Source organism: Uloborus diversus, chromosome 4 (assembly GCF_026930045.1).
Source record: "Uloborus diversus isolate 005 chromosome 4, Udiv.v.3.1, whole genome shotgun sequence".
Taxonomy (NCBI): Eukaryota; Metazoa; Arthropoda; class Arachnida; order Araneae; family Uloboridae; genus Uloborus; species Uloborus diversus.
The window spans coordinates 118,606,797-118,750,975 of record NC_072734.1 but is presented as its reverse complement, the minus strand read 5'-3'; the positions used below and the strand labels follow the sequence as shown (position 1 = coordinate 118,750,975).

The following is a 144,179-nucleotide window of genomic DNA, read 5'->3' as shown; positions in this document are numbered from 1 at the left end:
ATCCCACCAGTCTGAGAAACATCTCTTTCGATGGAACAGAAGTTTCCATCACTATCAAATGCGTATAGGATTTTCCTTTAGTTTAAGAACTGGAGCCTTGAAATAGATTGCAAGTTCTGGCACCAGACTACCAGTGTCAGGTTCTTCCAATAGCTTTGATCTCTTTTTTACTCTCTAGTTAATCTTTTACTATCTTGTAGTCATCTTCAAAAAAATCATCCTCTACGCAGAAAAATTGTTCTTATAAAACGGGTGCAAAAAATGATTTTTTTTTTTTGGCAACTCCATTAGTAAACTTAATTACCTAGCGAGAAGATTGGAGCAAAATTTTATGATAATTTTCAATTAAAATGCAAAAACATCAGCATCGGAAAAACATCGAAACCAAAACATCGATAGTCCGAAAACATTGAAAGTAAAACATCGATGTTAAAAACATCGATGTTTTAACAAAAAAACCGATGTTTCCAAAACATCGACATCCATGTTGCACCCCTAGTTTCAACCAATGAAACTCTTTACATTTATGAGTCAGTGAATCTAACCAAGTATATTGTTTCTTACATACAGCAAAGTTGAAGACTGTGTTAGTACTTATATAATTGGATTATTAGCTTTCCATAGAAATCAAAATGGGGGGGGGGAGAGAGCTCTTTGTTCTTTGAGAATAGCTTTATTCAGTTATATTAAGTGTAAAATGACAAGTTTCTGAATTTTAGAATTTAATGAAATAAAAAAAATCTGTATTTATTTAAATATTTGATATATCACACTTTATATTGAATGCAAACAAAATAATTATAAACAAACTGAAAAATTTGTTACTTACAACATTACAAGGCTAAAATTTCTAACACATAGCAATTTCAACTACAATAAATTTTACTTTGCTTTAGAAATGTCAGTCTTGTTATTTAACATATTTTTACACTAATTATTAAATAACTATTATATTAAGTTTTTGCAATGACGAAATGAGTTATATATTTTATTTTACTTAATTGCCTGTCATTAAGTAATTACTAGAGCTATTAAAAACGTTTTCTAGTTTTTGCCAGTTTCTACCAGTTTCTGCCGGTTTTTACCGGTTATAACCAGTTTCTGCCACCGGCAGGGCAAAAACCAGTTTCTGCCGGCAAAAAGCCAACCCTGATTGTCCCACAACTTACTTTTTGATGTCATTGGAAAAGGCGACCTTTTTTACTCCAGATCTAACTCGACCTTTGGTCAAAAAAATAAGCTTTTATCTCGAAAGGAAAAAAAGTTACAAGCCTTTTTCAATCAAGTTTAAGAAATCTCGATTCCATTCAAATTGTAAACCATTTTCTTTCGCATTTTAATTCCTTAAACTTACTTTATTTTGTGTTTCCATGGTTAAGCATTTTAAATCCATCTTTCTGGATTTAATTTCTTAAAAATATTTTAATATCAGTCTTCATTGTTTGGAAGGGAAATTATGATGTTTTTTTTATTTATTTTTTGCGCCTGATTGTTGAATATACGTCACTTGACACAATTTTTATTTTCAAGGTGGACCGGGCAACGCAGCTAGTTACATATATTTTTATTATTATTATTAATCTTACTCTATATCAGCAGGAGAGCAAAAGTCGAATACCACATCAGACCGAAGCAATATTTCAGTTGCTTACTAAGTAACAGCTCATTGGGCTCTAAGATTATTAGTATTTTAGTTATTTGTCAAATAAAAACAATTTTTTAGACCAAAATATTATATATAATAGTTATTCTTTTTTTTAAATCATGCCTTCATATTCACAATATTAGAGTCATTGCATGAATAAAATCAAATCCTGAGGCCTATGACAATATTTTATCTATTCAAAAACAAAAATTCATTGAAAAAACATCAAATTAAACAAAATAATCAAATTAGTCTTTGCGTCAAGTCTCCCTACTTAGCTTGGGTAACTAGCTTCCTAGTTAGCTTTCTTTTGTTTACCTTAAATTTTAGCAACTTCGATTAAAGTTATATAAAACTACTGTATATCAATAGATAACACTAGAAAAGTGACTAAAGCCTGCATACTTTTAAAATTCATTTCCCTTAAAACTAGAGGTTAAAATCTAAAAAATTCAAAAAATCTTCAAACTTTACTTTTAAAGTGCAGTATCATTTAACATTTTGAATTTCTTAAAACCCACTGACAATTCTTAAATAGTTTGTCCTGCAAAATACTGTTGTGTGACTGGTCAACCAATAATATGACTAAAATGTTACCTAAATATCCTTTTCATTGAAAAAAAATTGTCATAGGTCAAGTCTCCCTATGGGTCAAACCTCCCCAGTTTCCCCTAGTATTGAAATGAATAATAGAGGAAGCATGGTAAAAAAACAGATAAAACATATTTACTTAAATTAAGCAGAAAAGGTAAAAAACCACTTTTAAAAATTTTTAATGATGTAGTTTTATTTATTTATTTATTTTTTCAATTTTTCTTATAATAATAATTTTAATAGCTGTTATTTTATGGCCTTAAAAAACTAACAGTTAACATTATACTTACTTTTTTTAAAAATTATGCTATATGTATATCATCATATATTTGTACACTTTTACAAGCTTACTTTGCAGAAATTGCTTTTCTTTTGAATACTCTTCGTGAAAATTTGTTACATGAATGTTTTCGTTTTTCTCTGGTATGAGGTCAGACTATTGTTGATCATATCCTTCCAAGGTATTGGTCCTTCCAATTTGGTCAAACCTAGTTTCTGGAGAATGTTATATTTTGCTTTGATATATATACAGAAGAACTGATGTTAATAACAAACATATAAAATGAAGTTTTACAGAAGAATTTTTATTCTTTCTCCCAGTTCTTAATCAGGAATGTAAGCTTTGGTGTTTGAAACATGGTATTTATGTGGTACAACCGACAATCACATTTTAAAGAAGTAAGATTATGGTATTTTTTGTAGATCTGTCAAAATTCATTACTTTTTGTACTATCATTAATTTTATTTTCTATATGTATGAAGTGGTACTTAACTGCCAGTCACAAATGATCATTTTGTTTATTACTGTTGGTGCTATATATGAGTGAAAAATTGAGCAGTTAAGTAGTTTGAATCCTTTGTCTCTCAATTTTTGTCTTTCATACTTTTATATTTATAAACTATTGTTATGAAGTTCAATTGTCCTTCAATTATGTGATATTTTATTGCCATTTTACTACAGTTTATGTGTAAAAGATTTATTTTTTTATTTATGAAAATGAGTTTTATATAATTTGACTGTTTTTAAAACTATTTGTAGATTTTTACTTTTTTTTTGTTTACCATTTGTATATGTGCTAAATATATTAATATTTATAGCAATATATACAGGTGGCAGCCAATATACACATTACCACTCTTGGAATGTCTGTTGTCCATTCTATTGTGATTCATTGAACATTGGAGATCATTTTATTTGAACTGAAAAGCAGTGTTAGAAATAAGAACTCAAAGCTTGGTGTCATGATGACGCCTGGTATCAGTTCTTGGGTGTAAAAATGCATAACCTATTTCTTATTTTTATCAAATATGTGTCCAAATTTTTTAAAAAATATTTATTAAATAGAAATGCTACTCACTGCTGATAGCATATTCAAAAAGATTTGTAAAATATACGAAAGAAAATTATTTTGTAAAGACAATATTGATTGCATTTTAAAATTACATTTACAAATTTATCCTTTGGGATAATCATAAGTCTTAATCAGTATGAGTTAGGAAAGGAAAGCTTCAATAGCATCCAAAGCTTTAGATGTGAAATTTTGTGTCTAGAGTTGGAAATCTAGGCATCAACTAAACATTTTTGGTTGCAAAATGCAACTAACTACCACTAATTTCTAGCACTGCTAAAAAGAACATTCATTTCATTTGTACTTCTTTTTTGAACTACACTAAAACTACAAATTGTGAATGAGAAGTCATAAGATAAATCTGAAATAATTTTGAACGCTTGCAAGATACATAACTATTTACATAAAATATAGAATTTGTGTACTTGATAGTTAAAATGAAAAAAAATTTCCAACGCTAATGTTTTGGAGTATAACTAAACAAAATGAGCTGTGTAACAATTGAAAATAAATAAGCAAGAAAAAATGAAATTAACTACCTTAAATGAGATGATTTAAAACTTTTTAAAAATAATTTTAAACCTCCAGCAAAACCATAATGCACATGCACACTTATTAAATTCAATATTTATGATTTTGTGAATTTAGCTTATGAAAATATGAGAATTATTTTTGCATTAGATTGTTCTAATATATTTTTTTGATGTTGTTAGGAATATGTTGATTCAACATTAGGAATTAATTTTATTATTTTAGCTAAAAATTCCAAAAGTAAGATTTTTTTAATGATATCAATAACTCATTTTGATATTGAGTGTTTTGTATTAAAGTACACATGTATCAATTAGCTACAGATTACTATGAATGTATGTCACTTTGCTGTCTCTTAGGGAAAAATTTATTGCTCCATGATGTGGGTAACGATGTCTTTCTCTAGCAATTTATTTATCAGTTAACATTGAAAGATTACGTCTGTAATTTTTCCTATTCCTGTAAAATAGTATGATGTACAACATTATGTCATTTCACACTTACGCTACCTTTTCTGTAAAGGGATATAAATACTGATAATGACTTATGCAATTCTACTTGCATGCTTAGTCGTATATTAATAAATTGCTCAATCTGTGTCTAGTCAATTGTTGGTCTTATCAGGATTGCATTTATGAGGAAGAGTGCATTGAGACATGTGTCCCCACATAGAAGCCCTCAGTGATTTACATATATCAGTATGTGCCTTGTTACACTGTGCAACCAAGTGCAACTTTTTCTTGCTACTCCATGTATTTCTACAAGGGAAAATTGCTCGATGTCACCCACGATTGCATGCAATAGTTGTATCTAATTGCAGGTTTTATTCAATTGATATCAGTGACCTCAGCATGTATACGCAGAGCTGCCAACTTTTGAAAAACTAAATTAGTGGAAGCGCATGCATGCCGGAAAAAGTTTTTCCTCTCTCCTCGACAAATAACACTTAGCTTTGAAAAAAATGCTAATAATCGATACTAAGTTTTTTTTTAAACATTATTGTGCCACTTTATTTTACTTATTTTTAAACAGACATTTAGAATTTTTTTAGAAAAGCAACATTATCTAAATGATTATACTATGGATATTCTCTGTAATGATTGAAAAACTTCCTGTGATTACAAAATGTAAAAACAAAATCAAAAATCGTAAGTTTTGGGCGTGTTTTCGTAGCGTTGTAGTTCAAGGCTGTAGTTCATAGAATCTATGATTTTTCTGTAGCAGTTAGTAGCTCTGTGCATACTAAGTGATGTCCGCCAATATTTGTGGTAACCTGTGAGTAGGCAGAGAAAGTTGCAGGAAGTTGCACCGTGTAATAAGACCATAATTATTTTAATTGTTATTTATGATATCTGATATTTATTTCAGTATGAAATGACTTTTATCGTATTTATTTATTATTACTTTTATCATATTTATGTTTGCTATTTTATTAGTTTTTAAGGTACTTAAGGTTTTTAAGGTGATAGTATAATGTGGTCTCAGTAAGTATAATCTGCTTTAGCTAGATTCCTTACTACTTGTGTTACATAAAAAAAGCTCTCTGAAATTTTACGTGGTCTTGTACAAAACACATTGAAACTTTTGAATAAGAAGAGATGCTTGATATAGAATTATATTTTTCAGTTTTTGCTTTATTGTTAAAAGTTACATTCTTTCTTCCTTTTTTTTTTAATATGAACTCTGTCATGTGTCTGTTATCATTTTATTGAGTCAATCAGTTATGTAACTTATCAGAAATCTTTTTTTTAAAGGTTTAGTAAGCAATAAACACATGCAGAAACTAAATGCTTATTCATATATTTGTAACTATTACTAGCAGTTTTGTCTATTTTTATTTGTATTAAATAATTCAAATGAATATTTGTTTTCTTCTATAGAATTCAAGATCCCCTCCTTTTTTAAAAAAAAGTTGATTTTGCTGCTGTTGACTGAAAGTGCTTCGTTTCATTTCAGGTTTATCATTTTATTTATTTTCTACCTCATTTTATTTAAAATCTTACGAGGAAACATACGTTAGTGTAAAAATGAAAATTATTGAAACAAATAGCAATCAAATGAGCATAGTAAAACATACTTAAAATACACCACCAGCTCAGCTATTCCATCCGAGGACTGCAGTTTCGTGCTTTTTAGCACTCATCAGCCCGGAATAAGAACCACATGAGCTGGAAGCGAAAAACCTCTTAAGGGAGCCTAGAGAGCCAAACAAACTGGTAGCTAATGCAGAATTAGCAAACCAGATGACCGACCGCAGCAATGGTGTGGTTCATTTCAAAGATTGATGGCAAAGCATGGTTAGTAGTTCCAAGTACTATTGCTGCCTTAACCCTGGCTTTAGGTCTGGTAACTTACTACAAAATAGTAAAATATGTTTTTTTTTAATGCATATATTGTTTTTCCTCGTCTCCCCATTTTCGAGATGTAAGGTCTTAAAGTCTGGCATTTTTAAAAAAGTCACCAAATTTAGGGAATTTTGACGAGAAATGGATCTCGAATATTAAGGCAACTACAGTGGCTGTCCTTGAAGATTCAGTTATTCATTTCCAGTTCAGTGCACCTGCACCACAGTATTTCAGCATGAAGACAGGATGTTTCAATCTTTGTTCCATATTAAGGGTAAATAATTTGGCCTCCCCTCTATGTTATGGAAATATAAAATTTTAACTTTTTCTAATTTATTTTTTTTACGTCAAGGAATAAGGTTGAAGAAAAAACATGGTTTTAATGTTTTAATTCAAAGATTTTATTATTAATCAAATTAGTATCCAATTCATAGCTATATAGCAGTGGCGCACACAGGAATTTTACATGGGGAGGGTCCAAGGTCAAAAGTCCCATTCCTATTGACTTGATTTTATCTATTCACGCGAACGAAGAACAGTAAAAAATACTCTAATGAATAGATTATTCGCATTATTTAATGAAATATACTTGAATAAATAAACAGAAAGCAAAATAATTTACGCTTTTACTTTTATCATAATTTAAAAAATGAATTTAAGTTGATAGAATCTCATTTTAGTCTGTAATTTCAAAACTAAAAGCATGGTTATTACAGTGCATTCATTTACTCGTATAATCACCATTCTGCTTCTTACAGGCAATTCGTTACAGGAAAAGTGCACAATACAATTTTTAAAAATCTTTTAATATGAGGGTTTTATCTTTTTCACTAATTAGAACTGAAGTTATTGATAGCTTTGTTTGAAATTATTCTGCGCACAAAATACATATTGTAATCAGTCGGGGGGGGGGGGGAGCAAGATCTATGGGGAGGGGTACGGACACCCTGGACCCCTCCCTTGTGTGCGCCACTGCTATATAGTAATATAAAAATGAAAGAAGCAACAAAATAAAACAAATGCTATTGACAAATGTGGTAATAAACAAAAAATTATTGAAGCTGAGAAACTGTGGCACCATGAACATTTCACTAACTTGAATCTTGTGCATCAATTACTGTGGTCAACCTCCTACAAAAAAACGATATTACTCAAGTTTAAAATGGAGGTAGAGGAGTTTGCAGTAACCTAACTTCATGCCAAGCATGGCTCATAGTCCAGAAATATTGAGGTATGCTAAACTGGAAAGTGAACAAATGGAATGTTTCAGGACCGTCACTGTAGCTTCATTAGCATTCAAGATATCCACATTCTGTTCAGTTTCCAGGACCTTCCATTCCTCACAAAATATGGCGACTTTTCTTAAAATGTCACTTGACTTTAAGACCATTAACTGTGGGGAGAGAAGGGCAAGTGATTAATGCATCAAAATCGTGTTCAACTTATTTTTAAATTTTTCATTTTTACACTATCCGTGTGGTTACCTGATAAGTAAAATCTTTCCTTTTTATGTTTTAACTTTCTTTATTAATTTTTATTTTTGAAGCTATTAGTTGCTTTTACTTATTTATTTATTTATTTATTTTGCTTTATTTATTTATTCAATTTATTTGTTTTGTTGTATTCATTATCTTTATTGATTTTTTAAGTTTCTTCATGATGATGCTCCCATCAAACTGAGCATTTCCTGAACAAAACGGAATAGAAAAATTATTCAAGCAAATATTTAAATGAAAAATACTGTCAAACCTGTCTGCTATCTTAAAATCTCCCTTAGTCAAACATTTTTTTTTTTTTTTTGTACTTGTAGCATAAATTCATCTCCCCCTCCCTCCCCCATGTTTATCCTAAATTTCCCCCGAAACCTCTGCACCTCAACACCCACAAATTCCCCTTTTTGGATTTAAAACCCAATGAGTTTTATCAACAGCAGAAGTTTCAGACCAAAAACATTCCTTCTTATATCAACAATCATATTGACCTTCAGGGGTGGCAGTGCATCCCAGAAAAGCTATTTACAAGGAGCAAGTTTTGTAGAAATTCCATCCTCTCAGAAAATTAGAAGAGAGTATCGTTGAACATTAATGAACATTATGAGTTTTATGTTTGTGACGCATAAAAAACAGTTATTTTGTTGCTCTTATTCTCTCAATTTATGCTATTCTAATGTTTAAAATATTTTGATCGAGTATACTATAAAAATCTTAAAACTCTTTTGAATGACAATTCTTGAAAGTAAAAAAAAAAAATTCTTTAAAGGATTTTATTATTCCATTATATATTTAATGCTATCATTATTACTAAAGCAAGTAAATTGTATAGTTGCAATTAATTTTACAGTAAAACATTTGAAATACTAATGCAGAAGAATATGTCTATTTTTTTATTTTCTCCCAACTTCAAATTTTTATGAATTTATCAAGATTTTTGTGTCTTGAAACTTCTTTACCTGATTTTTTTTCCTTCCTGTTTAATAGGAGATAGATCGGCTGGATCGTAACAATTATATAAATTTTTAACCTAATATGAATGCTGAGAATAATTATCAGGTTTCTATAAACTCTCTCAAAGTATTGTTCAATTGTGTTTTCAAAATAAGTTGTACAAAAAGAAAATTTAACTAGCTACTTAAATAGTTATGAAGAGTTACCACTCACGAATGCACTATAAATTTTTGTTTTGTATTGGGGCACAATATATTTTGGGAAGAGCAGTGTTTATGTCTCTTTTGTAGGATGTGAACAATGTTTAAGGACGAATTAACTTTTTACTATTGTACTTTTCTTTTCTCCACCTTGAACTTTGAAAAACAAATCATTAACCTCATGACATTTATAGTCTGAAGTGCTATAAATGTCATGGGATTAACTATAATTTCCCTGCAAGGAATTTTGTATGTTTTTTCCTCTTCACCAGAAATATGGTTCCTTTTTACACTTTTTTTTTTTTTTTTGATAATTTACTTTTTTTTTTCTGTCAACATTTTAGCTATCAGTACCTAGTTCTAAATTAGCAAAACTTTTGTGCATGTTCTTGACATATTTACGAATTCCATTTAAAAAAGAAATGAATTAAATGCATCTCCAGTATGTTATGTATTTTTACAACATTGTATTTTGATTATGACTGTAATCATGATAATTAACATATCCATGCATACACCCAAAGTATTCATAACATAGATGGTGCTAGACTGTTTAGATATTTTTATTGTTTATTTAAGGTTTAGGAATATATCATCAGTCATGTTGTCTAATGTTAATAAAGTGACTTGTTTAATGTTGTTTCTTTGTGAGGCACAAGTTTGTAATGAAAATTGTTGACATGTTTCAGGGAGTCCATTCCTTAAGTTCATAAAAGTAGTTATTTCAAAAAGGGAAACAATTGGTAAAATGGCTGTGTTGATTTTTTTAAGATAAGCTAATAATAATGCAATAATAGCATTTCCTTGCACACCTTAATTCTTTTACCATTCAAAATAAACGTCTAATTTCAGTTTGTTTTTTTGTTTTTTTTTAATCATTAATGTTATTTTTATGGGAAAGAAAAATTTCAGAAGTTTGTTATGATACTTAATATTTCTTGCTAACAGTGGATAAAGGCATGAATTTTTCAAAGCAAACTTCATCTTTACACCTCAGGGCTGGTGGTTATGTATCAAAAATAAAACTTCAAACCAAATAACTACAATTTTCATTAAAAATTTGACTTGAAAAGATATTTTTCCTGAACCTCTATTTGTCACAGAGATAAGAATATATGAATCAAGTTCTCTGTGTTTTCAATTTTTGTATTGTATTTACACACTTAAATAATGGTGCATGGAAGATATCTTCAAAAATTAATGCACTAATAATTTATACAAACGTGTTAGAAACTTACCTGTCTTTCTGGTAAGTTTTTTCTTTTTTGTCATTTTGTAATCTTTATATAGTGATATCATTAACTTTCATTATTTTGATGTTTATTTTTGTCTTGAAATACTTGAAGTTTCATACATTATATTTTTTCCTGTTGAATTAAGTACATTCAATTAAGGTGTTACATTGTTGTGATGCTTGCCCATATTAAATCTTATTTCCTAGGAAGAGATTTGTGTTAAGACACTAAGTTTCAAGTTAAGTGTAATAAAGACATTAAGTTCCTCCTTGCAGATGCCACAAATGTCTACCAGGAAGACTCATTGAACCTCGGAAAATTTTTCAACATCATTTACGATTAGAAAAAAAAAGGAAACGTGTATGAATTTAATTAAAATATATAATGAAAATGGTTATAATAAAGTACATTTTCTTTTTTTTTTCTTTTTTTACTAAATATTTTCTTTTTTGTTGGATTTTTAAGAATAAAATTTAAGAAATATAAATTGTTTTTTTTTTTTTTTTAATTCTTGCTTCTCTTTGAAAAAAAAGTCCTGGATCTACTCGATTGTGATTGACGTCATACTAGTACGTTTTATTTTTTGAGCTGAAATTAATTTTGATGTAGGGTAAATGACTACTTATGGGTCGTGCTTAAGGAGATGTTTCTTTAATTGGGATACGAATGTTGCAGTTTTAGCCCATGGAAAAAACTAATTTTAACGGTGCTAGAAATTAGAAAATGCATTTTACAGCTGTGATATTTTTGTTAAATTTCAATTATTATTTACAGTACAACTCCGATAACTCGACGCATGGACAGCTCGACTGCTCCAGTAACTCGACATTGATTTTTCTTATGGTTGTCCCAATGCTAATTTCAATGGCCAAAAACCTCTCTAACTTGACACACATTTGCAGGAACCCCTATAAGTCAACATCCAGTTGCTGTTCTAGTCAATTTTTTGCTGCCAACACATTCTTTCAAATCGACCTTTTCTCAGAATTTTATGCTGTGGTTTCTTATTCAGTCAATCCTTTTCTGGAAAGGTCTTTTAGAGAAAAGTACGCAGGGAAGTCCTCTAGAGAAAGAATGCACCATAACATGTTTTCAAACAAGTGTGAGGAGGACTTTTTATCTTAAACAGACCTGACTGACAAGAAACTTTTATCTCTTTTCAAAAATAATGGATTTATTCCTCATTCCGTATTTAAATAATGTTAGTGATTTTATTATGTTCTCTTCAAAAAGAGAAAATGAAAAGAAATGAAACTTTATTTGCTGGAATTAATTTTCATAATTTGAATGAGCATTAGTAAGTAAGTGATGGAGAAGTACTTCATAAATTTAAAATTATGAACCTCAGTGAGTTGACATCTGATTAAGTTGATATGTTTTAATGTTCCCTTTGGGTGCTGAGTTTTGAGTTATTGAGGTTCCACTGTATAAAATTTTTTTGAAATCAATGAGAATACTCTAGTTTGACTAGTTATGGTCCTACTAAAAACTAATTAGCTATGGTCGTGCTAGCTAAATTCAATTATTTTCAGAAAATACAAAAAAAAAAAAAAAAAGCATTTTACAATTTGAAAACACTTTTTTTTTTCTTACGATGTAATCAACTTTAAATTATCTGGACTTACCAATTCTAGCAACATTAAAATTTAAGAAACAGGTAACTGAGAAAGCGTTTCTGAAAAGTTTGTCTGAATAACAGCAACAAAAATAAATTAATAAATAAAATTAAATAGAACTATGATACTGCTGCAGTTTATTATTATTATTATTATTATTATTTCGATTTAATAGCGTTTGCCAAATTTAGCTTATGTTTTATCATCAACCCTCAATGATATTTTGAGTAGTAAGAATGGCCAAAAATCAATTGCGGCCATAGGTGCCCAAAATACTTATTTTTAGTTGACTAGTTATGAGCGCATTAGCTTGAAAGGTCATAAATATCTTAATTAAGAGCAAAATATACTTACAGGATAGGAAAAAAAAGCTAAGAAATGAGTATGTACAGTCGAGTCCCGACTTACGCGAAGGATGCGTTCCAAGACTCTTCGCGTAAATCGAAATTTCGCGTTGTGGAAAAATAAATACATATAAATTTTTTAAAGCATACAAAATTCTTATAGACACTTAGAAGCACCCCTCAAACTGCTCTAAATCATTCCTCAACTAGACACTACAGTTTTTTGCATAAAGAACTAAACTTTTACTGTATTTAAAAAATAAAAAAAAAATTTATTCAACATGAAAGACTTTAAGATGCACAAAATGAAGAAGGGCCAATGGGTGGAAAAGACAATAAAATAAAACAACACAGTACGCACAGCATGAAGTAATAATAAAATGATAAACTATAATAGTACTGTACTGTAGATACAATAACAATATTTAAGAGTCAAAAATGAAGATAGTGATGACTTATGCTCCATTATTAGATCGTTATTCTTATCCTATACATTTTAAAATGCGGTTGCTTCACCTCCTCTTTTACAACGTTTCAATTTGTGGCAACATCTCCTCTTCCTGATCTCTTTATTAATCCACATTACAAGAGCAGCATCCATTTTCATAATATTTACTTTGCTAGACTGCTCTGCAAGCTTCAATATTGAAACTGAATTCTGAATTTTTATGAATGTTTTTTTGTTTTGACTTAAAATTGTACGTATGGAAGACTCGCTCATACTCATTGTCACGCTACCGTTGACGTTTTGTAGTTGTTCAAGCATATCGTGAATCTTAGCCTCTTTTTTTTTAATAAAACTTTTTCTTCCCAACTTCACAAACTTTAGATGAAGGTGGCACTAAAGTGTCAACATTTTTCATCAACTTAAATATTTAGAATGAAAAATAAATAAACAAATGAATGGTGCTGAGTGGTTATTTGATGCACTAACAATGCAATGCGTAGACTAGTTTGGTGTGGGAACTTTGGCTGTCAGAGATGCTTAAAAAAATGTAATAACATTCACGAAATCAATATTTAGTAGCCAATAACGAAGCTGATACTTCTTCTAAACAAATCGTGTTATGGGCGAAAAATTCGCGTTAGCTCTAAAATTCGTTACTTGTGAAAAATTCGCGTTATAGCCATTTCGCGTAAGTTGAATCGCATTGTAGCGGGAGTCGACTGTACCAATAAAACGGAGATTGAATAAAAACCATTAATGTCAGGTCCTTGAAAAAGAAACCCTTAAAAAAACTTAAATGCAAAGAAAACTCCCTACTATTAACTGAGGAGCATCAACATAATATTTCACACTGTAGTTTAAAACGTATATTTGGAAAAAATGTGTCTTCTTCAAAGATGTTATTTTGAGATTCCCTTGATGGTGTTTTTGGAATAGCAGTTACAAAGCTTGATATTGACAATGCAAGAGAAACCTGTCCAATTCTGGTTGGCTACCAATAACTAGTCATTTACTCTTCCTGTCAGTTTTAGAGATAAAAGCGTCCCCAACATCTTAGCATTTCCAATATCATATTTTCATGTTTCATATTTGTTACCAAAGTTACATGTATGCACAGTTTATCTATTTTATTTCATTGGTTTTGTTTATGAATATTATACTGAAGAAATAAGCGCCCATATGTGTAATTTTAGAGGGGGGAGGCAAGGTGGACATTAAATTTATTGCTGTAAATTACAGCCCCTATTACCCTGATCTTGAATAAGGATGCAACTTGACTATCACACTTCTAATGACAATATTAGTCATGTATATGTGTGAATGTGATGTTGTGATTAGTAAGTGCAATACCCAATGGGCCATTCCACGAAAAGGTCAACCGCTTGTCCTGCACGTGACAGCTCATATATTTCTGTGAAAGGTAATAATGTTAAAGGGTATTGACGAATTTTTTTTGCTTAAGATATATCACATGAGTCTGTAATTTATTGAGCAGAAAAAATTTGTTCATCACTATTTCAAGCATTATTTTTTTCACCATATATGAGGCTTCACGTGCAGGACAAAGTGACCTTTTCCCGTGGAATGGCCTTAATTACCTTATGTACCTTGCACTAAAAATAAAGGGAAATGGTACTGATTTGCTTTGCTGTATTTTCAATCAAATGAGATTAGAAACGTTGATAATATTTATTGTTTATATCAACAGTATTTTTTAAGACAGTCAGTTAAAATGAAATATTTTATATAAATAATTACGTAGAACTTTTTGTAAAGTGATTTCAGTTATGAAATTGTCAGTTTAACTTCTTTTTTTCCAAGCGATCAAGATTTACTAATTGTCCTCACTTGATTGAAGATGGCGTTCACGGTCACTTTTGAGGCTCACCGGCCTCTGTGTGTGGGTTCTCCTCCTGGGAGGTGGCAAGGTGGATTCTTTCGGCACCTTAACCATGTTTCCCAAAATATTACTTTATTTATACCCAACCCTCTCAACTCTACATAACCTAGTTTTGACTAGTTCAGCCTCCAGCCCCTGGTATTAATTTGAATTTTGACGTTTTGGATTCTATAATTATATTCTGTGCAATTATGATTACGATAAGAGCCATTTGAAGAAACAAAAAACTCAACAAGTAGGGTCCTATTGCAATTTGTGGTTGCCGAAAACATGATTTGGATTTATAAGGTTCATTCAAATGAAACCAGGTCAGTGCATCTAACTTCAAATTAGAAGTTAGACTATGCCATGTAACTGCATGTATGGAGACACCATCTATTGGTAGAGAGCCTGACGCATGCACAATGTTTCATGTTGCACAGTGACATTGTGTTTTAACGCCAAAAGAGAAGGTGGTCACACAATTTATCGTCCAGTACGAAACATATCCTTTTGTTTGACCACAAGAGACTACTAGGGGGAAGGGGCCCACTGCTTGTCGAGTTCCTGAAACGTTGAACCACCATCAATGCCCAGCATTATCAAGCCACTTTACAGAGCCTCAGACGAACCATTAAATCAAAACGGCCAGGCATGTTGTCCTAAGTGTCCACATACGGCCAATGCAGTGAAGGCGACATTGCAGTAGTTCGATGGAAAATGCTGGAGCTGGAACATCCACCGTGCACCCTTTCACTGAGTGACTTTCATGTTTTTGGACCTCTAAAACAAGCTATTCGCAGACGACACACTGGATATTGCGGATATCACAATGGACGACTAAGTGTGTGACTGGGTTCACACACAGTCCTGAATCCAATAGCAACCTACTAGCTTCTTCAAAGATGGAATTGACCGCCTAGTGTCCCCATAAGATAAATGTACCAACAGTTTTGGCGACTATATTTGAGTTAAAAAAATCGCTGCTGTTACATAATGCAAGTGACTTGGTTTCATTTGAATGCCCCTTATAAGATGCTAGATGTTTTATCGTTAGTTTTTTTTTTTTTTTTTTCAAAAATACCATTATTTGCTCTAATGTAACTAAACATGGGTGACCTCAATTTTCTGACAGTTTCCTGTATGCCTTTAGTTGGGAGCCTGTGCTAATGAATTATGGATTTCCATTGATTAAAATTGCTCTCAGTTTCTAGTTTATTTTTTACTTGGTGAAAAATGTGTGGAAAGCTTAATTTACATTATGAATTCAATATGGAGACTTTTTTTTTCAGAACACTCTATGTAACGCAATAGCTTTTAAATATTCTCATTGTTAGAATCCTGTTTATGATGATGTATCTCTTTTAAAACTATGTGAAGTTGAAAATAAAATTCCAATTATTGGGATATGACTTATTTATTTTCTGTTGCAATTTCATGCCTGCAAAATTTGTTCAATATTTAGTTTAATTGTTCAACGGAGTGGACAGTGAACTACAAATAGCAGAAAGTTAAATAATCAGCTACGGTTTATTCGCGTACTTAAAACTGTAAAGGAGTAGTTAATCATAAAAACATCTGAAAAGAGTTAAATTGAAGCATTTGAATGGTTTTAAAACAAGAGTTTCAAACATTTGTACTCTGAGAAAAATTTTGGAAATTGGCATTTTTTACCTTCTTTTCAAACTTTTAAGCTCGTTCCTGTTAGCTGAACCTTAACATTTTTCAAAAATAATAGCAGAATGAATTTTTCGGGTGCAAATACATCGCATCCTAAATGTGCATGTCAACGTTTAAAAATACTTTTTTTTATGACATACTCTAATAAATAAGTACACCAGGTCAAACATCGAAGATCGGGGGAGATATTCATTCAGACGCAGTTCTGTCAGAAAAGAGAGCTGCTCAAAACAAACGGATCTATCTCAGTATTCGTCAAAATGGAGGAAGAATTCATGAGAATAAAATTGTACGAATTGCTGAAATATTCAATCGATAAAAGCTTTAAGTTATGGAGATTTAAGTTGCTAGTATAACCAAGTGTCTGGATGCTGAGGGAAACTTACTCAACACTTCACTAAAACATTTTCAACATTAGTTTAAGAACGCACGGATTTCGGCACAGAAGACAGCGAAGTGATTTTTACAGTACAAAATGTTTTTTTTGTTGATAGGTAACAAGTAAAGTGTTCCCCTCTCTTCACCTGACACAGGTCCTCAAAAAGTAACTCAAAAATACTTCGTCAAAATTTTACACTTGCACGCAATCTTACATACATCACCTATCTTTTTCTTGCATTCACTAATACGAAAAATAACTTTCGTATAAAGAGTATAGATTAAAAATATACTTATTTATTTACTGATATAGTAAATCAAGAGTAATAAGAAATGTAAAGCGAGCGAAAACTAAAAAAAAAAAAGATTCAAGCTTAAAACGCGCGAAAATATTTTTGGCCACGATTTTACTTAAATACTCTTCTGAGGTGTCGTATAAGCGATTTTATTTTATTTTACAGCGATTACATTAAAGGATGGTTCGTATCAATTTATGACGGGATTTTATTTCACTGTAACCTCATCAAATATTTCACGTCTCCTGATTTTTCGGCCTAATTCTATTCCTCCTCAACTAATAAATCAAAAGCCAACGTATGATCCATTCTGTTGGTCGTATAAACGATGTGTCTTTTTATTAAAACGATTACATTAACCGATGCGCCTCCGTATAATTTTGCATGTATAACGAGGCGCATCGGTTAATGTAAACGTTTGTAGTGTTTTGATTCCGCAGTGAGTAATTTTAGCAAAATTAACAGCGTAAATGTAACGATATATTTCCTCCTGATATAAAACCATAATTCAGAATTATTTCACGCATTTGATTCGTAAACGCTTTATACAGCGCGATCGTTTAAAACTGGCTTCGAAACGCGGTGTACGTCTTCGTACCTATATAAAAAAAACTAGAGAAGTTCACCGCGTTCTGAAGCCGTTTAAAACTGGCTTCAATAAGCGGTGAACTTCTCCGTGGCTTCGAAACGCGGTGGACGTCTCTCTCTCTCTCTCTCTCTCTCTCTCTCTCTCTCTCTCTCTCTCTATATATATATATATATATATAAATATATATATATATATATATATATATATATATATATATATATATATATATATATATATATATATATATATATATATATATTCATTTCTTCCTCAACTAGAATACAGTGCTGCCGATTCTGAGTCAGAAAAAACTTATTTTGCCAAAACACAATTAATTCTCTCAGAATTTGTTCCATTCAAGCACCAATTTTCGATTTTTTTTCCAAAGTGCATTCTTGTGGTTCGAAGGACAATATTTTGCTTTGCAATTGTTGATTACTTTGCAAAATAACTTACTGTATTTTATCAGCATTATCTCCTCACCTCCTGTTTTATCTCCACACTACCACCATTAAATCCTAATGCGCAAGTTGATGTTTTCGGGAGCAGAAATCCAAACTATGTATGGAAGTTTGCGGTTGGGATCCGTCTATTCATTTTCAAAATTATTTTTTAGACCATCGACTATTAGAGCGAAAGAACAAATGAAATATTAATAAGGTGAGTTCGGGTAATTGTGCACCCGAATCTTCAAAGATCAGATTCTGAAGAATGGTGTACTGTTGAAAAATCTTGTTCATTTGCCAAATTTTTCAGGTTCCTTTTCAGGACCTTTCTTTTCCAGCGTATACTACGTAAAAAAAACAACAGGCAGAAGTTTTAAGATCTCTTTTAAGGCACCATCGACTATTAGAGTGAAATAACAAAATGAACTATTAATAAAGTGAGTTCGGGTAAGTGCGTACCCGAATCTTCAAAAATCAAATTCTGAAAGATGGTGCTGTGCCCGGAAAATACCCCCTCCAGAACCGGAAACTGATTCCCCCATTTGAGTCACATTAGAAAGCATAGGATTCGCCCCCAAAAATTTCAAATGTGACAGTTTTTATTTCATGACACTTAGTCAGTGATTTGAAAAATATATATTTATTATCTGACATCACACTTTACAAAATCACAATTAAATATTAACAACAATAAAGCTAAGTAACTTTGGCAAGAAAATAGACATTAACATCGATACCCTCCAAGAGATGGAAAAACCAGAAGCGTCGGAGACCTGAGCTGATGAAGAATCCAAGCTGGTAAACCACAAAATTCATTTTACGTACCGCAAAGACCCATTGGACAGGGAAGAGAGGATTTAGATAAGAACGATATTTCCGGTATTAGCTCGCTAAAATCCATACCATCACAGGATGTTTGAGTCGGAACACATGCGAGGTGGTAGAAATTGTCCATTTCTCGCACCTGAAGACCTAAAAGGAAATGAATAAAATGAAAAGTTGTATTACAACTGGGAAATCGCTTCAAACATCAGCTAACTATGAGAACATTATTAACGAGATTCAAATGCTAACTCCATCTATTGATTGTCAACGCTTAGTGTTTCATGTGGCAATTGGCGGCTCCTGAGGTGGGGCAAGGGGGGCAACTGCTCCCTCACTTTTCAGAATTAAAAATTGATGATTGATTGAGAAATGGTTTTTGAAAGGGTCCTAATCGTAAGAGGTCAACTCCGAACCGCTATGACCAGCTGACTTGACTGCTAAACCTAATGAATATAACTCATCTGTTAAGAGTCCAGACAAAAACAATGACTATGCAGAAATATTAATTTATAAACATTATGTACTTCTCTCGTTTCTTTTTTTATTTATCTCTGTTTCCTTAAAAGCAATTGTCTACAAGAAGTTATCATTTTGTTGCGTACTTGCCTATAATTCAGCCGACTGTTAAAGAAAACATTCTCAACTATGCAATGCAGTGTCAGTTAGTAATGAGATGGTGATATTATGATGGATAGAGAGTAAATAAATAATTTATATTTTGTGAAAAGAAATTTCCAAGTTGGGAAAATAACTAGTGCAGCTAAGCAATACGTTATTATTGTTAATGGGTTTTCATAGTAACATCGACAAGAATGGGGGGGGGGGGTGTTACCCCCACTTTCGGGCCAAAATGTTTGATAAAACTCTTTCAATCAACAAATGAGATTGATTTTTGAACTTCATACTCATAGTTAAGGGCTCTTTTGTTTTATTTCGTAGACAAATTGGTTGCGATTGATTTCACTTGTGGTATAATGAGCAATGTTTAAAATCGTTGAAAGAGATTGAGCAGCTTAATTTTACCAGTTTAATGGTTTTTCGTTGATTTTTCAGATGAAAAGATCACTACGTACCTATAACACTACTAAATGTTCCTTAGTAATGGTAGGCCTTGGCATGTGCCAGTCCATGTCCGTAAGGTCCGTGCCCGTAGGCTCCATGTCCATAAGCTCCGTGTCCGTAGGCACCACCGTGACCATAGGGACCGTGTCCGTAGGCGCCGTGGTGTCCGGCATATCCTAGATGTGCAGGGGCGGCAGCATAGACGGGTGCTGCGACGTGGGCGGCGTACGCTACGGGGGCGACGTGCTTGACGGCCACTGGGGCTGCAGGCAGGGCGTAGGGGCTGGCGATCACTGCTGCTGCAGGGGCGCTGGCGGCGGTTCCGGGCTCGTTGGTCTTGATGGCGGCCCTGAATCCGTGGTGGTCTGCGACGTACTCCACTCGCCTGGCCCGTCCGTCGATGTCGTGAATGGTGTAGGCTCCCTTCACGTTGCCGTGCCCATCGCCAACTTCGGATCGGGAGTTGGAGGCTCCGTGACCATCCTTGATATCGTAGCCGAAGGCGTAATTCCCATAACCCTGGAATGACAGGAATAATTTAGCTTGAAGAGTTCATACCCGAGAAACAAAGAGCTGATTGGTATCCTCTGTTGTGAAAAGTCATTTTATATTGGTCAAAACATTTTAAAATTGCTTCTTGGTGGAAGAAGCAGGAAGTCAGGATTAGTGATTGCGATGAACAACTCAAAACGTTGTTGTGTAAGCATCCGAACAGTTTTTCTCTGTTTTCGGGGACCATTGCTTATAGTACAAAGTTAAAGGACGAATATATTAGCACCTAAATAATTTTAGATAAAATAAAAGATCATGACCATGAGAGAGTAATTTGTGGTGATTTGAAAATGGTGAAAGTTTTCTTAACCAATCAAGCGCTTACACTAAGTTCCCATGTTTTGTATACATTATATGCTGGAACAGCAGAGCTAATTTCGGACATTGGGTAAGGGGAAAAAATAGATTTTAAGAGAAATTATGATGCCTGGGTGCATTGTAAAACAGTTTTTTAAATCTCTTGACAAACATAGAAACTGTTTTTACATTTACCGCACATTTCTTCTGCTTACTGTGGAAAAGATTGAAGCAAGTATATTCGATGGTTCCTTGATCAGAAAGCCAAAAAGTACCCATTTCCCCAAATCTATGGCAGAAAATTATTTTAATGCAATGGCGGCTTTGTATCAGGAAGACAAAACTTACTTGAAAATCGAAAATCTGGAAATTATATTTTCTAGTTGAAAATTAGTTGTGCAGCAGCAAAATATGGGATACAATATGAGTATTGAACTCCACTTTCTTCATAGCCACCTCGACGTGTTTCCTGAAAGAAGACCTAGGAGGTTCAAGCAAATATGAAGGAGAACGTGTGCACCAAGATTTGCGTGTCTTTTGAGGAACGTTATCAGGGTTTTTGGGGGCATAGAAAAAAAAATCCCTCCCCCCTCCCCCCCTTGCAGATACGCTATAAGTCATTTTCTACGGTAACACATAAGAGAATCTTTGAAACGAAGTTTTTCGAAAATGAATATTGAACTTTTTTCTTTTGTAGGGAATTTCCTTTTTTATTTCTTACCTACAACTCGAAAACATGATCTGTTTTTTTTTTAATACATTTTTTTTTCCATCTTTTTTGTAAATTTGAAATAACCATAACATTAATAGACAGCAACAGTCAAAATTTTTCATACACCAGATTTCATGTAAATTGGGGCGAAAGAAGTGCAATCTTCAACAAATTCAACAAGTATTTTGACCACTCTTTCAATTCATGTTGTTTAAATAACGAATCAACTCATCCCACCTGATTATTTGTAACTTATCTGTATTTGGGCCATTTCACCGTCGCGTGTGGAACAAAAGGGACGATTAAATTTTATTAAAATTTTGTCTTTTCTCTTAATATTTCGATTAAACTGTGGTAAGCAAATTTTTTAATCTTCACATTTGATACAAAAATACTCCTGACACAGTTATATTTTTACTAAGCAACTTTTTTATTTAAAATTTTATTTCTTCGCAATCGTCACGTGCGGGGCATCCAAAGTTAACCTCTTGTAACTTGCTTATCAATTAGTTAATAAATTTTGCTCTATTGATATATTAACGTTAAAATAAATTGTAGATTTTAAGAGCAAAGGTTCCAATGTAAAGGAAACGTATCACATTTTCATTTATTGAGAAACAATAGTTTAAACTATTGAATATATATATATATATATATATATATATATATATATATATATATATATATATATATATATATATATATATATATATATATATATATATATATATATATATATATATATATACACCCCGGCAAGTTTTTGCCGGGGTGGAAAAAACCACGGTTTTTACCGCCTGGCAAAAATAGGTTTTTCCCAGTTTTTGCCCAAGTGGCAAAAATAGATTTTGTTTTCACAACTTACGGACAGTTTTTTTTCCTTTTTATATAAAAGTAAAAGCATAAAAAGATTTTGATAAAATTTTAATTCAATTATTTTTATAGTTAAAAAAATATTTAAGGTTTAACTTACTTTTAAACTTATGGAGCATTTTTACTTTTAAATTTTTAAACATTAACATAAAAGTTCAGTTAGAAACATCTAAGACAAATAATGAACTTACAATGAAAATGTAATTAGCTTGTTTATTATAGTATTTTTTACAGAATACTAAATATCTGTATAAAGTATACTTAATCAAGATGCAACTATAAAATAAAAGAAATAAAAGTTGGCTCATTCTGAAAAAATTGTTTTAGCAAACATTTAAAATCTTAAGTTTTCCAATCCCAACATTTGTTTTTAATTTATTTTTCACCTTATAAATTAGAAGTAACATGGAGAGACATAACTAAAATATTAAAGTGCATTATTTATATTAAATTGTCACTATTTCAAGATTAACAATATAATGCTACTTTATTTGCAATTAGGTTTTTGCCGTTTTTTCCATTTTTGCCGGTTTTTTCCATTTTTGCCATGGTTTTTTCCACTGTCCCGGAAAAAATACCTTTTTGCCGGCAAAAAACCCAACCCTGTATATATATATATATATATTGGGCTATTCCATGAAAAAGTAGTCACTGTCTTGCACGTGACGGTTCATGTATTTCATTAAAAAGGAATCTCTTAAAAAAGTAATGACGAAATCTTTTGTTTAATTAATTGCACATTCGTTGGTAATTTGTTAAGCTGTAAAATTTTTATCTCTACCCTTTTAAATTGGTATTTTTAATAAAATATATGAGGCGTTACGTGCGGGACGAAATTACTGTTTTCCGTTTAATGGCCAACGGAATTATATATAAATTATAATTCCGTTGGCCGTTATATATAACGGAATTATATATAACGGCCAATACTATGTGTTGTTTCAGAAGCCAAATTTAGTTTCTGTTCCTTAGCAGTTAACTCTTAAATTCCGCTATCGAAACAAAATAGTAAAAGAAAAAAGATGTGGAAGGTCCCCTCCAAGTGAATGAATTTCTAGATTTGTTCCCGCGTAATGTGAAAAAATAGAATCCTTCCTTTGTGCCCGCAATAGAAAGGCCTTTGAACCTTTCTATTTCAATAATGTTGCGCAGACCTAAGTTTTAATAGTATCCGAAAGACTATCTAAGCGAAAAATAAGCATCATGTATCGTTCCAGAAACGGATGGAAATTAGCTAACTGTTTTTACTGCAAATGTATTATTAGTTTATTGATATAATTTTCTTGTGCAGATTCCGCCGAATTATTACTAACTACACTGCCGTGCTAAGCACAAAAGTCGCATCTGCACTTTTTATCAAAATTGCGTTACGTTCAGCAGGTGGTTATTTATAACGTGTTTCACCTATATGCAATGTTTTACGATCATTTGTGAATGGGAAGTATTTTTAAAAAAATTTTTAAAAAGTGTATTCTAAATCAAATATATGGCAGCGCAAAACCTTAAATAGCAATTTCTCATTTTGAGCTCAGATGAAGATACGACTTATGCGCTTAGCACCGCAGTACACTTATTTTTCTAAATTAAAAATCCACTTCTGAAGTGACCCTTTCACCACACATAATGGAACAATGGCTTTAGGAAATGTGCTTAATGTGGCTTCATTGCGTATTATATTCCTAAAACGGCTGTAATTAGAGGAGTAACTCTTCGATTTTTTTTTCACTTAAACAAGCATTAACTTTACGATCTCTGTACATCGGTTTACGTTACAATGCTTCTTGTGATGAGGGAAAGGTAGCGTACTGTCTTTATGGATTTATGGAGGACACAGCTGAGAAGTTCACGTGGTTCTGCTTTTAAAAGGGGTGATACTTAATATTTAATTCTAAAATAAATTATGTGGGATGTAGATGTAAATAACTTTTCAGAATTTTACAACCTCATACATATTTGTGTACTGAACTCGTCTGTTCAAAAGAAGCATTAAAACGCGTTTTATTTTATTAACTTTCAGCGAAAAAAGTAGTTAGAAGCAGGTAACCAAAGAAATGTTTAAAGTTGGTGATATTTAATAAATTACACACGCACACTCACACAAATGCTATGTAAAGGCTCCTTGATGGGAGGTAACTGTAACCTTTAAAAATGTACTCGACAAATTTTGTTACGATTTTGGCAAATTCGGAGACAGTATTGCAATAATTTCATTTGTTTTTATTAACCCCTATTTTTTTTATTAGATTTCTATATGTGCAGGTACGTGTTTTGTGATTCGATAAAATTCGGAATTTTTTTCGGTAAATTTAGAATTTTCTCCCGCCCGAAAATCTAAACTCGGGGCGTGATATGTGTGTGAGAGATTTTTAAGTAGGCTATTTTTTACAATATTATAGTGTTCAATTAACCACTTTAATCCGTAGCATTATGTTACTCATTAATAACATTAAAGCACTTAGATAATATTAGCATAATTTATGAAAAGTACTGATCAATTTTGTTGTTTGAAACGAAATTTTTACTAAATGATTCTATTAAGAGTATTGGATACCATGGAATATTTCTAAGCAAATTCAAAACGATTATATGATTTTCTGTTCGTAGGGCATGATTAGCGTCGTGGCACGACTCTATTAAAAGAATTGTTTTCTCTTTAAATATATTTATTATTATTTTTTATTTATTTATTTTGTTGTTGTTATTTTTTTATTTTTGAAATTTCGTCAATGACGTAAATCGTACTTACATCTTGATGTCTTGAGCTGATGCTGGAACCAGTATGCACCAGACTTCCTTTGACTGCCACAAAAACGGCGCAGATAATTGCGACCTGAAAACAACATTGCTTTTACTATACAAAATTCGTGAGTGTACAATTCTGAAAAAAAGGGGCACTTTCTGTTTTTCTTAATTAAATACTATTCACACTATATACTCGCGAAATATGTCAATTCATCCGGATTTACTGTAGGAGATGTCATTTATACAATTAAGGGCAGTCTTCATATTAAAATGAACATCAACTAAAAGTTCAAATGGCAACTCTTTTTCTTCTTTCTTCCTTTCCTTCGTTTTTTTACTTTTTATTATTTTTTTTAAATACACAGTTTTGAAATTAGCATTAAAATTTCACATCACGCACCAATTGTCGCGTAACGTAATTTGGTTCAGCCGTTACTTTATAATGGGGTGGTTTCCTACAGTCAAAAGTACTACTTTTAGTCATTGAAATGGATAGAATGAGCAAAATAATAATAATAATAATAATAATAACGTGGACCCAGAAAATATTTTCATTTTCCCAACAGTTTTTCCTTTTTTTTTTTAAATTAATTTTTTAAAATATCCGATTTTTCAAACAAGGCGTGGTCTTGATGACGTCACAAATGATGCACTTTGCCGCATCTTTCTACTACGTTTCCACGTTATGATAATCAAGCAGCGAATTAAAATTGCGCTCTGCGCTTGCTATCAACCATATCGTTGCCAATGAACTTGAGTAAAGATGCGAATTAAATATTTTACTCTGTGAGATGGCAACACTGAATGGCATTTCATCATTTTTGATGTCATCGGCAGAAGCCGTAAACAATGAAAGCGCTCCGATTTAAGTTTTTTTTTTTTTTTTTAAATATTAAACGTAAACAAATTTATCAAAAAATGGTCTGATCCTATGTTTTTTAAGCATGTTCTTTCAGAAAAAAATACTTTTAAAATTTTGGAAACGACCCCATTACGTTAAGCACCTCAAAATGTTAAAATATTTTTTTCATATTTGTGCTTATATGTCTAAACTAACATGGTTATGGCACTAAGTTTTTTTATGTAAAATTTGGTGAAAAACCTAACAATAAAAATATGTTTTATGATGTTTAAAATATTAATTTGATTCTTGTTTCCGTTATATTACGGCTTATAACGCGCATGTATTATGTCAAATTTTTCTGTAAATTTTAGGTATATTCGTCCCATAACACGCGCACCTTTTTTTTATATATATATATAAAGCTGAAATATACATGTGCTACGTAGCAGCGTTTCAACAAATTGTTCACTGAAAATTTAAACCACATGGATTCTCAACTAGTGGTACGTGAAAATCATTAAAAGGATACGGTTAACTACAAAAAAGTATACAAAATTATACTGATAACGCTAAGATTTAATTGTGACAAAAATTTGAACAATACCGTCTGATCCAACATTGAAACAAAAGTCTTGTTAATTATCCTCTGTACTGGTATTCTGGTATTGAAAAGAGGAGAACCAGCAGACATTGTTGTGACGTATTTTCCGATGTTTAGGAAAACTTCCTTGTGCGAAAAAGGTTTCGCGAGATTAACTAATGCGCAGAACCAGAAAAGAAACAAACTTAATGTTGAGGATGATTTATGGCTGTATTTGTGTGTGTGTGTGTGTGGCCAAGCTGGATCTAAGCATTGATGAATTTTGAACAAAAACAAGTCCAGCTTTCCTACTAATTATTTCCTTAGATTTTTCTAATTTTTATCTGATTAATAAAAAAAAATGTGACAAAATAACCATCAAAGCAAAATGTTTTGTTTTTAATTTAAATTACCTATATGTAATTACTTTTAACTGCTTAACAGTTAAAGTTTAACTATTGTTAAACTATTTGAATGAAACTAAAGGGTTTTTGTTCGGGGTACGCGTAGTTAATTGATATGCAAAAAGGTGTTCGGGGTAGTACAAAGTTAAAAAACATTTGCAAAAGAAAGCTAATTGCCTCATGCGAGAGGAAAATCCCTATCCTGTTTTAAGCGCAGTCATTCAGGGTGACTTTTATCTACAATTTTTCACTTTTAACTGTTCCATTCATGTTTCAAAAGTACAACTATATCTATTGGCATAAATATGCTCAAAAACTCTTAAAGTATTGCACAGTTACCAAAAATTCAGAAATAATAATTGTAAAAACCGTTCGAGATGAATGAAAAAGCTGGTTGAAAGCTATCCTCCTACTTAAAGTAGCTTTGAATCATGTGAGAAATGTATTTCAAGAAGAAAAAAAAAGAATATTCAAGTAAAAGCGGTACAATTTTGAACCGGAAAACTATTAATTTCTAAATATTTAAAAAATTCTGTCATATTTTACAGTATCACGAGATTTATATAATTTATGAAATTTTGCGATGTTAGGACGAGAGATTTTAAGAACAAGCTTGCATTCAAAAGAAGCTTCCAAAAAGTAATTTCACAATTAGTGGATAACACAATTAGCTTTTTTCTTTACTTTAGCGTTGCCAACTTATTTCGTAAAATAAAAAGTAGAAAACTGATATTAAAACCTTTGCGAACAAAACTCGGCATGGTTCCTTCTACAATTTCTTTTGAAATCGAATCTATTAAAATATATGGAGTGTCCGGACAAAAGGTGCAGAACCAAAAGGTCCACGGACAGAAGATACACATTTAAAAGGTCCGATAGACAGAATATCCGAGCGGCATAAGATACAACGGACTTAAGTTCCTGCTTTGTAAGCAGGTTCGACATCAGGTCCCGAATTTGAAGTATATCCTCTGTCTCAAACTGATTTCGTTAAACATTTGTGTCAAAATTACATCCACCAATAAAATAATTACTCTGATGCCTATTCTAATTATACTTTCGTTTACCATGAAGCAATACATGATGTACTAAACAAATTATGATAAAGTAAATAAATAATCCGTTTGAGAAACTTATGTTGAACTTGACTTGGAAAGCTTAAAATTTATTTTTTTCTTTATGCTGTGAAATAAACCAACAACCTTAGCGTCAGGGCCTGACTAACTGAAATTGAGGCCCAAGTCCCATAATGATTTGGAGGCCCCCCTCTGTATTCTAGCACTTTAAGTCAACGCAAAATAATATCAAAATAATGTGTAACAATATTTAAAAGAGGTATGTTTCAATTAACAAATCATTATTTTTATTATTTTCACAAAAATACATGGTATCTTAATGCTATGCATGGGTTTTGAACAAAATTGGGGCCCCTAAGAAAGATGGGGCTCCAGGCCCAGACCTAGCTGGCCTGTGCGGTAATCGGGTCCTGCTTAGCGTCGCCTCTTCTAACCATCAACCACTTTAATTTCCTTCTCACAGACAGGAAATAATTCAAGTCCCTTCTCATAGATAGGAAAAAAAAAAAAAATTCCAATAGTATAGAAACATTACTTCTACTTGAAATAAAGTTAAGTTTTAAAAATCAAAGCAACTTCAAACCAATGTTAGAATTTTTAAAGAACGCTGTTCGAAATTTACAGTTAATTTTAAAATATATTTAAAGTCTAAAAATAAATTTAATTTTACAAATGAAAAAAAAAATCAAGTAAATAAATAAATTTTCAAAGCCAATACAATGCTCACTTACCTTAGCAATCATTTTGTAAAGTGAAAGTAAAGCTTTGAAAAACTTTTAGCAATGTGTGCTTTCTTTCGTCAGTGGACGCAGCTTATATACCAACTCTGGCAACAACAAAAAGGCCTTGCAAAATTCAGGTCCCCGCGGCATAATGAATGTTCAGTAAAATTCGAAAAACATTCCTTTCAGTTTCAACAAAGACCGCGCTGATAGTTACAAGAAAGAGAAGCAGGAAAAAAAAAAATAGTTCACCCGAAAAACTGGGTGGGTTTCTAGGCGATAGGTGATTAAAGACTCGGTAATATTTTTTTTTTCCACTGCCGTGCATTAGTGTTACTTTTTCCACGATAAATATCTTCTGCCACAAACATCGGACAATGATTGCGAAATCCTTCACCCTTTTCGTTTGCTCTCGGAAAGAAGCTAATAAAGTACACGCTCGTTCTGAGGGGTCGTCCGAAATTGAGAATATTTAGCAGTTGCCGTAAATAACATTGCGAAAAGTGATTTTCTAACTGCTTTCCGCAGAACCCGGCATGTCATGATAACAGGGGCGATTCTCTCCGAAATTTTGGAAAAATCAGACGAAGTTGTTGTGTAGGGAAGTCGAGCCTCATTGGACCAGGACCGGTCTCAATAATTTCAATACTATTAATAATTTTTAATTTTAATTTATAAGCAACAAATATCACCTATAAGTTCAACAAAATCCATATTGAAATCACATGATCCAGTTATTTTTAACAAATTTTATTTCAGACAATGTAATTTCAAGCAATACTGAGCAATTTTCAGAAGTCTGCAACCGTATTTTTTAAATGGTTTTCACCAAGTTTGGAGCAATAAATTGAATTCCTCACCTGTAGAAAGTTCTTTTTAACTGACTATTATTTGTAGTTCCTTTATTTTTTGTCATGTTGAAAAACGTACCGACGCACCCCGGTTGGTTCATTTTACACAGTTCTGTCAAAAAATTAATCTAAAAAAAGTTAGTGAATTGAACATTAAAAAAAAAAAAAAAAAAAAAAATCTGGGATGAAGAGAAATATTTAATAAAATTTATGATTTTTATTTTAATTGCTCATCCTTTTTTTTTTTTTTTTTTGATAAGGTAAAAACGAATAGTAAAAGAAAAAAAAAAAACAGACGAACGTGCTTCGTTTTCTTCTATGTTCAGAAATTTTTTAAAGTCAGTCATCAATTCCGAATTACGCAAAGAAAAAAGAGCAAGAAAAACAAATTTAGCCTCAAAAATAATTTAATTCTCTTGAAAGATAGATGGAAGTAAAATATGTCTCCAGTATTGGTTCTAAAAAACTCCATTTTTCTGAAACCGGTTTCAGTTTTTAAAGCATTTGTATCTCGCGTTCTGAAAGCCATACATTGGTAGCTGCAACCAATGTATAAATCGTCCAAAATCATTAATGCATCTTTATTTCCGTCAATATTCAAAATTTTTTAAGCAAAGAGATTTTATCTTTCCTCTCTTTGGCAGCTTTCGTATAAATAACAGCGGTGCCCAACATACTGCCCGCGAAGCTAATTCAAGTACTGAAATAAATTCAATGTTATGAATCGAAAACTATATTCTGAAATCTTCCAAAGCAACAAATCATATTCATTACTTATACAGAACATTTGTTACAAATTTGGAGCCAAATAGTCAAAAATAGGGTTCCAAAAAAAAAGATGAAAACCTCATATCAATAAAATAAGCATGTAGCATTGATAATAGCGATTCTTGGTTTCTAATTTTCTCAGTGTTTTCCCATGCTATCTAGAAAAAAGTTAAATAGAACTGAAATTTGCAAGCGTTCTGTCCCGCGAGGATCATTTTAATATGAAGTGCGGCCCTCTGTGCAAAGAAAGGTTGAGCCAACTAAAAGATAAAATCTTGGGGGGGCATTCCTTTCAAACTTTCTGAACGTGCAATCCCCAGGAATTTCCCTCGTCAATCCTAATCTAGGACCCGTCAGACTATATTGATGATGCCTGGTTTTGCTTCAGTACTACGATCCTTAAGTTGGGCCCATCTTTTTCGAACCACCCTAAAAGCAACAAGAAAGACTATGCTTTTCTCGGAGTGCTGACCGTATTTCTGTTCAACATTTGTATTGGGAAACAGGGAGTCAGAGAATCTTCGGCATAGAAGTGATGGGGCCCCATAGATCCATCGCGAGGTCAGAAAACAGGGGCGGGGGTCTGTAGCGTCTAAATTTTTCCCAACCAACGCGCAAGCACATATATTTTTATTGAATACAAACAAGGAAGGAGCACCCCCCCCCCCTTTTTTTTGAAAAAATATAACTTTTTTTTTTTTTTTTTTTTTTGTATTTGCAACTTTGATATTTCTCCGGGGCCCCTAAGCTACTGCCTACATTGCCTATTTAGTAATCAGGCTCTGTGGGAAAAAAATATTTCCGAACACTAAGTGCCTGTCATGGTTCTTCTCCGAATATACATAGTTTACGGCAGTAACGAGGGATCCTCCCAATCACTAAGAAGCATTCATTCCTCAATCCCCCAAGAATAAAACACATTACCCTTTTTGGAAAATTACTCAAAACAAATCTATAGTGTTTATACATTCGCATACATGTATTCAGGGTCCGACGAATTCCGGTCGCCAGGCGACTAAAAGAAACACCTCGGCGACTATCGTTCTTGCAAAAAGGCTATGTTACGTTGAATTTTCCTATCAACTCAGAGAAATGATTTGTATGGCCAGTGGCGTAGCTAGACCCGACTTTCGGGGGGGGGTTACTTCTTTTATATATATATATATATACATATATATATATATATATATATATATATATATATATATATATATATATATATATATATATATATATATATATGTGTGTGTAATCGCTTGGAATTTTTTCCTTTCTCTTCTCTCTTCTTTTTCTCTTTTTTTTTTTTGAGACTAACTTTTCGGGGGGGGTTTTGTCCCCAAAACCCCCCCCTTAGCTACGCCCCTGTGTATGGCTTCTAAAACTTTTTCCTGGCGAACTCCTAAGATTGTGCAATTTTTCGGCGATCTTTGCGTATACTTTTGAATGTTTAATCAATGTTCGCAAAGTCCCCGATCTTAATTTAATCCTCTTAAACATTACTTTCCGTGAAAAAGGGTGTGCTAATGTTGTGGAAAACTCCCTTCTTGCTGCCCCACCTATCTCTCACGAACAACACCTGTTTGAGCGACCTTCACCCAAAAACGGACCCTGCGTTCTCTCACTATGGGGAACACTTTCCATTAAACCCGTGCGCTATCTGAGTCGGACGTCCTTGACAAGTTCAATATTCGGTACTCAAAACAATAGTCTAAAACTTCCGGGAATTCACGCCCTTCGCAGTTATTCGCCATCTATTACGTTCAATCTTAGAAGACCGTTCCATTTCACCGTTTTCTTCTTCCACCAGACTGCGCTGTACCAGTTTCCTCATAGCACACGCTTTTCTTGAAGATAATCGATTTTTTTTAGTTACATTTATGACATGACGTATGGCAACATTGGAATTTTCGGAACAGCATTTTCCATTCCGAGATTTTAATCAAAAGAAAAACGAACAAGAACAGTACGAGGTTATCTTTTCAGAGAACGTAGAGATCAATTTATTTTTGTTCTCTGTCTGAATCACTAAAGAACCACAGACTGCTTGCGAATAGTTTTCAATCAGTTTCATCAAGTGCTTTATCTTAAAAAGGGCATTGAACCAAGCAGACAAGTAACATAATGAGCTATTAAAAATCTATTTATTTCTTCACGTAAGTTGAATACATTTCACACAGAAACATCAGAGACAGCTGTAAATAGAATTTTCATCAGTTGCGTCGTAAATGTAGGTGTTATACTAGGGAGCAAGCACATTTAGATTTTTATTCAATGTATCACTTTGTAACCGAATTGGTGAATTCTGGAACGTTCAAGCTAAAAGGAGAAAACATTAACTTTTCTTCAATTTGGTTACCCTTTAACGTTATTAATTTCAACATATGGTTGTGGTATTTCCCCCACCCCTCCGAGAGACGATAAAAACTCTTCGTGACTTTATAACGTTATCAACTTGTGTGTCCTCTGAAGAAGCCAAAATCCTTTATCTCAAGTTATATTCAATGCTTGAGCTTGAGCAGGAAGAGAAAAAAATACAAATGGGCCTTAAAGTCAATTGGAGAACATTTTAAATACAGTGCCTGTGCCCGCCGCTTATTAAAATCACATTCGTCCTGAGGACATTGGATTTTTTAACCGGCATACTGACGCTTCAAAAAAATGAAAGGTTTTAAAGTTTAAATACTCTAAAAAAAAAGAACAACTACACACTTATATTTTATTTTAATGGTTTCAAAATACATTTTAACTAAACATGTGTTTTTTTTTTTTTTTTTTTTTTACACAAAGTTCTTTAAAAAAGAAAAGGCCTATTGATACGCATAAACCTTTAAGCATGAAACGTGAAAACAAAAAATAACAACGTAGGGTAACACCCCCAGTAATTGGCAGGTCACCAATGATTGGCACTTAAAAACAAAAATGTCCTAAAATAAGATTCATATCCTATCTTTTAAAAGTAGAAGGTTATATACCAATTGAATGTACGTTTGCTTTAAAGATTATTACTTCAATTCATGTTACAAAATGGTAGCAATGCATAGAAAACAGAAAAAATTGTGGCTTGTGACAAATCAGACATTTTCGTTGCAAAAGCTTCTTTTCTGGCTTAAGGAAGGGGGGAGGGGGGCACGGCCCAAGAAACTGAAAAAAAAAGAAGAAGAACTAGCACTAAGACTTATTAACGTTGCAAATATACACTACTGGCCTCTGGGGTGGCGACCTGCACATTTAGTTGCAGGGGGGTCCAAAATTTATAAATCCGAACTTGCAAATACACTGTTTCCCCCTATTACCCACCCCGTTTTGGAGTTCTGGAGATCAACCTCCTCCCCTGCCCATTTATTTCTAAACCATTATTTTTATTTGGAGTGAGAGGGAACATTATATTAATCGTTAACATTCTTCTGGGGGACTAGAGAAAAGAAAAGTTTTAAAAGATGGGCATTTGTAGCAAGGAGGGACCCTCAAGGTGGTATTTCCCCTAAAATATTTCAAAAATCATCAAAACGAACTGTTTTTTTCTTTTTTACCACAGTTCGTTTCTGATTGTACTTTTTGATGTACAATCTTTTACTTTTCGATGTAAAATCCAAGTAGTACCTATAATTTAGCATTAATATCTTCTTTATATAAATAAAACACAAAATCCAAATGTATATGTACGGGGTAAATTCAGAAACTACCGGACTGATTTCGTTAAAATTTTCAGTTTATCTAGGTTAGTGCTGGGAAGGTTTATAAACATTTTCGAAAAAATTTCGATGAATAGTTCTTTTTTTGTTCGAAATTTATATTTTTTACCCAAAAATTGATTTTTTTATCAGGGCCGGACAAGATCCCCTGAAGGAGCGCCAGTCTTGACTCTCAAAGGGAGCAAAAGAAAAAAAAGACACAAAAGCGCACAAGTTCATAGGGCCAAATAAACATTTAAAAAAGTCGTAAAGGTTTGAGAGATTAAAAAGAAACATGCGCACAGGTTAGAGTAGAAGGGCACAAAGAAAAAGAAAGGGCACATGTTCAAGTTGCACAAATGAAATAAAATTATTAAAAAAAAAAAAAAAACGGAGGCCCTCAGGATCAGAGCCGCGCCGTCCCTATGTGCGAGGTCGTACGACGCACGATGGCGCCAGAGTCAAAAAAGCGCCTAGCTCTACCAATGAAAAATGCTCCAAATGGGTGGAAAAAAATCTCCTACAAAAAATATTGAACTATTCATTATATCCAATAGTGGCAGTGAAATTATACTGCTCCTCCAACAAGAAATCCTCTTCGCTGCCTGCCTAAAAGGAAAAATTATTGCCTTGCTGTGTCTAAACATGCTGTTATTCAAAAGTGCAATCGTTTACAGTGAAAACACATGGTGCTAATTGATGCATAATTTTGGCTTTTTCTTTATATTTGGAGCCAGGAATGCTATTTCGGTATTATATATTTTCACAAGGTTGAGCTTACGAAGCGCAAGAAATTTGCTATTATCCATTTTGGTTCTTACGGTGAATATGTTGTATTAGAATTTTTGCAATATGTCTTTTTGTGATTTTTAACTATTGTTTGTGGCAATTTCACTGTACCGTACTTCTTTCTGTTACATACATAAAAAATACATAAAAAATACGGTAAGCACATTTCCATATCATTTACTTGTGCATAATACACATATATTTTAAACAATAATTAAGGTTATATTTTTAGTTCCGAACAGTAACGACTTGACCATAATTATTCAATTCCCCTACCCCCTTTTTCATCAACTATTTGTGTATTGGTTTAAAGAAAGAGCTTTGGACAATGTGTTTGTTTCAGATATTAAATTCAATGCCTTTCTAACGATTCTGTAATTAAGAATTTTTCGTTTTATCGGCAAGTTTCTGTTTTAGATTTTAATGTGGAATATCCTCTACAATATTATCCTTCAATTTAGAAACATAATGTACCCCCCTGTTCCGTGGCGCAACTAGAGGGGGGGGGATGTCACATGGCACCCTTTGGTTGCCCCATCTCTCCAGAATGCTGAGTTGAATGTTTTTTAAAAATCAATATTCTTTATTATTGAGTAGGAAAAAAAAGATGCTTCTTTGGAAAACAAAGTGATTTTAATAAGAATAAAATAATAATGTTGGGGTAAAACTTTTATTTTGTTAAGAAAGAAATCTTTGAAACAAAAGTTTTAACAGGTTCATGTAATTAGTCAGCTACTCGTCCCCTACGCCCATTTTTTTTTTCTTTTTTCTTAGTTATTTTTCTTTTTTCTAGTTCGTCTGAAAGTACGGAAGTCCTAAAATGCCACTCCTCCGAATATTTCCCTGTCCCCCCCGCAAGAGCATTACGGAGCATTTCAAATTTCGTTTCCAGATCTTCAATTTTGCAAAATTTCCAGTGAAAATCCCCCTTCCCCGGGGACCAGGGGATCCCAGGGAGGTTTCCCCGAAAACCAAATAACATCACTTGAAACTGCTTTCGGAAATCATCTAAAATTGCGTGAAAGATTGCCCGCCCAATGTAACCAAATATGGTCTTACAATCGCATTTTTAAGATTTCAATTCTAGAAAATATTCGGGCAACGGCCTCCAAATGAGTCTTTCTTTAATATCATCAAAAAATAGGTTTTTTAAACATGATTTTACAAAACCTTTAAGTCGAAATGCCTCTGAACCTCTTCCTTTAATGTCATAGAATATTGCTTAAGTTTTTAGGATTTTAATTTTGAAAAAAATTCCAAGAGGGAGCTCCAGAATCCCCTTCTTATAAAAATCTTTGAAGTTGTGTACAATTGCGTTTTTGGAAGTTTAATTTCGAAAAATTGGGAGGAGAGAGGAAGAATCGATTTCTATCCAAAAAAAAAAAAAAAAAAAAAAAAAAAACAGCGGGTGGAACCCCAGGGTCCATCTCTTGTTCTAACATCAATAAATATGACTTATTATCGCGTTTTAAGGCTTCAACTTCTACAAATTTCCGCGGAGCCCCTTGTACCATTTTCCCCCATAACACCACCAAATACTACAGTCCCTTTATACTCAGTATAAAGGAAAAGGATCGCTACCAAATACCGCCTAAAACTGCGTTTTTTAAACTACAAGTGTCAAAAATTTTCAAGGGAAAACCCCTGGACCTTTCTTTTTAAAAAAGAATTTTTTTTTTCAATGTGCCGCCCTAAAACTATTTTTTAGTTGTGCGGCCTTTGCTCCTGTTGTCATGATTTGACAGTGACAGGCATAAAAGTTTTATTAATTATGCATCACTTAGAGATTAGATACTCGAAGACATTCAAAGTGGTGTTAGCTTTGATATTTAAAACATTATCCGCATTATTAGCACATCAAAAGGAGCTGCTGGACGCGAAATAATTTCGAAATGTGAAGTAAAAACGTGCACCATGTCCAAAATTAATACTCACTCATTTTTTTTTTTTTTTTTTGTATAGGGGTCTTTCTTCAGAAAACGTAACTTTTGAACGCAAAACTTTTTCAATTTCGTAACCTTTTGTTTTCTTTTTCTTTTTCATTCTTACTTGAAAGTGTTACCTACTAAAAGTAACCATAAACAATGGCCCAGCTAAGTTCCAATTATTTTACTCATAAATGAAAAAAGAAATAAAAAAAAAGGGCATTGCTCACGGAAATAAAAGAAAGAAAAAACTTTTAATATTTAAATATCGAGGCCAGTTTAATATCAAAGTAGTAATTTTGTCAATTGTGCAAACAATCAACTATTTTAAAGATTACTGGGAATAAAATATTAAGCTCTGTACGGTTTAATTAATAGTTTTAAATGTATGTTAAAAAATAGTATTTAGTAAATTTGAGGATATACTGGCAATTTAAAATTTTGGTAGAATGCCTATTATTGAGGTATTTCCCCTCCATCATTTATTTTCAGCTCAGAAATAATGACATTGATAAGGTCTGTCACGGAGGTGAGGAATTTTCCATTAATATAGGCCTAATAGATACATTTTTCAAGGAATTTTTTTTTCTTCGTTGTTACAATCTGCACATGTTAAGCATATGAAAACATGTTCACTTCTTTTTTTACATTAATTTACATCCCTGAAATTCAAAGTCGCGGAGGTGGGAAGTCAGAAGAACCACACTAAGTTTTTAAAACAAAATCTATCTTCTTGTTTTTCGACAAAAATCTCACAACTTCAACTATGGCTAAAAATATACAAGGGGGATCCCTTCAAACATGGAAAATAAAATTTGATGTCATTACTGCCACGTGTTAATGAGGAATGGCATTTTGTGTTTAGGTAACGGAGGTGAGAATTTATTGTGTGACAGGACACCTTATCCTACTAAAACGAACTAAAACACAATATTAAAAAAATTAAATATACTTAAACAATTAGTATTTGAGACACTTGTGAAAGGAATAATAAATGAATAAGTATGTAATTTTAATTAAACAAGTTATTAAGCAACATAAACAGTCACACAAGGTGTGTGACATACCACGGAGTTGAAAATTCACATGTTGTGAACCAAAACTATATTAAAATTAAAATTATTGTTAAAAAATTGCTGGCACTTTTAAATAGATATATTTTTAATGAAATTAAAAATCATTGTTAAATGAATTGTTCCTTAAAGTTTTTGCTGTAAAAGGCGTGTGACAGAAAAATTACTTTTTGAAGAATGACCCATAAATTAAATGCTAAACGTATTTTTTTCTCATTTTATATTTGTCTACAAAACATCCTTCCAGGTGTTAACTATATTTTCCCTGAACGCCACAGCTTAGAGGCGTCAGAAGACATTTGCACAACGGCGCCGATCAGGCTTGGCACGGCCCTGCTCAGGATCAAGAGCGCAAAAAAGAAAAAAAAATTACTTGAATTCTGAAATTTTGAATTCAAATTATGTTTTTCGCAATCACGAGTAGCGACAGGGCACTACTCATTGGGGGCTATTGTTTCTAGAAACAGCTCCTGTCCAACCAAGCCCACCCCTCCTCCTGGGCGGTTACGTGTGTATAGTTGTGTATGTATGTGTAGGCGCGCGTACATGTGTAGGCTTGTGTGTATGTGCGTAGACCTGTGTGTATGCACGTAGGCGGTTGTGTATGTGTGTAAAGGCTTGTATGCATGAGCGTGTGTTTGTGTGTGTATGAGCGCGCGTGTGTGTAGGACATGGACGCCATCGACCAGGAAAAACAGATTCCAGGACGCAGTGCTCGGAGGCGCGCCTGCAGAGGCCGGTGGGTGGTGGTGCTGGTGTCCCTGGTAAAACGCATAGGTTTGAGAACGCAAAAAGAAAAAAAAAAGATAATACAAAAAAACGAAGGCACACATGTTTAAGGACGCAAAAAAGAGAGAGAGAAAGAGAAGGCGCTCAGGTTTGAGGGAGCAAAAACAAACAGGCGCACAAGTTCGAGGGGAGGACGCGAAAAAAAAAAAAAGGGAAAAATCGAAGGCACAAACGTTTGATAACACAAATAAAATAAAATGAAAAAAAAAAAGGTTCGATTGCGCAAAAAGCGCTCAGGTTTGAAAGAAAAAAAAAAGAGCTCAGGATCACAAAGTCGCAAAAAAACCCGCAGGCGCACACGTTCGAAGGCGCAAATAAAATTTAAAAAATAAAATTTAAAAAAAAACAAAAAACGGTTTGAGGGCGAAAAAAAATTTAGTCCCGTCAAAGGAAAGACGTGGAGGCACAATCACGTTAGTTGAAGTGACAGCTTGCAGGGGCGGACTGGCCTGCGGTCCGATGCGCCCTCGAACGTCCTCTATGCCCTCATTTTTTTTTTTTTTTTTGGCTCCCTCAAACCTGTGTGACTTTGTTTACTTTACTTACTTATTTTTCGCGCCCTTGAACCTGTGCGCCTTCGTTTATTTTTGCATCTTTAAAACCTTTGCACCTTTGAACCTCAGTTCTTTCGTGCCCTTTTGGTAATTAAGGCGTCTTCTTGAGGGACCCAGTCCGCCCCTGCCTGCTTGTCGATCTTTGTCATTTATAATCCTCTCCAACTAGATTGTCCCCTCTCTTCTCGTCTTTCTATGTTAGCGCCGGGTGATAATGGTCCGCATGCATGTCAGTATCCAGTATTTCGTGCTCCTGCTTCAACGAGAAAAATTTCCTGAGCCAAATTAGAACTGAAGAGTAAAAAAAAAAAAAAAAAAAAAAAAAAAAAAAAAAAAAAAAAAAACACACACACACACACACACACATTTTGATGTATTCAGTAAGTTACCGCCCTATAGCCAGGGCTAAGGCAGAAATACATAAAATTCACCGCCAGCTCAGTCAATTCCAGCCGAGGACTGTAGTTTCGTGCTTATTAGCACTCATCAGCCCGGCATAGGAAGTGACTGAGCTGGAGGTGGAAAACTTTTCTTGGCTTCCTTAAGAGGTTTTCCACCTCCAACTCAGTCACTTCCCATGACGGAAAATGTTGATGTTGATTTAGTAATACATACGAGTGTCCCCTTTGCCCGCCCCTCCCTACACTACGCTACTGTATTCATCCTGTAGATCTATTAAAATATCATTCTAAAGTTATTTTACTTTAATGAATTCTTTTATTTTGCGTTTTTATACTTTTGATGCTTTCGTTTTGAAAAATGCAATCTCTTTGCAGCCGACATGAGAATCGAATTTTTTTTATTTTTTAGACTTAATTCGCTTTGTTAGAAGGCAAAAAAAGTTGCATTTTTTTAAAAATATTTTTTATTAAATTAAAAAATTTCAAGTGAAATTCTAGGTTTTTAATAAGATGCAGAATGTCAAAACGTTATGTCAAAACTTTGAATCGCTTGTTTAATTTGATTTGTGCTTCGCTTAAGTCAATAGTTATAAATATGCTTATCGTAGAGATTTAAAATGCAATTCTTAAGTAATTTTACTTCTAATAATTTTTTTTGCTGCTTTTGTACCTTACTATATCTTTTGAAAATTGCGATACCTTAAGCATCCGCTAAAGGAATCGAGTTTTTCGCATTTTAGATGTTTACTTTCATGACTGCAGAACATGGTATACAATGGCACCAGGTTTTGAAAATCGGTGGTAGTACTCAAATATGGAGTTTGAAAGAGGGGGGGGGGGGAGGCGAAAAAGGAAATAAGGTTAAAATTTGACCTTCGAGAATGTGTGTGCTTCACTTTTCCAAAAGAGAAATACTTGATGATGAATGTGTGAGATACATTTCTCTTCTACAATAAAGAACGACTAGAAGCAAACAAAAAATCACCATAAACTTTAAAAGCATATTTTGATAGAGAAAATGCTAGTGACAACAGTGGCGAGTACAGGGGGGGCATGACCCCCCCCCCCCCGGAACAGTATTTGAATGTTTGCTCGAAAAAATAAAAAAAATGATCGAAACCGTAAGAAATTTCATGAAGGGGTGGATACAAAGAGGGAAGGAGCATGGAGGTCTTGACCCCCCCCCCCCCCCAATCTGCTACAATACTTTTAATATAGTATAAGGTTCATTGCTTTTGGGTAGTGAAAATGACTGCTTGAAAAAAAAGGAAAGAAAAGTCTGACCGAAACCATAAACAACTGAATAATTTTCAAATCCTTTTTTCTTTCTGAAGGTATTAACTGTCACTTTTCTATTTATACATGTATTTTGAAGATATAGGAGGCAGTAAAATAGCTTTTCTTCAGACAGTTAATCTGCAGAGCTGTCTTCAGGAGACAGTATAATGAAGAGTAACAAAGAAGTGTTGTAATTTTTAAATATTTCGGTTTTTGGTCGTGTTGATTTTACTTTTAAATGTGCTGTAAAAAGTTAATTAGTTTAAGTCTGTGTTTTGGATTTAGAATCGTGTTAGCGCAAAACCTCATTAGTTGCAATCTTGAGAAAACGCCTGCCATATTTGTGGCATCATCAATAGCAACGCCTCTACTACCGTAAAGTGGAGCTATTTGGACCCGAAATTTCATAATTATGCGAGTTTTACACTGAATTTTTGGTTAAACCCATAATGTGAACTGATAACCTTCTTTTTACCACTTTTCAGACATTCTGCTACCAACTTAAACCTTTTCTAAACAACAATTTTAACTCTTTATATTTTTTTTCTATTTTTAAAAATTGGGTTCAAATAGCCTCACAATGGGCCATTTGGTCCCACTCAGCAAATCCATTAGAAAAAGCTATAAAACAAAGCGGTGTTGTCAAGAAAGACCATTGATTTTGAAAGAAAACTTAAAACGTACATTCTAGTGAACAAACTATTTATATAAATTGCAAATTATTTATATAAATTAATATAAAATCAGTGTATTTCTCCACCATTGAGTGAGGCCATGAGTTGATATACTTAAGTCAAAGTAGGCTGATGCCACTCTCTAAAATAATTTCTCCGGAATTAATTAAATCTGGGCACAATTGTAATTTTTCCTCTTAATAGTCCACATTTTTCCCCACTTCAACGGGTTCTCTTTCACTTTCGGAACCTTTTTATCCCCAGATCTGCAAATAAACGGGTATAAATAGTAACTAACCTCTTTATTTAACAGATTACAAACTTTACTTAACATATTTTAGTGATAAAATGTGTAAAATGTGATCTGGGGCTGCTTGAACGCTGGGTTAAAGTAGCCCCATTTTAAGGCAACCAGTGCACTATTACTAACTTATATTAGTTACTGGGTTAATTATCATAGCTATAACCTTAAAACACTGTTATTTTATTAAGAATAAGAATGCAAACATAAAACTGTCTTTACCTTGATGATATCAAATATTTTCATGAATTTACATGTGAAAGTTTACAGACACTAAAAACAACTGGTTAGACAACTTGCAATCATAACCTCAATCAGAAAAAGGCGGGAATAGCAGAAACTTCGTTTCATGCTCCAGCCTCTACCTGGTACTGCTACCTGTCATGGAGAAAGTTTTTTTAAGTCGATACATTTAGTTTCATTGGACCAGGACGGATTTTAAACACTTTTTTCTCATAGGTTCAAGTAGCCCCTGGAGGCTCAAGTAAACCCACTTTACGGTACTGATTTTAGATATTGTCACCTCTGAAACCTCTGATCCGATTTTATATCCCTCTTCTTTGCTCATTGAAAGAATATATCGCTTCTATTGCATAATAGATTACGGGGAGGGGGGATTATCATTTATTTATTTTCCCTTTCGTCTGATGTTTTTGCGTTCTCTGCTTTTTGCGTTGCCCCCCCCCCCCCACAATTATTTCGGGAAATGCTTGAGCACCGCAACAGCCCCGGAGTAATCGCCCCAGTACAACTTTCCTGGTTACAAGGGTTTTTTTTTTTTTCTCAAAGCATTAAGATGTAAATTTTGGTATTTAAGCTTCCGAGAAAAGATAATTTTGTTACAAGTCTTTTCCCAACTGCAAATATAGTTACCGTCCTTAATTTTGTAAGAAATATTTCCAAACATGAAGCAAAGAGACAAGTAAAACAAAAATACGAAATTAAAACATATACTAAACTTTTATTAACACACTATTCATTAAGACTCAATACATAATTTATATCTTCTTAAAACATTTTATCTTCAAATGTAAGAATTTAAACAATCACATATAATTTTTATTATTTTAAAAGGTTAAAACAGGATAAATTTAGGATGAAGTGGGATAAGGTTAAATACATTTTGACTTAGTTTGACTTCAAATTATCAACTTGTTATTGTGGGTACAACTCTAAAAGCTCTTAGTAAACTAAATGTCTTTAAAGCCTTATGCATTTTCATCTAGAAAATAAAAGTTACATGTTGGATTGCAAGTAAACTTATGCGTTGGATCTGAGGTTCAAATAAAGCTTATTTAAAGTTTAGGAAGCCATGGTCACACCATCCCCATGCTTACACATTAGCCCACTTCACCGTACTTTAAAATGTACAAATATTCTCTTTAGAAAAATATACCTAAATACTAAGTCTAGCTAACCAACATGAATTTTCATAGTTTTATGATCATTTTATGATAACCTGAGTTTACAAAAACAGTAAAAATTTGGGGCTTAGAAAACCTTTATTACAGAATACTGTTTCAAAAACTGCAGGTTACGAAACAAAGTAACCTTAACATGGCAGCAGCCAAAACATGCTGAATCAGCTCAAAAATAATTTCATTGGTTAGCACTTTGTGGTCCGCTATGTAGTAGTACATGTTTTGGTCAGGTTCTGTGACCAGTTATTTCTGCCACTAGTACTAGATACGAAAAATTGTCTTCTCAAGAACTAGTAAATGTCACCACTTTGACAGGACACACAAAGTGTTAAGAGAAAGAAAACATCTATTGCTGGGAGAGAATGAAAACGCTCTGTCTTCAGATCAAAAAGCATATCGAACTTGATTTTTCTTATTGCCACATTTATTTACGCCTCTACTATTTGCCACAGAAAACAGAACACAATCTTATATTTGCATCATTTTTTTTTTTTTTTTTCAAATAATGGCAACTTTTATTTGACTATATTTCAAAGTGGAATTAGAGCAAATTGCATTTTCTCCCAGCAAAACACAAGGGATATGTACAGCATAAAAGACATTTACTAATGTTTGTACTCAAACTTGTATATTTGGAGAATCAGTCATAATAGCATTTAATATTTTCAAGATTAAAAATTGTTTTTGAATGTATCTACCTGTTCCTCAAAATACAAAAAAAAGTGAGACTAACATGGAAATTTATTGTGCATTTCAGATTCAGATCATTTATTGAAACATTTGCAACATGTGATTTTAAGGCAATTACTAAAATCTGGATTATTAAAAACTTTAAAAATCAATTATGATATGTATGTAAACATGAATATTAGGGCTTTAATAACAAGATGTTTGACCTTAGGCGAGTTCATTTATGTTTAAGTTGATAGAGGGGATATTTTTATATTAGCACAATGCTTATAACTGCCAATTGGCAAAACAACCGGCTTTCTTTTTCACCATTTTAACAAATGGAACTGTTTAATCCTTAGCCCATTAAAAGTTATCCAATCAGATTCCCTCTAGACTATTGAACATTAAAGTTTGCCTTTTTTACATCACTAGTGCTAGTACTAGACAGGATACTAGTGCTAGTACTAGACTTCAATAGAGAATTATTATACAGAAAACTTAGAAAAAATTATTAGGCATATTTTTTATTTATTGCAAATTTTAAGTATAAAGCTCACTTCTACACTGTAAAAACGATTCAGAAACGTCATGAAAACTAATGGGCAGCTGATGTGCCCAATTTCTTCAGGTAAAATATCTTGGAAAAACCAGTAACGCTTTCCGCTAAAAGTCAGTAACCTTTCTGAAATTAACCTTGAAACTTTATGAAGACGTGCGAAATCAGCTCTGTTAAAGCCAGTCATATCTCTAGAACCTTCTAGAAAAATTAAGTAGGTTCAGTATAATTGATTAGAACCTTCCTACTTTACCAAGAAGGCTCCATAAATATCAGAGCGACTACGGCTAAAGCTATGCAAGAAGGAACCAAGCATATCTCTTGCCTGCAATACCCGCCTTGCAAAGCTGTAGCTATCCATTGACATTTTCGCTCTCATTGGGAGATTAGTCAATCTGGACAGGCCGTAAGCAACTTTAGGCCGATACACTTAATAAACACGCTCATTGAATCTTTAAACTGGTTGCTAAAAATATTTTCCACAACAGTGACAAGTCTGCACGCGTGCAACTTGTAGCGATTCAGGAAACTTTTTTGTGATGATACTTGCTTTTACGGAGAAATAGGTGAAAATGTGTGAAATCCCGAGACGTTCCACGGAAATAGCCAGTAACGTTTCGGAATTTTTTTACAGTGTAACAAAATAAAGCTCTGTCTTTTTTTAAGCACTTTTCATTGACAGTAAACTCCTGGTTACTTGCGGAATAGGGCGGCACGGTTACCGCAGATAATCCGAATAATAGGTAAAAAACGATACTGAGTGTATACAAAATCTAAAAAACATTAATAACATTCACATATACGTTTAAATTATAACTAAAAACATTGCTACATTGCATCTACTAACATTGAATAAAAGCAAACAATAACACAATCATAAATTTAAAATTTAAAACAAAAAAAAAATGTGAAAATACCCGCGGATAATCCGATAATCAAGAGTTTACTGTACTTGGCAAGTTTGTCACGGAAATTCTGAGGCTGCTTTTGCTTGTACTGTCAGCCCTGCTTAATCGGGTATCGGATAAACGAATACCCCGATTATCTTTGTATATTAATAGGCAAGCCATTTTGTTTCGGTACTATATTCTCCTCTGTTTGTGAACCGATTTTCTTCGTTCTGTTTTTGTTCAGTAGCTATTGAGCTATTGCTGAGTTTTAGTGTCACCGATGAAAAAATTTGAAATCAGATGCTAATTAACAGTGATATTAATTAAAAACGCATTTTTGCCCTAAATGGCTCTTTCGAATTTGATATGGTTGGAAAGGTCTTTAAAAAATACTCCAAACGAAGAAATTGTCAGGGCGCCGAAGGTCCAAAAACCAAAATCTACTAGGAAAGAAATTATAAACGTTTTTTAGTTAGCGAAACTCAAAAGTTTTAATTTTGACTCTTTTTAATTGTTGAAATTTATTGTTGGAAGCATGACACTTTAAGTTTTGATTTTTTAAACTACACTTTCTACACGAAAAATGCATTTTAGTGCTTTCGAGCTTGGTATGGTTGGAAAGCTCGTGAAAAATACTTTTAAAGACGTTTAACCCCGTTTTACGGCTCAAAAAGGCCAAGTCGCTAAATTGACTAGAAAAAGAGCTAGATGCAATTATAAGTTAGCGAAAATTCATTTTTATTTGCTTTTTTCACGCAACATAGTTAGAGTGAAGAAATTTGCTGGATAATATATGTAGCTTAATCAAATTTACAAAAAAAAAACTAATAAAATGGCAATCCCCATATATACAGGGTGTTCCGTTTCAACTTGCAAGACCTTTATTTTTGCAACAGTTAGTCCCTAGATCCCTAGATGTATACTTCCAATTGCAAAAATGTTCAAAATCAGATACAGAGTTAAGATATTGAAAGTTTGAAAAAAAAATAAAAATAAGTCAAAAAATACAAAATTTAACTTTTATATGGACCCCAAGTCCAAAGTTATATTTAGGGAAATAATCTCCATTAAAAAAAAATTACAATACAAAAAGTTTGACATTAGTACGAACAATATTCACCAAGATGTGAAACGCAGCGTTTTTTGACTTACACCACTTTTCACTTGCTGTCAATAACACCTTTTAGGGGAAAATATAGCGGTTAACAAGTGTTTAAAATTATGTGTGTGCAAAGTGTGGTTTTTCAAATTTTTTCGAGGTTTTGTAGTGTGTTTTTGAATATCATGGCATGACATCTCATTAATTTTTGAATAGCAATGAAAAATATAAATACATTCTTCTGAAAGGGCGATAAGTTCCAATCTCATCTTCTGTCTGGTCCCTTAAAACTTCAAACTCGAATATCTCCTTCAGTTTTGGTCGCACAAATGTCAAGTTTTTTGGGTCAATAAAAGTTTTTAATGGTTTTAAAGTTTTTTTTTCTCTAAATATTAGTTAGGGGACCTAGGGCTAGTATAAAAGTTAACTTTTGTATTTTTTGACTCATTTTTATTTTTGCTTCAAACTTTCAATATCTTAACTCTGCATCTGATTTTGAACATTTTTGAAATTGGAAGTATACAGACTAATGGTTGCAAAAATAAAGGTCTTGCAGGTTAAAACGGAATACCCTGTATAACAGCGAATTCAGATTGAATAACACACCTGATGTCATCAACAATGAAACTCCTGCCGTAGCATGATAATTTGATAATATTTTTTGTTAATGTTTGACATGTAGGGAAACGCTTTATTTTGACAAGTTTGGACTGGATCCAGTAACTTAACTGTTTTACTGGTAAGACTGTCATTTTAGGAGAATGAAGAATCGAAAAAGTGGTCAACAATGAACGCTATCTACTAGAGTTTAGGGTTAATCCACTGCAATTAGGGTTACATTTTCAACTATCAAAATATCACCGAATAGGCAATTGTTTCGTTCAAATGCAGAAGCAATTTTTACCGTCATGCCTTGACGGGCAATTTTCTAGTAAAAAAATAGTCAGTAATGTTAAACAAAACAAACAAAATGTTATTTAAAAAATAATACAATGATAACTAAAATGACTAGCATGAAAAAAAAATGAAGAAAAAAATGCAAAATACAGTTATGAACACAAGTTATCAACAATAAGATAAAAGATTTCTTTAATAACTAAGTAGATTAACTAAAATATTTTCCTATGAGCACATCCTCCAAAAAATAATTCCTTGACATAAAGGTTGTATATGTGATATAATTATTTGCTATGTGATAAACGGTTACAATTTTTATATAGTTGTAACTATAATACATGTGCATCAAACATGTAGCATAAAATTATATAAAACAGAACATGATTATGGAATAATGTTGTTACGTATGAATAACAGGCAAATTAATAAAACAGTGATCAAAAGGAAAATATGATGAAGTACAGCTTTTTCCCCCTTCATTTTTTGTCAATTTTATGAATTAAAAACAGGCACAGGTTTGAAATAAATAATTTTTAATACAACAGAGTTTAAAACAAATACTACTTTTAAATGTTTTAATGATGTTAGACACTTCTGTTATTTAACTAATAATAGGAAGAATAATTAACATTAATTTAAATAAAATCTTTGATCAAAAGAAAAAATGCCCCATTTTCTTTTCTCTTTTGCTCCCCAATTAAAGCTCTCCTTTTCTTTTGTTTTTATCTCATTTTTACAGAACATGTAACTAATAGGAACGCAGTGACATTTAATAATAATTTACATCAAAATATCACATAAGAAAAATTATTCACCTTTAACAGCCACATAAATATTATCACATTATTCACCAAAATCACCAAAATACTCATACAGCAGTAAATCACATTCCAGATAGAGTTAAGAGAGCACTAAACATCAAGAATTATAAAACCATCAAGGATTAATACACACTTAAAAACAGTCAATAACTTATGTCTAATATTTGTTTCTTAACAATTTTCAATTCCTTTTAACCGTTTCTAAATGAGAATTCTTACTTTCCTCCAACAAATCCTTTAGGCCACACAGTGGTTCAAAACGACAAAAAAGCGGAAAAAATTCAATAACTTTGAATATTCTCAAAAAATGCTTTGGAAAATTGTTAAAATTGTTGCATGGTAATATTTATCTTCATGCTTGCTGATCGTATACACTGAGAAACCCCGATTTTACGTCCCTCGAATCTACGTTTTCCCCACATTTTACGTTTTTTATCACCAGGTCCCAGTTTTTCCGTACACTAATATTATTAATTTAACACGGAAAGTTTGTTATTTATGAATCTCCCGCATTTTACGTTTTCCCTCGGTAGTTAAAAAAAAAGAGAAAAAATGTTTTAAAATCAAGAAAATTCCTCTGTGCATTTTTAAACATAATCAACTATGTTGAAAGTTAATCCATGAAAACAAACGCTTCGGCTCCGTCCGTATCTGACTTTATGGACTGAAGATGAACAAGAAGAAGAGGAAACACAACTTGTCTCTTCTTTCAATACTGCATTTAAGAGCTTAATAATAGTGAAAGACTATTTTCTTTATCATAAAGACCAGGAAAAAACTTTGCAAAATGTTCCAATCCTGGAAGATGCTGTATTTACTTTGGATTCAATGACTCATAATTACTGACTATTTTCAACCTAAACGCTCGGATTCGTTACTTAATGTGCTAGAATGATCTAAACTGGTGTGTACAAAAATGTTCTTTTCATAAAATATCTTATTTTTACATTTTATAAGTGTCATCGTAGCAACCTTTATTACTATTTTTGTTTCCTTATCTGATTTTTGCTTTTTTTTATACATTTCCTGTATTTAACGTTTTCCCATGTTTTATGTTTTTGGATTTGAATTGACGTTTTTCCACATTTTATGTTTGATTCAGGCCTCTGAGAACGTGAAATCGGGGTTTCTCTGTAGTTCAAATTTATTTCTGTGTTTTTAGTGAAAAATATAAATTAAATCAGTCGTATACCACATGCAAGGTTTATTTATTGCAATTGATACCCTCGAAGAATATTTTCTGGCAATGTTGACAAACTGAGAACAGCTTTATACTAGAACGATTTCGAAAAAGAAATCAGAAATTTCAAACGTTTAATGATTTTTTAATTTCATTGTTTTATGAACAGAATGGTTATTTAACTTTTTATATAGATTTCTGTATGAATTTTAAAAATTTCTTTCTCATATGTATCTTCTTTAAAGTCAAACAGTTCCGAAAATTGTTATTTTCAGGTTACTACTGCATTGCATGTAGAATAATGCGCCGCATCAAGCCATAACAAGGTAAATCTGTTTAAAAAAATCCTCTATATTTATAGATGCATGTTTCAAAAGCCCCAACTTTCGGAAACAGTAAACAAACGCTTTTAGGCTCTCCTGCAAAGTAGTGAAACTGTGACATACGTTAATCTGGAGCATGTCAAATTTGATGACTAATTTCTTTGATAAAAAAGCAATTTACCCCCGTCATACCGTTACGGGTTATTTTCTAACTTACTATATTGGTATTTGTAAATAGCATAGATCGAACAACAACATCTGCCGCAACTGCAGTTGCAGGTGGTCGCAGCTAAAATGTTGTTGTTTATTTACAGGAAGGATTAAACTATTGATGTATGTAAATTTTGGCCCACCGGAAGCCACCGATAAAAGTATATTTCACAATACTTTTCATTATATTTTTAAAAAAATAATGTTTTTTTATTTCAGGTAGTTTTTAATTTTGATGAATTTTTAATTTTTAACTACGATGTAATATACATCCTATAAGTGTGAAAAACCAATCAGAAATGACTTTTATTAAATTTTAGTCCTCCTTACTGAACGAATGAATTAAAACTGAAGTATACGTCGTACGTCCGAAAAAAGTAAAAACGCAATTGTTCGACAATCTCTGCTTTTTTTTGTAAAAACGAATTTTTTTTTTCAAAAAACTCTTTTGGAGTAAGGTACTACAACTCAAGGGCTAAGTAATTACGGCATGAAATATTTTTTATCTTAAAACTTAAAAATGGCTATTTTTTCCGCCCTTGAACCACTGTGGGCCGTGGTGACCTGATTGGTAAGGCATCGGACTTGTGACCGCCTTTTTCATTAATGGTGACTGGAGGACGTTAAATATGCTTGTAGTCACAAAATCCTCAAAGTGAAACAATACCTCTGGGGGGGGGGTACTGAACCAGGGATTGCTTGGCTCCTGGTTTGGATCAAAAAATCAGAGCTGTCTTCAGGTCCTATCCAACTGGTTAAACCACAATCAGTGGTAGGTACGGGGACCCTGGAGTGGAAAACCCTTCTCTTTTTGCATGAAGCCCTAGGATCACAAAGCACAGAAGTGGAAGTCCTTTTCATGCTGAGGATCAAGCCTGGGTCCTCTGGGTGAAAGACAGCAGCTCCAACCACTAGACCTACTCAAGCCCAGAGGCATAACGTCGGGGGGAGAGGGCATGTGCTTCCCCAACTTGCTGAACACTTACCTTTGTCCACAGAACTATTAAGAAAGTAGCGCAAAAATCAAAAAGAGTATATATTTTTTTTAATTTGTATGTCCTTAAAAATGCATTTAGACCATATTTGCTAATGTTAGAGTGGAAAAGTGGTCTGGGGGCGTTTCCCCGGCCAGTTTTCTAGATTGAAACTTGAAAAACACAATTGTTATACTTTTTCTCTAATTACATTAAGGAGTAAAGGCTTTGGGGGTTCTCCTCCAAATTTTTTTCAAAATTGTAGTTCAAAAACAGTTTTACACGATTTAAAAGATGTTTAGGGGAGAAAAGATACGTTGTCCACTCCCAGAAAATTTTGGAAAATAAACAATCTAATCATGCAATTGTGGGCCATGTTTGATATGTCTTGAGGACCGACAATTTTTCGAAATTGGAAATCCAGAAACAATTTTATTCGACTTTCAATAATGCTATGGGGAGTTTTCAGCTGCAGGAGTTTCGAGAGTCGATTAATTACCCCAGTAATTAATCGAAATTCAGGCCCTTAAACAAAATTTAAGGCTATGCTAAATGAGGTTGGCACTAAAGAGGAGGGACGGACACTCCCCTATAAAATTTTTGATGTTAGTTGTTAAAACGCAGTTTTAGACCATCTTTGGTAATGTTAGTCTGAGAAGAGGTTCGAGGCCTGTCTTCACCAATCCGATATTAAAATTCCAGAAATGCAATTTTAGATGACTGGCTGACCCACGTGAAGCATTTGCACTCCAAGGAAGAATTTTCTGATTTCAATGCAACCACGAGATGCTAACTAAACCAATGCATAGCAAAGCAGCAAAATAAATTGAAATTTACGCTTTTGCTTTCTTAAAATATTTTAAAAGTTAAACTGCGACCGACTGTTAAAATCAATATTTTGTTTCTTGATTTTAACAACAGAACTGCAGCTTTTAGAATTCTGCTATAGAAACTTTGATAAAAATTCTGCTGAAGTAAAAATCTTGTTAAAACGATAGTTTTCGACCCAGATTTGAACCCAAGCCCTTCCCCTTATTAGCACGTTGCTTTATCCGACTGAGCCAATGTGTCTTCGCTCTCTGCTAAGAAGTAATGTGCAATAAAAATAGGAAAAATAACATTTTTTTTTGACCAAAAAAAGGGGCAATATTTAGACTGTGGGTTTATTTTCCGATATTAGCAGATACGATAAGCTCTAAAATGAGTAGTAAAACATGGAATTTGATAAAGGAGTAAATAAGATCTCGTGTAGCGTGTAGCGACAGAAAAACAGGCTAGAGTAACCATACAAAAGAGTTCAATGATATTATCAGGGTATATTTGAGGACTCTTCCCAGGATTATTATCAGAATCTAAACCATAAAGGCGAAATTTTGGACAGTCCTTAGTAATATTAGAGGTAGGAAAGATTCAGGGAACTTCGGAATTTTCTCAAAGTCCTAAAAATGGAATTTTAGACAGTGTTTAAGGGATGGGGGAGTACTGTCTTTCGAGAGTTTAAGTAGGGGCTCACTCCTAGATGCTTCTTGAAATCAAAGTCCTCATGCAATTCAAGACCATCTTTGATGGCGATAAGTGAAGACGTGGGGTTCAGAGACTTTTTCAAAGTCAAAGTTTCAAACTTGCTTTTCTAGGCTAGGTTTGATAGCATAAGTTGAAGGGATAGAGTTTGGGATCTCTCTCCCTCCTTTTTTTTTTTTTTTTTTTTTTTGCAATGTCTCTATCTTTTTCATAAGATTAAATTATTGATAAAAATGTTCTGAAAAATTCTCCATAAGTTTTTCTTTTCCAAAATTATTAGACTGCTTTGGTTTTTCCATAATGAAATTTTCAATTTCCAGCCTTATATATTTTTATTTGTTTGAAACACAAGCGTTTGCGGCCTCCGTCAAAAAACTTTCAAGACTTAGAACTGGTATGGTTCTTTTCAGCGATACCTTTTCACTTTCTTTTGTTTTAAATGTCATGCCTGCTGAATATCACTGTAAAATATTTAAACACTTAGAACTACTGGTGTGATTAGACATGACGTTTTAAAAATCTTTCTTATAATCTGTTTCAACTTTTTTTCTATTTTAAACGTATTTTGGCGGCACATATATTTTTCTCTAATCAACTGCAATTTCCACAATATTTTTATTTAAAAAAAGGCAAAAAAAAAAAAGAAAGAAATATAACTAAGTTTATTCACCAATTCATTTTTTTATTTGACTGAAACTTGGTTTAAAAAATGTTCGAATCATTCGTTTCAACGGCCCTCCCAGGTTGGTAAATCATAATGCAGAACCTCCGATGTTCTTAAATAATATTCAAAAATTGCATTTGCTTTCAGAATTTCGCCAAAAAAAAAAAAAAAAAAACTTTTTAAAACCTTTATTCTATTTGTTCACTTATTATTTCTATTCCATTTTCTATAGATTGCAAAGGTTTCCTTTTATAAATATATATATATATATATATATATATATATATATATAAATCATGAAACTGGTGACCTGATTTCTGAAAAACTTGGGGGGGGGGGCAACACCTTTCTTGGCGAAAGCCTTGGTGCCCCCCCCCCCACCCTTAAATATTTGTTCCTGCTACACCTCTGCTCAAGCCTGTCACTTAGGGAGGTCATCATGGCCTTTTTATTGTCATGGACCAGTGGAACCAATGCTTGATAACTAATCAAATTGCTTTTCACTTTCTGTGCATAAAAGTAATGTTTTGCAATTGGTAGATAACCTTAAAGGTTTGTGGCCATAAAAAGAGTGCACTATCACTTCGTTCCTGCAACAATTTCTTGGGGCAACTCAGTGCTTGAGTGGGGCTTTATCTGTCTTTCTCAAGGTGCATGGTGGGATAGAAGATCGACTCATCATCTATTGTCTCTTCCTAAGCTTCTTATCCTGAAGATCACCAACCTCAAGAAAGGGGAAAAAATCATGGGTCATAAAAACCCTGATCTACACAATCAACTTTGGGATTAGGATATAAGTGAAAGCATACTGCTTCATACAGCATAATTCGCTTCTTTTTTTTACAACAAAAATATATTTAAAATCTTTCCTTTGATTTGAGAACAAGTAAACATCCCATTTTGGAATCTATCAAAACTTTCCTTTTAACAAAACAAGATGCATTACAAAAGCACTTTGATTAAATATTACATTAAACAACAACAAATTCTAAAATTTAAGTATGTTAAACATTAATGTTTTCATTCTTGAAAATATATCAACAGTAAACCATTCAAAATTCTTTCTAACATACAAAACCTAATTTCTTTTTAAAATAGAAGTTTTGTATTGTACAGTAAAATAATTTCTATAAGACATCTTCAATCTTTTTGAGCAGTGGTGGTTGACAGTTTTGAAACTGTTAGATAGTGGATGAAGAGAGCATCAGAAAGTAAACATTTTCCTAAAACAATGTATCATAATGAAATACAGTAGACCCTCGTTTTAAGCGGGGGTTACCTTCCACGGAAATGCTGCGTAAATTAAGATTTAATGGTACTGTTAAAATGTACCATAAAATTTACTAAAAAAAGGGGTTAGGTTACACAAATTAAGAAAACACTTCATTCTAGTGATGACTAATTATATAATAAGTTTATTGTGTACTTATATCGATACATATGCACAACATGCATAAAGAACACATAAATTTCTTTAGTGTTCATAAAAAGGAGAACACTAAGAAATTTTCTCTGTATTTTTTGCAGGGAATTAACGCATTCATGGTCACTCATGTCACTTAATGACCAGATCATCTTTCACTAAAAAATCAGAAAAATCACACACACATTTGCTATTTTCAAAAAAAGGCTCAAAATTTTCAATGTGAACGTTTTTGTTTGCGTGTCACCGATGTCGGTATCCTCGTTGGTTTTGGCCTATTTTGTCACTCCTAAAAGCTCTTCTTCCAGTTCGTTCTGAGTTGTGTACATTTAATAACTTGACTTCTGGAAAGAGCTCTGGAACCAATCGCATAAAATGTCTCCAATGGCCCAAGCTCAATTATTAGCTTGCCAAAATGCAGTTTATTACGTGTAATCTGCAATCTCAGGAGTTTGGATTTTGAAAAGGGGGGAAAAATTTTATTTGTTTGCATTGCCGCATCTGCGTAAAATAAAATCTCATCTGCGTAAAATAAAATAAAGGTATCAAATCTTAAAACGCATATAATCAAAAGGGCGTAAAATAAATCTGCATAAATCAAGGGTCTACTGTATAAGACCTTTAAGGTACTGCTAATTGAAATTGTTAAGGAATAAAAACAATGTTGACAAAAGTTATGGAAGAGAGTCAACTTGAAAATAAAATTTAAATCATTTTACTGAAAATGAACTAGTTGTTGTCAGTGTCTCATGGGGGTAAATACTAAGAAGAATAAAAACAGCCTCACACACATAGATACAGGAAGAATGATGAATTAAAACATGTCCAAGGAAACAATAGTTTACTCTATAATAAATTTGATAATGTTCATCAAAGTAAATGGGAAAGAAAAAAAATCAATCAGAAATATTAGTAAAAGAAATAAACACAGGCATCTCTTGTATAACACGGTACTTGTACAACATGGTTTTGATATTACACGATACCAAGTTTGTGATTATTATTACACTGGTGCAAAACTTGAATTAAATACTTCATTGTTTTGATAAACACAAAACTTATGTTTAAAAAAGATGGAATTTCATTTTTGTTTCATACATTCTGTTAATATGTGCTAATAACTCTAATAAGTTTTTACTTTGTTTTTATGAAACTTGGTTTTGACATAACACGGCACACATCCCTTGATTCACATTATTGCTAAGTCTCGTATAACACGGTTTTGATACAACACGAAACAAATTGAAATGATTTTTACTATGTACATGATTAATTGCTGAAAAAAATAAGTTAAAAAGTTACTTTTAAAAAAGTCCCATATAACACAGTTTTGATACTACATGGAACAAATTAACCGTGTTACATGAGGGACACCTGTATATCTGTAGATTCAAAAAGGAAAAACACTTCAAGCTTTACTTCAAGTATTTTTATGTGATTCAGGTTTTTTGTTGTTTAACTCCCTGACTTTTCCAAACAGTGTTGCCAAAACACATTTTAGACGTACAGACAAGGTTACGGTTCTGAAATCAATATGTTGTTGTAATTATGGTGCATTTGTTCTGCTACAATAAAAAAAATTCAGTGAAACATGAATCACATCTGTTTTAATTTTTGCAAATTCAAGAAATAAATATAAAAAATAATAAAATATAGGACTTATTCTTTTTCTTATTTTCTTTTAAATTTTTCTTATTTCCAATATTGTACTTCATGCATAATAGAAAACAAAATTGCTAGAAAGACGTATTTCTTTATGAAAATTTCTGGAATAAATTAAACATTTAAGGGGCTGAATACCTTAAGTATATTGATGCATCTAAGAATGAATTGAACTATGTTTGGCATATGACTAATAATTCAGCATTATATAGCAAATTATTCATAAAAAATGAGATTCTCAAACTTTGATGCTCAATAATTTTTATAAAACATAGTAGCTCATTCTATGAGCTACTCTCATTTAAATAACCTGAAAATCCACCACTGAATTCAATTATTGCTTAAGCAATCGATGAGGAATCTTGCAATGAAAAAAATATATACACTTATCACTAAATAATATAGCACATATCAGAAATATTTTCGTTTCTTGATTTGACGGGTTTATTTATCCAAACCCTTTGACTCAAGCTGTATCAGCTGAACTAGAAAGCCGTCGTTCGGCCTCACTTCCCGCTGAGAGCGGATGGTGCGAAGAGCCTCCACTGCAGTCATTTTTTTCTTAATCATCAAGTAAGCAGCGACAAATGTAGCTGATCTTGACAAACCCATCAGGCAGTGCACTAAAACTTTACCTGCAAAACAAAGAAGCAAGTTAAGTATGAAATTGTAAAACTCAGAACCAAACTCTGTAATATTGACGAATATGCAAATGCTGCTGCTGAAAATTTTCAAAACTGGCAGACAGTTATGACATTTTTTTTTAATACAAAGTTCTTTACTTCACCTTAGTTTTCTTTCCGTAGCAGATCTTGACTTTGCTGATTTGTGGCAATAACCAGGGCTGCAGAGTCCAAGGGAAAATGGCCGACACCGACTCCTGGATTTTGAAACGTCCAACTCCGGCTTTTATTTCTTTTCTTCCCCTCCCCCCTCATGGAAAGACTTCAGTGATTGAAATATTAGTTCCTTTTATGAAATTTTTGCGAAATATTTTATTGCAAACCTAAGATGCATACAATGTTGGGAATTCAACTCGAAATTCTAATAACTGTGGTTTTTAAAGTGAGATTATTCAAAAACCCCAGTTTTTGAAAGAATGAGAAAGATTAATTTGCTCTAGTTTTAATGTTTAACAAATTTTTGTTGATCAAATTGTGTGAGTTTAATTTTTGAAAGCTGTAAAAAAAAGCTTTCTTGCAAAGCCCCAGGTGACAAACATTTGGTGGGGGGAGGGGGACACCCCAAGGCAGTTTAAGAGCAGGCAGTTAAGATACATATAATAAAATAAGATGTTTCTGCATTTGTTGTGCGCATCCCAGGAAAACTGTAAGGCCTAGAAAGATGAAATTTGGAATATAGGTGCAATTTCTGCCGACGATATGCACCTTGAGCTTCAATTTTTGATATTTTAATTAGAAAAAGAGTTATTTAATGTTTTATGTGACTTTAGCACTTTTTACCTCACAGACCCCAAACCAATCGCACCAGACAAATATTTTTTGTACTATAGTGAAGGAAGTTTAATTTTAAATATGATGAATAAAAGTTTGAAGATAGAGCAATTTTTGTATTTTTTATGAATTTTTGAAAAAACCTTTTTTTTCACATTTTTTCCTGGGTTGATTTTTTTTCTAAACTCCTCCTGCAAAAAGTATAAAAGCCTCTATTCTAAAATTTAAGTTGTTAATAGTAAAAACATTTCGCCCTCTTCAAAAGAATTAAAAAAAAAACACTAAATAGTTTTTTTTTTACAATTTTTTTAATGCAGAACACGACACAAGCTGTACACTTTGCTGGCAGAGTTCCGAAAATACCTCAGGATGTCAGATCACGTGACCTAACTGAAATCATTTGCATTCTCTTTACTTTTTTTTTTACGTTCATGGATTTCTTTTCTTTATTTTTCCCAACTTTTTTTTCTCTCTGAAACTTTTGTTATACTATTTATTTTTGGTTAAATATTTGCAAGCTCTACTTTTTGCACACTACAGGGACAGAGCCTTTTTTTGGTGTGTGTGCTATTTTAATTTAATAAACCAAGTCCGAGGTTTTTTGAATGATCTTTGTATTTTGTTAGGAATTGGCGGTTAGGTTAGGTAGATAGATATTGAGTGGACATTTTTTTTATTCGAATAATAATTCTTAGGGTTGCCCAAATGAAAAGTGGACAAGTGCAATAACATCAGAATGAATGATTCAATTGAGCGCCACTGAACAAGTATATGAAGGGTGGTATTAGGTATGCATCTCAAATGCCATTCAGCAGTTAAACCTGTTTGCAGTAGAGGAAATTGTACAAAAGGAAAGTCGTGCTATCCATGGATGCGTCTAGAGCGGAAAGCGGGGGGGTAGTACGGTTAAGGGCGGCAAACAACATCAGATTGGCCAAGCAAACATTGTAATCACCAATGATTCCATTGCTTTTGTTAATGAAATGATCCAAGCTAACCGAAAGCTCAAGAGAACTGTGAAATCAGTGATGAACTCAACCTGAATAGAGGAACAGTTCACACTATCGTCCACAATGGGACCCCCAAGAAACCCAGACAACCCTAAAAAAAAATTCCGTTCGAAAATTTTGGCGCACCCCCATATAGTTCGGACTTGTCACCTTATGACTTCCACATATTTGGGCCACTTAAGAGAGCATTACCGGTTTCCATTCGGACGAGAGGGTGAAGGAAGCCGTGCAGAACTTCCACAGGAATAAGCCCTGATCTTCCCACAGCAAAGGCATCGACCTGCTGCTGCAACGCTGGGACCTGTGCTTCAACGCCCATGGCGATTTCTTTTAATTTACATTAAAAGTATTATTTTTATTCAACTTATCCACTAGGGTGGTTCAAAAAAACTTTTTTTCAGCTAGAGTCCAGGATACCCGCTATTTTTTTTTTTTTTACACTTACTAATAGTATTATGCTGTAAAAGTTTTAGTTTCTTACTCAATTTTTAAGACTCAATGATCCCTTAATTTAACATTAGCCGTATCATAGAAAATACCACAAATTGAGAAATATTCAATATCCCCAGCTATTTTTTTTTTGTAAATAATTGTTTTATTGCAATGTATACGTATATTTTTAGTGTATATTATAATATGTAGCATTGTTTTTTCAGTTCGAAATATTTTTTAACAACCCTCCGCATACTATTGAAGTTTGGGGAAGGGGGTTGAGTACCCTCTTTCAGTTAAAATAGGAAGCTAAAATTCTTCCAGTGTATTGCTATCCACAAGTCTAAAAATATTAAGGGGGTCCCGGTATCTAAGAGAAACTTTTTTTACATGTATTTTTGAACCACCCTACTGTACACTTTTCATTTGGGCAAGCCTTATATATATACATTGAGAATGATTGTTAATTACCATCAGAGGTAGATATGCATACATTGTCTGGATCAGTGGTTGGAAGTAGCGCGCTACAAGTAGCGACGCTACTGTAGTAGCTACATTATTTTAGTAGTTTGTAGTGTAGCGCACTACTTTTCAAAAAAAGTAGTGTAGCGAGTAGTTCGATACAATTAAAAGTAGTTTGTAGCGATTTCTGGAAACTACTTTTAAATAAAATTTCAAAAAAAAAAAAAAAAGAAGAAGAAGAAGAAGAAAGAAACGAGGTTTCAAACGAATCTGACTGGTGCAAGTCTTACGCGAGTAAAACTTGTACTAATCAGGTCCGGAAGACTCTAAAAAATACGAGTTGACGTCAGATTGACACCATACGTTCTATCTGTTTGACGCCATTAACTTGTTTAGCATCGACATTTTCACATTTCCCCAATATTCACATCGAATGGCATAGAAAGAATAAGCGATAACTGTTAATGTAGTACCGCGTTTCATGGGCACCCATATAGGGGGCAAGTGGGGGCTCAAGCCCCACCCCCCAACCTTTTAGAAATTAGAACTTCCTTGCTTTTAGTACTTTTTTTCTTCACAAAAATGTAAAAACATTTCTTCTCCAGCCATTATTAAATAAGTTATTAAAAATGTCAAATTTTAATAATTCTAATCTGTACTGAAATCAGTTTCCATGTGAACTTCTCCTGCTAAACAATGGGGAAAATATCTGCCCCCCTCCTCTAAAACTATGCAAAATGGCGCCTATGCTGCGTTTCTGTTTTCTGGCAGCTGAGAATGTCCCGTGGATGAACATTTTAGACGTCAATGAAATTATTGTGTCAATATCCACCTAGTATGGAAGCTACAGTAAATGTTATGGAAGAGGATGATATTGAACTGGCTTGGCCGGCTAACAACAAATATTACAGTGTTATAGAAATGTATGATCACGAAAATTTTTCCGTTTCTTGCAAATATGCTCTTTGAGAAAAAGCTCTCGGTATCCATGTCAGATGTCATCTGCATATACGGTGGAATCTCAACTTACGCGAGGGATGCGTTCCAAGACTCCCAGCGTAGGTTGAAATTTCGCGTTGTGGAAAAGGCGGAAAAATGCGATTTTTTATGAGCATACCAATAATTTTGTAGCATTTGAAAACATCCCTCAAATGATTTTTAACCATTTCTTAACCTTCTATTACCAAATTTAAACATAGAGAACTGAAGCTTTACTGTATTTTTAAAAAAGCTATGTTATTGAATAAAAATACTGTTAGGTTGCACAAAAATCAAAAGGGAGATAATGGCATAAAATGAAACACTGCGGTACGTATAGTATGTAGCAATAAAAAAAGTGAAACACTACAATAATACTGTACAGTAGATATTGTAATTATATTCGATACACATTTTAGTTGTTCAAGCATATCGAAAATCTTTACATTTCTTTAGTTATCAGAGATTTCTATTTTTCCTTCCATTTTTAAACTTTAGATGAACAGCAGCTTATGTGAAATTATGTTTCATCAACTTCATATTTAGAATGAAAAAGATGCGAGTGGTGATTTGTAAATTAACAAAGCGATGTTTCGGTTGGGGAACTTCCGCTTTCAGTGAATCGGAAGCGAAAATTTATTCACAAAACTAATATTTAGTAGGCAGTAAAGAAGGTGATACTTAAGCCCCGTGATTCCCACTCGAAAGTTTTCGTGTAACGAGGTGAGGAATTCGCGTTAGCTCCAAAATTCAGTACTCGAAAAAAGCTCGCAAAATATCCATTTCGTTTAAATAGAATCGCGCTGTCGCGCGAGTCCATTGTAGTTTAAAATTTCACATTGAAGTAAAGTATGCATTCTTAGTTATGTTTCATGTTTCAGATGTCATCATATATATACTAGCGAATGATCGAGTAACGCTCTTGACGTTATCAACTATTAAACACACGCCACGACATGATAATTTGAAAATATTCTTTGGTAATGTTTGACATGCAGGGAAATGCTGTATTTCGACAAAGAGTAATTTCAGGAGAATGAATAAACCAAAAAGTGGTCAACAAAATTAACGCTATCTACTGGAGTTTAGAGTTAATCCACTGGAGTTACGGTTACAATTTCAACTATCAAAATATCACCAAACAGGCAATGGCTTTGTTCAAAAGTAGAAGCAACTTTTGTTTTGATTGGGTGTTGGATATATTAACATGATAAAAGTCAATTATTAAATAATGTAAGTTTTTGAGGTTATTCGGTGAAATTGAAAAAATGCTTTTATTTCATTTTATGAGTGGCGTAAGAAAGGAAATAGTGTTCTGGTCCGGACCTCTAGCTAGAAGCTCAAAATGAATTCATTAGTTCCAGCAAAAAAAAAAAGTTCCTATAAAATTAACTGATATAATGAAAATTAAAGTTTTTCTCTTTTGTTTAAAAGATGTTTTTCCTCATCTAAATCAATTTTATGTACATGTATGTCTACATAAAATTTAAAACAAATTATGACTGCATCTATTGACATTTTCAAGTAGCCGAGTTGCACTTCTTGAATGAAATATTCACTGTCAGGAAAGGATTAAACATTTTAAGGTTGAATTCCTTCCACGTTTAAATCCTTTCTTGCAGCGAATATGCGTAAAAGTCGTTACAAATATTTGAATGACAAATTAGCTCAGCAAGCGAAGGAAAGAATAAATAATACTTGGTAATAAACCATGTTCAAATGGATTCAGTTTACTAACTTAAATCATTTGATGAATTTTTTTGTTCAATCCTCAAACGGTGTATAAGTAAATGCTTTTTATTGATTAACTTTTTTAAAAAATAACTAAAAAGTAGCGAAGTAGCGACTACTTTTTAAAAGTAGTTTGTAGTTGCTACATTTTGAAAAAAGTAGTTGTAGTTGTAGTAAACTACATTTATACTAAAGTAGTTGTAGTTGTAGTTCGCTACAAAAAAAATGTAGTTTTTCCGACCACTGGTCTGGATGGATAGATATATAAATATAGAGGTTGATACAGTAGATGAACAGTAAGAAATAGACAGGCCTGTCATTTAAGGAACTTCAATAGATTCCCCCCCCCCCCCAACCCAGCACAACTTTGAAAAAATAATGCTTTCACATAAAAATGGAAGTGCTTTTTATTATTTTCTGACAAAACTTGCATTCAGAGTACGCGCTTTGACTCCCCCCCCCCCCTCCTCCTTTAGAAAAATTCCAAACGACGAAACTGGAGAGATCTAGAACAGTGCTGTCCAACTGCAAAGAACCCACGAGCCAGAATTCGGGTCACTGATCACCTGGGGGCCCAGTTTGAAAAAGTTGAACAATAACCTCTTGCCCAGGGTCAGATTAAGGCATGGGCCGATGGGGCACAGGCCAAGGGCACCAAGAAAGCGGGGCGGCACCAAAAGAAAGTGATATTCCTTTGAACACCAGCGTGCAGGGTAAGACTGCTTGACCTTGACCTGTAGATGTCCTGTACCTTTTTCTCCCAATACAATGAAAGGAGTAAAAGAGCGATCAAGAGGAAATTTTGGGGACCCCGGCTTGACCAAGAATGGTAGTCTCGTATGCTTCTTGATACCATAAAATGTCAACAACAAAAAATACTGCATAAGAAGTTAGCCCGCCGCACAATATGTGTTGGCAGGCGGCCTACGGGCTGCTAATTGGACAGCCCTGATATAGAAAATATTTAATTCAAATAAATATTTATATAGATAGATATAGATTGATTTATTCTGCCGCCATTCTTATTTAAGCAGGGGAAATTTATTATTTAAAAAAGCGAATGAATAATTACAAAATATTGATTTAAACTTGTAAAAATCATGTGCATAGAGACTTACCTCCATTATTAACTGAATCCTCAATGAAATTAACACCTTGATCAAAATAATCTATTATTCTAGTTCTGGGAGCATCAATTAAATCTAATCCCAGATATTTGATTCCAGAATCTGAATAGTAGTCCAAGCCCGTATTCACCTGACCAAAACTTGTCCCTTCCGCAGTATTTAGTACATGAGTGATACCAACGGCTCGAAGAAATTCCTTCTTCCTAGCAGATCCTCTGAAAAAAAGAAGGAAAAATTTCACATGGAAAACCACTATTGCCCAAAATATGTAATAAGAAATTGAATTCACCAAAATTTTAATGCTTGATAAAATGCATTCAAAAATTTTTTTTTTATACATTTAAAAAACATTTTGATTTTGGAAGGTAGGTAAAAGAATGGAGTGTTCCAGAATGGACATTTACCAACATTAGTGAACTTTTTTTTTTCATGTGTTCTTATTTTGCTTCAAAAACCATTCAGCTATTTTATAATGAGTTTCTTATTAAGGCCTAATTGTTTTTAAATATATAAAGTTGTCCAAAGCATTTACTATAAACTGATCAAAATTGAAATAAGTTATGTTCATTGCTTGTGAATATAACCACCTTGTCTTCCTATGTTTATTAACCCCTTCCCTCTTGCTCTTGTGAAAATGCTGTGCTGGGGTTTCAACCTGCATTTCTTGCTCTCTTGATATTGCCGTGCTGGGGTGTGCAATATTAACGCGACAAAACTATTAAAAAACCAATTCATTTATTTTGCCCAGAATACATTATATTTCTCTTTATACACTAGATTGCAGCACCAGTCCATTTTAAATGTAATTGCAGAGATACAGGAAGAAAATTCGGTTTTTCTGTCCAGATTGTGACGTTAGTCTCTATATCTCATGCTTTGAAATTTACCACACAAGAAAAATTTACTAATCTTTACTTATATTACACAAAAGGTTAATAAAATCCTTTTTTAATACTTAAAAGACGTATTTCTTAAAATTTTCGCTGCTTGCTTGGGCTTGCGTTATTGGCTTTTCATAAATCTTTTTAAAAAATTAAAATTTCAATTTAAAAAATGCCAAAAATTAAAAATTGAATGCACAGGTTTTTTGTACACTTATTTTTATATAATTTTCTTAATTAAAAAAAATAGATACTTTTATGACCGTTTTCTTGAAAATTATTCGATCGTTAAGGGGTTAAGAATACATTTGAGGAAAATTAAAAGAGATGCTCCAGAAATAGAAAACATTAAACTTACTGCATTTTCCTGCGTATAATCTGTGGATTACCACTTTAAAAAAGTGTAAAGTTAATGAGGTGCAGATTATATCTGTTAAAAAAGTATAAGTTAATGAGGTGTTGTTTAAACACTTTCTAAGAAAAAAAATTTTATTTTAGGTATATCATGAAGAATTATAAATTAATTGTTAAGGAATGTTTAATATACCTATTTGTACTTAATTTCTTTGTAATTAATTAAATTATTAAGAATAAAATCATGTAGGTAATATTTAATTTCCTCATATGTACAGATTTCTATAGGAGAATATTGTTTGAAAATCTTTAACTATTTTTGAAAATACAATACGTAAATAGGTCTTGGTATAAATAATCAAAGAAATAATTTACTGTGATATTTCACACATTATTAATTACAAATAACCAATAATAAATTCTTGTAAATTAATTTCCTCATAATCATAGCTATCTATGATAAACAAAAAAGTAAAATCACACATTCTTAAACATGGAAAGTATTTTGCAGTATCTACAAATGAATCACAAGTCTGATGTACATTACAGAACTTTAAAAATCAAAGGATCAACACATATTTTGTTTTAAAGATTTAAAAAAAAAAGAAGTTACAAATCATGTAATTTATTTAATTAATGTATCAGTGATAATATTACAGAAACAGGACAAGTAACTTTTAAGAAAATCATTATGTTTTCAAATGATTTTTAGAAATTTTATTTTCAAACTAATTTTCACCAAACTTAGCTGAACATGCTATTTAGACATTTTTGCATCAATTAAAATTTATTTCACTCCAATATTTCATCAAATTAAATTTTCATTAAAAAAATAAAAAAGTCATTACAACGACTCAACCTGCCCCACTAGGTGGGACACCTTGGGACACTAGCAATAGTCATAATAATTTTCATCTTAAATAACTGAAATCTTATTACTAAGAACTTCTTCTGCTGCTGTTTCAAGAGCAGACGCATCAACAGCAGGGAACTTTCTATTTTCGTTTCTAGATCTCGCCATTTCTGTTATTTTAATATTTTATTACTTTACCTAGAAAGAAAAATCATTCTTTTTTTTGTAGAACAGTAGTCATTTTTGCAATTTTAGTTCATTTAAACTCATCAGATGTATTAAGTACAATGAAATAGTTTTTTTTTTCTGTACTGTACATTGGCGCAGCAGCTTGGGACAGTGTCTCAACCTGCCCCACCACTGTGTGTCCCAACCTGCCCCACTTCAATTTTTATTATAAATCAACTTTTTAAAAGTTAGACTTAGCAGCACAATACATTTTTTAACTTTTAAATTATTATGAAGAGATATGTTTTAATTCCCAAGTGCTCTGATTGAAATTATTTCATTTCCTACTTAAACATTTTAATAATGAAACCACCTATAAATGTAACTCTGAACCTTTCAAAACAAAGAAAATTATATCAGTCTTTCCCTGTTCATGTGAGAAATCCCAAAGTACACTGAAGAGCAGATCCTGCTGCCATCGATGATGTCCTAAGAGAACTAATTTCTGTTTACGAAATTAAAGCTGAAATTTATTGTGTCCCAAAGTGGTCCATGTCCCAAGGTGCCCCACCTTCCCCTACAAATTAATTATATTACACCCAGTGGCGTAGCTAGACCCGACTTTCGGGGGGGGTTACTTCTTTTATATATATATATATATATATATATATATATATATATATATATATATATATATATATATATATATATATATATATAATCGCTTGGAATTTTTTCCGTTTCTTCTTTTTTTTTTCTTTCACTTCTCTCTTCTTTTTCTCTTTTTTTTTGAGACTAACTTTTCGGGGGGGGTTTTGTCCCCAAAACCCCCCCCTTAGCTACGCCCCTGATTACACCCCTTTAGCTTTAGCTTAGTTTTGGATGGTTTAAAACACTTTTAGAGAGTTTTGGGCAGTAAAAACTACATGTCCTGACCTAAACCAATTTTGGACAGTCCAAAATCTAACCCTGGTTCACACTTTCAGAACAATTGAGCTTTTATTGTTCATAGTGTTGCACGCATGGTTACTAATCATAACTCATAAAGAGAGGGGAAAAAATGAAACACTAACTCATCTCCAACAAATATTCCAGGATAAACTTCATCACAATCAACCCCACATATTATAGCTTTGGTGAGTTCAGTTTCGGGAGCATTTATGAATCTTGGGACAAAAGTGTATCCCATGACTTCTTTCATTTTTGGACTTGTGTCTTGTATGACTCTCAGCAAGCTTTTGAGAGGGTCAAGAGGTGATTGGGTTGCCATCACAGCCCCTTGATGAAGATAGCAGCTCTAAAAATAAAAAATAAAAATAAATAAAAAGATCAAATTTGAATGGGAAATGCATATAATACAATTGATTTCAATTAACGAAATTTAAAATCTTATGTTTAAACAGGTTTTTTGGAAGGGGGGAAAAAAAAAACTGATGTGGGAGAAAATTTTTCAGAATCAGAGGTCTAAAAAGAAATTACAGCAATGAGCCATATTATTTGACCCACACCAATACAGTCGACGCTCGATATAACGACCATCTCTGTCCCAGAGAAAAAGGTCTTTATAACAAGTGGTCGTTATAAGAGGTATAAATTTAAAAAGTGTACACCATCATCATGCATGCCCAAGTAAATGCCCGAATTTTTTTTATCATAGGAATTTTTAGAAAAGTCGTGTGCAAAATATTATGACAGAATATTAAACAAGTTTTAAAGTAGAAAATATAGGGAGGAAAATGTTACACACTTTCAAATCTGCTACTACTACTACAACAATTTCTGAAGATAAAACCAGAAACAGAGGTTTGCCTTTTTAGCAGACGTGATGTTTGCAAAACATTATTTTCTGTTTCAGATATAGGTGATAAATTGTGTTTCTCTTGCTTTCCAAAGAAACATTTAAAAGTCCCTCGAGAACCCCAAATCTTTAAAACCACTAAATTCAAACACCAAACTACCAATACATCTGTCAACTCCCTTTTCTTAGGAATCTGGAAATTTCTCGATTTTTCCTCCCATTATTTTTTCTGTGCTAGCTGTGGTGAATGGTAATCCCCCCACCCCCCACCCCTCTTAAAGTTGGATTTGACATTGAAAACTTCAGGCAGATGTCCGTAAACAATGTCATTCCAAGCTACAAATTTGTTTTATTGGAAAGAACACAAGAAATAGCGTCCGCTGATTCGGTCGCTGTATTGGATTAGACGATACAGAACGGTCGTTATAACGAAAGCAAATTAACATAGAGTTTGTAGGAACAAAGTTGGGACTTTAACCACTGGTCGTTATAATGGGACGGTCTTTATAATGTGTGGTCGTTATAATGAGCGTCGACTGTAGTTCAAAAAGATCATTTATAAAAGACAGTGTAGTGCTGCGAGTACTAGACAACATACTAGTTTTAAGAACAATCTACATTTCAATGTGCAATTGACAGCAACTTATAGCTGACAAGAAAATGTCACACAAAAGATTTTTTTTTCTGACTTGAGATTTACGAACTCTAGGGAGGGGTTAAAAGTTTTGCTGTGATAAGCATGCCACACAAAATAGAAATACAAATGTGGAAACCAGCAACAGGCTCTGGACAGCTCTCTCAGCTAGGCAGGTACTAGTCAATTTATTAGTCGGTAATGGAGATGAATGGCCGCTTGAAGCTATCTACTCCCATAAACTGAAACACATCTGCTGTAATTCGCAATTTTTGTGCATCATAATGTTGGTACTTCATTCAATTATCGACCCCCTCGTTCATTGCAACCTTTTCCGGTAAGCTGCCCCAAGTGCCCACACAAATATTTTTTTTGCATTTCAAGGTTAGCCTGAGATTTTAACAGCCTAAAGCAGAAGCGTAGTGTGACGAAAAATTTGGGGGGTGTGGTGGGGGTGGCACAGGTCTCTAACTTTAGGGCAGATCCCCCCTACCAACTTGTATTGTTGCAGTATACACACACACACATTAACAATTCCTCGAGAGAAAAAATGGTATGTTGAGATGACTCAATTTTAGAAGGAAAAAAGATTATGTTCAAACCTGTTGGATTTTATGCTAAAAATCGCGAGTTTCAAAAAACTTTCTAGCACTAATTACAACGAAGGAATATTGTTTTTTTCTCTTGCAGTGAGTATGATTTTAAAAATAATATTTATTTATTAATAATACATGTTTCTAGATTAACTACACAAAATTTTATAATTAGTTTTTTAAATAAACAATCTTAGAAAAAGGTTAGAACTACATCATGATTTCACATATTATTTCTTAGAGACAGAAAAAAGTAGACATGTCTTTTGAAAAGAAAAAGAAGCGAAATAATGTTTCCAAGCAAGAAAAATTCAAGTCAAATAAAATTAAAAATACAAATCTATAGTTGTAGAGCAATAATAAAATGATGTGCATCATGCAGTATAGTACCTCAGTAATTGAGCGTTTTAACAATTTAAACATGGACTATTTTCCCAAACAAGGTTAGCTATCCGATTGTGTTACATACAAGTGCTTTTGTTTACAGTTAAACACACAGTTAAAATTAATAGCACAGGACAAAACCTATAAAGGCTGCGCGGTTGCACTTTATACTAACGCTAATAAGTAACGTCAAAAAACAGTTTGTCATTTCCGAACGTTAGCGATTCGCAACTAAAGCGCTCGAATGCGCTACCTTGCTGTGATTTTACAAAATTAAAGAAAAGGTAAAACATTGCGGTTCACGTGTGTCTGTTGGTAAACATAGGCAGTTTGTTATGAGTATTTATTGACGCATTCGATGTGTCAGGGCCGTCCGAAGCGCTGACGGCGCCGCATATCAACCGATCCCAAGCAGTAATTCTGTAATCCACGCTATGGCTTGGTTTCTTCCATGCTCGATAGATGGCGCCACTACTTTTTCATGATTTTTTTTTGCTTTCTTTATAAAAATGTCTTGTGTCTTTTGAAGTTTTAACCATGGATAGCTTACCATCCGGCTTCACTTATTCAAATATTAATATTACAAACGATCAAAACGAAAATTTAACTTACAGAGTAAAAGAAATCACTGATGAAAATGCTGCAAATGTAAGTTTTAAATTTTTTTTTTCTTAATTTAATTGCGGATAATCCCGAAAAAAAAAAGATGTTATTAAAGGGACAGAACAGCCGATTTAAATTATTGGAATTTAATAAAAAATGTGAAAATTCATGTGCCTAAAGGTTTAACGTTGTAATTAATAATTTTCTCAACGGTCTAATTGATACAATTACATCAATTAGATAACATTATATGCAGTATTCGGGGGGGGGGAGTACATATATATATAGTGTGAAATGTAAGTCAGAACAGCTCTTTTACAAAAGTACTCCAATAGGCTTTCTAGTTTATTTATTTATTTATTTTTTTGCAAAACACACATATATATTTGGGGGGGGGGACACATTCACCCTTAGTTTTATTTACCCATGTTTTGTAGCATTTTTTAAAATTAATTTTCTGTTTAGTTTGTTCTTTAACTTTTGTTGTTTTTTCCACCAGTACTTACATGTTCTTTACTAAATTGCTATGTTGGGCCTTTTTTGGTTAAAGATTTTTTAGATTGTATTTGTGTTTCAATAAAAATTGAATTAATTTCTCTTTTGAATGGCTTATACAGATTTAACTTAAATATGCTTGTTAATTTTATACACAGAACTGGTTACATCAACCGAATCCGATCCGCCAATATCAACTAATTCCGATCCGCCGGCCGAAATGCGATCCGAAAACTGCTGGAAACGACAGTCCGTTTTGGAAAATTATAGGCAATTTTTTACTTTAACTTTTTGATCGCCAGAAAAAAAAGTCTTTGTTCAGTAGAAATATTTTTCGAAACAATCGGGACCGAACCCCATTCGGATAATTAGAACCAGAAAATTTTCTATTTAAAAAAAATAATTGAGTGTATGTGATGTTACTTAGTTGTAAAATATTTTATTGAAAATGAAATAATAAAGTAAAATTGCAAAATTAAGGAATAATTATTTGAAAATGTGGGACTGGTATTACACCAAAAAAATTATAATTCAAAAATGAATAAATAGAAAAATGAAATATAAATGAATTATAAAAAAAAAATTGTAAACAAATTTTCAGAACTTATAAAAATTCTCCCCGAAATTAAATAAAATCCCCCCTGGAATCTGAAGTAACGGGGGACATTCCCCTTCTAGAAATTGAACCCTATTTCAAACCCTGTTATTTATACATTTAATTGAAAGTAACTTGCCTTTGTATTGTGATTGTCAATTTAGCAGTGCATCCTGTATGCTTTGAAGGACCATCCCCAGAAACTATTCTGTCTGTCATGCACACAGCGATAGCTGATTTTGTATTTATTAAATCTCCCTGATTTCGGATATGTTGTTGCAACACGCCAAGTACTTTTTGTATCTTCACTGTGTTGCTGTAACCAGTTCTGTGTATAAAATTAACAAGCATATTTAAGTTAAATCTGTATAAGCCAATCAAAAGAGAAGTAAATTCAATTTTTATTAAAACACAAATACAATCTAAAAAATCTTTAACCAAAAAAGGCCCAACATTGCAATTAAGTGAAGAACATGTAAGTACTGGTGGAAAAAAGAACAAAACTTAAAGAACAAACTAAACAGAAAATTAATTTTAAAAAATGCTACAAAACATGGGTAAATAAAACTAAGGGTGAATGTGTCCCCCCCCCCCCCCCACCACCACCAAAAAAAAATCATTGGCATATATATATGTGTGTGTCTTTGTGTTTTTCAAAAAAATAAATAAATAAATACATAAATAAATAAAAAACTAGAAAGCCTATTGGAGTACTTTTGTAAAAGAGCTGTTCTGACTTACATTTCGCACTATATACATGTACTCCCCCCCCCCCGAAATACTGCATATAATGTTATCTAATTGATATAGTTGTATCAATTAGACCGATGATTAAATTATTAATTACAACGTTAAACCTTTAGGCACATGAATTTTCACATTGTTTCTTAAATTTCAATAATTTAAATCGGCTGTTCTGTCCCTTTAATAACATCTTTTTTTTTTTTTTCGGGATTATCCGCAATTAAGAAAAAAAAATTTAAAACTTACATTTGCAGCATTTTCATCAGTGATTTCTTTTACTCTGTAAGTTAAATTTTCGTTTTGATCGTTTGTAATATTAATATTTGAATAAGTAAAGCCGGATGGTAAGCTATCCATGGTTAAAACTTCAAAAGACACAAGACATTTTTAAAAAGAAAGCAAAAAAAATCATGAAAAAGTAGTGGCGCCATCTATCGAGCATGGAAGAAACCAAGCCATAGCGTGGATTACAGAATTAACGCTTGGGAACGGTCAATATGCAAATGTGACGGAGACTACCGTTACCGTCGCTACACACGGTGTTGCGACGGTAACGAGCCAACATTTTTTCAAAACCCAAAGTTTTTTTTTTTTGCTACAAAAACTTGATTTTGTTGTGTTTCATCTTTTAACTATTTTTAGAACTTGCTGAACCCCATTAAAATGAAACTAAACTGGCAGTTCTGAAATTTTCTTGTTGGAAAAACTCAAAAAATTAGAGCTACTTAGACAGTGATGGATCGTCTTATTATAGGAGGAAACTTGCTATGATGTGACTGGAAACCGTGCGTGCATGCTGGAAGCATGTCCATAAGTTCTGAAAGCAGTCTTCTTTAACAAGTAAGGGACAAATAGTAGTCGAGGCAGGGGGGGGGGGCGGAATATTGGACGCTGTCCAACGTTTTCGGTGCGCAAAAACTGCATGCAATCGACGGCACCCAATCTTCCCAAGCCGGGGGGGGGGGGGGGGGGATTGTCAATTTGGTCGCCGGCCCCCTTCCCGAAAAAAAACTTGGACTTCTCTGATTCTGTTCCCTTAGGTTGACATTATGGTCTCTCATCGACCCTTGAGAATGGAACACAAAGTTGCACTGTAGTTTTATTTGAACAGCAATTCCGAGAGAGGCGCGATATGGTTTCCTTTGTTTGAAACTGAGCCGTGGGAGAAGAAAAAAAAAACAAAATTTTTCAGAGTAGTTAAATGGTTATTGAAAGCATTCTCAGATGGCTAAAATAGATTAAACCTCATTGCGTGACAAGACACGAGAAACACATATTAACAGGACGCTCTTACCAACTGAGTTAGTGTCTGCATCTGGGGATGCTATAGACAAAAGCAATGCCTTATAAAGCAACAAAATAGATTAAAATTGACGCCTCTACTTTGTTAAAATAGTTTTAGAACGTGAAATAGCGAATTACCATGTTAACATCAATGTCTTGCTTCTTATTTTAACAACGGAACAAGAACTATATGTGTAGGTCTGAGTCCTGCAGTGAGCTCAAATTTATAAATTGATCGAAATTTGGATTAGAATTCTGCTGAAAAAAATAATTTAAAACGATAGTTTTCAGCCCATGGTGATTCGAACTCACGACCTCCACATTATTAGCACGACGCGCTAACCAACCGAACCAAAGTGACTATTTTGGGATGCTCTCCATGGAAGCAAAGCAGGGGGGGGGGGAGACCAGAAAGAAAGGAATTTTTTGACCAAGCAACCATTTTATATCTATTTTTTGCCGAAAGCGGTAAAAAAAAAATTCTTTAAAATTATGCCTATTTTGATGATCTTTGGAATTAGAGGATAATTTATTATATTTTTATAAACATAAACAAATAATAATGAATCTAAAAATTAAAAGCTTGTAGTTTTCTGAAAAAAAAAAAAAAAAAAAATCTGTGCCTAGCAATAATTTAGTAGATACAAAAATTATGTTTACAATAAATAAAATAAACAATCAGAAATATATATATATATATATATATATATATATATATATATATATATATATATATATATATATATATATATATATGAAGTTTAAGTTCTTATTAACTTAAAAATTCCCGATAGAAAATTCCCCGATTTCTGTATTTTATCGATGTCCAAAATGTCCTTAATTTTTTAGACCAATTGTATTTTCTAAAATGTTTATTAACTGAAAACACTGACGAATGATAATTTTTATGAGTCTCTAAATTTTTGAGTTGAATGAGAGCGGTAAAATTAGAAATATACAAGTTCTTAACTACACAATTAGACATATAAAGAGGTTGAAAATAATACTAAACAAAAAATTACAAACGTCCAAAAGGTTGAATAATATTCTTAAGAAAAAAGATTAGCGAGTATTACATACAGTGGCTCCCAAAAGTGTTCGTACACTTTGAATTTTTTTAGTAAAACCAAAATAACGGGAAACTGAATTCGAATATGAAGTCCAATATTTTTTTACATCATTCCTATGTCATTCTAAATAAAACATTTTCGAATGTATTCGTGATTAAAACTATCATATGTCGTATTTTTGTTATTTTTGCATTGTATTGACCCTTAAAACTCATTTGACTTGAATTTTTTGTTTATTTATTCCTTATTATTGTGCTTATTACTTCAAAATGGCTAGTATTCGTAAAAAACCACAAACATCATTCGAAATTTGAATTTTTTAATCACAGTAGCGCTAAATTGGTTTGAAATGTCTCTAAATTAGTTATTTTATTCCATTCTATAGTAAAGTGCTTGATAAAATGCTATAAAGAAAAGAATCGGACCGAAAATAAGGTGAGAAGAGGTCAACCAGTTGACAAAGCGTGATCGGAGATTTACAGTTAAAAAATTTATGAAAAATACACATTTGAGTGCTGTAAAAGTTTCTGCAGAGTTAAATGAAAACTTTTACATTTAATTTTCCCATAAAATTGTTCGTCAAGTTCTCTGATTAGCTGGATTAAAGGGGACCTCTTCCCGCAGAAATTTTCTTGGCCGTGCGAAAAACAGAAACCTTACGCTTTTCGTCGCAAATCAATGATAAATAAGCTCAAAACGTTTGGGAATTACGTCGTACTTTCATATAAAAATAAATTCAACATTTTTGGTTAAATTGTTGTATAATTGTAAGTAGGAGAAAAAATTAGGAACTTAATCTTAAGAACTTAGTTGGACCAGTTAATCAGGACGGTGAAGGAGTTCTTGTGTGAGGGTGCATATCAGCATTAGGACTTGGTAGTTTGGAATTTTTTGATGAAATAATGAATAATGCTGTTCGTTTAAATGTTTTAAAAATCAATTTTAAACTCTTAGCCAAAAATTTGGTTATCGGAAATTACTTTGTTTTTTATCAAGATAACAATAAGAAGCACACGGTTTTCAACGTTTGCCTCAAGTGCCTCAAAAATTGTCCTAAAGTTTAGAAAATACCCTTTCAATCTCCAGATTTGAACTTAATGTACCATATTTAGAGATATCTGTAGGCTAGATTACGAAAATACGTTTTTGAAACGAAAATAGAACTAGAAACAGTAAGACTCGAAGTGTGGTTGAACACTTACTCAGAAATTACGCAAAAAAAAAAAAAAAAAAAAAAAAAAAAAAGACGTAAAAAAGAATGAAATTTATTCCCAGGCGTTTAAAAGGTGTTGTTGATACTGCATGATATTCTACTAATTAATAACTTTATCAAAAGTTAGATTATTCAATAATATATAGACATTTTATAAAGTGTACGAAGACTTTTGTGAGATAAAATTTCCGGCACTTTTTGGTTTTCGATTTTTAAAAAATTAAGTTTTAATATTTTTAAAAAACTTTTCATGTAGTTTTGTTAAAAATTGATCATTAATCTTATAATTAAATACCTATTCCGAAACATTAATTCTAACCAATGGATTGGGGCCTATTTCGTTGAAAGTCGTAGGTGTATGAAGACTTTTGGGAGCCACTGTATTATAGAAGCGGAAGCAATCGGATTTCGAAATGTGAAAAATCGGGAGTGGCAGGTAAAAGCGTAAGAAACGGATAAGTTGCGTAAGTTTTGAACCTAATTCGTAAAATTCGATAAATATGCATATTCCTGAAACCAAAATCCATGCCAAAGTGTAAGTTTCCATGACTTTTGAGCATTTTTTGCTGAAAATCATGACTTTCCATGACCATTTTCGATCATAGTCAAAATCAATGACTTTCCCTACGCACTGACACCCTAAATATACAAGTGTTTGAAAATCAGGAAAAGCCTTGTTTTAGAATATGAAAATATTACTACCTGTCATGTGGAAAACACATCGCAATTGGCAACTCCAATAAACTTTAGGGGCGCTGCAGTTACTGTCTAATGGCGGAAGAAAAAGTTAAACAAATGTCATAACTTTTAACTTGCTTTGACGCTTAGTGAATGACAGTAATTTTTCATCGGGAAGCTTTCTCTTCCATGGGCGTCGTTGGCTCTTCTTTATTGAAGGGGACAATTGATGTAATGCAGAACAATCACCAAGGGGTAACTCCCCTCCCCCCATTTTTTTGAAAACGGGAACTTTAATTTAGTGATGTAAAAAGAAATGGGAAGCCTTCCATCTAAAAAAATAAAAAGAATGAAATACTGAATATAAGTAAGATTTAAATAACTACCTGAATGCTGAAAAGTAAAAGAAGACAAAACAAAGTTCATAGCCACAAATTTTCAGGAAACAGCAAGCATGTGTTTCGGAGTTACAAGAAACCCTTTTTCTATCTTAAAGAAGGGAGTTTATGGATAGCTCATTTTTATCGGTCGTGTTTGTTCATCAACATGATTTCTATACATATTACCTGTGAAATTTTATCAGCATGAAGCTAAAAACGTTTTAACAATGAAAATCGATAAAAGCTGATTTTTTGTAAATTTTGTAGGAACAGTATTAATGAAAGAACGTTTTTCTTTTAAAAAATTAAATCCTGACGTTCCCATTCGGGAATGTTGACGTTCAAAATGCTAAAAATGCGGTCAAAAACCGTCTCAAATAAGCTTATTTTTAGCGTTTCCAATAAGATAACTGAAAATAAAAAGTTAAGTCTCTAAATGAGAATCTTATCCCGTTAAAAGCGAAGCAAACAAACATATTTGAAATCTTGGACCCTGTGGATAAAATAGTTGAGGGCATCAAGAAAAAAAAACTAGAAAATAAGCAATAAAATAACAATATTTTCACTTTTTATTTTGAAGGGAGAACAGCTCAACTTATTTCACAAGCAGCAGTTTTAAATTTCCAAAAAAAAAAACTACTTACTAGATAACGGCCCTCCCTCCCCTGGGATTTTGTAGTGCAAAATACCCTAGGCATTGACATAAAATGCAAAGAAGTTCTGAGAGTCGACTGAACATCGAACACAGAATTGAATGTCCATTTGATCACTGATAATAAATATATCAAGATAATAGTAATATAAAAATATCAGTAACTTCAATGTTAATTTATAGCAGCAGAGTTATTATTTTTGATATATTTTGCATTATTATATTATAATACTTTTTGTTTCTTTCTGTAACTTACTTTTTTTGTTTCGCATTTACTATAAACAATAAAAATAACATGAATAGAAAAATGTATTTTTTTAAATCGGTTTTATCTTTGAAAGATAAGGAAGAACAAATTGGTTCATTTCTAGAAGAATAATGGCAAAATAAGCCGTTCAATTTTCAAAGAAATAAAAGTATAATTAACAATGTACGTGAATTCACACATTGACCTTGTACATCCACACACACAAAAACCTTTTTCTTTAACAAATTAAATCAAAACTTTATTTCTTTCACTTTCCTTTTATAGTCTTATATCAATGCTCATTTTGTAAATGAATTTAATTATCTAGAGAGCTTTATTTAGATTTTAGATCAAAATTAGATGCGCAAGGAAGGGCCATTCCCCTTTTATTAAGGTTTATAAAAACTAAAAGTTAAAAAAAATTCAGCTTTTATTTAGGTTTCATAGTTCTCTGGATATTTTATAATCCTAAATTATTATTAATAATCTTGATCAATGACTGGGAATTGAGTAAATTTTCATCGCTACATCAATATATTTAGATAAATAAAACTGAAATTTTATACTAATAACAATACAATAAAATATAATTTTAAAAGAAATTTCTTAAGGGTGCGACATCTGTCCCAGTAGATTTTAAAAACTGGTACGATTTTTTTTATCTTTGGAAGTTTCAAAGCTAGAAATGTTTCAAGAATGCAATATTTTGACTGTTTCATTTTGAAGCAACTCAAGTTGTTCATATAATTATACACTAATTTAATGTAACTTATTTATTTCTTGGGAACTTTCAAGTTAAATAGAATATATTGTCGATTATATTGCACAATTTCTGGTTCCAAGGGTTCAGCACACCTCTTTAATTAAATACAATTTTCCACTAGATTTTGTTGTATGGTACAGTGGTGTTGTAATTTAAGGTCAATAATTTATAAAATTATAATTGTAAAAATGAATTTTCTAAACAAATTATTATAGGCTGAATCGGTGGAGTCACATCTCATGATTCGACCAGACCGAATGCTTCATTCAATCCCTTTTTCGTAGTGCGGTTTTTACTACAAAGAAAAAAAAAACCCCTAAGATTTTTGAACCATTTTAAATTTACCAATAATTCGGAATTCCAACCAAACTTCGGGTTTTCAGTATTTATACCAGCAACATCTTCCTTCAGTAATGTATGCATTCATTTAAATGCAAATTTTACTGATGTTCATAACAATGAAATTTTGAAAATTTTTGCTACAAGAACCTAAATCTTTACACAAACCATTTATTTATGTTAGGTATAAGTTTTATTATCAACCCTTATATGCTACTTCATTAAAAGGTAAATTCCATTATAACACTCTGTTGCAATAAACTGCTATTAAATGCAGTGTTACTAAAGTATAGTTTTATCAACATTAATGTGAAGGAAAAAAGAACTAACTAAAAGAACATTTAAAAGTGTATTGTAGATAAATACACTTTTAAATGTTCAGTAATTGTCACTTACTTTCAAATATATGTAGCAAAGTGCACAAAATAAGCAGATACCTTTTTTGTCTTTAGGCTTTGTCTAATATTTAGTTTTCGCATATCACCATAAAACTTGAGATTTAGGTAAATTAAATTACCAATAACAACTTGGTGACGATTCAAATTTGCCAAAAGGTGCAGATAGCACATTTGTGCTTAGCACGGCAGTAAACAATTATTCATCTGCGATGATTTTAAAATAACTAAGTGTACCAATGTGCCATTTAGCTTTGGTAAGAATCAGACAACTTCATTTGTAAATCATCTGCTTTGAAACAATATAAAATGGTGAAAATACCTTTTATTCGAAATCCATCATTTACATTTAATCACAGCTATTAGTTTAACATCAGAAAACAGCAAAAGAAGTTTGTATAAGAATGAAGAAGAAAAAGCAGAACAAAATTATTATATGAAGTATCTTAATTTCTACGTATAACTATTGCCACACATATCTGAAATACAGACAATGAACCAAAAATATGCAACACAGATTTTAAAAATATTTAATATGTTCTGGATAACACAAAATTAAATAGAGTAACAATATAATGTAGTGGGAATCTTGCCAAGTATATAATTTTGCTGTTCTTTATAGGTTTTTTTTCCACACAAATTTATCTGATTTGAAATAGCTATAGACTATCCAAGAAAAAGTTATTTCCACAGCGTAACTTAATATCACAAATTAAAATCGATCATAAAACAATGTTTTGGTATTAGTACGTTTATGTTATCGAATTGACACTCTTTCATTTATGCTTAAATTCAACTTTACACTTTTTTTAAAGTAAATAAGTTTAATATTTCTTATGCATAAAAATATTATTCTGTTGTTCCTGAACTTTGAAAATTTAATAGGCTACTAATCATGAATATATTTTCAAATTTTGTACACATAGAATAATTGCTAGACTTGGTTTTTGTGCAAGCATTAAATATTGAAATTTTTTGACAACAGCAAAAAATGCCAATATAGCAAGGTATTGGTACATGAATCAGATAAACTAGGTCATGATTAAAATATAAACAAGGTAAATAAAAAAAAAAAAAACAACTTTGCAGAAAATTAGTTCTGAGACATTGTTTAAAACCTCTGAAGCAAAATTCTACAAAATGTATAAACTTTGAGCTAGTAAAATGTGAAAAAATAATATTAAAAAGTAACTAAAAAACGTACACCATAAGCTTGTATATTTTTGTGCATAATATAAACAAAGTTTTAAAAAAAATCTCAGTGTATGACAAATCTTTTACATCTGCAATTTACAAATGACCAGTACAAATTTCAACCGCATGAATGAAGATCTAGTGAATGAAAATCTATTGAGAGCATCTAGTTTGGGCATCAGAGTATGCAAGTCTGCTTTACTCATGATCACTACGGCTTATGTACAAGATTTAATAACAATATTTTTTTTTCTTTTTTTGCAAGCACAAATGTATTGAAAAAAGAAGAATTAAGATTATCTAGATTTAATCGACAATATCTCGTTCCAAAAAATAGACTCTGTTGCAGTCTTTTATTGAGAAAAACAGAACAAATGAAAACAAATAAAAGTTGATTAGGATTTTGTTTCACAGAAACCGGCATGGAAAATTACATTTTAAATGCATTCACTTTATTAAATACTTTAAAAACACTATCAACGTAAATCTATTACTCCTTAAAATTATCAGATTCTTCATTTTTACAAACTCACAACAAAAGATGTATTTTTAAAAAATGGAAATAAGAGGATGCATGAAGATTTATATAAAAAGCATGTATGATAGCTGTATTTCAGATCATTTGCTCAAGAACCAATTTTGAAAAACAGCAAACGGAAATGCCTTATTATTTCCTTAAAAAATGTAATGAAATTACAGTGAATTTGAAGATTAAAAAAAAAAAAAAATCAAAACAGGGAGGGTTTAACAAGTGTTAGACAAAAATATAAGTACATTTGGTGAATTATAAAAGAGCATATGCTTTGCTCACTGCTTAAGAGCTTTGTACAAAACATTTAATGCCAAGATATTAATGAAACAAGTTGAAATTATGTTAACATTTCATTTGGAGTTAAAACTACATACAAGCAGATTCTATTGTTTAAAGTTTTTTATATTTAAATAAACATGGAGAATATTAAATTACATTGGCGTTTGTAGGGGATTCACATATTCAAACTGCATAATCTAATTGCCTTATTTAAAGCTTAAGCTAAATTTTTAGTTCAGGGCGAAAAATGGATAAAATATTTTTTCAATTGAATAAACATTGCAGTTGATGTTAGACACTAGAACCAAAGTCGGTGATAATACTCGAAAGGATTTTACTGTCTTTTATTATGTACATATTTTGCATTAACCAGGAGACATAACAATCATAGATAACTTGTCTGATGTACAATTTCATCATAAATACAGATCGTCACTATCACCATGGAACATAATTGTACATAACTCAAATAATTAAGAAGAATGATATATACAGGTTGTTATTGTTTTGCACAGATCGATGAATCAAGTGCAGTTATTCTTCATAGCCTTCAAACCCACCAAACAAGCTATACAAAGAAGAAAAGTAAATCCCTGCATTTGTAACTAACCTGTTAGTTCTTGTGCATAGTTTCTAGTGGACAGACATATAAAACTCAGGCTGATTTATATGTACACACTGATAAGCAATTTTAATACCAAGAGCTGTAAACTAGGTTCATCATTTCAATTTCTTCCTTTTATTTTTGTTTGATTTCGGACATTTTGACCGCCGCTTCGGGGAGTTACGTTTAAGAGTGTCTTTATTGCCCAAGAAGTATTCAGCAGCTTCTGATGCAGCCATCTGATCTAAAGGTTCATTTAAAACATTCAAAATCTCTTTCTGTTCAAGTGTTCCATCACTTGCAATGGGCACTTGTGCATCTTGATTCAAGCAATCAAAGAAAGGATTACTGTCTGCATTAAGCTCCACTTCTAACATGGAAGGTGTAAATTGCACAAGTTCATTTCCTGAAAACATATTTGAAATTAAAAATAAAATTACAAAACAAAGTATGGCTCTAAGGAAAAATCATCACAAAACCTACATAAGTTCTAACTACAAAACTCACCAACAATATCAATAGGTTCACTTTTAATGTTTTCAACCTGCAAAAATAATAATACGTTGAGTCATAACAAAAACAGTGTTACCTTCTTTAACAAACACTACCAATCAGTTAAACATTAGCAGACATTTAAAACATTTAATAACTTATTTTTTTAAAATGAATGTTGGCATTTTCCATGGAATTTTGAGGCTAACAATGTTAAATTTGTTGAATAAGACATACAGCTAACACTACAGATTTTTTTTTAACAATGTAGGACTATAGTTATTCCAATTATTTTATGATGCAATAATAACAGCACTAACTCACAAGAAAAATTCTGTATTCCCAAACAAGAAAAACTTAAGTTCAAATTTTTCTTGAAACAAGACAGCTTGTTTTCTTCAGTCAAAAGTTTTACCTTCAGTCCTTATATTTAATGGAATGACGGGGGGGGGGGGGGGGAGGGGGGGATACCTTGCAGTCAGAAAATATTTTCATTTTCCTAGTATTTATTTATTTAATTAATTTTTTTTAAAGTCTAATTTCTAAAAAAGGTGTGATCTTTTTAATTGTAAAAAAAAGAAAAAAATGTTGGAAACATTGCATGTTGCATACGAATCACACTGCAGATCTGTAGTAATGAAACTTTTCTCTTACTATTCAAATTTATTCAAGTTACATTCAGATACCAGACCAGGGGCAACATCAGTGGCAGCACGAGAAGAAGTTTTCCCAGAAGGCATCCTCTTTATATCAGTCTTTTTCAGGGGTTCCCCCATGAGAGGGGGGAGGGGTCAGTGACTCAGTTTGCTACTTGGATGTTCTTAGGGTGGGTGTTAAGAACTGTTTTTCGCTTTTTTGATAGACTCTGATTCTGAGGGAATATTTTGTAACATATAAAGGGTGGGGGGTGCCATTGTTTTTGAGGACGATTTTCGAATAGGGTAGAAAAAAATTTAAACAAGGAAAAAATATGTGAATAGATATCCACGTCGCAAACTTCCAAGTAAATCAGGGGGTGTTCTGGGCTGTTCGCCAAATAATTTATTTGCTGTCTGATCTATCTTGTTCTTCATAGATTTGAGTCACCTTTGATTCAAACAAATTTCCTTTTTTTTTGCATTCCAAAATATTGGAGAAGTTTTCCATCAAATTTAAAGATAATTCTTTTTCTTGTTCCAGCTGACAATCAAATGTTTGCAGTGTTTTAGGTACTGGAGTTGACACAAGCAAACAAAGTTTAAAACAGTTCGGAATTTCCTTGAGGAATAGAGGTTAGAGCAGTCATGGATCCAGAGAGAGGGTCCTTTAGGGTTATGACCCCCCCCCCCCCCCTTATTCTAATAAAGATTACCGGAAATAGAGTTTTGAGGACTTGAATTTCGAGCATTTATCAGCGGTAAGCCCCAGACCCTTATCGGTGATCTACTATGACACATTAGTTTTGAAATCTAATAAAGTAAAGCTTAACTTTTCTGCAAATTTTTTTTAATTCACTGAACAAAAAAGTACTAAAATCACTCATATGCATGGAGGAAAAGTCGACTGAATTTAAAATAGTAAAATCTTAACTCTAATTTTTAAAAATATTACTCGGCTCTGTGGCGGATCCAGACGATCCTGTTGGGAGGGGCGATTAAGTAATACATTATAGGGGGGGGGGGGGACTAATGAAAAAAAAAAAAAGAACTGAAGCATGCTTTTTTTTCGAATAATGTGTATTGTTCTAAGAGTTTGGATAAGGGTTATGTTTCGAATACCAAGGATTAAAAAAAAACGAATTTCTACTAATATTTTGGATCTGTTATCGAAATTAAACCCTTTTCAACTTTTGATTTGTTTGAGGACTCGTGAATTATTTTTAGTAGCCATTCAGGTCCTCAATTGAACGTTTTTCCTTATAAAAGAAAGGTACCGAACATAATGAAATACTAAAATTGCATTTTAAAATAAAATTTAAAGATAGTTATGAATTTGTTTGTAGACTGAGTTGTTTAATATTTGTGCTTGCAGGCTCTCTAAGGAACGTTTTTGTCAGAAACGAATTTTTAGACTGTTTGGTGGTTAATAAGAGGAAAGGAGATAGAAGGTCCCTCTCCAGAAAATGTTTTGAAATTTAAGGGTATATTTTCGAAAGCACAATTGTTTGCTATGTTTTTTTTTCTTGAAGGGAAAGGAAGAGATTCAGGAATTCTCCCCAATCGTTTTTTGATATTAGAGCTTCAAAAATGCAATGTTAGATATCTTTAGTGATGCTAAAAACCCAGGGGGTTCGGGGGCTCTCCCCCATAAAATTTTTTTGGAATTGGAAGTCCTAAAAACGCAATTGTGGACCATCTTTGATGTAGCAGAAGACATGGGGTTCAGAACTTTTCCCCAGAAACTTTTCGATGTAGAAACATTGTTTGAGACGGTCTTTGAAAGATGAGAGAAGGACATGGGGTCACCTCTCTGCAAAATTTTCGAAATTGTAGTGATGAAAATGTAGTTGTGAGCCATCTTTTATGACGTAGGGGGTAGGAACAGGGTAACGTAAAAATGTAATGTTAATGGGTCTTTTTGGTGTCAGGGGAAGGACTCAAAATCATGGGCTCTCCCCTGATATTTTTTAGGAATTGAAGCTCCAAAAACTGAAAATTTTTGACAATCTTCGATGACATTGGAGAGAGGGAGTTTAGGGACTCGCTCCTGGAAAATTTTTGGAATGTGTTTTTTTTTTGGGGGGGGGGGGGGGGGAACCCCTCACAACGGCTTTCGGAGGGTTTCATGGCCCCCCTCTGGAGCCGCCACTGGGATATAAATGTATCTTAGGCAAGTTGCAGTTCCTTTGAAATGTGCTTGATACTGAGCTAAAGAAATGGGAAATTAATATATGATCTGATGAAAAGTGTTTATTTTAAGTTGCTAACTAGGTATCTTTAGTAAAATGAGCTGATGTGTCCACCACATGACTTCCTTTTATGCCAATTTAACAATAATAGTACTTTGAAGCAAGGTAACACTATAAATACTTTCACCCCTAGCTTGTGGATGCAAAGAAGCATTTTACAGAGATTTATTTTCCCCAATATCGACAATTTTAATGTGATTCAGTGGATAACACTCTAAATATCGTCAATAGCTCGAAATTGAAACCAGATTCGAAAAATAATTTTTTCCGCCAAATTTCAGACCCCGAAACGGTTTTTTGAGGGGGAAAGAGTAGTAAAAAATAGGAAGAGATAGGAACTGCACACACACGTCAAGAGGAAACAAATTTAGCTTAAATTTTATTTCTACTGTAAAATAAACTAACAGTATTTTTGATTTAAAACTGTCCCAAAAATGAACTAACAGTACTTTTGAAGTATTAAAGGGATTTAACAGTAGAATTACAGCAGTTTTTGTATACCTAGAAATATGGCAGGGGTCATTTTGATCCCCGTAGAAATCTGCGTAGTTTCCTACATAATGCCAGATATTTTTTTAAATGAAGTTAAAGTAAACTAATTTATAATAATTACTATTTTCTTTTTGAGGATAGAGAAGTTTTAAATCTATATATTGAAACATCAAAAAATATTTTTTAAAGCGAGATTGAAATATCTAGCGTTGTATCGTTTTTTTAAGAACATTTTAGAAATCTACAACAAACTAAGAGGATAATTTATCAAATTTTGCAGAAAACAGTTTTAAACCCAATATTTAAGTAGATAATTTTTTTTTTACTAAAAATGAAAATAACAAATAATTGTACTTACAAGGTTATTCGTCTGCGCAGCATTTTTTGTACGAGCTAATCTTCCTAATTTTTTATCAAAATCGACATACAGATATCTTACAGTGGTACAAAGTAAAGTCTTTTTTTACCCTTACATTCCTTTGTTTGACATATCATATTTTTTTTTACTCCACTGAATCTTGCACTTACATAAATTTACTTAAAGCTAGAAAAAGTTTGTTGATACTTGGTATATGTTCCTTTCTGAGTTCTCCTTCTGCTAAACGTAATAAAAAAAATCCTCCCGCTGATACTTTCTTTTGTACATGTTCTGAACAAAATTCAGGCATTTATAGCTGCTCAGTTCAAAATATTGTGGAAGATGTATAATATACTGGCCAGAGACATGAAAGAATTTCAGGGAGTATTTGCTTCCCATTTGATCTAGAGCCTCTAGTTCTTGCAGCATTTTTGCAATTTCGTCCTGCCTTAGCATTCTTTTACAAAACAATAATATGCTTTCACAAAAACAAAAAGTCACGTAAATAAAACAAACTGTTTTATCAAAAATGAATAAAAAAACAAATCATCTAGCAGAACCTACAATCACTCATCTTTGCCTAATATCTTTTCACTGCTCTCTTTCCTTTAGAATGTTTACAGTCGGACCTCCATATATCAAAGTAGCAAATTGCCGGAAAAAAATCGATATATAGAAATTTCGATATATGGAAACAATCTTATTTTATCCTAAAAATCTCCTAAAACATTAAAATTAAAGCTAATTTTCGTGTATGAAACCTAATTTTTAATTTATACGAGCATCGGATTAAAATGAAAGTTAATAATTAAAAATATAAAAGAAATTACTTTTTTGCGCCTTCATACATCTTCATTCTTCTGCAATTCAACTTGATCCGCAACATTAGAGGATTTTAATTTGGACAAATCGAGAGAAAAATAAAAAATTAATCTACTTAACTTGAATGATTTTTACTGCAGCTAAAACGACCAGGAACGATAATCAACAGCCAAAAGGGAAGACTTGAAACTGATTTTACAATGTTACTGGTTACAACTAAGATATTTGAAATAAACTTGAGGGAATTTAAAAATTCTGGAACGAAACAACCTTTCTACACACCCCTCAACCCCAGATTCCTTATGAGTTTCTTAGCAACCTTTAGTAAACATAATTTTCTCACCTAACCTTTATTTTTCATCTTTTTTTTTGCAAATACACTTTATGCAAGGAAAGAAAATGAAAATGTATACATTTTATGGTCATGTTTACGATTTAGATGGAACAATAATCATATTTATGTATGAAAAAAGTTAGTTTCAGTGATTATTTAGTGGTCCGTTTTTGTGAGATTCTGTTACGTGTCGCATTTATTTTGTACTAACATCAATAAAACAATAAAATATGTACAGTGTACAGGTTTTTCATTTTTTGCTTCCTTACAATTCTTTTAAAGTTTTACATTGCCTTTCTGTTTAAATAGAGCTCAATTTCACTTGTAATCATCAACACAAAAAATTGGCGAATAGGAAATTCAGTTTTTCCGGCACTTTTTGCACAGTCGGTCGTTTACTTTAATTAAAGCTTCTAATTGACAGGTAAATAATATATAATTGCATCACAATGTGCCAGTATCTATTTCTTTATTATTTCATTAAAAAAGTAGGACTGAGGGCGATAATGAGAAAAGACGATCATAAACGCCAAAAAAGTCACTTACGAAAATTTAACTTTTAAACACGCAGACAGCGCAGCGTTCATTCCAGAAATTACTGTAATCAGTCAATGAAAAGCTAAGGATCCGCTTGTTTCTTTTGCTTTTCAAAATTGAAACATGCAGAAAATTATCGGTGGGGCATTATAAAAATAAGAATCAATGCACAATTAGAAGTGCTTTACTAAAGAAAGAAAAAGTAGGAAAAAAAGAGAAAAAAGCAGGAAAATAAGGAGAGCTCTAAAAAGTAGGAAAAATAGGAACTCATTGGGGTCTGAAATTTGTAACCAACTTGGTGATATATTGCCATGTTGGCATGCAAAAGTTTGGCGATATAGTGCCAAATTATAACATCACTCGAGTTTGTACTGAAATTAACGCCCCCAAAAACTTGTAATTTTCCCCAAAAAGGTGTAAAAAACTCTATTGGAACATTCGAATGCAACCAAAAAGGGAGGTGGACAACTAGACCCCAATAGAAGTCTATATACCAAATTTCAACTTTCTACAGCATACCGCCTTTGAGTTATGCGAGATACGTACATACATACATCACGAGAAAATTTGTGGTAATTAACTCAGGGATTGTTGAAATGGATGTTTTGGGCGTCCATACATTCTTAATATGTACGTGTGATCAGGCCGAAAAAAACAACTCAACATTCCTGCGAGGGTGAGCAAAATCGAAAATTAGGCTGATATTTGAGTGAAATTTTTTTCGCCACATACAATACTTCCTTTACAATGTATAAGGAAGTAACCAAGCAAGTGAAGTCACTTTTCAACAATTTTTAAATACGAAAATAATTCAGAAACAAACAATGAAGTGTTTTAAAATTTTAATCTGAAGAAAGAAGTTGCAGTAAGAACCCTTGACTTTGAAGAAATAGAAAAGTTTAGAAAAATCTTGTGCATTGTTTCAGTTTTTAGTTGAAATGGAGAATAACTTGCAGGTAAGCATTAACTGGAAAATGTAGAAAACTGCACCCACCAAACAATTTTGGAGTGCTCAAAAAATTCAGAAATTACAAAAAAATTAACTATTTAAGGCTGCCATACTTGGCTCTACAAATGCATGAAATTTTTTTCAAAAATCAAGTTTTTGAAACATAAATGTTACTTAAGATTAATGGTCGTCCCACCTTGAAGCATTTTGCTTTACATCAGAAAAAGTGGCTCAAGGCCACAAATGTATTTGATCTTATTGATTTTTGACTAAATATTCCTAGCTATTGTATCACATATTATTTCGTGAGTATGGTCCAATATGTTGCAATAAGATAAAGCTGTCAGACGTCTTGAAATTCCATGCAAACATCTGAATTCTTTCGGGGACATGCAACCCCAAACTCAAACAACAACTCTGCCCCTCGAGTTTTTTTTTTTTTTTTTTGTGCATCTCACATCAAAACAAGATGCAAAAATCAATAAATAAACAAACAAAAATTGAGGAATATGAGTTTTTTTTCTAGCACACTGAGAAGAATTTTCAAAATTTATGGAATCCCACGAAATTTACTTGCTGGAGACTGTGCTACAGCAATTATTAATTAGGGAAAACATTCCAACATTATGTGAAAATTCCAGGAATTACAAATCAAAATCTTTTGAACAATGATACTTACAGAAATATCTCCAATTAATGATTCATTGTTGGCAACATCATCAGAGCTGAAAAGCTATACAAAAGAAAAATAAATAAATAATTAATTTTAAAAAAAACCATTAGATTTAAATTTCATTAGTTGCCTTAAAATGAGTGCAACACTTTTAATAATATCAGTAGAGGATATCATTGAATGTTGAAAAACTATATGAGATTTCATTTTTAAACAGCCTCAGTTTTAGAACTCTTTAACTCTGATCACAATTTAAAGTAATTTCGTGCTTTCAACAGTTGATATGAGAATAAAAAAAAATCAAACAGATTGTATTTAAGAAAAACAGATTGCTTTCCTTGATTGCAGAAAATTTTCTACTTTTTACATAACCATAATGGTGAATTTATTTCTAATATGATGCCTTTTCCCTTCTTTTGTAGATCTGTCACATTTAATCCCCGGAGAAATTAGAGCATAGAATTCAGAAGATAGTACTTGACAAACGGTTTTACATATTATATATACATATATATAATTATAAAAACTTGAAGTAAAATATTCTACATTTAGGCAGCACAAATGCAGCTATAGTATTAAATGTATATTACATATATTATTTAAAGTCTCACTCGTTGGTAGCACAACAGCAAGTGTACTAAACAACAACAAGAAACTCAAAAGAATATTAACAATGTAAATTGAAAACCATGTAAATATTAAAAGTTGAACAATATGAACAATAGAATGGACAGTAACTGCTACGTTATCAAAGAGCTGGAGCCTCTATCCGATCTCTATAGAAACCTGCAAATTAGTATAATATGCCAACTGCTCCAGCTCTTTGATAACGATACTGCCATTCTATTGTTCATATTGTTCAACTTTTCATATTTACATGGTTTACAATTTACACTGTTAATATTCTTTTGAGTTTCTTGTTGTTGTTTAGTACACTTGCCATTGTGCTATGTAGGAGTGAGACTTTAAATTACGTATATATATATATATATATATGGGTGATTCTCCAAAATCCTAACAATATTATGTCCCAGTAGCCTAACACAAAAATTGTTTAACTCAGAAAGTGTTTTCACTTTTTTAATAGTTAGAAGTAACTTATATGATGTTATTCTACACTTATTAAATAAATAGCTCATTTAGGTTTTTCTACAAAAATGTTTTAATAATCAGAAAGTCACACATTTGGCGTGTCCCCATTGTTTTTCAAATGGACTTAAATTGCTTAAAAGTTTTATATCAACATTCCACAAATTCAAATTGCAGTACAAAATTAAGCATACTTAAAGGCATAAAATAGTATTCTTTAAATGAATTAAATTATTTAAATCATCAAGGTACATCATTTTAAACTTTGGCCCCAGGTTTCATGTCATTCTCCTGTCTTAGGAACGAGTTCAATTATTATAGATTTAAAAAAGGAATTTTTGATTTGCTGTGCTACAACACTATTCATTATCACCATTTTGATGGATTCCTTGAGAATTAAGTTCATATGATTTGTCTGCTGTTCTTACTGAAACTTTTAAGTTCAAAAATGGTTCCTGGGTATGCAACATTTTTGCTTTCATTCTCCTGGACAAAATTTCTGTGTTAAATAAAAGCAAAATAATAATTCTACTCATAGTGTGCAGTTGAACATTTGTTACCAAGGGCGCCCATATTGGGGGGGGGAGGCAAGTGGGGCTTGAACTAAAGGTCAAGTTTTACAGTCACCACTTGCCATGTGGCAACCTAAAAAAACATCCTCTCCTCCCCCCCCCCCCCCCCCCCCGTTCCTAGAAAAAAAAAATCTTGGGATGAACAGGAATTAGGCACAAACTCAAGAGGGTGGACGGAAGTACACAAGATTCTTTAAGTACCAAAGTTTCTGAAAATAGAATTGGATGTCTATTGCAATACAATGCAAATTTTTTTCCTTCAAATTTTATCTTTAGAATATTATTTTATCCATATTGGGTAGACACTAATGTGCTAAAAAACTGATTTTTGAGGGGTTACAATCATTAAAATTGTGGGTATGCAGATCCAGGCCTGGATTTATTCATTTATTGATTTTGAAACCCCCCCCCCCCCATCCAAATGCATATTTATAGCTTTTATAATGTAATTCTGTAAAGTTCTATTTATTTATTTATTTTCATGAAAGTAGTAAGAACTCCTCTCCCATTTTGTACTTCAACAACTCGTACTCTTTTGTACTCGGTGACAGTGGTGGCCAACAAGTTTTTTGGGTCTAGTACACTGGCTACTTAGAAATTTTCTGAACCTTGACCTTTAGCTAGAGCAAAATTTAAAGGGGGGGGGCTTTAAACTAGAACTTCTCTGCTTTTAGTACTTTTTTCTTTGCAAAAATGTAAAAACATTTCTTATCCAGCAATTAATGAATAAGTACTTAAAAATGTCAAATTTTAACAACTCTAATCTGTACTGAAATTGGTTTCTTTCAGAGAAAATATCCTGCTAAACCATGGGGAAAATATCTGAGCCCCCCCCCCCCTAAAATTTTGCATATGGGTACCCTTGTTAGTTACTTTAATTATAATCCTGGGCTTACGCAACAGGCAAATTGTATGGAAAATGTCATACTCCTGTCCTGGAAAAAAGTCATACTCCTGTCCTAAAAAAAGTCATACTGCTGTCCTAAAAAAAATAACTCTCCTAGCATTATTTCTCAAGCACTGGTAATGCATCCCGTAGAATAGAAGGATTTATTTCCAATACATTAGTTGGAAAATTAGATTGATTGAAAAAAGAAAGCTTCGCAAACGATAAATAAAAAATGTATCAGTGGAATAATTCTATTGATTTAATATTTTTTTTTTTTTTTTGTTGAGCCTAATCGTTCCAAAAGAGTTTTCTTTATGTAAATGTATGTCTGTTCTTCGGAATGTGAGCTATTCAGCGTGGAAAAACCTATGTGGGACTTGTACTCTAAGAAATTGGGGGTGTCTGTGAAGGGAGGTTTTACATAAATTTTGTTTTGTCATTTCATAACCATGCTTTTTGATTTAGGCTTCAGTTATTTCTTTATTACTATAAGTTACATTTTAGATAACCCAAGAAGAAATTTTTTTTTGTAACTCTCCTGGTGCTGCTTGTCAGTCTCTAGCTGTATGAAAATTTGACCCTCCTCTTTTGAGGGTGTAACATACTTAAAGTGAGTACCCTCTATTTTTCTCTCAATAAGTTCTTAACAAAAAGTATTATTTTTTCAGATTTCTTTCAGAAACTTTTATTTAAAAAAAAAAATTTCATTGGAAAATGCCAGGTTTTTAGAGAATCACCCACATATATATATTTATATATACACAGACACACAAGGGTTATTCCAGAATTAAGGTCCAATTTTGCAAAATATATACTAAAATATGCATGTGCCCCAACCCCTGGCTTGCCTTGCCTCTCAAAACAATATCTTTAGTGTGGTTATTGTTGCTCTGTGCTTTTTACAGTGTCAGTTTGTAAATGTTAAAAATAGTTGATTGACCGGCCAATTTTATGAAGTAAGGTCATTGATTCGTTTTTGTCAGCAAGAACCTTTTTTTGAGGCAGAAATTCATCGGCAGATAAGGCTTTTGACACATGGAGTGTTATTGTTGCATGACAATGCTAGATTCTCCCCTGCGAAAGAAAGCTAAACTCTGATCAAGTCTTTTGAATGGGAATAGATGGACTAAGCACCACACTGTCTGGACTTGGTGCAGAGGAGATTTTCACTTGTTCCACTACCTAAAAGAATTTCTTGGCCGCAAGACTTTTGTCACAGATGATGAAGTGAAAGAAAATGTTAAAGTTTGGTTATCCTCACAAGCGACAGATTTCTTTGACTTAGGCATTCAAAAGCTTGTTGAACAATACAATAAATCTTTAAATAAGTTTGAAAATTATGTTGAAAAATACAGAAAGATGCAAATCTAACAAATTTTTTGAAAAAAAAAAGGACCTTCCTTAGGGAATAACTCTAGTTTTTTATATTTAATGCAAAATTTTATTCTTCAAATAAAACGTTAAGCACTGATAAACACACTTTAAGGCAAAAATATTTAGGAACATCAATCAAATATACACAAATAATATTTGCAATTAACTTTTCTGTAATATAAGAAAATTTTAACCACATGCACTGGCAAGAAACTCATGGACGCATGTCCCAAAACAATCAACTGCAGCTCACATCAAGGCACTAGGTATTTTGAATCCATTTATTTAAAAGAATAAAGCAAAATAATTAAAAACTGAGGTACAGTAGATTCTTATTTTACTTTAATATTCTGTGAAAGTGCTGCATAAATCAAAATCATGTAAATTAGGACTTAGAAGTAGTGTTAAAATAGAGTCCTATCTATATAAATAAAACAAATATGTGTGTATGTTTCCTATACAAATCCACATTTAACGTCAGATCTCGACCAAATTTGGCAGGGAGGTACATTTACGCACCCAAGAAGGAATATAGAGGGGTTTTCAAATGCCAAAAAAGAACCGATCCGTTCAAATTTTTATTTTAGGACTTGAAAATGGCATTTTTCAAATAATATGAGGGAGAAAAATGCTGTCAAAAATTAGAATAAAATATCTATAGAAACCCCTGATTTGTCTGCATCAGACAAAATTGTTCCAATGTTCTGAGGTTATTAGAACCAAGAATTATTACTATTTTCAACGTTTTTTGTTGTTGAAATTTTAAGCTACAATGTAGGTAAGCCTTCAATTAGAAATACATTGCTGAATAATGCTTTTATTTAGATTTGTAGCCTGAAGAAAATCATTGAGAAGAAAGGTCTATTGCCATTTTTTTCTTGAATATGATTAAATAAAATTCTGGCTTTTGTTTTCAGGCTTTTCCTGCAACTGCGGGATTTAAAATTTTTCCTTTTTGGTTATTTTTAGGCAATTTTTCGGGAAACGTTAGATTTTTTTTGTTCAAGCTTGATTGTTGAACATGCGTCACTTGATATAACTTTTGTTTTTGAGGTACACCGTTCAAAGCCAGGCGACACAATTAGTAGAAAGAATAGGCGACGCAGCTAGTAGAGAATAAAAGTAGCAGTCTCGTCAAAATACTACGCCATATCATACCAGGTACTGTAAGCCTTACTGTAAGTAAACCAAACTCATAGGCTGTCCAATTTACAATTTCCAGTGAGCCTAGATATGCTGAATCTGTGGCAATCAAGGCAACACACAGCCGTAGAAGGTGATATTGTGGAAAGAGGAAGTCCTCTGACATCCTTATTGGGTGTGATCAAGCATTGTATCCAGGGTCAAAAAACGATAGGTCAAAAAACGAGGGGGAGGGGGGCTACACATTTGACGGCCCCTTAATTGTTTCAAACGCAGGTTTCAATATGCAGAGAAAAAGAGAAGATTTAGCAGGGATAGTCATTTTTTCCTAGACCTTAGTACTAGCAATAAAAATTTAATCGCAAGGATAATATTCAGTCAGAAATGATGGGTGTCAGAGGGCTTCCTCCAAGCATTTTTTTGAAATTGAAAATATAAAAATGCAGACTTAGACTAGATTTTAAGTTGGGGATAAAGGGGAGAGAAGGAACTTATCGGAGACCAACGGTTCCCAAACTTTTTGTATCTAAGAGCACGTACTAGAATACCGGCTGCATGGCATGCACAATCAAATTAGCAGAAAATAAACCCGGGTAAAATGAGGGTCTACTGTACTTGGTAAGTAGGCATGTTTTTGTTGTCTTCTAATAAAATTTACATTGAGCATGAACAATTACCCCTCCCCCCAAGAAGTTGTTTGTTTGGGGTTTAAATAATGTAAAAATAAACAAAACTTTTGAGCTTGTTATTGCATAGATTATTAGAAGGTGAAGAGGTCAAACTTTAAACCCCAAGGTAGTGCATTTGAATTGCACAATACTTGATTGATGTTCCCATAAAAAGCTACCTGAGTATCAAGAGTAGTCCAATTATCCCATGATAGAGGACATACCCCAAGAAGCTTGTTGGCATCTATATTCCATGTATTGGAGGCAATTTGGTCTTGAAGCCAATTCAATTCTTCTTCAACATTCAGCAAGTGATTGGAAAGGGTGTTCCTGCAATAAAATGAAAACATGAGGCTCAGAATACTAGAGGAGGAGGGAGTATAGGACTACTCTAACCTGCAAAGTAAAATTCTTTTAGGTGAAAAGCTGGGAATATCATGATACGTTTACAGGGGAGGGATACAATGGATACACTTTTGAAGCAGCTAAAACACTGTTTTGGAGCAAGCTGGAGCAAGGAAATCACCATCTTGGAGCAGGCTAGAGCAGGAAAATTACTATTTTGACACAGGCTGGAGCAAGAAAATTACCATTTTGGCACAGGATGAAATAATAAAAAATGTTTGGAGCAAAATACATTACTAAGCAGGCAGGAAAAATAATGCTTAGGTGCAAGCTGAAGCAAAATAATTAATAATATTATACCGAGAGCTAGTTACACTAAAAAAAGCAATCATAAGGTACATCAAAAAATTTTGCATGAAGAGAAAGCACATACATTTCATTGCCCAATCTGCCAGGGCAGGATGTCAAAAAACGCAGTTTTCTTAGATGTTTTGCATATTTCTGCTCAAAAACTGCAGATATTAGAACAAGGATTTTTCCTTAAATGCACAGGATTGTTTGATACAAATCTGAAAATTTTCACTGACAAAGCAGTAATTAAATTTGTAATGGATTGAGAAAAGTTACTGTTATTAGTTTAAGAATCTTGTTATACACTGCGTAAGAATACTATGTCAACCAAATACCTGATTTAATAATTGCATTATCATTTGATTTTCAAAGCATTTATTTAAAATAAATAAAATTTCTTTGTCACCCAAGATGTTTTTTAAAAATTCTAAATAAATTTAAAAAAAATATTGAAATAAAAAATCTATATATATAAAAAGTCTCGTGTCACGATGCTTGTTCAGGGTAAACTCCGAAACTACTGAACCGATTTTTATCAAATTTTATACGTATCTGTAATTTGGTTCAACTTAAAAGATAGGATAGTTTTTATAATTTTTTATTGCAAATAAAATGTTTATTATACATTAATAGTGTGTATCGATTGTTTGGTTCTGTAATTTTTTTATAGATGGCGCTGTAAGTTAATTCAGCCTTAAATTTTTTTTTCTTAAGTTAATTAAAATTTACAAATGATGATATGTTACGGATATTAATATTTATCAACAATAACTCCGTAAAAAGGAGGAGTATAGAGGCCACACTTTTCAATGTAAAGGTCAAATTCTACAAATCAAGTTGAAATTGATAAGCAGTGGGTAGTTACATACTCACCACTGCATTTTAAAACGTATGAGGCTTATATAAATGTCGAGTTTTAAGTTCCGTTACCGACTGTGTCAAAGCCGCTATTAAGGGTCCTTATTTGGTCGCATTTGAGGTACGAGATAGGGACAAAATTTGTGGAAATAACGCGGTGAGTGAATATCAGGACAATTACCATCCGTCTACATTGACTAAGCTCGCAATGAGAGTGAAAGAGCTTCTGGATTCCGTTGCTTGGCAGAAGTTGCAGGGGAGCTGGACTCACGGTACTTGCTTGCAAGTCTGTCTTACCCTCCGCAATCCTTGCAGTAATACTTATGGAGCTTTCTTGGGAAAGTAGAAAGGTGTTAAGCTTTGTATTTAAATTACCTAAGTTTTCTCTGAAGGGGGGGGGGGGGGTCAGGCGACACAACTGGCTTTTAGCCAGGGATATTACTGAACTCTTCAAGTGGATTCCAGGACAATTTCAGGAAGGAGAATGAATTTCAGTAATGAATTGACTTAACTACCTTTGTCGTGGCCTGTCTAGACCTGACGTAACTCCGAATGGGAGCAAGTGAGTCTCTGGATGTCGTAACTTTACAAGATTAACGAGCAAGTAGAATTCTTTGTGCATGCTTGAAAGTCTTTCTTAGCAGTGGCTGCGGTTGCGATAATGCTTTTGGTACTTTCTTGGTAAGTCGAAAAATGTGCCAAGCTATTACTTTTAATCTTACTTCGGTTCTCTCTAAAGCTTTCAGAGAAATGATTGTTTCGAATCGGAAAGGTTTCGGAATTCTCCAGAAAGACTTCAGGATAATTTTAGGAAGGTCTCTGAGTTTAAGTGGGATACGTTCCTACTTTTTTGCAAGATATGTTACGGCCTGTTAGCTATCTATTATTTTTCAGGACGTTTCTTAATTGTTTTTAGTGTTGAATAAAATCAAAAATATTATGGAAGCCACGCAAACAAAGAAACATTCATCAATCTCGGGCATAATTAAAAATTAAAAGCAAGACATTAGACCAAATCTCCATCCAAAACAAAACTGTGCATCCAAAACAAAGTGAATGTTGTTTTTGCATTTGTTTTCGTTAAACATTCCCGAAAAGACGGGAATATTTGCGGACCGTTACTAATCGAGGATTTAATACATATCACGATGCATTTCGTGAACTGTAATGATTGGTAGCAGACAATCATTGGGAGTTGCATTTTCTAATGCAGGTTTTGCATAACAAGAAAGAGTATTCGTCAACTGTTTAAGATAATTTTGATGACATAATATCCAACACAATCACCATTTCTGTGGGGAAACTATATAAATTTTATGCTTGAAGATGTGCTCCATAGAGTTAAACAAACACACCGATGTACAAATCTAGATTTTACACCAAATATATATAATGAAGCTTTAGTGTTGATTTAAGATTTATGCCTTCCAATTTCAATTTTGTTGTTTAGTCATTATGGTATATTTCCTGACCGATAGGTCACCGACTTAGTTAACACTGATTTACAATGAGAAAAAACAGTGCAATGACGTTGTCTTAGCTACAATTATTGTAAATAAGGAGCCATTACTTACAGCTGAAAAAAATCAAAATTATATTGTGCTGAACATTGATCCTGAACAAGGCTATACAGTTGTCGATGAAAACAAAGCCATTAACATTCCAATTGAATTTTTAAATTCTCTGGATATACAAGGAATGCCACTTGACGATTTCCGGTTGAAAATTGGTTCACCAATTATTCTTTTTGACAGTTTGAACCCACCCAGATTATGCAACGGTACACGTTTTTTCATCAAAATTTAAACGATTTTGACGGAAAGGTTTAAAGGAGAACTTTTGTGTTGCCACGCAATCCATTAATAGCGTCATAATTTTCAAACACATTTGGATGGCTTCAATTCCGATTTGTTTAGATTTTGAAAAGACCATAAGTAGATCTTAAAACCAAACAATGTCTACTTTCGGTTTCACCGTAAAAATTTTTCGAAATATTACTGGTTAATTTCGTGGAACGTTTCGTGATTTCAGAGGTTTTCACCTATTTCCCCGCAAAATCAAGTATCTTTGCAAAAAAGTTTTCTAAATTGCTAAAAGATGCACGAATGCAGACTTTTCACTGCTGAGAAAAATATTTTTGCTACAGTTCAAAGATTTACTGACGTTGTTTATTAAGTGTATCGGCTTCAATTTGATCACGGCCCGCCCAGGTTGATAAAACTCCCAGTGGGAGCAAAAAAAAAAAAGTCGCTGGATAGCTGCGGTTTTGCGAGGCAGGATTTGCAGGCAAGGAAATGCTTGGTCTTTGCTTGCGATTTTCGCGTAGTTTCGGCGAGGATTGCTCGAATGCTTCTCAAGCTTTCTTGGGAAATTAGGAAGGCTCTAATCAAATACATAAAGCCTGTTTCATATATCTAGAATGTTCACAACTCGCTTTATCAGGGGAGATTTCGCAATATTTCAGAAAGGTTACTGACTTTTATCGGAAAACGTTCCTGGTTTTTGTAAGATATGTTACTGGTTGAAATTGGGCACATCAGCTGCCTATTATTTTCCAGGAACGTTTCTGAATCGTTTTTACAGTGTTGGACTTCAAACATACATGTTTCTCTCATGGGCAACTATCTATCGCGTACTCACAAGGGAGAAAGTTATCATACCTATTCGAGTTAGCAATAGACAAGTTAAGCAAGAATATCGTGCACAAATAAGTGCTTAGATAATTTTAAGTTTTCAAATAATAGAAACAATAGATCGAAGTCAATGTTATCTACTTCATTTATAAAATTAAATTTTTATATGTTTTTAATTTAGTTAATGTATTTTGTAAAGAAGTTATTGATTACAAACTATAGAGAAATCTGAGATGAATAAAGTGTAGTGTACATTCTATAAGTTTATGTTTGTTTACGCTTAATTTCTACGTTCCGATATTTAACAATTAGTTTCGATATTTACTATCACTTTCAAGTTATTCTGCTTTTATTTTTGGCCGAAGTCGCACTTGCAAAATTTACTAACTGTAAGTATAGTGCTTTTAGCATTGAAAATTTAGTTAGTACTTACTAATATCAATAAGTACTTAACTCAGTCTAACACGCCCATTCTCAATCTCATATATTTTAAAATTTGCTAGACTATTTTAAGCTTTACTAAAAATATTAATTAGATTCTATCAAAATATAGAGCAAAAGAATATTTTAATCCACCTACTTCGCCACAGCAACGCATGGCTGGGTCAGCTAGTAAATAGATAAAAATTAAATTTAAAAAAATGATTGTTACAAACTTAGTACCTTTTATCCATTAAGGGCACTGGAGTACAGTAGCCCCTTTCAGAATATTGAGAGAAAGGAGCACATCTTTTTCCAACACTAAAAGGAATGTTACATTGATTTGTATTACAACTTTTGAAAACACCAGAACTAAAACTTACTCAAACAGAGGAATATTTCCTTTAAAAGAAATTTCAAAGCTACTTAACGTGTTATGTAATGGAAAATTTAAACTTAGAAATTCAATTATACCAAAGAAAAATAAAGTTTCTGTAGTTAGTGAATTAGAAAATAATTTCATACTTCACAAAATCAAACCTTTAACAAGAAACACAAAAATCAAAGCAAAACCTTTTCACACAAGACTATGAAAGGAAATTAGTGAAGCTTCAAGAAGTTAGGGGAGAAATTTATGTAAATTCAGAAAAGATCCCAATTTTTCTCTGAAATTAGAGGATCAACTTAGAGACGGGTTTTAAATTTGCTCCCTATTCTTTTTTTATAAATCAACTTACATGCAAGCAAAAACATTAAACACAGCAATAGGTAAACATTTAAGTTATCTCATCTAAATTGTTGATGACTATAGGGATGATAGTGGACTCAAGAAAAATTTTCCGAAGAGAGTGAAATTTTCTGAAATTACGAAGAAGCTCGAGTCTCCTCCCCGAGCAAAAACTCTTCAAATATGCATAAAAAAACCACTAATAAAAATCATTTTAAAGGTATATTTTAAAAATAATTTTCCAATTTTAGAATGTGTTGTCAGCCCAAAATTACGTAAATTTCAGATCAATAACACCCCTGGATGACTAACAGGTAAACTTACCCAAGTATCACTTGCAGATCGAAATAAAACTTTGCGCATCAATAGAACACTTAAAAATTTTGAAACTGTTTTTCTTTTTTAATTATCGGCAGTAAACACTTCAAACAGGATGAGAATTATCCCTGAATAGTGGGATATTAGAGAGTGCAATATGTTCTTTTATTTTAAATTTGAATTACAAAAATGTAATGATTGAAATAAGCTGAACTAAAGTTGGGAAGTTTCAGGACTTTTCTGAAAATACTATTTATAGGGATAAGCCATTTCTCTCACGATCAACCTCTTTGTGTGAGCATTTATCCAAAACAGCTGCCAAGCAGTTTTGTGGATGGCTGATATCAAATTGAAGGCTGAAATTCAGAAACTGCATTTAGAAGATTGTGTACCACATTTTGCGAAGAAATGTATCACCGTGATGACAGTGAGCAACATTTCAATATTGAAAACTTTTGCTATTGAGCTTTGCCATTCAATGTAGAAATTCAATAATTTGCTTTTTGCCATTTTTATACGCCAACTATTGGCCTTATTAATACCATATTTTAGGGTTTTCTTCCCAAAACAGTGAAGTTTCAACACTAATTTTGTTGATTTTAAAATTTTCATCAGTTGAATTCATAACAGATGAAGCACTGTTGATAGCCATGACTTCTTTATATAAATTAAAATATTCCAGATCAACTGTTTGTATTCCAACTATGTGCAGCAACAGGCGATTCTTAAAATTATTATTTATGGGTGATAATGATAATTTTTACATAACCTGATGACTTTAAATAACATGTTAAGGTTATGTATCTACTTAGCAGAGTAAATTTTGAACTATAAATACACAGTAGAGATAAAGATTATATTAGCGATACTTTATTTCAACTTAGTGGATGATCTCCATTGTAAAACTCCAAAAAGTACTTAGTGTTGCCAAACAATAATAAAGAAATATATATAAACAATAATACAACTTTAAGACTTTCGCTTATTATTGTTTAGTGTTCCTGAATTTAATTTAGCAGTTCTTAATTCTAAATCAGTCCTCTTTTGTAACTCAGATTTAGAATCCAAGGGCCGTAAAGTGGCTTAGTGAAAAGGTCATCTAACTGTAGCTCAGTAGGAACTCGCTTTACAGTAATTTCCTTCACTTGCTATCATTTCTCTCACAAAGAAATGTCTAATCCGAATATTTATTCTCTTATGGTATTCTCGTTTCTGTGTGATAAATTTAACTGCTGCCTTGTTGTCCACGGGCATCTGCTCCAGAGTTATTTCCTTGATCAGTCTCTTACGCCAAACTAGTTCTCTGGCTGCCTTGCTTGCTACAACTATCTCTGCTTCTGTAGTGGAAATTGTTACAGTAGACTGCCTTTAACTGCACCATGATATTGCTCCTCCAGCATAAATGCAAACAACTCCTGTAGTTGAACGCCCTGTTGTGGTGTCTCTTCCCTGGTCAGCATCGCTGTAGCTTTCTAGAATACCTTTCTTCAGGGTGGCGACAGGAACTGTGAAAAAAAGTTCCCCGACTTCTCCCTCATTAGGTTAATCAAATTTCCCTGATTTACGTTACCAATGATAATGGTTTTCTTTCTTTACTCTACTTGAAATCCATTGTATGTTTGTATAAAATGCAGTATTTTAAACGTTTTAAGTTGTGTCAAGTTGTTGAACTAAGGATATAATTTTTAAAAAATGCTGTTTTTTTAAATATAATTTTTTTAAAATGCTGTTTTTTTAAATAAAATGTTTAAAAAAACATATCAAGTCAATTTTTTTGGAAAAAAAAAACCTCACAAAACAATATATCAAATTTTTCTTTATGGAAAGTTATATAAAATTAAAAAAAAAAAACTTTACTTCCAGTAACCACTTAGCATAAGAATTTTAAGAAACTATTAAAATCACTCTTAAAAACATATGTGTATTTATGATAAAGGTCAAGATTTACGGTCGCCACTCGGCCACTTAGTTTTCAGAATTGGCGATCCCAAAAAATTTCTACAGTCGCCAACTTTTTTTGGGGGTTATTTTTATTTTAGATCCAAGAAAAGAATTCCACGCCACTCCACAGATGTACAATAAGGATTCACCGATACAGACCGTACTCCAACTGAATGTTGTTTATTTTACAAACCTTCCATGTTCTTTCTCACTGCCTGCCTGTATGTTGGTTATTTTACGTTGCTTGAATGTTCCTCTTACGCGATTCAGGGCATGGTTTTATTTTATGTCAGAGACACTTTAATTTGCAACGAATTGGTAATTAATGATAAACCTAATGAGATTGATATGATTTGGCTGGAGTTGATTAGTAATAGGGGCAAAAAACTACGTTTGGGGAATATTTATAGGCCACCCAACTTAAGCCAGGGTCAAGACGAACAGATGTTTAGTATTATTAGTGACATTTCTAGCAAGGGGTCAGTCATCATAAAGGGAGATTTTAATTTTCCAGGAATTGATTGGAATAACTTTTACCATAGTAATAGCAGAGAAGAGGATTTTTTGAAAGTAATTGGTGACTGTTTCTTAGATCAAATTGTAACTCAGGGTACTGGACAGGACGCGATTTTGAATCTAGTTTTCTGCAACATGGAAGGCTCCGTTCAGGGGTTATGTGTAGGGGAACACATTAGAGATAGTGACCACAACAGTATTAGGCTTGGGATTAAATTTGATATGCACAAAGTAGAGAATTTTAGGTTTGTGCCCAATTTCAGAAATACTGACTTTGTGGCACTTCGGCAGAGTTTGAAAGCAGTTTTTTCTTCTGGATTGGACAATAGCGATGTGAATCTTCAGTGGGCAGAGTTTAGGGAAAATCTAGCGAATACGGTTAGGGATCATGTTCCTTTTAGGAGAAAGGGTGTCAACACTAAAATTTGGCCAATGTGGTTCTCCAGGGAAACTAAAGACGCTCTAAATTACAAGCAAGCTGCTTTTTATAGGTTTAGAGAAACAGGTCACAGTGCAGATAGGCTCCAATATTGTAAGGCAAGGCGTAAATTTAAGTATTTGGTACGGATTCAGAAAAGAGAGTTGGAGCAAAGACTGGCAGATAACATAAATAGGAATCCCAAGAGGTTTTTTGCATACGTTAATTCGGGGAAAGTTCGAAATAGTCATATTGGGCCACTGGTTGATGAGCACGGAATTTTAATTCAGGACGATAGTGATATTGCTAATGTTCTTAATAACTTTTTTTCGAGTGTTTTTAACGATAACTGTATCTCAACAGTTGACACCAACAAGACACAAGCTATAGTACAGCTTGAGGACTTTGTATTTTCCAGGGATGACGTTTTACTTCATTTGAAAAAAATTAAAGAGACTAAGGCTCCGGGGCCAGATAATATTTATCCGAAAATTTTAGTTGAATGTGCAGAGGAATTAGCAGATGTAATCGCAAACATTTTCAATGCTTCTTATAATTCGGGGACAGTGCCAGAGGACTGGAAGCTGGCTAACATTACACCGCTCTTCAAGAAAGGGTCTAAAGGGAGTGCGGGAAATTATAGACCTGTGAGTCTAACTTCGGTGGTTTGCAAAGTTTTTGAAACATTGATGAAAATTAAGATAGTAAATTTTCTAGAGACTAACAATCTATTGACTAGTTTTCAGTACGGTTTCAGGAAAGGTAAATCTTGTGCAACTAATTTATTACATTTCTATGACAAAGTTACCATGGCTTTGGACAATAAGAAGCCTGTAGATGTTGTTTACATTGATTTTCAAAAAGCTTTCGATAAGGTACCGCATGTTGCTCTACTTAGCAAATTAGCTGATATAGGAATAGGAGGGAAAACTTTCATTTGGGTAAAAAATTGGCTGACCGGAAGGAAACAAAGAGTAGTTGTAAGGGGAAATTATTCTAATTGGAGTGAGGTCTTAAGCGGGGTTCCTCAAGGATCAGAGTTAGGGCCTGTTTTGTTCATTGTCTTTATGAACGATATTCACAAAAATATTTCTGGGAACATGAATTGTTTTGCTGATGATGTCAAAGTTGTGGCGACTGTAGAAAATGAAGAACAAGCAAATCAGCTGCAAGAGGATCTAGATCATATTACCGAGTGGGCTGATAAATTGGGTATGGCTGTTAATGTTGGGAAATGTCAAGTGCTACATTTAGGGCATGGAAATAAGTGTACAAGTTATTATTTGCAAGGTTCAGTCATTAGTCAGGCAGACAAAGTTACTGATCTGGGGGTCCTAATAAGTCAGGATTTCAAGTTTAGCCAACAGTGCAGCATTGCTAGCAACAAAGCCAATAAGATGCTTGGGTTTATCAATAGATCTATTTCAAATAAATCTAAAGAAGTTCTTCTGCCCTTATATAGAAGTTTGGTAAGACCCCATTTGGAGTATGCTGTTCAGTTTTGGTCTCCTTATCTTAAGAAAGACATTAATGTATTGGAAAGGGTTCAAAGGCGGGCTACAAGGCTAATAAGTGGACTTTCCCACTTAGATTATGATTCCAGGCTTAGAGGGCTAAAAATGTACAGTCTTGAGCAAAGAAGAGACCGAGGGGACATGATTCAGCTGTTTAAATTTATTAAAACGAAAGATGTTACGGGGTTAAAGTTTAGCACTGAAAACAAGACAAGGGGTCATTGTTTTAAGCTATTTAAATCTCAGGCTAACAAGGATATTAGGAAAAATTATTATTTTAGCAGGGTAGTGGAACCTTGGAACAGCTTACCGGAAGAGGTGGTAATGAGCAAAGGAGTAGACAGTTTTAAGAGGGCCATTGATCTTCACTGGGGATTGTAAATTGACTAGGACCAGTCTAGCTGGGCCCAGAGCCTGTTGCTGGTCGTCACTTTTGTATTTGTATTTGTAAAATAAGCAAGAATACAGTGAATTAGGGAGCCATTTGCACAAGATTAGAGTGTTTGCTCCTTTGTCTTGACTCTTTGTTTTTCAAGTAATTAGCGTACTATAATCATGATTCACAAGAAAAAATCATTATATTTTAGATTATATTCCAGATTAATTTTGATTATGCCTTCAAAGTAATTACCTTTTAATGTTTTTAGTTTAGTTGCTGAAATGGTATATTAAATTCAAACTTTATTTTTTTACATCCTTTATATACGGCCTCGGATTATACGAAGCTTTTTTTTTCTTCAGGCCCATTTTAGAACTTGCAGATTATAGGCTGCCTGCGGATAATACGCAGGAAAATACGGTTATTAAACAAGGTTCGTACGCTCCGGGAAAACCTGGAATTGTCAGGAAAAATGACATAGTTAAAAATGTCAGGGAAATTTCAAATTTTGCCCCCCAAAATTTTTTTCCAATTTTTCCCCAGGGAATTTCGTACCTTGAGTTCTAATCTTTGTTTTTATCGATATTTCCTGAAAAAAAAATGTAAACATTTTGAGGCAAAATGACGCTGGCAATAAAATAAAAAAAGCAACCGAAAAAAAAAAAACTTCCACGGACGCCATTTTTGCCCCTCGATAGTTCCGAAAAAAAATTCCTAGGGTAAACAGAAATTATGCACAAATTTAACGGGAGAAGAACATTTTCCTGCATCTAAAGCACAAGCCTGCGGATGGTAGGGTCAATTAGGAAAATCGTTTTTTAATCAAAAAGTCTTTTCAGCTACGAATGAAACATAGTCGCCATGTTTGGTCGTTCATAAGATGGAAGTAGACACGATGCTTAAAATGCTTAAGTTTCCAAAAGCAAAGCAGAATTGGATGTTTTTTTTAACTGTAAACTAATGAAAACAACGCAAAATACGCTACACCTTTTCTTTTTAATTTTATTTTAAATATGTAACTTTCTTGAGAAATGAAAAAAATTTGTTCTTAAAACTTAATCTTATCCTCATTGCTTTGGACGCAAATATGCTAAAAACTTTTCCACTGAATTGTAATTTCACGAAGATTTATTATTTTAAAATTGTTTTCATGCTACAAATTCAAAAAATTATTTCTTAATTTTTTTCGTAGCCGCCATATTTGGTCATTCCCAAGATGGCAGTACACAAGATTTTTTAAGTGCATAAGTTTCCGAAAATGGCATTGGATGTTAATTGCAATGCAAACTACTGATAACAAAGCAAAATTTGCCCTTTTTTCCGGCTAATTCTTAATTATTTTCTGGAAAAATGCAAAATTTTATCTCTAGAACATTTTTTAAAATTCTAATTGATTGAGACGAATATGTGCTAAAAACTGACTATTTGTCTTAATTGTAGTTTTTTAAGGATTAATTATTATTTATAACTACTTTTATGCTACAAATTCAAAAATCTACTCATTATCTTAAATTTTTTACTTAGTCGCCATATTTGGTCGTTTGGGAGATGGAAGTAGACAAAAATTTTCAAAAACATAATTAGATGTTTATCTTAATGTCTATTGAAAGCAAATGGGCAAAAAAGAAAATTTTTAATTTTAATCATTCCTTTTATCATTCCTTTGCCATAATCAATGTTCCATGTTGTCCCATAAATCGTGTATTTCATTAAAAATCCTGTACATCATTAAAAATAGAAAGAAAAAACTATATTCTTATAAACTAGTATATCTTATATTTCTCCTGTGATGTGGACATTAATACTCGCGATCAATTAAGAATACGTTCCACTGAAATTCGTTTAAACAACTGGGGCTATTTTTTATTTATTCGAATAACTGTTGTAATTTTGTAATCTTCAATCGCATCAGATTAAAATATAAGCCAAATAGTCAGTCCTTTGATCGTTTTTTCTTCATAGTCATCCTAACATGGAGACGCTGCGTATGGAACGTAGTCGCCATGTTTGGTCATACTCTTAGTTCAAATAATGCGAAAAGAATGTTTGTTTTTTGGAAATATATTCCTGGTAAATGCCAATTTGTATATTACTGGAGAAGGTTTGTAGTTAATTATTTTTTATGCCAAAAAAAAAAAAAAAAAAAAAAAAACAATAATCTTAATTCGTGAAAATTTTCTTGCAATTAATTCTTTTCTAAACTAGTTGCCTGAAAAGTGCATGTTGGTTTTTACTGCCATGGCGTTTGCAATGATTTACAAAAAGATTTTAAAGGAATTTCTAGTTTTTTTTTTTTTTTTTTTTTTTTTTTTAATGAGATTTTTTTTTTTTTTTTCACTGTGGGACCATGGTACTGTGCACACTACTTTATTTTTGGTTTAATGATTTTTTTTTTTTCTTATGAAACTTGAAATGGATGGAATGAACCATTTACTTCAGGAGCTCCCAACCTTCACCCAATGCTTCTTATATTTCCATGATTAATATAATTTATATTTTTTGTTTGCATTCTTTTAGCACCACTTTCATAATATTTGTTTCAAAAGATACAAATTGAAATCCCCCCCCCCCCCATTTCTCGTACTAGAGCGCTGTTTTCGAAACGCGGTAAAACTGGTGGCCACCAAGTTTTTTGAGTCTTAGTGGCCATTGGCCACTTGAAAATTTTCTGAATCTTGAGGTCTAATTTATGATAGAACTAAAAAGTAATTGAAATTATTTTGAACTAAATTTTCAAACAGTATAATAATTGTTGCAAGAAAAAACAAGTAATAGTGAAATGACATAAGTAATGTAGTTATTCTTTCATAAATAATTGACAATATATAATAATTGACTTTATATATTCTTTCATAAATAATTTATGCAAAACAGATGAAACCTTTTGACATCCATTCATGGGGAGCTTTTCTCTAATCAAGAACATAGGTTTTAATGAATGAATACAGCATTTTAACAATAAAAAAAAATAAAGATATTTACTTAAGTGCACAAGTTAACTCTATTTCAAATGATTTCAGTATGTATCAAAAAAAATCTTAGGTTGATTTTGTAACAAACAACTTTGAAATGCAAAAAAAGAAAAAGCAATTAGTTAATTTCAAAATATATAAAAGAAGAACACAACTTGGTTATAAAAGTCTGAAGGAAAAAACCTTTATAATCTGTGGTGACAACAAATAGTATAACGGCAAAAAACAAAGTTTTTTTTATTGAAAGTTCAATTTTAGCAATTAAATTAAAAATCCGAAAAAGCAATAAGTTTTAAGCCTTTATAGTATTAATTCAAAAACCAAAGATTTCTTCAAGAAATCGTGATTACAGTACTTAATTACTTCGCGACAATGGAATAAAGGCAAAGGAGCTAAGACATTAATGGAGGCTTCCTCTTTGCCTTGTATGGTTGTTTATTTTACCTAGCAGTGAAAGCGCAAAAGGAAATTTCAAGCTAGGTAAAATAAACAACCTAACAGACACAGAAGCAACCTTAGAAAGTTCATCCTGTGGTTAATAAGTAAGATTCAATACTTTGACATTGAAGAAAAAAGATGCACAAATATGCAGCAGTGTATAATCACACCTCCTTAATTTCACTTTTTTTTAAACAGATAATTGGCAGAAAATGCATAGGGAATTAGAGTACTTAATTTTGTAAAGCAAAAAAAAAAAAAAAAATTTTTTTTTTCTTCATAAAATCAATTTTCCCTCATTTTTTGTTATTTTTTCAAAATTCCCTGATATTTCCCTGATTAATAAAGTTCCCTAACTTTTCCCTGATCTGTCGCTACCCTGCTAATTCCAATCCAGGAGTGACACTTGGGCAGGGTTACTTATAAGTAGGTATATAAAACTTTTCACATTCTAATTCTGCAAAAATATAAAATTGATCCCGAAACAGACCATATTAGAAGTACAAAATAATTCAAAAAATACATATCATTAATTTTTTACAAATTTCCCTCAATTTTGGGAAAGAGCAAGAAAAGACAAAATTTTGATACTCAATGTTGAAACGCTAAGTTCTTACAAGTTAAAAATACCCAATATATTTTTTAAAGTTAAAATGACCCCCCCCCCCAAAAAAAAACAGGCTTTCAGCTCAAACATATTATAGTTAAACATAGCTTGTTCTGAAAAACATCATAAACTAGTCAGTTTACTATCTCATTAGATGGCTAAGTAGTCAAACGTTCAAACAGAGAGCATCAACTTACTTCGTTAAGGCAGGTGTCCTTATCAGACTTGAAGAGTTTGCGGGAACTGCCAACTGGTAGTTATGATCATTTTGAGCCAAAACTTCCCCTGTTGACTTTTGTACTTGATTGCCATTCAAAAGGTTTCCTTTCACAGAAGTTTGAGCTTTAACAGGACTCTTTTTGAAATTTTTATAATCTTGATTCATATTACTTACAGGTGCATCATCTTCAATGTGGATTACAGGCACCTGCGGTGTATTCAAGGATTCAAACATGATATCTTCTAAGTCCTTTTTTTCGGGAGAGGGAGAAAAAAGAACAGTTTGGGGATTAGGACTGAAAGATTGAACAGCTTCAAAGTTATTTTCAGACACAGATATTGTACCAGAATTATCATTTTCTACTGGTAGCGACGTAGCATCCACTGGGGATTCTTCGATAGGCATGTTTATGTATTCTAGTGGAATCCCTAATACAGATTCTCCAGCAGAGTTGCATGCTTCATCACCGGTAGGTATTCCACTGTACATAAAAACAGAATGATTTTCATACAGAATGATAAAGATGAACATTCTAATTATTTTTCAAATGATTTTTTCTCACATCAAAACAAAATTTGAAATCATAGACAATTAATTATATTTTTGGTTCAAGAATAAATTATTGAATTACAATTTCTATTTCAAAACAAAGTATTATGCAAATTCAAATAATTATTCTTAACATTTTTCTTGGATAGCTAATATTTTGAAAAAAAAAAATAAAAAGTTCTGCTTAATATTGCAATTAATATTTGGTTTGGAGCATTTGTATGATTAATTGAAAATGCTGGTTTTGAATTTTGGCAAGTGATGTCAAGCTAACTAACTTCTTCAAGGAGCTTCTGTTACTGTAGAGAAAGTCTACAAAATGTGGAATAGTTGACAGTTCTGCTAACGCATAAAAGCTAATAAGCGTACAGCTTTCGAAAAAACTGTTAAATCAAACTAAAACATGATAAACACATATAAGTAGCTTTGCTGAGTAATAAACGAACTGATGTGTGTGCATCACATGATTTCCTTTTACACCAATTTAAAAATGATAGCACCTTGGAGTAAGCAAGGAGACACTAAATATTTTCACCTCTAGTTTCTTGCGAACCGAGGCAAAAAAAGTTTTACACAGCTTTATTTCCCCATTATTGGCAATTTTAAAGTGATTCAGTGATTACCTCTTTAAATATCACCAACATTGGCCAAATTAAAATGACTTATTAAAAAATAAATCGCCAAATTTTTCTCCAAGTTGGCAACTTGGCGGCCAAAAGCTTGACGGTATATCGTCAAGTGTTTGACAGATTATAACACCACTTGAGTTAGCATTGAAATTAACAATGATTTCCCCCCCAAAGAGGTGTAAAAGACCCCCTTAGGAAAATCCGAATGCAACCAAAAGGGAAGGTGCACAACTAGATCCCACTAGGATTCTACATACCAAATTTCACCTTTCTAGGACAGACCGTTTTTGAGCTATGCGAGATACATACTCACATACATATGTACCTCACAGGAAAACTCATTGTAGTTAACTCAGGGATCGTCAAAACGGATATTTTGGGTGTTTGTACGTTACTAAGCATATATCCACGTGTGGTCGGGTCGAAAAAAAACTCAGCCTTCATTTTGGGGGTGAGCAAAAGGAAAATTAAGGCCGATTTTTTAATGAAATTTTTTTCGCAAATACAATACTTCCTTTTTTGTAAAAGGAAGCAAAAATATACAATCAGTTTTAAAAAGAAAACTGGAGCAGGGAATGTTTAAAAATATTTAATATTTAATTAGTATTAATTTTTTGGGGGGGGGGAATAAATTCAAAGTATAGAGAAGGGCAGCTTGCATAGAACTTTAAAATTTTGGTAAAAGAAACAAAGGGCTTAGAAACTAAAGATATAGAGAGAAAAATAATTGAGAAAAACAGAGAGCGCTAACACATCATTTTTCTAAAAATTCATTTTCATATTTACATTATTTATCACTTTAAAAAATATATCAAACATAAAGCACCATGTCAAAATAACAAAGAATTTTCGTTCAAAATAAAGTACTTTAAAGGGTCCTTTGTAACAGGTCACAGATATAAAGTACTTTCTAGGACCCATGGGGTCCCTCCCCCCCCTGCATGATCAACAATTATCAACAATTTCCTAATAACATGTTGTCTGCCAACCATGAGATAACTCATAGATTGCATTTTGCTCTAGGATGCCAACCCGTACTTAAATACTTGCCATTTTTGTGCAGCTATTATTAAACTCAGAACGTATCAGTGCTAACATCTATAGATGGCTTTTGGGGGGGAAAAAAACAATGCTGGCTAGCACAAACAGAAAATTTATTAAAAAATGAACAAAAAATATAAATGTATAAATTATTTTAAATTCAAGAAATAAAATAATATTTTATTGTTTGTATAACTGCTTAAAACAATCCTCCACACAAAGCGCTGGCTTCTCTTTATTGGCTCGACAGAAATAAATTGTTTTATTTCTTGGGTACATATACGACATGGGTTTGTCCGAAGTTGGTTTTTTTTTGGTAAGAGGTGTCATTTTTGATGATAATTGTCATGGCAGTCAGCAAGTTAATGCAAAAAAAAAAAAAAAAAAATTGTGAGAAACAAAGAATTTTGATAAAACAATCTTTATCACATTACCTAGACTGAAGAGGCTCAAGAATGCTTAAAGGTTCAAGGGCTAAAGAAGTACTGATAGGACTGTTAAGACTTGAATTCATGGGATTTTCACTTTCAATCTCAATTTCTGAAATTCCTTTGTCACTTTTCTCATCCATTGATTTTGCTGATGGAGGATTCAAAAAATCTGATTCATGATCAAATTCAGTAACTTCATGAATGACTGGACCCAGTGGGCTCACAACTTTGTCCTGAAAAAAAAATGCCAAAACTAAGACAAATTCTTGCCAAATAAATACATGTAGTCAACAATTGTAATTCATAAATCATTAAATATCAATATTTACAAACACAAAAATAATATCATCAAGGCAAGACTTCATGGAAAGATTTGTTGTTTAGCAGCATAGAGAAACCTGCCACTCGCAGGAGAGAATTCTGACTATGACCACTAATCCTCAGGAGAAATATTCTGACTGGCATAGTAATGTACAGTATACTCTAGATATCACAAAGTCAAAGGGACGGTAAAAAAATTTGAGATATCAAGTTTTCAAAATAACAAGGTCATAATCATAATAAATCACATTCTAAAAATTAGTCACAATAGTTAAAAATAAGTGGAAACATGTAATGAAAGTTGAAAAAAAAGTCTTAATACAATAAACCTTTTTAATAATAGAGAATAAATTAAAAAGAACACTCTATTGAAGTAGGAAAATGTAGTGATTTACTATGACAATAACAGTTATTTGAGACAATAAACTACGTTTTTTCCAGAAAATCATAGTTGACTTTGAAAAATATTCGACGTAACAAGGTTTCCATTAAAAATTTTTCGACATAATAAACTAGTATGTTGTGGCTATCACGAAACTTTCTTCTATATTTTTCCTTTTTCTGATCCCTCCCCATGCTTGACGAGGAAGCAATATTCCTAACAAAAACAAAATTACACATGCAAAAACTTGACGACCATCCCAATGTATGAATTATTGTAAAAGCAAAGCAAAGAGCGAAAATTGAGAGTTATTTTAAAAGCCTTGCTTGAAATAATTACAAATATTTTATTTCTTAACAAACATAAGATGGCAACAGTTAAAAATTTTAAATCATTGAGATAATATTTCCGATCATTTCCATACAATTAAAATCACGAGAAATACGCAGACGACAATATATTACGATTTATCTTTCTTATTGTTGCATTAATAAAGCTATTTTTATTCGCTAAAAAAATAATGATAATAAAAATAAATCAGCACCTCTTGGCGCGATTGGCGCCAAAATTGAACCAAAGCCTGTTTACATATGGATTCACATATATTCCAAATTTCAACCAGAACGTAGCATTACTTCTTGAGATAAGGCACTCACAATGGCAAAAAAGAACGGGCGATTGCGCTACCCCCTTTTTAGCTGTTGACACCAAAATAAAATCAGCTCTTATACCCACTAAGGGCTACTTGTCAAAAAATTTTTGTTTGATTCCGTTCGTTATTTCTTGAGATACAGCAGTCACAATTGACGACAAACAACGTTCTATAACTCAACCCCCGTTTGAGCTATTGACACCAAAATTGAATCAGCATCTGCTCCTGTTAGGGGCAACATGTGGACCAAATTTTGTTCGATTCCGCCAGTTACTTCCTGAGGAATAGCAAGCACGCGTAACTCAAAAAACGTCCCATTGCTCCACCCCTCTTGGAGGAATTCGCGCCAAAAACCAATGGGCACAAGTTCACATAGGGGCACATATGTGTACCAAATTTCGTTCAATTTCATGCGGTAGTTTTTGCTGTAGAGCGGCCACAAAAAACTGGTCACACACAGATGTGACACACACATACACACACACACACACACCTACACACACACACACAGACAGACAGACATTTTCCAAAAATAGTCGAAATGGACTCGGCACACCTCAAAACGTTCGAATCTGTCAAAATTCGAAATTCGAAAATTTGCAGGAATCCAATATTTTCTTCTATATATTAGATATAGAAGAAAGTAAAAATAACAGTTAAATGTGCAAAATCAAGGGGAAAAATAATTTTTCGCACAGCTCAAGGTTTTAGTTTCGAGATATGAAAAGTATACCGTATAAGGTTGTAGGTCAGGATTTCTTAATTTCTTTGACAAATGGAACCATTTGCAATGTACAACTTATTTTCATGGAACGTCAGGGTTTTTCTTCAATTGCATAGTTTGAATGCAACATTCTGGAAACATGTTACTTGCAAATAAAACAAAAAAATGTTTAAATAATAATTGACTTGAAAAAGTAATTTAAAATTGACACCAAGTTTGCTACAAATAACATGTGCAGGCAAGCTGCAGGATGCATACAGACTTTATCACAAAAACAAAAAAAAAATCCAAGGGGAGAGGGGGGGGGGGGGATTTTTGAGGAAGAATTTTTATAAGTACTGAAAATTTGTTTAGAATTTAATAATTCATTATTTTATTTTTTTTTCTATTGATTCATTCTTAAATTATAATTTTTTTAGAGTAATATCAACACCACACACATTTTCAAATAATTATTCAGTAATTTTGCAATTTTATTTTATTATTTCATTTTTAATAAAATATTTTACTACTAAATAACACACATACACATGCACTCAATTATTTTTTTAATAGACCATTTTCTGGATCTAAAATTATTCGAATGAGGTTCGGTCCTTATTGATTAGAATAATACTTCTACTGCACAAAGACTTTTCTGACAATCAAAAAGTTAAAGTAAAAAATTGCCTATATCAATTGAAAATGGACTGGCATTTCCTGCAGCTTTCCGATCTCATTTCGACCGCCGCGGCAGTCGGCGGATTGGAATCAGTTGATGCAGCGGATCGGAATTCGTGGATGCTGGCGAATCGAAATTCGTCGATGTAACTTGAATTGCTTTGAATTGACGGACGCTTTATTAAAAATTTATCCATCTTCCCAAAATGGAAAAGGAGCTATGGAGTTTGAAATTTTTAAAATACAACGTTCAAACTCGCAAAGACAAAATGGCAAAAAGGATTTGTAGCATTTCAAAATGAGCCGAGCGCTTAAAGAAACACGTTGTAACCTATGACCTCTCTTATTTATTTGTATGAAAGAATGGATGACGTGGCGTTTCCAGTATGGTTGCTCTCTAAAAGTTTGATGAGACGAGGAAATCCGGATTGTGCTGGTAGAGGAGGGAGGCTCTTCGCCAATATTACCGTTCGGAGGAGAGGAATGTTTTTTCTCTTCTCCGCTTTCCCCGATGTCCGTTATCCAGTTAAAGAATTTGGGGGGATCCCGCACGGACCTTTGGATTCAGCGGGATTTACCAATTTTGTGCGCGTTTTGAACAATCCCACATTCTATTTCAAACCCTGGGCGGAAGCATGATTATGCATTGAAAAAAATAAGAATAAATAGGAAAAAAACAGGAAAATATTCAAAATTTTGAAAAAAATAGGAAACTAGGAAAAAATAGGAGGTCTGCGGACCCTGTGAAAGTAATAATCAATAAATAAGTATATACTTTTAATTAAACACGTTATTAAGCAACATAAACAGTCACACCAGGTGTGTGACACGCTACGGAGGTGAGAATTCACATGTTGTGAACCAAAAATATACTAAAATAAAAATTATCAAAAAATTGTTGGCAGGATTAAATAGATACATTTTTGATGAAGTTAAAAATCATTGTTAAATGAATTGTTCCTTAAAGGTTTTACTGTAAAGGGCATGTGACTCAAAAGTTACACTTTTTGAAGAATGATCCATATATATTATACAGAAAGAAACCATGCTTTATTTATTTTATTATTATTATTATTTTCTTTTTGACACTAGATAAATTTACAAAACTAATAATTTCACAAAAACAAAAGTTGAATTAACGAAATAAAATGTTTATTGGAATAAATAATAAATCAATTTGAATTGGCAGTGGTTATAAAAGAAAGCCTAAGTTTCAAGATATTTGAGACATTAACAAGATGCATGAAGTTGTCTGCTTGATGCAGAGATAGCAAGCAATTTTGAAAAAACATATTTGCACACTTGATATTTTAGATAAAAATTTCTGATGATGGGAGATAGACAAAAAAAGTAATTTCAATCATTGTTCACGGATATTATTAAAGGATTTATTTCTCAAGTGGTAGAAGAACCAGAACAGCATTTCGTAAAAAAATTGATAACTTTCCTCTTTTAAACAGCACCAGAATTCCGCTGATTAGCATTAAGTTTCTGATGCACGATGTCAAGTTAATCAAGATTTCATATTTCTGTACTGACATTGTGAAGGCCATGCTTTTGTAAAAATGGGTTTTTAATTACAAACTCATTGTTTAAATTTCTCTGTTGTTCATTCGTAAAATACTGATTAAAGCTTAACTCAAACATAATTTTTAAGCAACTAACTTTATAGTTATGAAAGAAAAGCTGAATGAAACTTTTGTAGATCCCTTGAGTAATCTCTATGGAACCCTGAAGTTTGGCCAAACTAAATTTAAAAACTCTTTAGTTGGTGAAGAGTAGAAAACCTTGAACCACGCAACCTTATGAAGCAGTATGAAGTACAAAACATTAAATATCAAATTTTTAAGGCCGAGTTAGAATTTTAAATCCATATTACATCAATTATAGTTGAGTGCACTTGAAGTATGAGGCGTGTTTTTAAAGTAAGGTCAGTTTTGAGATAAAAAAAGAACGAGTACAGGTACAGTGGCGGATACAAGGAAGGGGGGGGGTCATGCCCCCCCCCCCAAACCCGCGACAATATATGAATGCTTGCTTGAAAAAAAAATTTTTGAATTACATTTTTGGGGCATTGTACGAATGGGTGAATACAAGAAAGGGGAAGGGGGGGGGTCATAGGGTTGTGACGTCCCCTCCCAATCTGCGACATTGCTTTGCAATATGTTATAAGGTTTATTGAATTTGAGTAGGTAAAATGACCGCTTGAAAAAAAAAGGAAAGAAAACCTGACCGAGACAAATACCGAGTAAATAAATTTTGAATTCATTTTTTTTTGGGGTATTACATGTCACTTTTCTATTTATATATACATAGGTATAAAAGGTGTTGACAGTAAAATAGTATATTTGCTTGAGTCATTCTTTGCTTTGAGCCGTCCTCAGGCATCAGTCAAATGAAAAAAAGGAGCAAAGAAGTGTCTGGCGCCCGCCGATTGCATTTTATACAACAAATTTAACCGACGACTGCTATTGTAAAACTATTTCCTGTGCTGTAGGCATCGATTCAATTGATAAAAATTTGAACGTGTAAATATTTTATGTAAAGGCTATGTTGATAACTACTCCCTTCTTTTGTGATTGTGATTTTTAGGTGTATCGTTTTTGTTTGTGCTAATTTTATTTTTTTAATGTCTTGTAAATAGTTATTTAGTTTTAATCAGTGTTTTGGAATCAGTGTCGTGCAAGTAATGTAAAATTCTAGTTTTGTGTCGTGAAACCTCGTTATACAAGAGTTCTCGTAAATTCAGACGGAAACTGTGCTGAAGGAAGCTGCGTTTGTCAAGAAAGGACCACCCAAAAAGCAGTGAAGCGTTCGGGTGACAAAACTTTGCTGTCTTTTTTTGAAAAGTTACAAAAAACAGATAAACACGAAACCGATGGATCCGGAGTTCCTGCATCAGACTCGGGGGCTGCGACGTCTTCATCCACCTCCGATTTTTCTGCTATTGAAAAGAAGCGGTCGGTGAGTATTTGTCAATGTCCGAATCATATTCATAAGATATTTAATTTTTAGTTTGATTTTCACCCCATTTTGTGTTATTTTTGTTGGGGAATGTGTCTTTACCTTAAGTTCATAGAACTAAATAAAAGGTTTACAGAACCCCAACATCAAAAAGCCGTGCAGTCTGCCAATAAGAAATAAAACATACTCAAAATAATTTAAATAAATAACATTTATTCAAAAATATAACAGTATACAACAGGAAAAATGTTTTGTTAAATACCAAAATTAATTTAGATTGTAGACCCCCCAATTATCACAGAAATTTCAAAGTTAAATTGTTAAACAAACATATTTAGAAAAATGCGAAATATTTTAGAAAAATTGTAAAATGTCACCTTCCTGCGCTAAATGCGCATGTTTACATTGCTGAAGAATTTTGAGCAAAGCGTAACAGAAATGTAGATCCATCAAACTGTTCCATCATTCACCGGCTGATAGGCTTGCTTGGTTCGAGAAGAACTTTCTCATATACCGGAACACCAACTTGTGCACACACTGGGTTATCACCGGAAATTTCTGGAAATTTTGTTGGAACAACCAGGAAATCCAATCAGGAACGTCACTCTGTAGGACATTGATGATTTCAAACTGAATACAGTTCCATTCAACCATAGGAGCACCGGTAAGTCAATCCAGGTGCAGGCCAAGTTTAAGAATTAGGCCTAGTTGCAATGAGCTACATCTTTTGGTAATCTACCACAAACACCTTCTGCAATGGTGACATTTCACTCCACCAAAAGGAGTAATTTAAAACATTTTAAATAACAATTAACACTGAGTAAAACTTATTTCAAGCCCTGCTTGAATTCAAAAACGTTGCTTCAACAACGGCTCGAGCACGCCGCAACTTTCATCGACAACCAAGCACAGTTGCCAAACCGTTAAAGACCAATCCCTGATTGGTCAACAAAAAGTGGCAAGATGCCAATGGGGAGTAAACACAAGTAATCAAGCGAGCACAGAAAAATATTTCTAACAATCTATTTATACGTTCCATGACCGCGATACGTCATCCCATGACACACCCTACTTAGCATTGGAGATATACATCTCAACTATTTCTGATTGAGTGATTTAACAATCTTTCTATTTGTTCTTTCGGCTCAAAGTAGCCAAAAACATCTCAACATCAGGTGTTACGTCATAGGATGATTCCGACGTTGCACGATCATGCCCGAATCAATTTCAGTTATCCGCCGCTGGGACACAGGACGCGGAGTGGCAAAAACATATCGGAGGTAAGTTTCAAAAAATAATTTAACATTTGTAATTAAATTAAAAGCGCTCCAAGATACTGAATAAAGGCTTTTAAGCCCAACAATTTTGTATTTTTCTGCATACAAAATGAATGTGTCGATTATCTGCAAATTTAAAATCTAATATGGATGTGTGTCGAGTATTACGCAAATATTTAATCCATTTATCATGTTCATAAAACATTTAACTTTTATTAGATTTTCGCTGTGTTTATTTATTGTGTTGGTTGATGGTGCGAATACTGCTGCAATATGATATTTAAATAAATAGAACGTATGTTTAGTATTACCTTCTTGACCTGCGTTTTAATGAAATGTGTATTCCCCGAGTTATTTGAAACCTTTAACTTTTTTACTGTAGCAAAATACAAGTTAATTGTTATAATCAGATATATGAATGAAATGACCCTTTTTTACGGAGGTATCAGTACATAAAATATTAAAAAGAGCTGTGACCAGACCGACATAAGAAGATATCATCTTGGTTTTATTTATAACTAATATGCTTACCAGAAAGTCAAAAAACTAACCGTTTTTATTAGTGTTTCATCAACTCGTATCTGAGATGCCCATCATATTCAAAGTCGGTATGTAAATTTAAACAGGATTAGAACTTTGTTTCAGTAAAAGTTTTAAGTTCTCCGTCAGATCAGGAAATTTCAATTACTTTTCCTTCGCTGCTTTTCAAAGATTAATCCCAGAGGTCAAACCAAGTGATTTATTTCGACTATTTTTCTTGTTATTATTTATATTTTTGGAGATATTAAGTCTATTTGTCTATTTCTTGCAGACAATCGACGAATACCGCGAAATTGAAAGTATTTTAAAAGACCCGGAGGGGGGGGGGATAGGTAATCTGCTAATCTACAGAAAGCAATAAGCGATTGATTTGATAACCATCTCCTTTGCCTTAATGGAAAAATTGACATTTATCAAAGCTTTGACAATCTTGTGTGCTTTTTTGCAGGCAGATTCAGTTCCGGGGCCCATAACATCTTCAAGTGAATCTTTGCAGCACTCCGTAACCCAAATTAGTTTGTCAAGTGATATAGGAAATTATATTGGGCTTTCAAAAAAAAAAATCTATAGAACTCAAAACAGTGCTTGATTTTTTTTTTACATCTCCAGGGCCCAATATAGGCTGATTTTGCTACCGTTTTTTGGTACCTTTACAAAAATCTTGTTTTGAAATAGGTACTTTCACAAAAATCAAGTAATAAAATCAGATAGCCTCACAAAAACATCGAAAATTTCACAAAAATTCGCATTTTAAAATATAAAATTTGTTTCTCTGTTTAAAACAAAATTTACTTATAACATAAAATTCTAAGCAGGTTTATATGAACAATCGCTTAAATAGCAACCTTTTTGTGGTATTTCAACAAATTTTTAGCTGTTTCTCGCCAAAGTGTATTTATGCAATATTATCGCAATCTTTTAACATGTTTTAGGGAACCGTTTTTCTCATAATTACCAATATTGTACACAGTACATAGCCCATTAAGCTGAAGCCCATTAAGCGATGTTATTTTTGGTACTTCTTAGGTTTTTAGATCCCCCCCTCCCCAAAAAACAAAACCTGTTAAAAATACTAGATGACATTTACACTTTTTAAACTAAAATTTCAATTGTTCTACTTCTCTTTTACAAAAATTAGGATGCCTCTTAAAGCTCACAAAAACTATGCTGATAAAAAAAAAAAACTTTCACAAAAATAGAATGATGCAATACTTTCACAAAAATAGGTAGCAAGAAAAATATCCTGGATTGGCCCCTGATCTCTCTCTGTTAAGATTACTAATATAACATGTTTACATATTTAATTTAAAAAAATGGATATGGTTTCTGTAATTTCTTAGATTCTATTGTAATTCAATTTAACTAGCAATTTGAAATAACACTTCTTAACTATTTTCCTACAAAATTAATTAAGTTGTCATCCAGCTAATGGCTCATTTAGTGCTTTTTGTTGACACCTAAAGAAAAAACCCAAGTTCTAGAAAATTATCGTACGAACATTCTTGAGCATGACCCCCCCCCCCCCCCCTCACAAAATGAAATCCTGTATCCGCCCTTGTACAGGTAGAACAAAGAAATTTATGCACAAAAATCAGCCACCCTTACGTTATTTTTTGACACTGCTCCGCGTGATTTTCCAAGCATTTGTCATAGTGTGGTACAGGTTTTTTGTATACCTATTTGTAAAGTTGCTGGCTGTGTAGTCAACTATGAGGACTCTTACAGGGCTTTGGCTGGGACGTTTTTGGACAACCTCTGCTCTGTCAGCACTTCGCTCACAGCAACTTTCATTTGTTTTGGCATCTAAAGTCTTTCCTAGGCAATCTGTGGTGCAACAACATTAATGAGCTCAGAGAACATGTTATTCTATGGTTGACTACGTAGGCAGCAATTTTCCACGAATAGGTATACACAGAAACCTGTACCATGCTATGAGAAATGCTTAGATAATAAATGGACCTTATTTTAAAAACGTCCCTCGTATTTGAAATTTTAAAATAATTATCTTAATTTCACCCTCCAACAGGCACTTCAAAAACAAATGCAATGTTCCTACATTCCCCCTCCCCCATTCATGCTCTCTTAAATGCATAGATTATAGCTGTATTATTTTGAGGGAAATACCATCTATGGATACCATACTTTTGCTGTTGGCATGGTTGCAAAGAGGGAATTTTTACTGGAAAAAGAGTTATACTAGCAAAAGGAAAACTGTCAATTGAAAACATATTATAACTTTTAAGAATATAAAATAAGCACTAATGAAAGAAAATCCAAGACGGATGAACCATAAATTCTTACCGTGATGAAGCAATTCTTCTTTTTATTCAAAACATCAATTGAACGGGTCAGTTTCGTGTTTGCTTGCTTACCAGGAATATCTTGCAACATACGGGTTATGTTCCTTTGAACACCTACGTTCTGATTGCTCCTTTGAACGATAGAGATAAGGAATTGGATAACCTATAAGACGAGGCAGGGAAAAAGACATTACAAAAAGTTAGACAAGACATTTGGTTTATATAGTAGCAAACAAATATATATATTTTTAATTTTAACAATTTAGTCAATCAAAAAAGTATATGTATTGAAACTAAAATTTTCATACAATCATTAACTTTAACTGAATACAGTAGAATCTCTTTCAACTGGCTTAGTTGGAGTACAACATTAACTGGTTCAAAGACAAGTAAAATACACAAGCAACACTTAATTATAGAAGATCAAAACATTCGAATTAGATACACTCTGTTTCAAGGGAAAAGTATTCAACATTTAAAGACAACAACAGAGAAATGACAGAGATGAATTAATTGAAAAGAGAACATTTACATGCCTACAACACATTTACTTGAATCAAGTTTTTTTTCCCCCTTAATGTTCCAAATTTGATGGACAGTTTTCTTTTAAATATACATATTTTTAAAGTATCAAAGTGTCAAGAAGCAAAAAACTATTTCTCTTTTCTGCATGAGCAAAGGGAAATTTTTAAAGCTTTTGCTTCATCCATATGAGTTAAATATGGACTCTTTGACATCATTTCTTGAAAAATCAGCTTTATCTGAAATTATGTTCTTGTCTTTTAGTTTTATTTGCTAGATCAGGGGCCATTGCAAAGGATAAGAGATATGGGAGTGTAGTTGAGAAATAAAGGGAGACAGAAAAGGAAGAAATATTTAAAGAAAAGAAAAGGAATTGCTTCCCATATATATTGATGGAAGAAAAAAAAAAACATGACATTTCCATGCATTCACTCCAAGTTTTTTTTTTTTTTTTCATACAACAGTTAAGGTAAAGATTCAGTTAAGAGAGGTTCTACAATATCCTAAAATTAAAATTGGAAGATAGTTAAAGAGAAAAAAAAAACCTTCTTAAAGTAGTCATTGTCATCTTTCCAAAATGTAAGCTTTGGTTTTTATGAATCCAAAGGTTTAAAATAAAATGTCAACATGAACTTTAAAAATATAATACAGCAGAGAAATATTTGAAAGGGATGATTAAAATTAAAACATTTACTATGGCAGAAAAAAAAAAAAAAAAAAAAAAAGACAGCACTTAAAATATTTAAAGCAGGGGTCCCACTGATGACTCAAGAAAAGGAGTACCAAGGAGGCATGCTTTAAAAAAAAAAAAAAAAAAAAAAAAAAAAAGTGGGTTCATTTTTTAAAAACATAAGTCCAAATTATCTTTGTTTTTTTTTTTTTTTTTTTTGCATTTTAAGTAGCCCATATTAGGAATCCTATTATTAGAGTCCATATTAATTCCCCATTATTATTTTAGAGAGTCCAATTTCTTAATACATAAATAGATGCAATACATATGTATAACATTTATATGTGTGTGTGGGAAATTCAATAAAAAATTTTGTAATGTTAGAGATGTAGAACTGTCTCAGTTGAAGTTTAATTAAAATTTATATTCTGAAGAAAAATAAGTTTAAAAGCTACCTCTCAAGCCTACTTTCAGGGGGAAAAAAGGCAATATTACATCTAAATTGAAAACTAATTGCTGATGGCAAAACTTATTGATTTGGAAGTTTTTTAAGATATAAATAAAATGAATCATCACTACAGAGTACTTATATACAAGCCAATTTGACTTGACTCAAACTTGGTCCCACTCCATCTGGGAATGGAAATACTATTAAAATAGAGGCAGAAGCCAGGGGCGTAGCTAAGGGGGGGGTTTTGGGGACAAAACCCCCCCCGAAAAGTTAGTCTCAAAAAAAAAGAGAAAAAGAAGAGAGAAGAGAAAGAAAAAAAAAAGAAAAGGAAAAAATTCCAAGCGATTATATATATATATATATATATATATATTATATATATATAATATATATATATATATATATATATATATATATAATATATAATATATAATATATATATATATATATATATATATATATATATATATATAATATATAATATATATATATATATATATATATATATATATAATATAATATATAATATATAATATATATATATATATATATATATAATATATATATATATATATATATATATATATATAATATATAATATATAATATATATATATATATATATATATATATATATATATAAGAAGTAACCCCCCCCCGAAAGTCGGGTCTAGCTACGCCACTGGCAGAAGCTGCAAATGGTCGTGAAGAAAGAGATGTTTTGCAAAACAGTAATATAAGTTAAAAGTGCTGAAATTCAATTATGGCCTAAAACAGTGTAGATAAAACACTGTTGGGAGTGCAACTGCACAAAAATTTCGAACTGCAGTAATTCAAATTTTAAAATTAATAATCAATAAGTAGTTAATTTATAGCACACCAAGCATCTAAAAATGCATCATATGTGACAAACATTATGATTATTTCAGATAAATACTTCAAAATCAATATTTTAACGTTTTAACAAAATTGATTAAAAATGTTGAAAATAAAAAAAAAAACATAAAATTGCCAAAACTTTAACGCATTTGTGACAAAGCAAGGACTTATAACATACGCCTCAATTTTTTAATGGGAAATTAGTGCCATGAATGGCATTACCTATCAGCAAAAATATTTTTTTAAAAAACTTATTTTGCTAAAACTATAAAAAAAAAAACAGCCTTTGGTCGAAACTTCAATGGGATTGCCGCAGATAAAGAAATTGTACAAAAAAAAAGTCAATTTTTTTTTGTGTACTTTACTCTGCCAATGGAATTTTTTCAGCACCACCCATCATCGAAATGAGAAAAAAAAGTATTTTTCAGCCTGCTCTACTGTTTAGCCCATAAAGGTAAAGGAATTTCTAAAGTAAAAGAAAGAAAATGGGTGGGACTATCCCTTGAGCATAGGAGTAGAACTTGATTAATCCTCTACATCTGCAAGAAGTAAGTATTGGAAACTTCTTCCAGTGGCATAGCTATTGAAAAAGAAAAATACAAACAGATGGCTAATAAACCTTTAAAGTTCTCTGGTTGCAATCTTGTCAGGAGAAAAATTAATTCTATTCTGCTCTGGTTTAACTTTCAAAAGCTTTAAAAGCAATAATTTAAAAAAAAAAAAACCCTTGAGAGGATATAGCATATCTTTTGGGACTCATTGTGTTTTAAAAATTGCATCATTTTTATGCATTCTTAGTCTTTTACGCGCTATAGAGCATCAGCAGGACCCTTGTAAAGAATTATTCAACTTTAATGAATTTTGCTTAAATCACGTAAAGTGGTTAAGTTTAATGAAAAGTTATAAAGTACATAAAAATATAATTACTACATAAAATTGAGAACATTTAAAAAAGTAGAAAAATAACTATAGACTTCAAATTTCACTTAATTTAACATTTTTATTGATTTATTAATTATGAGCTGCTGAACTGATAGGTGAATTCACAAACTTTTACTCATAATTTTAAAAGTTAAAATAATTTAGTTAAAATTTCAAAGTTAAATATTTTACAGTAAAAATTTAACAATCTCAGTCAAGCAATAAATTATTTTTTGCTCTCCGCTTTTTTTTTTTTTACAACGATACTCCTACAATGCACCCATAATTCCATTTTTGTAGATTTGAAGCCAATAAAAGTCCAAGTCATGCCATGGAAATGACCTGTTCTTGACTAATCTGCAAGAATACACAAGCAACACTTAAAAATTAAAAATTTCACCAGCAAATGAATCGTAAAAAGCTCAATGGAACTGTCTAAAAAAATACATTCACATTCTGTTTTTACTGTATACATTTTTGAATTTTCAGTACTAAGGGAAAAAATAAAAAGTAAAAACAGTTGTCTCTTCTATTGCAAGCATTTTTTAAATAATAATATCTGATAAAGTTTATCATAATTTTGATGGTATACTTTAATTTACTGCAGTGAGGTAACCAGTACACATATATGGTGAAAAACAATCATCGAGCTTGAAAATTTAATAATTTTGATTTCATTCAGAAATTATAATACCACTTTAAGAGGTCTCCCTGAGTAAATAACTATGTCTTAATAAGTGCTTGTGTAAGAATTGAATGATACTTGCAAACAAGGTAGACAGCCGAGATTACACAGCGAAAAATTCAAAACCATTTAATTTCAAAATCAAAAGCACTACTTATTGGCTTCATACTAAATTTATAAAAAATTATGAATTTGTAAAATAAGCAGTGCTTTTGCTTTGAAAGATATTAAAAAAGTTTTCGTAAAAAAAAAAACTCTTATTAAATTTAAAAAAAAAAGTTATTGCAATAACAAGGAAACATTTAGTCCTTTTGTTTCACTTTAATACTTTTAGTTCAGAAAATATAGTCAGGCAAATAGTTAACGAACCTCTAATTAACAAATTCAACGATTTAACGAATTTTTCTTTTTCCCCAACTAAAATGAAGACAAGAACCCCTATTTACCGAATAATAAACCCCGAATTAATGAACTATTTTACCAGTGGAAAAAAAATATTTTTTTGCTTAATTTGAGTTTGGAAATATTGGATTGTTTTCCAAATGAAAATCCATATTGTCTGAAATAGAAAAAGACTTTTCTTGGAATCAGCAATTTTAAACCAACCAACAAATATTGATTTTGATGCAGAAAAACAATAATGAAACTCTCATTAAAACTTACTTTTTTAAATGCTTTACGTATCATGGAAACTGTAAAAACATATCTCATGCAGCAGGCTGCAAATGATACAGTATTTTCTTCTCTCCATAAAGTCGAAAGAGAACTATTTCAAATCAAGTATCAAGAATACTGTCAAACGTCTATTACTCAGTAGTTTAAAATTACGAATTATCTAGTGTGTAATAAGTGGTAAAATGTTGAATAAAAAGTGCACACTTTCTAATCATTGATATTTTTGCGCAGTTGCTTATTAGGGACTTTAGATAAGGTAAGTGCCAGTAAAAAAAAAAAAAAGAGACACCCGAATATTACGAATAACTCCGATTTAAAGTATAAAAGTTTCGGTCCCGATGAATTCGTAAAAGCGGGGTTGGACTGTATAAGATTTAAGAAATTTTTAATAATTGTAAAAACAGTCATGGTTGCAACTTTTAACTTGCCCTTTAAGTGTTTTAATGTTTTGTATCCTGTAGTAACAGAAGTAAAAATTTGAACTTAATTATTTCAGAGTCCTTTACCAGCTGTGAAATATGGGTTAAAAACTAGAAAGGGAAGGTGGACAAAGGCAGGTTGTAGCCATTGCTTCATCCTTTCTTTGCTTACTAAAAAAAATCTCTTCAAATAAAATAAAGGCTTGTGGTAAGAATTAGAACAATGATAACAATAAAAAGTTAATCCAACTGTATGAAATTCTGATTCATATATATATAGACCTAAAATTAAACTAATAAACAATTTTTCCAACAAGAAAATGGATTTTCCCCCCTTAGAAACTAGCCATGCAGATACACATGGCTTGAATGAGTTTCTACCAGTACTATCAGAAACTGTTTTTTATGTGGTAGGAATCTTAAATCAAGAGTCAAGTGAGTTAGAAAACACAGAATGTGAATTTTTCCATCTGAGACATTACGTTTAAAAAAGGGAAACAGGTTGATCAGGAAATCACATCATGAAATTTTTTTAAATTGCAACAAATATGTATTAACAGCAGATGTATGGTGGAACTCATGTCAATTCAAACAAGGGGTATCATGATAGCCCCAGAATTTTGTGAATGCAGTGCATGTAAAAATTCATGAAAAGTACAATAAGTGTATAAGAAGGCACAAGGGTTGCAGGCAGAGAAATGTTTCGGCGAGGCAAGTCGGCTGAAGGTTGAATCCTTAATTTCATAAACGATAAAATTTACGGATAAAGCAGCAACTATAAATAAAAATGGGGTATATAGCTAAATTAAGAGCATCTTCTGGTCACTTGCTGCCAGATAAAATGTAGAATTTTCAAGCCTTCTTTATATAGAGTTCCTGAGAAACCTTATTTTTTCTTCAAACACCTCTAAAACTTATTAAATGAAAAGGTGAAAGCTTTCTTTCCCGGAGAAGTTAGTGCTCAATGGTACTGATCAACACTAAACAAATTAAAATTTAAAAAATGGCATTTTTGAGAACTAAAAGAAAAAAAAATTAAAAATATTTTTAGAGATTGTGGGGGGGAAAAAAACAAATTCCAAAATGGTGCGTTTCTTTTTAAACAGAGAGAAAAAAAAAAAAACCTGTACCAATCCAGAGATAAAGAATCTGAAAGATTTTGGTTGAAAATCTCAATTGAGAGATGATTTTCAGGAAGACTTTTTGGCCCCTGTATCTCGGCCCAGGAATTTTTTTGGGGTAAAACTAAAATATCCTTTCATTTTATTTTTTCATGAACTTGAACTTCAATTCAGAGACTATCAAGGTAACCCCTTGCTTGAATCGACATGTGGATTCTACTATATATATATATTATATATATATATATATATATATACTTAAATAAATAAATTCTTATGTCACAACATTAAGATAGATTGAGTCTTCAGCATGAAAAGTGTAAAGGAAACTAATTTCCTTTCAAATATTCTCAAAAAAAAAAAAAAAACTTGAAGAACACACTTTCTTTGAGGACAATCTTTTAGGGCCCCTGAAAGTTGTTAAATGGAGAACCAACTGTATGTATAAATACATATACGCACATTCACATAAACAGTAGATTCTCAATTCTGAACCCTCATGGGACTGAAAAAAAAGGTGTTCAGATTATGGGGGAGTTCATTCTATGGAGAAACTGGATAATGCATGCATTTGTATTCTATTGCGTTAGTGGACTATGTTCAGAATTTTTCAAGCGAGCCATGTTAGTTATTGAGATAGAGCCGCTGAATTTTGTTTTGACGGCTAGTGCAATGTCTAATTAAACTCAGTAGGATATAAACTCATGCATTTCTTTTTTTTTTTAATTTAAAATGTTTTTACGTTATAAAAAAACTACAAAATATTACAATACAGTTACTGGTGCAATAACTCTAAAAAAAAAGAAGAAATTTAATATGTTTTTGCATTGTGTATTCTCATTAAGTCATCATCCAGTTGTTTAAGTGAAAAGGTTTCTGGATGATCCTCAACCGCTTATTGCTTGTAGCAATCATCTTATACATATAAAATCTGAGTATCTATCTATCTATCTATCTATCTATGTCCAAGCTTCTTCTCCCGAACGACAGTGAACTGACCATCGAACCAGGTATCGATGGATTCGTAATCCTCCCGTCTTCATGTTTGGCTATTTAACATAATCCTCCGATAATAATTAGCGGAGATATCAATTAAAAACTATTAATTATGACTCTTAGATTTCAAAATCAAATCCCTATTTTTCGAAGGCTTTCCTCCATTCAAATTATTATTCAGTGCTTCATCTCAACTTTCCGCAACAATGCTTTTATTAAAATGTATATCGGGTGAAGAAAATCATTGAGATGAAAGATCTGTTGCCATTTTTTTTCTCGAATATGCTCAGGTAAAATTCTTGTTTTTGTTTTGAGGCTTTTCCTGTAATCAGGGGATTTAAAATGTTTACTTTTTGGGGATTTTCCGCAATCTGCTGCAAAATTTCACTGATTTTTTTTTCTTTTCTTTTTGGTTCAAGCCTGAGTGTTGAACTCGCGTACACTTGACATAACTTTTATTTTCGAGGAGGACCGTGCACGTCGTAAAGTAAATGAGTGATTTACAAGTTATTTGAGTTCTTTGAGGGTTTGTACCTGGAAAACGGATTGATGTAATTCTTGTACGACCATGTGGATAGAATCCATCCAAATATTTATCTGAGTGGTATGTTGCATTAATAAACACCCGGGCAACGCCGGGTAGTAGACTATTTTATGTAAAAAGCGGATTGTTATTGTGCATAAATATTTCCGATATAGTCTATCAGATGTAATTCAGTTTAACGTGAGTAAAGATTATAGTTGATAATGCATATATTTTCCCCTTTTGTGCTGACTGAAAATGTACTCATAACTTGTATCATTGATAACGATTATTAACGTTGATGAGGTGTTTTGGCAAAAATATGTTTTACTGGTGTTTTGCAAACCTTGCTTTACGCGCATTTATTTATTCCTTAACGCGTTAGAAACTAGTGTCAGTGTACTACAAAAAGCATCAACTGGACTGCTCTTACATTTTTTAGGTAGCCCGTGCAACGCCGGGCACGCAGCTAGTACTTTAAAAGTCTTGAATGGCTGGATTCTTGAAATATGCGGTTCAGTGGCAGAAACTTAAGGCTCATATTGCTCAGCTGAATGAGTTTATGAAATGCAGTAATATCCAAGAAAATAATCTTTCCTTTTTCTCTCTTCATCTTCTTAATGCTCTTCAATCATTGCGATAAAACTGAGAAAGTATTTTAGGTTTTACAATTTGTTTCATAGGAATTCCCGGGGTACCGATTGTGTGTTCAGTATATAGAGAGGTACTAATTGAATGTATTTGAAAATAGTGTTCATAATACTGGGGTGTTTCAGAGAACAGAGGGGTCAGCCTAAGTCTATGGAGCTGTGCCGAGACCATCAAAATGTGTTCAGAATATCGGGGTTTAGCATTAGGGAGTACATTAGGGTTCACTGTAGTTTTCAATAACGACTTCAAACACATCAAGATTTTAAAAATCATTTTGAACTTCAAAAATAGCAAGTATGCTTAATGTAGGGTGCACAATATTTTGATTAACAATGTTCAATCAATGAAAATCTAAACCATTTCCCAAACAGAATTAATTATTCACAAGATTCAATACTTTTGCATTACACATTGATGTATTTAAAACAATAAAAATTAAAAGATAGAAATTCATTCGAAAAAGTACCCTTTATGCTATTAAAGGGAAAATAAGAATAATAATTTATACAGACATAAGCATTTTAAAGAATGTACATGACTATCTTACTTTTTGAATTATTTGCTCTTGGGCTTTATGTTTTTGCCTCATGCTGGTCAATTCTCGCCATAAAAGTTCATTTTCTTGTTTCATTTTCAAAAGCATATTGTCCATAGTTTCTTGCTTTTCTTTAATTGATGTAAGGTCTGTTAAAATATCTTTTGCATTTGATTTAATGGGTGGTTCAGCAACTTTTGTGTTCGGAATCTGAAAATTAAAGAAACAGAGACTTTTATTAAATAAATACAGAACTGATTTACATATTTTTTGACAAGAATAGACTGAACAAGCGCTATGAAACATTTTCATATACATGATTAAAAACTTAAGTACTAATGAGTTTAGTGCCAGTAATTCTAACATTTTATAAGCTTCTTAATTCCTGGATAGGGAAGGGGCAGAAAGAAAAAAAAAGAGCATGTTACAACAACAAAACAGCAACAAAAGTTAAATTTAAGTATTTTCTGTATGCTTGCTGTTCAATAAAACAAAAAAATACTGTCAAACCAGAAAACAACTTTTTGGAAAATTTGTTATACAGGGTAATATAGTAGAAAATAAGAATTTACAAAAGCAAAAACTTCCGCAAAGATATTCTGAGAAAATTGTTAAAAATCAGAGTGGAGGGGAAAAAAACGGGCACATTCTTTCAACAAGCAACTTTTAACTAGGCTTGCCAGATTTTCGAAATGTTCAACCAGGAGACCACATTTTAACTAATAGTTCTTTTCTGAAACACTATTAGTTTAAAAAAATATTTATTCAACTACAGTTTTGGATTTAAATTGTTTCAAACCGGAAATTAGTGGAACAGAAAAGTGCTTTTATGACATTGATGAAAGGCTATTATCCTGTAGCCATATCAATTAGCCATATCAATTCAGATTACATTTAAGTTTAGTTGTATTTAAACCTGTTTATTTAAAACTAATACAGCATTTGTAAAATTTAGATTTTGCAGGCATCAGCATTTTAAATCAAGGGTTCATGGAGAATGCCTAAAAGTTTTAAAGAAAAAATTGGGGGGGGAGGGGGATTTTAAATTTAAGATCCCAAATATTTAAAGATAAATAATTTTATACATTAATTATTTTTGACAAACATATAAGATACATTACTCATATTCAAATAGTTTCCTTAAACAAAATATTGTATAAGTGCTCAATTAAATTGTTAAGGAGTTGAAAAGTTACCTATGAGCTGGTATCATACAAGAATCTCAAAAGAATCTTAAAAGTAAAATCAAAAGCTCACAAGACATTTTCAGTTTGCTGTTGCAAATATTTTGAAAATAACCGAAACTACCTGCACTTACTACTAAATACAGAAAAGAAATAAACTAAAGTTTTTCACATATACTATAGATATGGATGTAATTTGCAATATAATACAAAAAAATCCTGCAACCATACATTGAAGAAACCCTAAAGTTTATCGTAGTATCGTAACTTTAAAGGTTTTGTCCATTGTAACGGGAATTTTGTAGGAATGGAATTTAAGCAATGTGACAGGAATTGAAATGGGGCTGAACATTTATTTGCTGAACTACATAGTTTGTCATATTGATACCAATTTGCTGCAATGAGAGATTACTGTAAATACAACACCTTTCTTTTTATAAGTTCTAGAAGAGAGCCTTGTCCTTTGCAAAAGAATGAGTGCATGAATTCCATTTCATCACTCTCACCTCGTATGCTTGTTCTTTCATAATTCATGACTTTTCTAAAGCCATCTATCAAAAAAGAAAATTTGAAACCATACATGTTTATGCATTAATTATAGCACCTGTAGTTGGGGCAAACCTAACCTGGCAGAGTCATAATGCTGTGATTAGGATCTGTGTAGCTTTCACGAAACCGCCAGGTTAGCTGTGCCCTAAATATAAATAGTCAAGAGAATATATTTCCTGCACAGCAAAATAATAAAAATTACTTTAACAAAATAAAATAATAAAATCAGCAACTTCGCAAATTTATTTTGAAAATCAGCACAGTCACAAAAAAAATATTAAAATATTCAAAGTTTCACAAAAATCTGCATTTAAAATAGAAAATTTGTTGCTCTGTTAAAAACAGGATTTTCTGATAGAATAAAATGCTAAGCTGATTGAAATGAACATTAAATGGCCTTACGTAAAGATTTTTTCACTGTTTTTTTTTTTTTTTTTTTGCCAAATTTCATTTACGCAATTTTATCATCGCAACCTTTTAGCATCTTTCATGCGAGGCCATTTTTCAGATAATTTCCTTAATTTTACACTGTATGAAGCCTTGAGCTAAAATGTGATGGTATTTTTGAAATAATAGTAGATTACATGTGCACTTTTCAAGCGGAGATTTAAGCTAATCAAATTTTTTTTTCAAAAATAGAATGTGCCCTTAAAAAATCACAAAAACAATAGATTTTTAAAAACTTTCACAAAAATCAGGGTTGGCTTTTTGCCGGCAGAAACTGGTTTTTGCCCTGCCGGTGGCAGAAACTGGTTATAACCGGTAAAAAACCGGCAGAAACTGGTAGAAACTGGCAAAAACTAGAAAACGTTTTTAATAGCTCTAGTAATTACTTAATGACAGGCAATTAAGTAAAATAAAATATATAACTTATTTCGTCATTGCAAAAACTTAATATAATAGTTATTTAATAATTAGTGTAAAAATATGTTAAATAACAAGACTGACATTTCTAAAGCAAAGTAAAATTTATTGTAGTTGAAATTGCTATGTGTTAGAAATTTTAGCCTTGTAATGTTGTAAGTAACAAATTTTTCAGTTTGTTTATAATTATTTTGTTTGCATTTAATATAAAGTGTGATATATCAAATATTTAAATAAATACAGATTTTTTTTTTATTTCACTAAATTCTAAAATTCAGAAACTTGTCATTTTACACTTAATATAACTGAATAAAGCTATTCTCAAAGAACAAAGAGCTCTCTCCCCCCCCCCCCAATTTTGATTTCTATGGAAAGCTATTAATCCAATTATATAAGTACTAACACAGTCTTCAACTTTGCTGTATGTAAGAAACAATATAATTGGTTAGATTCACTGACTCATAAATGTAAAGAGTTTCATTGGTTGAAACTAGGGGGTGCAACATGGATGTCGATGTTTTGGAAACATCGATTTTTTTGTTAAAACATCGATGTTTTTAACATCGATGTTTTACTTTCAATGTTTTTGGACTATCGATGTTTTGGTTTCAATGTTTTTCCGATGCTGATGTTTTTGCATTTTAATTGAAAATTATCATAAAATTTTGCTCCAATCTTCTTGCTAGGTAATTAAGTTTACTAATGGAGTTGCCAAAAAAAAAAAAAAAATCATTTTTTGCACCCGTTTTATAAGAACAATTTTTCTGCGTAGAGGATGATTTTTTTGAAGATGACTACAAGATAGTAAAAGATTAACTAGAGAGTAAAAAAGAGATCAAAGCTATTGGAAGAACCTGACACTGGTAGTCTGGTGCCAGAACTTGCAATCTATTTCAAGGCTCCAGTTCTTAAACTAAAGGAAAATCCTATACGCATTTGATAGTGATGGAAACTTCTGTTCCATCGAAAGAGATGTTTCTCAGACTGGTGGGATAGTCTGCGAAAAGAGAAATGCCCTTCTGGGGGGACAAAGTAAGGAAACTTCTTTTTCTCCAAACTGTCAACACCAATATTCGGGCTTACTTATCAATTTCCTCCAACAAGTCGTCCGTCTATTACCTTAAATTTGTGTTTAATTATTAACTAACAGTACAACACATATTTCTTACTCTTAAAAATTATTGTTAGAGTTAATTTTGTATTTTAAAAATAATTTACACAACTTTTTCTCATCATTCAACTGACGGTAAGTGCATCATGCATTTTTTCTTAGATTCTTTTTTGATGTAAATTTACTTTTAGTTTAATTCAGTTTGAAAATATTTCCTTATTACTATAACCAGATTGTATTAACCGGTGCTTGTCTTATTATCAATTTTTGCCCAACTATAATACCAAGCTGTTGTGAAATTATTCTTATTAAATTATATTTATGATTTGAGGTTCAGTATTTTCAATATATTCGTCGGATACGTATTCTTTTGTATTGCTTAAATTAGTGTAGTATATTCAAAAATGTATGTTATACATTGATAAAAAGATCGATGTTTTAATTTCTAACATCAATGTTTTGATGGGATTGAAAGAATCTTCTCAAATTTCTCCTTTGTGCACAACAAATTAAGAAATTGTTTAGGTTAGAAACAGCGTCAAAACTTGTATTTTGTTACAGGCTGCTGCAGTGTGAAAACAATGTAAAATTTGATTTTGAATGGTGATAGTGTTGTAAATAAATTGTATTTGGGTTAATATTTAATTATTTTTCTTATACATTTTCTATTGTACGTCAGGAATTGCATTTATGTCATTTTTGGGGTTTCTGCCAGTTTCTGCCATAAATGTGGCAGAAAGGGGTTTTTGCCATGCCGGTTTTAACCGGTTTCTACCAGTGGTTTTTACCGCCTTGGCAGAAACCTGCCAACCCTGACAAAAATAGGTAGTGAAAAAAAAAATCATGGATTGGCCCCTGAAAGTGTATCCGTAAGATATCCGAGCACTTTAACATCATTTATCTCATTGCATTAAAAGTAGTGTTTTCCTTCAGAATAACAGCCCATGGCTGATAGTGTGCCCAAAAGATATCTAGATAAAGATTCTGAACAAAAACGAGCGAATACATAGCGAACCATTTGTGGATCAGTGATCTAGGAAGGACGCTTAAGGGTAATGTGACCAGATTTTTCAAGCTAAAAATCAGGACACATGACGGGGGGGGGGGGGGGGGTAGTTTTTTTTTCCCACAGGCTTCATATTTTACGTAACAGAAAAATGCCAAGAAATAACTCAAATGTACCAATAAAGAACTCAAGTTGAAAATAATTTAATAGTATTGATGTAAAGAATATTGCATCACACAACATTTACCCATCTTGTAAAATTATGATAATCATACAACGTGTAACAGTTACAATCACAATGAATGAAAAGAATTCATTTTACCCCGTTCGCGGCCAACACCTGACGCTTAACAGCTTCTCCTCTTCAATCCAAATCATGGTGGAGGTAGTTCAGCGTATTAAACATTAAAGAATAACATTTTACATGGCGTTCTTACGTTTACTGACAGCAAAAAATCGAAAAAAATCCAGATTGTATGTTATATTTCTTGTGTGACGAAATTTAAACAAAAAAAAGCGGGACTTTTTCGACAAAGCGAGACTTTTTCGACAAAGCGAGACACTTTGGCGGGACAGTAAGACAAAAAGCGAGACTGTTCCGCCAAAAGCGGGATGTCTGGTCACATTACTTAAGGGGCATATCGCAGGTACAGCCAAAGATGATTTTCTGTAAATATCTCCTTACTAAAGATGTAACTAAACAAAAATTCTGCACATTTTGTCAACATCAAAGTACAGTAGGTATAACTTCGATTTAACGATTTCTTCAATTTAATGGTAAATTTGACTGATCCGGATTTAACTGCATTGGATGTATATTCTCCTTTATCAAATATTAACTTTTCTAGTCCCTTGACAATCGTTAAATCTGAATTATTGTAAATCAAAAGTTCCTGCAAATGACGTGAAAAAATAGACACTTTGTGTGAGTTTTCTGTCAAATAAGAGTAATTTGCATGAATTTTAGATTTTTGCCTAATTTGAAATTTGCATGAGTTGTGCAGAATTTCTGCAAAATTACATCTTTATTAAGAAGATATTCACACAACATCTGAAATTTCAGCAGAAATCTGCAGAAAATTTGTCCAAGTTTTCCCTTGACATTTAGAACAGAATTTTTCTGCAGTTTAGGTATCTGCTCTGTGATGCATGTCACAAATTTAGTCACATTCTGCTTTTTGAAGAACAATCATACTATCTGTAACTTTTTAAAAATATTTTTTACAAAATAAAATATGAAAATTGTTCTATTTTTCAAATGTTAATTTCCAAGAGCTTAACATAAAATTTAAACTACTTACACATATTTAGTTGACGAATAAAGCTAGCCATGTTATTATGTTTGAAGTATTGTGGTAGTAATTCTTTGGCAAACTTTGCTTGATCCCGAATAATAAAACTTGTACCGTTCTGAAAGAATTGAAGTCAAATAATGTTATAAAGGAATTAAATAATACTTTTTAAAAGTATATGGAAAATGGTCTTTTATTTTACATACATATTGTTGCCTCAAAGCGACACCAGGATGTCAATTGAGATGCATATTGGGTCCGCTTTACAGCCCCTCCATAAAATTTCTTATCGTAAAAGCGGAAACTTCACAAAATTTAATATTTTAAAATTACATCTTTCATGAAGTTTCATTTGTAAAAACAATTCATTAATCACTTTTCAACTCAATCAATTTGTCTGAAACAAAACATAAAAGGGTAGTTTTCAAAAGGGGGGAACAAAAATGTTGCTTTTGAGCCATTTTTAAAATTTTGGAATTTGAAATCAATTTTGCATAGCATGTACACCTAGAACATCATAACCAAACATAAAAAGATAGCAAGTATTTATAAAAATTAATAAATAGCAAATTTAATGATCGGTCTGTAGGTAACAGGTTTTGGACGTACAGTTGTCCAGTAGGTAACAGATTTTGGACATCATCATAATGAAAGTTTCAGTTTCTGAACTTTTCCAATGAAAATTTTATCTATTTTTTAAATTCTGCAATGAAAAATAGAGGTGAAATACATGAATGACCTTATATACTGGTCTTAAAATAATAAAATTTTATTATGGTTTCGTAGAATCCGGAAAAAAAAACCCTCATCCATTTTGCCAGCGCAGGTGATAAAGTTGCTAAAACCGACGCTGTTGGCGAAAACCTGAATTCCTCTCTGGTAACCCTTTGCTTATATCATACACTGTGAGTTGTCGCCAATCGGGTTTTGCTTGGTACAGTGCCCGCCACTAATAAAATCACTGGATTATAAAATCAGCCGCTTTATAGAATCAAATCTGGAAGAACAGAATCATTTCTATATCAAAACATGTTAGGTTTATCCGTTAATAAAATCATCCTCGCCGTTTTATAAAATCAAACTTTTGGAGAGCATATGTTAATTCTTCTCTGAATAGAACCAGGATTTTATTTTTTCTTTCAAGGATTTAAAACATTGCAGCACTAATAAAATAACAAATTTTGTTTACTATTGGTTACGATCATAACTTGAGTTTCTACGTATTAATTATGCAAAATACCAAGGGATTAAAGAAATTAACATTATAATAGCCTTTTTTATTAAGCTTACAAGACAGAAGATCATATTATAATACTGAATAAATGGACAGAATTATCGGCGTCTAGACCGTAACGCAATTTGGACATCTCACATATATGTTTAAGAAAAATGATTTTGCTTCAAAGATACTGCATGCATAAAAACATATGAAAACACTTTAAAATGATTAATAATTGATTTTGAGGATCGAAAAATACCTTTAAAACATATAAATCATATATTTAGTACTCAAATAATAGCATTGTCAAGATCATAACTTTTGGACATTACATGAAACTTCCAACTTCCTTTTTTTCTAAAAATTTTTACACAATAAATAATGTCTTTAATTTTTTAATTTGCAGAAAATATTATCCAAAAAATATTCAGTTTGAGATTCATACCCTTAATTTTGTTTTGAAACGTTTGAAAATAATTAAAAAAAAATTTTTTTTTTGATGGTACATTTGCTCAGTTAACGTTTTGAAAGTCCAAAATTGTGCCTTTTAGTAAAGAAAATGTTTTTTTAAGGGCATCTGAAGAGCATTTTTCCCATAATTTATGTCAATTTTTAGCTCTATACAGTATTATTATTTAAATCAAAAATTTTTGAGTCAATTAAAATGAAAGTTATTTGGTGTTGAAACTTCAAAGTTGAGGTCTGTGGTTTGCTCCTACCTTTTGAGAACTGCTCCCCCAAAAAAAATATTCCAGCTTCTAAGTCATTCCCAGTGAACTTTAGGACAAAGGGGTTTCAGATTCGATTTGTGATAACTAAGCATGCTCTATTCTATACAATATGACAGGATTTTTTCACAAAAAATATATGAAAGAAAAATGCCGAAAAAATAGTTCATTTATTTTCTACCACAGAAAGAATTCTTCATTAAAAAAATTTTGGTTTCACAAAATGTGGACCTAAAAATAAAAACCTGGATCAACCCCTTGAACAGCAAGTTTTGTTATTCCTAAGCCCAGGAATAACAATAAAATACCCCACTGTTGCTCTGAGGCGACAATATTTCTAAAGGCTTATTATCCAATGGCAAAACACTAAAAAATGCTACACATGCTAGTGATGCCCAACAAATTCTTTCTTTTAAATTCCTTTTTTGTTCTCCAGAGGGTTGTTGCTTTGTAATAAATTAATCATTTTTTAATTTATAATTGCATTTTCTGCTTTATCCTTCACTGAGACTTTTATTACTCTAACTAAGAGCAGCAATAGTGTCTAAACTCGTGCTTGGTTCATCCTTTTTTAATACAATCATCTTGATCACAGAAACAAATATAAATGTGACGACCAGCAACAGGCTCTGGGCCCAGCTAGGCTGGTCCTAGTCAGTTTATTAGTCCTCAATGAAGATCAACGGCATCCTATCCTTCTCCTGAACACCATTTCTATTTTTTATACAAAAAAGCTTTTTAAATCATACCTGTTATGTGTTGTTTAAGCAACGGATACAAATTAACAAATAACATTTTTAACCTGCAGAAATCTGGGTCTAAGTAACAGTTGATTATGAAAAATATCATACCATCTGGAACAAAAATTTCAATCACCTGGCACCCTTTCTGCCAGGAGGGCACAAATAAAGTGAGTTTCATTTACTTTTCTTTTATTAAACCCATTTTCAAATTCATATCAATATATTTCGGCTTTTTCATATTTTTAAAGAACTTTTTTAATGGGATAATCTTGTTTTTTGGTGGAACATTCCGCTGTCAACATAGTTGTGAGGCACTGAAATATACGGTTTTTTAGAGTGATAATGTTGGATCACTGGGAAATTTTCAGGAAAAAGCCTTTGGGAGGGATTGTTTAATTCTTTTCATGTTAATTTTTTCAATCATCATGCAAACTCTTAACATAATAATTGCCATTTGTCTGTGTCATGGGTGAAACTGAAAAAATTTCAATACAGGAAAGCCAATTAAAAATAAATGAATTCTAAGTTCCATCCATTTTTCACAAAAAGAGAATTTATTTTTCCAGAAATTTCCTACCAGAAGTTTTTCCACACCAATTCATTTCTAGCCTTTGCCTACTAATACACTAGTAATAAGAGGTATTTTCGCTGATGAATAACAAAACAAAATGTCCAACACAGTTCTTAATGCAATGCTGGCTGACAATAAGCAATAAAATACTGTCAAGAATTTCACTATGAAGTAAAATCAGCACTAAATGTGGTCAAGCAAATTCATGCATTAAAAAAGTATTTTTTCTACATTATCAATTCTCTTTTAAGTTTTATTTATTTATTTCTTAAATAAAAACACAAGTTAAAAACACTTTCAATTGCATAGAATTACACATGCTGTTGCCTAAAATTGCTAAATGAACTGTTTCGTTTTGAGGGAAAAGGTAAATGGTCACTTTAAGGAATGACCTCCATTTAAATGACTAAATTTATGTCAATATTTTTTAACACAAGATAATGCTGAAAACCAATGATGCGAATCGCGTAGCAACGGAAATCTAACCGGAATAAATAATAAACTCAGCTTTCATATAACAGCAGGCAAATCTTAACGTTTACATAATTGAAACGTGCCATGCGCAAATATTCGAAATAAACAAATGTACTATACAACACAAAGTGAAGAAAACGAAGAGTACAAATAATTTCAAAATTTTTGCAAATATTAGTAAACAGGGCTGTGTAAGCCTTGTTTTGGATACTTCTGAAACGTTTTAGTGTAACAGGAAAATTGGGTTTCTTACCTTTAGGGACTATGTAAAAAAATTGGTTGTATTTTTAGAAGTGATTTCAATTTTAATGTTTGCATAACTTTTTTCAATGAAGATGTTAAAAAGTTTTTAATAATTAGATTTGCTATTATTATTTTATACTTACATCGCTCCATGCAATCAAATCATCGCACGACGTATCTTCAACTAATTTCCACAGCTTCACTAAGAAAGCTGGGACATTAGACTGAGTTGTTTCAAAAGAATGCATCTTAACGCGAATATACCAGAGTTTGAAAATTAATCAATGCATTACGCAAAAAACACTTCATAAACAGCGACATAAAACTTCGGCTTTAAGTACATGAACAAGAAAAAATGAAAATACTAAAATACAATAGTAGAACATGTTGCCAACAAGTTTGTAAAAATTGCTGGTCGGGTAAGGAGAAAAAAAAGAACGAATCATTGCAGTCGGACAAAGCCAAATATGGGAGTGTATATCAAAAAAGGAGCACATTGCAAATGGAAAAAGTAATATGTTCCAGGGACTTCAAAGACTTTGCCCAAAAAGGTTTTTTATTATTCGCAACTCCAGACCTCGAATACGCTACCTTACGGTGATTAACAACACTAAAGAAAAAGGTAAAACATTCCACTTGCAACTCCAACAAACTATAGGGAGCATTGCAGCCACTGTCTAATGGCTGATGAAAAAGGTAAAACAAACGCATGCCGTAGCGTAGAAAATTCTCATAAGGTGTTCGTATGCACGATTTTTTCGTTTTATTCCTTTTAAATTAATTTTCAAAGTCTTGTGGATATTCTGGTCCACGTAGAAAGAAATGAGAATTCAAGAAGCATTACTAAACGTCAAAAATTAATGCAAATTACGTACAGTCGCTCAAAAAATTTTTAGAGCGACGGGACCCCAGAGAAAAAATCGATAATAGATTCGTGTGGATGATGGTTAAAATTAAATTTTCATCGATTTACACTATACGGTATCGATTTTTTTGGGTATCGATGATGAAGCAGTTGAAAAGCCAATATTGGCTCGAAATATAAGGAAAAAAATTATTTTATATATATATATAAATTTGATGATTAAATATTGGATTTGCAATTATTTGATCATTCAATTTATATAAAAAATAATTTTTTTTTCTCCTTATATTTCGAGCCAATATTGGATTGTAAAAAAGGCAAAAAATAAAACATAAAAAATAAATCAAAAACTATTTTCAGAAACGGGTCACGTACGATTTAGTGAGAACAACCTAATAACAGCTATCAATTATAATAATTGACGTGTGTAAAACATGTAACCCATAGCGAAAACAGCTATTATTTTCCAATTAAGACAGCGTTCAACAGAATAACAATTATAATAATTGACTCTCGCAAAAAACATGTAATCTTGTTGATATAAAACAGCTACCAATTATATTAATTGACTTGCGCGAAACTTCTAACCCATTGCGCGAAAAACAGCTATTATTTTCCAATTAGGACTGCGTTCAACAGAATACCAATTATAATAATTGACTTTCGCAAAACATATAATCTTGTTAATATAAAACAGCTATTATTTTTTTACAATTAATCATCATTTAGATATATTTAACTTTCATTTTCTTCCCAAGATTATACCTCAATGTTTCTAATTTTATTTTTTTATAGATAATCTTTTTTTTCAAGGTTTCCATTTCCAACAAAAAAATGATAAACACAAAAGATACACAACACATATATTTTTTTTTTAAAAAACAAAACAAATCATATTTATTTACATATCATACAATACAAAGATAAAAACATTCAATTTGTACATTCAAAAATTAATAATATCAAGATTGTTAAAATCGATGTCATCACCATTCAACCAGTCTTCCGAAAATATAGACAAATCTATTAGTGGTGTTTTGGGTTGAAATTCTAGACTTGATCCGTATTCCGTAGCATTATTATTATTATTAGTAGGTGATATCGGTTCGTACATGGAGATCGAAGATGATGTTGAAGGAACGTCTTCCGTGATGTTAGCAGGAGATATCGGTTCGTACATGGTGACCGATGTTGATGTTAAAGGAACGTCATTCGTGACAGGAGATATCTGATCATACATGGTGAAAGATGATGATGATGATGATGAAAGAACGTCATTGGTAGCACTCAAAGATTCGATTTGCTCTCCTTGTTCTGGTGGTGGTTGTACGACAAATTCGACGAATATCATTTGTTGTTGTTGTTGTTGTTGTTGTTGCTGCTGCTGCTGCTGAGGACAATATGTGGCACAATGATAAAGACTTTTCACGGAACATTTTCTTTCATCGTTGAACCTTGCAATTTTAAATTTCAGTTTCAAATCGGATAAACTCGACGATTTAATTCTAAAAAAGGAAAACAAACATTTTTGAGGGGTCACGATCACATACGTCGTTTCCGGAGCTATCGCAAAAATTCTGTCCGGACGCAACACGTAACCCCTAAAATGACCAAAATCCACGTCCGAGAAATTTCGTTCTCGCACCGAATAGGTTCTTTTTAATTCGTAATAGAATATCGGCACGTTTTTCGTTTGGATCACGTGATGTTCTTCAGCCGCCACGCTCCTGTATCCAAACGTAAAACCATATTTCACCAGAAAAATGTTTCTGTACAAAAAACTCAACCGCCGATCCGTGTTTTGTTTTTTGATTTTTGTAGTAGTCTTTTTTTGTTGTTGTTGTTGTTGTTCGCAGCAGTCATCGAAAAGAATCGGTCTTTTTAATTTTCTGTGTACTTTGAACCATTCCAACGCACGCAATTCGTTGGACGACAATCCCTCGAATAAACTCCGCTGGAAATTTTCTTCGACCAGAGCAGTCTTTTTGTCTATCCTCGCAAATCGAACTCTGTGCGAATCCATTTCTATGTAAAAAATGAACGGAATCGATAGCGAGCGAAACCGTTGAATAAATTCAGATGGATGCGTCTTTTTACATAGCATCTCGAGATCCAATTCGTTCAAGTCCAAAACATTGTCCACGACAGATACGTCGGGAAACACATCCAAATTTTTTTCCATGTCTAACCTTTTACGGTGGTATAGAATGAGTCTTTTATTTGCTCCAGAGAACGAGCTTTTATATACAGCAGCAGCAGCGATGACGTCCATAAACGTCATCAATTGATGACGTCGACACGTTATGTAAGTTTTTCTGTTATCGATTGTGGCATCGAGGCTACGACAAATAAATAAAAAAAAATCAATGAACAATCGGCATTCTCCAAACATCCACCAAGAGTCGTGATGCCAACATCATTTCGAAACGATGGCAATCCGGATCAAAGCAACTGGGACATACATTATCGCGATAGTATTCATTTCTCTTTTCAATCATACCTTCCATATACATTTGAGTCATGGGTATACCATTTTCCATCGCGTATTTCTTTAATAAATTATAAGTCGGACCATTCGCGGCAAATAACATTTCGGAACAATGCAATCTTCCCAAGTCAAACACTAAATATTTCATTTCGAACGGTCCATCGCGACTCAGGAAAGCTATTCCGTTACTCACAGAGTATCCTTTTTGAGGATGAGCTGCCACGATAGCCGGAACGTGTGAAAAAAACGAAATGGGTCTATTTTTTTTCTCCGATTTCAATTCGTCGGCAAATAAAATTCTTCTAGATTCTTGTGCCGTTTCGGAAACGCATACCGATCGACTCGGTGTACAAACTTTTTTTTCCACT

General features: G+C 32.4%; 4 protein-coding genes across 8 annotated transcripts in view; all 4 read right to left on the bottom strand.

Moving 5' to 3' along the window:
- Window positions 1–18,670: 18,670 nt before the first annotated feature.
- Window positions 18,671–29,060, bottom strand: LOC129220485 (adult-specific rigid cuticular protein 15.7-like). Its single transcript, XM_054854905.1, has 4 exons — window positions 28,718–29,060; window positions 25,087–25,170; window positions 19,918–20,425; window positions 18,671–18,991 (listed from the first exon to the last, which is right to left on the bottom strand). The coding sequence occupies exons 1-3, from the start codon at window positions 28,727–28,729 to the stop codon at window positions 19,940–19,942; spliced, it is 582 nt and encodes a 193-aa protein (XP_054710880.1). The 5' UTR covers window positions 28,730–29,060; the 3' UTR covers window positions 18,671–18,991; window positions 19,918–19,939.
- A 27,479-nt stretch (window positions 29,061–56,539) lies between these two features.
- On the bottom strand, window positions 56,540–66,815 carry LOC129220790 (dual specificity protein phosphatase 3-like). Its single transcript, XM_054855220.1, has 3 exons — window positions 66,619–66,815; window positions 63,281–63,504; window positions 56,540–56,730 (listed from the first exon to the last, which is right to left on the bottom strand). The coding sequence occupies exons 1-3, from the start codon at window positions 66,813–66,815 to the stop codon at window positions 56,540–56,542; spliced, it is 612 nt and encodes a 203-aa protein (XP_054711195.1).
- Window positions 66,816–78,730: 11,915 nt separating this feature from the next.
- On the bottom strand, window positions 78,731–140,834 carry LOC129220339 (heat shock factor protein 1-like). 5 transcript variants are annotated; one of them, XM_054854742.1, is made up of 12 exons: window positions 140,602–140,824; window positions 136,490–136,598; window positions 132,085–132,209; window positions 130,487–130,684; window positions 121,429–121,590; window positions 111,611–111,840; window positions 108,935–109,438; window positions 99,151–99,228; window positions 94,480–94,630; window positions 88,572–88,625; window positions 81,529–81,565; window positions 78,731–81,427 (listed from the first exon to the last, which is right to left on the bottom strand). In XM_054854742.1, the coding sequence occupies exons 1-12, from the start codon at window positions 140,704–140,706 to the stop codon at window positions 81,138–81,140; spliced, it is 2,043 nt and encodes a 680-aa protein (XP_054710717.1). In that variant the 5' UTR covers window positions 140,707–140,824; the 3' UTR covers window positions 78,731–81,137. The 5 variants fall into 5 exon arrangements, with proteins under 5 accessions (XP_054710717.1, XP_054710718.1, XP_054710720.1 ...); XM_054854743.1 differs by having other exon boundaries at window positions 94,525–94,630; window positions 140,602–140,751; XM_054854745.1 differs by lacking the exon at window positions 99,151–99,228 and having other exon boundaries at window positions 94,525–94,630; window positions 140,602–140,834.
- A 1,435-nt stretch (window positions 140,835–142,269) lies between these two features.
- LOC129220788 (heat shock factor protein 1-like) overlaps window positions 142,270–144,179 on the bottom strand; it is a 30,498-nt gene continuing 28,588 nt past the window's right edge. Inside the window, exon 5 of the mRNA XM_054855219.1 lies at window positions 142,270–142,701. Coding sequence (XP_054711194.1) covers window positions 142,270–142,701 — 432 coding nt within the window. The remainder of the gene's footprint in view (window positions 142,702–144,179) is intronic.

Coding starts and splice junctions, on each gene's coding strand:
- LOC129220339 (XM_054854742.1), bottom strand. CDS start 140,706: ATGCATTCTTTTGAAACAACTCAGTCTAATGTCCCAGCTTTCTTAGTG. Junction 94,631..99,150: donor GTGCCCTTAATGGATAAAAG/GTACTAAGTTTG, acceptor ATTTTATTGCAG/GAACACCCTTTCCAATCACT. Junction 81,428..81,528: donor TGAACCTATTGATATTGTTG/GTGAGTTTTGTA, acceptor ATATGTTTTCAG/GAAATGAACTTGTGCAATTT.
- LOC129220485 (XM_054854905.1), bottom strand. Junction 20,426..25,086: donor TCAGCTCAAGACATCAAGAT/GTAAGTACGATT, acceptor CTGTCATTCCAG/GGTTATGGGAATTACGCCTT.
- LOC129220790 (XM_054855220.1), bottom strand. CDS start 66,815: ATGGCAACCCAATCACCTCTTGACCCTCTCAAAAGCTTGCTGAGAGTC. Junction 63,505..66,618: donor GGAATATTTGTTGGAGATGA/GTTAGTGTTTCA, acceptor TCTTTTTTTCAG/AGGATCTGCTAGGAAGAAGG. Junction 56,731..63,280: donor GGATTCAGTTAATAATGGAG/GTAAGTCTCTAT, acceptor TTTGTTTTGCAG/GTAAAGTTTTAGTGCACTGC.